General features: G+C 44.3%; 1 protein-coding gene across 2 annotated transcripts; it reads right to left on the bottom strand.

Moving 5' to 3' along the window:
• Positions 1 to 70,257: 70,257 nt before the first annotated feature.
• LOC146863901 (urea transporter 2-like) lies at positions 70,258 to 135,344 on the bottom strand. 2 transcript variants are annotated; one of them, XM_085629100.1, is made up of 10 exons: positions 134,777 to 134,897; positions 125,864 to 126,028; positions 114,589 to 114,751; positions 107,282 to 107,471; positions 102,678 to 102,806; positions 101,266 to 101,458; positions 87,455 to 87,602; positions 83,786 to 83,920; positions 73,970 to 74,019; positions 70,258 to 71,678 (listed from the first exon to the last, which is right to left on the bottom strand). In XM_085629100.1, the coding sequence occupies exons 1-10, from the start codon at positions 134,777 to 134,779 to the stop codon at positions 71,493 to 71,495; spliced, it is 1,362 nt and encodes a 453-aa protein (XP_085485226.1). In that variant the 5' UTR covers positions 134,780 to 134,897; the 3' UTR covers positions 70,258 to 71,492. The 2 variants fall into 2 exon arrangements, with proteins under 2 accessions (XP_085485226.1, XP_085485236.1); XM_085629110.1 differs by lacking the exon at positions 125,864 to 126,028 and having other exon boundaries at positions 134,777 to 135,344.
• Between the last annotated feature and the right edge of the window lie 8,835 nt (positions 135,345 to 144,179).

Genomic DNA, 144,179 nt, shown 5'->3' with positions numbered 1-144,179 from the left:
AAACCACTCGTGGACTTTCCACAAGAGATATGATGGACCAAAAACCCTTGCCCTTCTCCTTCGGAGGGACTTCCAGGATCGCTTCCCTCTGCAGAAGAGAGCAGATGCCCTGAGCCAACCTCTTCTCCTTCCAGGAAGGCCACTGAGTTGGACAGACTCCTGAAGAATCGGGCATCTCCACAAACTATCTTGTAACCCTCTCTCAGGATGTCTAACACCCAGGTGTCTGAGGTAGATGCCTTCTAAGCCTAGAGAAACCACTGGATCAGTCCTGCGACCACACACTCCTGACTCTCTACCGTATAGTCAGGAATGCGGTTTTGGAGGAGAATTGACTTTTTTATCTTGACCCTTACGAGCCTGAAATCTCCCTTGATAACATGGATATTGCCTCTAAGACTGCTGCCAGATGGGGGACTTGGCCTTCACAGGCTGTTTCTCAGAAGAAGCAAGTTTCAAGGAGGAAGAATGTTTCTTCTCTTTAAACAACTTGTGGAATTTATCTTCCAACGCTGCCCCAAACAGCTGATTACCACGGAATGGTAGTCTGATAGCAGATGCCTTCTGGGCCAAGTCAGTACGCTAGTCTTCAAGTACCAGGTAAAGGCGGCCCATCACACGCCCCACCAGACAAGGCTGATGCCCTCACCACATCAAAAGAGACATAAGATAAGTATTTCACCAGACATTTGATTTGTTCCAAAATGTGTTCATTAATGGATGGATGCACAGGTACATCAAAGGTAGCAGTGCTTTTGAATTTTTGTAGGAGAGACTACACCAAAGTCTATGGGAACTTCCTCACTAGGAAAACCCATGTTAGATTTAACATGTCTAATCAAGTCAGGCAACATGTTCCTAGCAACGTACTTACCCTTATTATCCTTCGATCCTGGCATCCCATCCCCTGACCCTGAGGTTTGTCAGAACCCATCTCCAACAAAGTCTCCATAATAAACCTTTTAATGCATGCATAATCACTTTCTATGCGTTTATTTGTTTGAGAAGGAGAGGAGGAAGAGGAGGATGGCTCCACATGCCTCTGTTTGTTTGAATGCTTCCAAATCTTGCCACAAACACGAAGAATAGGAACCGGAATATTGCCAATAACAATAATTAACCGTAAATATTCACAAACCGCTATGCGGTACTCACCTCTGCAGCCGTCTTTTAAGGCTTTTCCTTGCTGTAAGAAAAATGCTCCAGAAAAGATGATGCCGGCTCGCACATGTGCAGAAACTCTCGGTAAAATGAGGAAGTCTGGCATTCTCGTAACCACACCGGAGCACGGCGAGCCACTGCCATAAGTATTCAAGTTTCCTTACATTTCAGAATAAAAATTGCCAAACATCCAGCACATTTCCCCGCAAACTCAGCAGGTTGGGAGACGCACAATCTGGTTGGCCGACAACTCTGCCAATCTGACATGTCGGCCGGTGAAGTACTTACAACAAGCCATCCTCTGCCCGCAGAAGCCACCCACATCCTCTTCTCATCACCTTTCAGCATCCATAAAAAAAGAACAGGAGAAATGCTGGGTAAGTACTGCTTAAGTACACCAAGAGGGTGGGCCCATATATTCCAGTATCCCTCTGTTCTTTTTTCTGTCTGTGAGATAGACCATCTCACTTTGTAATGAATGGGATGAGGACAAGGGAGACTTGGAGGTAATGCATGTTTATTTTTTATACTGTCAGTTGCTTTATCCCGTGGGCAGCTTCTATGGCTGTGTGCATGTTAATGCATTTCCTATAAAGTTAAAAATCTAGTAAAAGCAGCAGACAGCTTATAAACTGAAACAAGCATTTGCAATGCAATAGGTCTTTGGCGAGGATTTTGTTTCGGATGAAGGTCCTTTTGGTTGATCTGATGAGTTGGTGGTATTCTGTCATGGCGTTCTTGTAAGTGGTGCGATCGCCAGAACTTTGCTGTTACTCCAGTTCTTCTCGAGGCATCTGCAGGTGCGTCTGGATTCTTGGAGGTCACGGTGAACCAGGTGGCCTTCCTGTGGCACTGTCTGTCAGGGTTGCGGAGGGGGGGCGATCTTGTCTGGGCAGTTGCCGATCCATCTATGAAGTTCTTTGGCTGCGGTGTTGGTGTCGGTCGAGGTGGGGGGGCATCGCTGTTGAGGATGGAGTTGAGGTGCTCCTCAGTGACCTTGCTACAGTTCCTTTGAGGAGGGTGTGGAGCAGGTTTGGGGGCGGTGTGTTTGTCGACGTGGAAGTGTACACAGTAGTGGTCCGTCCAGAGGGGTTGTGTGGTGTAGCTGAAGTGGATGTTATAACCTTCTGCGAAGATGGGGTCGAGGGTGTGTCCTGCCTTGTGCGTGGGGGTGATGAGTTGTTTCAGTCAGAGGTTGGCGAGGTTGTCAGGACGAGGACGGAGTTGGGGTCGCTGAGGTTGTTGAGGTGGAAGTTGAGGTCTCTGATAAGTATGCAGTCCATGGAGGCGATGGCGTGGGGCACAATGAGGGCAGCTATGGTGGTGGTGAGCGCGGTTCGAAGCCCGGGGGGTCTGTATGCAAGGGTGCCACGTAGGAACATTCTGGAGCAGGTCTGGATCTGGAAATGGAGGTGTTCAGTGGTGGAGGTCGTGAGTCAGAAGGAGCTCTTGTGTACGATGGCGAGTCCTCCTCCTGGGCGGTTGGGATGGTCCTTCCTCTGGATCTTGTATCCGTCGGGGATGGCGATGTCCGGGGCAGAGGTGGGGTAGTTCCATGTTTCCATGAGGAAGGCGTCGTCTGGCGAGAGGGTGTCGAGGAGGTCAAAGATCTCTACAACATGTCTGTGTAGGGAGCGTACATAGAGGAGGATGCACCTCAGGATTTCGGGGGTGCTGGTGTCTGGTGCAGGGGCAAAGGCCGTGGGGGTGCGGAGGGTGGTGAAGGATTGTTGGCAGTGTCGGCAAGAGAACTGGCTATGGGTGGTGTTCGGCATAGACAGCTGGCAGTTCCTTCCGGGGATGAGTGTGAGGAGGGCAGCTGAGTCATAGCGGTGGGTGGTTGGAGAACCAGGGTCTCTGGCACTGGACGCGGTCGGTACGCGGACAGGCGCAGACAGGCTTGCCTTTGGCACGCCTTTGGCGTGGCAGCGCAGTAGCAGGCCTTTAAATAGGGTAGGGGGAGGGAAGTGCAGCTGGGAGGCGGGTGGGAGCAGGTATCGGTAGGGGGAGGGGCCAAGAGGCAGCAGCGGTGGAGAAAAGGCAGGCATAAAATGGGCACAGAGGATACAAGCGCACAGGAACAGAGACAGAAAACAGGCACAACATGAAGACAGACAACAGTGGACCAGCAAAAGAGGAAGACTCTCCCACTGGACCACCAGGGATGAGGGACTGGAGGGAGCCTGAGGGTGCAAGAGGGCCTCGAACACCTACCTACACATGTGAAAGGTGCAGAGGCACTTCAGCAGAGCTGCTGGTGCTAGAGCTATGCCAATAGCTCACACTCTTGTAAGTGCAAAACCGATTTTATTTAAAAAAAACAGCCGCCATTGAACCGGGCTGCTTGGAAAGTGAAAGCGTGCATGGCACAAAGAATGTTGCAGGGAAGCATGTCATGCCTGCAGTAGAAGAAACTCATTAAAGATAATAATGCTTACAGACTAAATAAGACATACCGTGTAACAACAGAAGTAAAAGGGCAAATAATCATGGAAGGTTACAAGTGAAGACAAGACAGTACTAAGGAGGGACTAACAAGCCTATTAACAGATCAGAAGCCAGCATTTACAAAGGCTAATACACAAGCCAATGACAAATATGGGCGGAGAGTCGGCGCAGCTTCAAGTCCATACTTGAATACAGCATGCCTCGCAGAGCGGTGCATACGCTGCCCAGGCTCGACCTAAAATAACAGTGTCTTATAGTGTGCATTGCTTTCAGCGCTCATTATGTGAAAAGCGTGTGTTTTTTAGCACTGGTTGTTTCTTCAAGCGGTTAGAGGTTGTTCACCTAACAGCACTGAGGGTTAAGAGTTCAGTTCCTGTTATTCCATAACTTGGTGTTCTAGAGATCTGCTACATTACAATGGGAATGAGTACATTTATGAAATCTTGTTTTAAGCTCAGTTTTGCTGATAAAATGAGACAGCTCTATATGGAAGCTGCATAGGAAAAGCCAAGAATTCCAGCCTGCGAGAGCTATTGGCTGTCAATGTTGTTTTAACTATGGTTGTAAGAAAAGAAAGAAAAAAGAAAAAGGAGGGGTCTATGACATGGCCAGCACTGGTCATGTCATAGCATTTTGTGTCTTTTGCTGGAAGGGCTGGAGGCAACAACAACGTGAGGGCCTGTGCAGAATAACAGACAAAAAGCTTTTTTTTTTTTAAAGTGCTGGCCCCGTCATAGCACTTTTTTATATGGTGGGGTAAGGGGTCCACCACAGCATCTCTGGTTTCCAGCACTCTGGGTAATGTTTGAAACACACAATTTATTTGCATCAACAACAAAAACGCAACCCAGTACTTAGTGATATTTCCAACAGGTTACACATTTTATCAGCCTTGTGAAGATCAGTGGTTGAGTTGTCCCCGACACATTTTGCTCTTATCTTCCCCAGTGCAACACCTATCTGCATTCCGTCCTTTGACACAGTGGGCTCCACAGAGTACAACAATTAACACAACTTTAAGTGTTTTGGTTAAATGCATCACAGCTTAGCGAACCTCAATCATAGATATACATTACATATGTTTTGACCAGATGAAAAGCAGCAGGACTTCACACTGTGCATTTGCTTGAAGATATCACATTAAAGAGCGTAAGGTGCCTCAAAATCACACAGAAAAACAATGATCTCCTCTGACATGGAAAGCGAGGTTTGCAAATGTACAGTGTGTTTGTAAGTTCTCTTTACGCAGCCCCCAATTACTCACTGTTCGCCCTAACAAAGAATGCCATATGAGCACACACTGACAGAGTACCAATAAAAATCAGGTGGGGGCAACATCGGAAAAAAGTATAAAATAAAAATTTAAAAAATCAGAAGCAAGCAAATGAGAGTGGTAATGACGTCAGCCAATGACAAGCAATGGGCGGAGTCCAAGTCCACTGTAAGGTAACAAATGTCTGACAAGTGACATGGCATACACTCTCTCAGGCGAGACTTAAAAAGTAGGAAGGAAAGGGAAGGGTTCATGATTCAGGTTTTTTTAACAATCGATGATCACTATTTATGTTTAAATAACTGTTTCATTTTATAACGGACGATGTATGTCTGTAAAATGTACAGTCTGTGGGGTTGAATTGCATGCCAGGGATGGTTTTAAATCATGAGTAATACTCATAACCATAATGTTAATAATAAACAAAGGATGACAAAATAACCAAAAGGAATTTCCATTTTTTAAATGCTTCTGTATCTAGTTTGACTCATAAAGAGACCTCATCTTTTAAAAATGTGGCTACCGCCATCAGTAACTCAGTTGTGCCAGCAGTACCAAATACTGTATCTGCTCTCACTGGGGGCAGAAGTTCATGAATAATAAACATACATTATCACGGACAATGGTCAGGGGAAGGAGCAAACTGTAGGTTGTGGTTTTTCAATTCCACAATGTGAAAAGGACATGCGGTCCTTATGGATAGGAGTACAGTTGGTGGCCCAATCAAAAGGCCTGTAGGTGAGTTATTTCATCAGGAAGCAGGGATTCACTACTGGACACCAGGGAGGGGGGAGCGGCCTTTGCTTCCCCCCAAATAATGTGGGCAAATTCAGTCCTTTTTCCACCCCCTGCTGGAGGGGCAGATGGGGCAGTAGCCACAGATACCAGGGATTATTTTTTTAATTGTATTTAGGGGTGGGGGCTGTCCTAAATGGGCATGCCAATGCCCCCACCCCAAAACAACCTCAACAGACTTTCTGCCCCCCCAGGGAACAAATGAGGGACACCAAGGATTTTTTATTTTATTTTTATAAAAGATGGGGGGGGGGCTGCCCACAAGGGGTAAGACCATGCTCCCACCCAAATATATTTGGGAACAGTCTTTCTGCCCCCCGGGGGCAGAAATCACACTAGATTCCAGGGATTTGTTTTATAGTATTTAGGCCACCCCTAAACCCATTTAGGGCAGCCGCCACCCCCAAACAACCTTCACAGACTTTCTGACCCCCCTAGGAAGCAAAAGAGGGGTATTATCCCCAATCTGCCCCCAGGGGGCAGAAAGCCCATTAGGACACCAGGATTCTTTTTTATAAAGTGGGCTGGGGGCTTCCCTCAAAGGGCAAGACCATGCCGCCACCCAATATATTTGGGACAGTCTTTCTGCCCCGCTCCCCGGCAGTCTAGTTTTCAGAAATGGTTGGGTTTTTTAGGTTCCCCTAGATGTCTGTAAGCCCAGGACTAAAAACACAGGTGTTAAACTATCTACCACAAAACTACCTCTTTTTGCAAGGTGGGTCAACTGGGTTTTTGGCCCAGGGCTCGGAGGCCATCTAGGGAAACCTACCAAACCCAGACATTTCTGAAACTAGACACCTGGGAGAGTCAAAGAAGGTATGGCTTGCGTGGACCCCCCAACGTTTTCCTACCCAAAATCCCCTGTAAACCTCACATTTAGCTGAAAAAAAATAACTTTTTCTCTTGTTTCTGTGTAGAAAAGTTGAAGGACCACTGAGCTGACACACATTTCCTACCAACGTAAATCAATTGTTTGAATTATTGTTACAGAATATATATATATAGTTGGTTGTGTTTCACTTTGTACATTTTTGTATATTTATAGGATTCAAAGAGATTGTGGCTCTCCTGATGAAGACGCCTTGTTAGCGTCGAAACGCGCGTTGAGAACATCTTGGTCTTCGCCACTTTTAATTTCATGTTTTTTGTACTCAGATTTTGTTGTCTCAATAACTTGGAATATGATTTGTTCTATACTGTTTCATGTTTTGTTTATTTCATCTAATTTCCATTCTTGAATCACATTCCGAAATTATAAAGTTCATCACCATCAATTTTCTATCATTCCCATTTATATTTGAATAGAATAAAGTCTATATCTATTTTTGATATAATTCTGTATGTTGTGTCTCCTTCCACATTATCGTTTGTTGTCTCCATTGAATATACAATTGTGTTGCTTTGAAATTGCCTAGGTATTTTTCTCCACAATGTCATTTACCCTGCCCTAGGATTAGAATCATTTGTTGCAGGGGGTCCCCTTTTTCTGAACACTAATTACCCACAGCTTGTCTGTGCGGGGCGTACTTACTGTCTATTGTCAATTGTGTATTTTATATTTTTGTGCTATTCACCACCCATTCTCTATCTTGTTTTATTCTATCTATCTCTCTTCATTTTCACTACATATTGACTTATTTCTTTTTTCCCTATTATCTTTTATATCCCTCTCCAGAATGGAACAGCTGAAAACGTTTGGTTTCTCTGACGAAGACTTTGCTCTATTAGTAGGTACCAGTAATGCTTTTGGTAATAGTTCCACTTCTACGTCTCTCACTAATGATGACACCTTTAAACTCCTTAATCTAAAAAAGAAAATCAAAAGAATAGAGGCACATGGCGAATTTATGTTAGAATACCTTAAATCAGGAGTTATCCCACAAGGCCTGAGAATACGTAATATACCAGGCCTATTCGTTGAGTTTAAAAAATTCCTAGAAAAATGGAGCATGATAGCAAGTAGATGCTCAAGAGACTTGATGATTCTTATCATCGAAACAGCGAAAGAACTACTATCCTCTCTTAAAAATGAACTCCTAGAGCTAGAAGAACAAATCAAAAAATCTAACAGTATCGAGGAGGCAAAAAAGAAGTTGGAATCCACAGAACAAGAATTGGCATCTTTCTCTGATTATCTGATTAAACGTAAAACAGAAAAACTAAGAAAAGATATACGCTACTATTCGATCACAAAAACGTATCCTTATCTGGAAGAAAATTATTACCAACAAAACCAATTTCCTTCAGATTCCAACTATAGACCACCACAAGTGAGAACCTTTTCTGACACCACAGACTCCGATGTAGATCAGGATGATCAATCTCATAATCCATCTAGAGCAAGCCGGCCCTATAATCCACAATACCAGCCTTTTTTAGCCCAACGAGGGACGCGCAGAGGACGACAACGTGTCCGATTCCATCCACAAACCAGAGGGAACTTCCAACAACAAAATTATCAACAACAGAATTCCTACACACCCCAAGACAATCAACAAGTACTGCAAACCAGGAATCGTCAATATTGGAGATAGGAGAAAACATCCCCATTTTCAATTTGTCATCTTACCATCTAGATTCGAATTGTCTGAGCCTTCTGTCTAAAGGGTTGTCCTTTGTTCCGCATACATATACCAACAAATTTGAACTCTATACTGACATCATCTCATTTTTTCGCAAAATTAGACTGAAGAAATTTTTCTCTCAGAATACCACTGATTCATCTTTCACCATTGCAAATTCCACCCTGTCCTTACCTTCCACTTTTACACCTTCCTTGGAACAGATAGGACCCGAAGTAGGAGTTTTTGAGAAAGTTGTGCTTAAACGCTTAAACCAAGCTACCCGACATATTCAAAAACCTAACTATAACCTCAACAAAGATGAATTTTTGTGTCTCTCTACCCTTAAAGAAAACAAATCCATCACAATTAAAAGTGCAGATAAAGGGGGAGGCATAGTAGTTTTAGATACCAATAGCTACAAAAATCAAATGCTTACTTTACTTGAAGACCCTGTCTTCTACATTAAAGTGACATCAGACCCTACAAATAGAATCTGCCAAACAATAGAACGGGTAGCCAGCGCCGCTCACCTGAAAGGAGAAATCAGCGATAAAGAATTTGACTTTCTAACCACTTCAAAAAAAACTATGCCATGTATCTATGGAGTACCAAAAGTCCACAAAAACCTCACACAACCTCCTCTACGTCCCATCGTGTCTACAATAGGTTCAGTCACGGAACCGTTGTCTAAATATGTGGATAATTGGTTACGACCCTTCATACCTAAAATCACTTCATATGTGAAAGATACTGGTGACATGATTTCCAAAGTGGAATATCTTCCTTTCAACCCCAACCAAGAGACCCTGGTGACTCTAGATGTAGAGTCCCTTTATAATAACATCCCTCAAAATGAAGCCATCACAGCGGTCTCCTGGTTCATTGATAAACATGAAATACCGTGCCCAAAAATTTTCATCTTAGAATGCCTCAAAATTGTGCTTACTGAAAATACGTTTGAATTTAATAACACCTGGTTCAAACAAATTCGCGGCGTAAGCATGGGAGCTACTGTAGCACCTTCAGTAGCCAATATTTACATGTCCAAATTTGAATCTCTCTTCATCTATAACGAAATTGCCCCTTTTTTCGAATCAGTGGATCACTGGGCACGTTACATAGATGACATCTTTTTTATATGGAGAGATACCGAAGACCAACTCAAGGAATTCCTCCTATGGATCAATGTAACAGACACCAACCTTAAGTTCACAGCACACTCCAACAAACAGAAGGTTGAATTTTTGGATATTCTAATCTCACATAGCTCCGGACACCTAGAAGTGGATCTTTTCACTAAACCTACAGCCAGAAACACCTTGCTGCACTTTAATAGTTATCACCCGAGAACACAGAAACAAAGTATTCCTTTCAGTCAATTTTTGCGACTGCGTCGTAATTGTACGAACATTCATGACTTTGATTCACAAGCTATAACCATGAAAAAGAAATTCCTTGCAAGAGGATATCCACACCGGCTAATTCGTGAATCGCTAAAAAGAGCAAGATTTTATGACAGAGATGCTTTGCTAAGAACCAAAGACCCCATAATTAATGACAAATTGGTATGTATCACCAAACATTCAACAATGAATGAACAAGTGCGTCGCATTATCAACGCTAACTGGCATATTTTGAACTCAGATCAAGATCCCTCCACACACTTGAAGAAACCTCTATATGCCCACCGACGGAACAAAAATCTAAAAGACATAATTGTAAGATCACGCTTCAATACTCAAGTGCCATTTATTCAGAAGAGCATTGATGGTAACCTCCCCATCAAGGGTACATTCAAATGTTTACGCAATGGCTGCAAAGCTTGCGATGGAGCAATAGAAGGTAACACTGTTACCTTGAACGGTTACACCACTCATTCTGCATCTATGACAAACTGCAGAACGTCCAATGTCATTTATCTAATCATCTGCCCGTGCAACTTTGGTTATGTTGGCGAAACCTCTAGACCCATTGCCACTCGTCTCAATGAACATCGCTCTGCTATTCGCACCAGCAAAATAGTAGCCCCTATGGTTAAGCACTACAAAGAGTTTCAACATACGACGGAAGAAATTAAATGACACATACTTGAAGAAATTCACCAGAAAAACAATGTACGTAACGATGAGATCCGCAAAAAACGAGAAGTCTTCTGGATTTTTACCCTTAACACGTTCCATAAGGGACTAAACAGTGATCTCCCTTGGGAAAATGCCATTCTTTTCAATACATTCTAATGCCTTATTTTTTCCATTACGATTTCTGGGACTCAACTTCCGATTTCGTTTTAGTCTAGTGTTTATCCTTAACTTTTTCGTTTAGTGTTTATCCTCAACTCTTTAGATTCATTTCCTTACATATTTTTATTTATTTTCCAGTTGCTTATACTTCTTTTCTTGAGTCATCGCTTTACCATTATCATTTTCATCTTACATTTTAGCCTGTTTCTGCCGTTGTCCTCTCTCTACCTCGATTGAGGCCGTCGGGTTTTCTTGAATGCAACACGTGATCTTACTCTTTCCGCTTAAATCGGAGGTTCAAACGGCTTTTTTCACCTCTGCCTGTAGGTCCCACACTGCAGTGATTCGGCACGCGAGTTCTTATCAAGTAAGTTGTCCCGCGGCCCCCCTCCTTTAGTAGGTTCATTCAATTGCATGTTCGCTCAGTAAGCGATAGTTTGTATCTATTTGAAGGGGCCACCAGCGATCCTTTCAATTCAATTGCACGTTCGCTTAGTAACTGATATTTTGTATCTGTTTGTAGTGGCCACCAGCGATCTTTTACCCAGCGCTTAAAGTGGACGCCCAAGTACCATAGCGGTCCAATTCATTTCCTGTTTGGTGCTACTTCATCGTTGGATATCCGGTACGTTAGCCCGTACCCAGTAAGCCTTCTCACGGCCCGCACATCAGATTACATGCATCTGTTTCACGTCACTTGTTACTCTCACAGTAACAATCAGTGCGTACATTTTTTCTCTTTTAGAGACTTCCCGTGAAACATTGATACTTACCCACCGTCCAGTTGAATACTATCTGTCTTCCTCATTTATCATGTGCTAAGAAAATGAACTGCCGCCAATATCCTAAGGCCTGATGTTCGTATATAATATCGCCATCATTTACATGGCAGGTACACCACTTGATATATCGTTATTCGTTATATCATTGAATTCATAGCTATGTCCTCAACTATATCTGGTGTTTTTTCTTTCCCTTTTTTACACCTAGATTAATTCGTGCATCGCTTAGTATTATTCTCTCTGACAAGTCTTCTGGTCTAGGTACACGCTCTACATGTGCCTTCAACCATTTGGTATGTTGTTTCCTTGCATCTGCCCACACCGCATTGTTCTTTATTCCTTAGCTATGTCCTTAGATCCGTTGTGTGTTTTTTTCTATTCTTTTAGAATAACTTGCAGACAGCTTGATACCTTTCCATTGGACATACATCGTGGTTCATTCATACACCTCAGGCGCACTTCCGGCTACGAGGTACATTGTATTCCTGCATCCACGTTCTCCTTGATTGTCTTATTCCATATAACTTAATTGTTTGATTAAGCATTTGGTCTTTTTTCTGTTTGCTCTTATTTTAAATAGGAAAATTTCCACATGCCAATGACTTCCAGCTGGACCTCACGCAGTTCTACATTTATCAGTTTTTCTCATTGATCCAGTAAGATCCCCCCTTTTGATTGCATCGTATTCATTTCGATACATTAGATTTTACCTCTCAGCTGTTGGTTTGATCCTGTACTTCACCTCCATCTGCAGTACCTGTTAACTTCTATTTCTTGTTTTACACATTTAAACTTTATAGACTCTTTTTCTTTCCTTCTTTCTATACACTATAATTTTCTCTATTGATTATTTCAATGTCTTTTGATTTATCTTTCATCTTTAACATCACTGATGTAAATAGACTTTTTCTGCTTTTCATCACTTCTCTTTTCTCTTTCTTTCTTTCTATGTACACTATTACAGCTAAATTTATTTTCTCTACAGTTGTTTTACTGTACATGGATAGGTGATAGCACATTGTTTGTTTATGTCATTACAATCATGTGAAGGAGCACTCTGTTTTGTTTTAAATTTTCTAAAAAAACGAAAAAAACAGTATGATAATGTAAGGAAAAAAAACGTAAATCAATTGTTTGAATTATTGTTACAGAATATATATATATAGTTGGTTGTGTTTCACTTTGTACATTTTTGTATATTTATAGGATTCAAAGAGATTGTGGCTCTCCTGATGAAGACGCCTTGTTAGCGTCGAAACGCGCGTTGAGAACATCTTGGTCTTCGCCACTTTTAATTTCATGTTTTTTGTACTCAGATTTTGTTGTCTCAATAACTTGGAATATGATTTGTTCTATACTGTTTCATGTTTTGTTTATTTCATCTAATTTCCATTCTTGAATCACATTCCGAAATTATAAAGTTCATCACCATCAATTTTTCTATCATTCCCATTTATATTTGAATAGAATAAAGTCTATATCTATTTTTGATATAATTCTGTATGTTGTGTCTCCTTCCACATTATCGTTTGTTGTCTCCATTGAATATACAATTGTGTTGCTTTGAAATTGCCTAGGTATTTTTCTCCACAAACACATTTCCTACCACCCAGCCTTCACCTAGGTCTCCCGATAAAAATGGTACCTCACTTGTGTGGGTGGGCCAAGAACCATCGACAGGCAAGGGCCCAAAACGTATTGTGGAGACATCAAAATTACCTTTCGCAAAACAACCTGCTTTTGCAAGGTGGGTCAACTGGGTTTTTGGACCCTGGCTCGGAGGCCATCTACGGAAACTTACCAAACCCAGACATTTCTGAAAACTCGACACCCAGAAGAGTCCAGGGAGCTATGGCTTGCATGGTTCCCCAACGTTTTCCTACCCAGAATCTCCTGTAAACCTCATATTTAGCTGAACAAAAATCACATTTTTCTCACGTTTGTGTGTGGTAACGTTGTGGGATCACCAGGCTGACACACAATTCCCACCACCCAGCATTCCCCCAAGTCTCTTGATTAAAATGGTACCTCACTTCGGTAGGAGAACAGGGATACACACTAGGTTCCCAGAGAGGGAGTACCTTGACAAAGGTGTGACTATAGGACTCTCTCCCTGATCCCTCCTTGAGGTATTATTACTAAACAGTGAGGATATGGTTCTCACAGATACGGAAGAAACCCGATGTGGATAAAGTGTCAATCGGGAATCGTATGTGTGTTAATTGTAAACTGCATATAAGGAAGTATCATAGAGACAGTGTTGGGGTCAGTACGGTCCTGAAGAAAGCCCAGGACCCCAGTTGGGGCCGTGATTGGGCTGAAACATGTCGACCCAGTGAACCATGAGCACAATAACCAGGCTATAATTGTCCTATAACTCATGCTGTTATTATCCCTCTGTCACCAATGAGTAAAGATTGTATAAATAACTGGCAGATGGTAGGGATTTTTACTTAACCATCCTCCCCTTTTTCCTTTTTCTCTTTTTTCACCTTAGTTTCGTACTAATAGTGAATCAACAGCCCATAACAGGGGCTTGGTCGTCATTAGAGGATTCTTTGGCGAATGTGGGATGAAGCCTGAAACCTGGGAGGTGTGTGAGGCCAACCTGTAAATTTTTTAGCACACTCTGGTGTTGATCTAAAATATTGGATTTGGGTAATAGCTTGAGCAATCCTTTGGCGAAGGTACACCTACATAGTAAGGTGGTATGAAGCCACAAGAAGTGGACTTGATGACTGAAGAGTCCGTTCGTATTTTGGTGGAAACCTTATTGTAAAGGGAGGGTACAGACTTTGATCCCTTGCACCTTCGGAAGCAAAAATTGTTCCCACTCCTTCTGACCCATCAAGGATTGGGTCACGTGTGATATATAGATCCCACCATGTTATCACACAGAAACGTGAACAAATTTGATTTTTTTCTGCTAAATTTGAGGTTTGCAGGGGATTCTGGGTAGGAAAACTTTGGAGGATCCACACAAGCCATATCTCTCTGGACTTCCCTGGGTGTCTAGTTTTCAGTAATGTCTGTATTTGGTAGGTTTTTCTAAATAGCTGCCGAGCCTGGGGCAAAAACCCCTGGTGACCCCACATGCAAAACCAGGTTGTTTGTGATTGGCGATTTTGATGTCTTCACTGTATGTTTTGGGCCCTCCTTGCCGCGGGTACTTGGTCCACTCACACAAGTGAGGTACTTGGCCAACCCCCACAAGTGAGGTACCATTCAGGAGACAAGGGGAAATGCTGGGTGGTGGGAAATTTGAGTCAACCCTGTGATCCCACACAGAAACGTGAGAAAAATTTGATTTTGTTCAGCTAAATTTGAGGTTTGCAGGGGATTCTGAGTAGGAAACCTTTGGGGATCCACACATTCCTTACCTCTCTGGACTCCCCCAGGTGTCTAGTTTTCAGAAATGTCTGGGTTTGGTAGGTTTCACCAGATGGCCGCCAAGCCCGGGGCTAAAAACCCAGGTGACCCCTTGTAGCCTTGCAGGGCGTACAAGGAGGTTAGGCCTGAGCAAGAAAGCGAACTCAAGGACTACTGCGTTTACGTCCTTTATTTACAGGTATAAGGGCAGGCAGAAAACACCATGATGAGTACGATGAAGGGATGATCGTGGGTAATGGCTCCAACGTTCCTCTTCTCCTGAGAGTCCCAGGCTCTTCGTCTAGGTTATCAGACTCAGCCCAAAAAGAAAGATGAGAACGGGATTTAGTTGAGTGTCCTCCGGTCTAATTACCGTTAAGGGGAAGGGAAGTGTGGGTATTGGTTTAAACATGGCCGTCACCATGCGTAAACCAAAAGATGTAGGAAAGACGGCAACCCCCGTACCCCAGCCAATAGGGAGAGTTAAGGTCACCGCAACACAACGTGACCACCCGCTTGCAGCTACCCGTTCCCTCCTGTGGTGTATAGAAGTCCCCGGAGTTTCCTCCGTACTTGTTTTAGCCACGCTTCTCCTGAAGCGTGGCTGGGCGATGAGTGTTGTCGTTGGCCTCCTGGCCCTCCCTCCACAGGGCTCCCACAACGCTCTTTGCCAGTTGATACCTCCTCTGGCCGACAACCACTTCTTCTCTCTGTTTCTCTGTCTTCACTCCAGGCTTTCGCGCCGGCGTTTTCTGCATCCACCCTTTTCTCCACCGCCGATGCGTGGGATGGGCTGGCGAAGGCTGACGTCACGGGGGCGAACTCCACCTCCGACGGGTCCGGATCGTCCTTAAAGGGCCCGTCCCATCCCTGTGGATGAGAACGACAATCACCTTCCGATCTGGTTCCGTCTTTCCCGTTGACCCCGTGACACCCCCCCTTGCAAAACCAGGTTGTTTTGTGATTGGTAATTTTGATGTCTCCACAATACGTTTTGGTTTCTTACCTGTCGGTGGTTCTTGGCCCACCCACACAAGTGAGGTACCATTTTTATCGAGGGGACCTGGGGAAATGCTGAGTGGTGGGAAATGTGTGTCAGCCCGGTGATCCCACAATTTTTTCACACAGAAACGTGAGAAAAATGTGATTATTTTTAGCTAAATTTGAGGTTTTCAGGGGATTCTGGTTAGGAAAACTTTGAGGATCCACTCAAGCCATACCTCCCTGAACTTCCCTGGGTATCTAGTTTAAAAAAATGTCTGAATTTGGTAGGTTTTCCTTGATTGCCACCGAGCCCGGAGCCGAAAATCCAGGTGACCCCCCTTGCAAAACCAGGTTGTTTTGTGATTGGTCATTTTTATGTCTCCACAATACGTTTTGGGCCCTTCCCTGCCGCAGGTACTTGGCCCACCCACACAAGTGAGGTACCATTTTTATTTGGAGACCTGGGGAATGCTATGTGGTGGGAAATTTGTGTCAGCCCTTGCAAAACCAGTTTGTTAGTGGTTGGTAATTTGGATGCCTCCATAATACGTTTTGGGCCCTTCCCTGCTGCGGGCACTTGGCCCACCCACACAAGTAAGGTACCATGCTTTGGAAGTTTGTGGATCCATGCAGATTCCAGAACTTTCCATCACAGAAATGTGAGGAAAATGTGGTTTGTTTTACAAAGTTTGAAGTTTTCAAGGGATTCTAGGTATTAGAACCTCGTGAGAACCCCACACCGCACCCCATCCTGGATTCCCCTGGGTTTCTAGTTTTAAAAAAATGTATAGGTTTGCTAGGTTTCTCTAGGTGCCGGCTGAGCTAGGGTTCAAAATCCACAGCTAGTCACATTGCAAAAAAAGGGTCAGTTTTCCCTGGAAAAATGTGATGTGTCCACATTGTGTTTTGGGACATATCCTGTCATGGGCACTAGACCTACCCACACAAGTGAGGTACCATTTTTATTGGTACACTTTGGGGAATGCTGGGTGGGTTGAAGTTTGTGGATCCACGCAAATTCCAGAACTTTCCATCACAGAAATATGAGGAAAATGTATTTGTTTGACAAAATTTGAGGTTTGCTAGGGAGCCTGGGTAACAGAACTTGGCAGGAGCCACACACGTCACCCCATCCTGGATGCCCCTGGGTGTCTAGTTTTTAAAAATGTATAGTTTTGCTAGGTTTCCATAGGTGCCGGCTGAGCTAGGGTTCAAAATCCACAGCTAGGCTCTTTGGAAGAATGTGATGTGTCCATGTTACGGTTTGGGCCTTTTTCTGTCACGGGCACTAGGGCTACCCACACAAGTGAGGCGCCATTTTTATTGGGAGACTTTGGTCTATGCGGGATGGGTGGAAGTTTGAGGATCCACGCAGATTCCATAACTTTCCATCACTGAAATGTGAGCAAAATGTGATTTCTTTTTACAAAGTTTGTGGTTTGCAAGGGATTCCGGGTAACAGAACCTGGTGAGAGCTACGCAAGTCACCCCATCCTGGATTTACCTGGGTGTCTAGTTATCAAAAATATATAGGTTTGCTAGGTTTCCATAGGTGCCGGCTGAACTAGGGTTCAAAATCCACAGCTAGGCTCTTTGCAAAAAAATATTCCGTTTTCACTGGAAAAATGTGTCCATGTTGCGTAGTGGGCCGTTTCCTGTCGTGGGCACTAGGCCTACCCACATAAGTGAGGTAGCATTTTTATTGGTAGACTTAGGGGAACACAAAATAGTAGAACAAGTTTTATTACCAATTGACTTTCTTTGCATTTCTGCCTTCCAAATAAAATTAAATTAAAAAAATGACCTTCAATTCTCATCCTTGTGTGGTTATCCACAATTTTGGGATGTGCAAATAACCACTGCTTCTAAACTCTATATTTTGTTCCCATTTCAGAAATATATAGGTTTCCTTGGTACCTATTTTTCACTCTCTATATTTTACCAAGTGAATTGCTATATACCCGGTACACAATGAAAAACCATTGCAAGACGCAGCTCAGTTATTGGCTCTGGGTTCCTCGAATTTCCCGGTGAACCTACAAGTCCTATATATCCCCACAACTAGAAGGGTCTAGCAGATGTAACCGTATATTTCTTTAAAAAATCTGTTATATTTAGAAGATGTTACAGGTGAAAACGTTGGCACAAATGGCTGTTTTTTTCAACTCAATTTAAATATTTTTTTTTCAACTGTTAGTTTCTATTAAAAAAAAAAAAACCTTGAAGGATCTACACAAATGACCCCTTGCTGAATTCAGAATATTGCCTACTTTCATAAATTTACGGGTTTCCTGGATCCATAATTGCCTTCACACCCATTTCTACCACTAACTGGTAAAAGGCTGAAAGCACAAAAAAAGTTGCAAAAATAGGCTTTTTCCCAGTAAAATGCCAAAATTGTGTATATATATATATAAATATATAATCTTTATTGCTTGATTATTAAAAATCATTGCAATCACAACATCTTCACATCTCATAATGTTAAAAACTGAATTAATTAATAAGAAAACATTGCAATCAACGAACTGTGTAGAAAGTTTTGGTTTTCTGACAAATGTCAGCATGTCCCTGAAAGCTGAGAAGATAGTGATTTCAGCAACACAAACCTTTTGTTGATGCTATTGGCAAGGAAAAGGCCTGACACTTTCTTCTGCAGCACTTTTTTCCCATTTAAATAAATTGTTTAAAAATCGCTGTATTTTGGCTAATTTCTGGGTGCCCCCAGGGCAATCCAAAAACTCTGGGTACCTTTAGAATCCTCAGTGTGTTGGAAAAAAAGGGAGGAAATTTGACATGGATACCTTACGTGGACAAAATGTTACAAGGGCCTAAGCGCAAACTACCCCAAAAAGCTAGAAAAAGGCTTAGCACAGGGGGGAAAAAGACCTAGCAGCGGAAGGGTTAAAAATTAATAAAGAATTGCCACCTCCTTAAAAACATGAGTCATTAGAAAAAAGAATGTGTGCCATAGTCATACTCACTTTGATATAGAAAAACATGGCACATTACAATTACATTGGTTAACTGCACCCAGACTACTGCAGTCTGCCTGGAATCTGCCACAATGGGGAATGAAAGTAATATAAAATCAATTTTAAATAATACTACAGAATGTCTAAAATAACTAAGAACATAAAAACAATGTGTTTATGAATTAGTGACCAAAAAGTATTCACAGTCAAGAAAAATGCATTTTACATTGCAGTGCCAATTATGAAGAACACAATATGAAGAATAAAACAATAAAGAAAAATCTAACAGATCACTTCAACCAACCACAAAAGCAGCTCTAACAACTAAGCATAACTAGAATCCTAAGCATTAGTTCAAATCTAACACTTCAGACATCCCCAACTCTGTCTCTGGTCACAAGCTCAATGCGACACTATTGCTACTATAAATGTACATTGCTGCCTTTAATTAAGCTTTTCATTAGTACTCAAACCTAATTTTCTTTAATGAATTTCTTTGTAAAATTTTATTCATTTTCACGGACTCAGCTATATATTTTGATTAACAGTGAATAAAGCCCCTTTTCAGGTAAATTTCTAGGCTTAACTCTGTTGATGTAAAGTAAAATACCTGCCAAGATAACCTAAGCCTAAAGAATGATTTGAGAAATGTAAGAAATTGTCCAGCTAAATAAAACAAGTTTCAGGTCACATCTTTCCATCGGTCTGTTGTAAGGGATTTCCTCTGGAAGAGCATGATCAGAGTACAGGAGGGAAGGGGATGACAAGTGAAAAAGGTTTTGAAGCGGTTAGTGGGTACTCTAGCATCATATGAACTCCTCGGCATTGCGTTAATGAAGTGTCAGAGCTAGAATCCTCATTTAAGCTATGCAAGATCGAGCAGCTGGCCATGCAGTACTAGTTGGCATCTCCGGCATGGAATATAGTTTCCTTACCATACTGTTAGACCTGAGATCCTTGGTGTGGTATGCCTCCAAACTTATTTGCCTTCACCCCTCCTGTTTTGCTGTATACGTTTTTGTTGTCATTAGGACTCTACACTCTTTACTACTGCTAACCAGTGCTCTCTCCTCAAAATATGGTACGATTGGACTACACCTAATGGAAACATTTAATGTATGTGTAAGTCCCCAGTAAAGTGGTACTACATGTATCTAGGTCCTGTATATTAAATGCTACTAGTAGGCCTGCAACGTTCATTGTGCCACCCAGTAAACTAGCTGTTTACAACTTTACTGAGGCCTGCCATTGCAGCCTATAGTACAGTTTTAAACTGCCATTTCGAATTGGCAAAATAAACCTTTTGCCAGGCCTAAGTCTGCTTTTTTAATGCACATAAGGCACCCCAGTGGGGGGGGCTGTACTCGAGGGACCCGGAGAACTGTTTATGCGTCCCAGTAGTATGCGGCAGCACAGCTCGAAGATGTTAGTGCACACGCCAAGCACTCCCACAGCCTGAAGCCAAAGCAAAAGGCACTCCAAAAGCCTGTGGTGGGCTGGAGAGAAATAAGTGCTGCTATGACAACGTCGCTGCAACATCCACTCCAGACGAAAGACAGCGAGCTTGTACAGCCACAGTGTCGGTTAGGGAGGGAAACCCCTTTATTGACATCTAATTCTGTTGTAGTTCAAGGGCAGTCTCATCCTAGCAGTTTACAGCCCAGGGCACCACATCAGGCAGATGACGCAATGGGGGATTCAGTGTTGAACCCCTGATGATGGCCACTAGACCCAAAGACAATCTCTGGTTTGAACAAATATCCTCTAAAGTGATAAAGGTGCAGAACTTTGAAAAGCAAATCATCGACGGTACCATGGGGCAGGGCAGATGATATGGCTCCACTAACTCATGGAGAAAATAAGGAGACCATCCACATGTCCAAGTGGAACAGCACAAGCCCTAGCCCAAGATCAAGATGAGAAAAGGTATCAGGGAGGGGCACACGCAGATGTGGGGGTCTAGAATGGATGTCTTGAGAGCTTCAGACAGACAATGACACTAGTCTTGATTATCAGCTACTTGCATAGCAACCAGAGACATTAAAACTACTGCTAGAAACTAATTCCTTGACCTCTGCCAATATTATGGTGCAACAAACTTTGGAAATCGAAATGTTGCACCAAAGACTAGCCAAGACAGAGGAGAATTTTACCCCGCTACCAAAAGGGCTACAGGAGGCCGAGCAAAGAATATCAGATCTGGAGGGTGAGATTGTGTCATACCACAAGGACATTACTTTGGAGCAGAAAAAGATTTATCAACTTAAAAATACGGTTGAGGAAATGAACAATCATTCTAGACGTTCAAACCTTCAATTTACTGGTATTCCAGAGGATAGTGAGACACAGGGAAAGCATTGCACAGTTAATTAATTCACTCAATAAGAAGTTTATTCTATCAGGTGCACCTTCTAACCTGAAATCATGTAGGCACATAGGGTCCCAGGATACCGGCCAGCCGAAGCACAATACCCTTTGACAATGCTGGTGAACTTTTCTGACTTCTGTATCAAGGAACAGATTTTGGCTGCAGCAATTAGTCAAAACTCCTTTACTATTGCTGATAACGTTCATAATGAGAGTGTTTTCCGATGTATCTGTTGCAACGGCTCGTTGGCGTAGGGCCTTTCAAGGGTTGATCCAAAAGTTTAAACTCATCGGGGGCCAGCCTCTCTTTTACAGCAGTCTAAACTGAAGGTCCTCATGGATGGCCAATTTCATTTGTTTTTTTACAACAGCTGAAGAGGCTCAGGCCCTTTTGCCATGGATGGTTAAAGCATAAGGCTAAGGGTGGGCTCTGCTTTGGTGGTAGGGGGAATCGGGGTTTAATTATGGTATGTTCTTCTCATTTTCTTTTCTTGGTAAAGATTTGGATCTTCATTCCAAAGAGTGGAGTGACATGTGGAGCACTAGGCGCTAAGTCATTGCACCAACTTTTTGAGGGCCGATTCAAGGGGGAAAGGTGGGTAGTCACCAGTCTCAAGGGTGGGGTAGAGTTTTGGTGTGGGCTAGGGGCGTGACATGGTGGAGGGGGTTAGAGAAGTAAAAAAGAGCAGGGTGAGAGAGGGGAGCATGTCTCCAAAAAGTTTCCATTTAAGGGAAAATGTGATTAAGAAGCCTCAGGAATCTATTGAGAGCTCTCCCTGGGGTTTGAATGAAACCATAATAGGTGCAATGTTGCGATGGGTAGGCCTGATTGCAGGGAAGGCCAATTTATTAGGTTGATAATGTTACAGTACATAAAATTCATCACTTGCAATGGGAATATCCTTCTGGACAAGCAAACGTTTTGTGCCTTGTTGAAGTTGCAGCTTCTTTTAACCCAGAAGTAATTTTCCTCAGAAAACTCATTTGAAGAGCAATACCTCCAAAATATCTATCCCGCCAAATGTTTGCAGGTATACTTTGCCTCAGCAAGGGCTGCGATGCGGGGGTTGCTATATTATTTTCTAATACAGTGGATTGGGAGATAAAGGAGGTATTACGGAATAGCATGGGTAGGTGATCTGGGTCAAGGAGGTAACAGGTAATGCATTTAATCTTCTCAATTATCATGGCCCCCGAGTAGATGAAGTAGATGCTCTGGAGCAAATTTATAATCTCGCAATCCAGGCGAAGTGACCATTAGTGATGGGGGAGATTTTAATTTTATACAAGATCGTCCTCTAGATACCTTTAATAAAACCAAGAGGCAGCTCAAGCCCAAAACAGCCAAGCTTCTAAATGTAATTAAGTAAGACTTTGCCATGGAGGATGCTTACCACTGACCCAGCGGTGAACCAACAACAGATAGTCCACTACCATATAGTCACCTGGGCCCATAAACACACACAAAATTGAGTAAACCGCTGAAGTCAAAGCTTTGTAGTTTTCACAGTTTTAGGATTAGTTATTTCTTACACCTAACTAACCTTTCACTGATCAAAAAGTTGTTTCCTCTGTTCAATGGACCAGTAGTTGAACTAGTTGATGGTGATAATTAACATAATTCTAACTTTCTATACCTTAAAGTAAATAACCACAGACTCAGGAAAGTTTTAAATCTTTATCTCAATTAACAATGATCAATGCTCAGAAAGGGAGAGGACAGAGTAAAGAACATCTGCAAATAACGTGAAATTATAATTACCAAGAATGGTGTGAAGGCCAACCCCCTGGCCAAAGGGCTTTTAAGGGTCCCCCGGGATTGGTCAGGAGACAAAGACTTCAGGACAGGATTCATGACAGGACAATTGACCTCTCTAGAATACCGACGATTGCGCCGCACACCTCTCTGACACTCTCTTCCTTCTTGAGATTCTTCCGCGATCTTCATATCTAACCCAATTAAATGAGGATAGAAGGTTCTTCATCAGCATCTCACAGCATTCTTACCCCGCAACAGCATCTCCCACTAAACAGACAGCATCCCGAGCTCTGCTAACTAACTAAATAAAGCTATCTTAATTATACCTTTCGTTCTTCATGTACCACCCCCTAAAAATTCAATATCGTAAAAATACGAGATCTAATTGGTCAGGCAAGGGGGAAGATCATCACACCATGCTGACATGTCATTATTATCAGTCCCTCTATTGTTCACAAACCCACCCCCTTAATCTTTATTCACAATTTTATTCCCATCCACTACATGTATCCATTTTGAAACATTAATGACACTAAAATGAATAGAACATCTCATTGCTGAACTCTGCACCATCCGTTCCCATGCTTGTAGCACTCTTGATGAGAGGGCTTACTCGCTTCCTGGTATCCCTGTCAGCCAGTGAGAGTCGCCATTTTAGGGCAATGCGCTCTCTAGTCTTTCTGGCTGCCGGGGGTATAAATATGCACGCTGCGCAGACGCAGGTGCCTTGAGGGGTTACTTTGACTCCCGCATTTCCACTTTACTTTGCTCCTTGCACACGTATTGCTCTTATTTCATGCTTTAAAAAATTTACAGCTAGGCCTTTTAAAAATTACTTCTTTTATCTTTTAATGTGTTCTAATCTGTGACTCTGTATGAATTTGAATTGGTGAAGGGGGTTTTGTATTGATGAGAGGGCTTACTCACTTCCTGGTATCCCGGTAAGCCAGTGAGAGTCGCCGTTTTGGGTCAATGCGCTCTCTAGTCTTTCTGGCTGCTGGGGGCATAAATATGCACGCTGCATGGACGAGCGCAGCGGGTGCGCCGCTGGTAGGCCAAAGGCGCACCTAAGGCAAGCCCATCTGTGCCCGTCAGCGTCCTGGAAGGGGCCAGGGCCAGTCATGCTGCCCATCGGGCTATTGGGGAGAGGAGTTGGCCTAACGGTTAGGGCGCTCGACCTCGGACCTGGGGGAACTGGGTTTGAGTCTCGGTAACGATGCTAAACCTCCTGTGATTCTGGGCAAATCACTTAATCTCCCCGTGCCTAACAAAAAAAAAATGAATGTGTGTCCTCATGTAACGTAACTGGTGCTATGTAAAGCGCTCTGATACCTGATTGGATTCGGGTCAAGTTCGCGCTATATAAAACTCTGCTAAAAAAAAAAAATTGCTTCAATGGACAGGCTGCGCTAGACGGATGAGTCACTATGCTCACTTTGTCCCATACTGTGCCCCTCCCAATGTAAGCTGGACCTGCACTCTGGTCTTGATTCCAAATGCCCGCTGTGCGGCCTTAGGCTGCGGTCTGAATCTTTGCTCATAGGTCAAAACAGTGCATTTTCCAGTAGGCCACCAAGGGCTACCCGATTCGGGCAGCCTTGAATAATGCACGTTCTCTCAGGAAACATCATCTGGATGTCTTCGACCTCATTATAGATAAACCAGTGGACCTTCTGTTCATTACAGAAACCTGGCCTGGGTAACAGATCCTGGCAAGAGACACACACGTCACTCCATCCTGGTGGCCCTGGGTGTCTAGTTTTTAAAAATGTATAGTTTTGCTAGGTTTCTCTAGGTCCCGGCTGAGCTAGGGTTAAAAATCCACAGCTAGTCACATTGCAAACAAGCATTTGCAATGCAATAGGTCTCGCAGTTATACGAGTTTGAGCTATTGGCATTATAAATGACAGTGCCTTTTATTTATGTTTTAAAAAAAACAAACTTAAATAAAAAGCATTGTCATTTACAATGCCAATAGCTCAAACTCCTATAAATGCGAGACCTATTGCATTGCAAATGCTTGTTTAGGACTTGTGCCCTGACCTCAATGTTTATTTTTTATTAAGAAACCACGGAATGAAGGCACATTTCCCTTCCCAGCTTTAGGGCCCGACCACCACGTCGCTGCTCCCAGTATGCCCCTCTCTTCTGTGCTAGGGCGCACAGAAAGGTTCACATGTTCGGGCATGTGCAGAGGTTCCAGTCCCGCCGGCTTAGAAAACCCTTTCTTAACGAGGCTCCATTCAAGACAGGCTCTTTGCAAACTCATGAAAACTAGATTAACCTATGAATACTGAAAGTCATGTATTGTGCTTTGAAGCACTCCGAATGTTGATTACTTTGTGCCTCAGCAGCAGGCAACAAAAAAACAGCTAGAGACGATGTACCGTTCAGCACCTAATGGTACGGAGTAATTCTCAAGAGATGGTAAAATAAGATACCAATTGCGAATAATTGTTTTTCTAGACAGTGTTTCCCTGATAGCTAACATAATAAATGCATTAAAAAAAACACTCCCATACGTATTTTGTTCTCTGTTTCAGTTATTTTTCGTTTGACCTCAAGCACAATGGTTCAAATATTGCATTGATGGCTGCCAGGAAACGTAATAATATCACCAACCAACAACCTGATTTCAATTGTAAAACGATCATTTTAGGATTAAACTGTTTTTTGTATTTAAATCAAAATTTGGCCAACTATAATGTAAAATATTTGGCTTTAATTAGTAAATGTAAAAATATGTTTCTCAGGGCCAAATGACAAAACGTTTTTTCAAAACGTTTCTGACCATACAAAGGCTGTTTTAGGAATTAGTAAAATGTTCCATGCTCATAAAATGGGTTTGGAAGGGGCGCGTTTTGGGCATAACTTCCAAAGACGAATTAGTGTCAGATGTGTCAATGGTTTGCAAGGCAACAAGCAGGAAGGGGGTGGCAAATGGTGTGCACGTTTGCGGCAGCTTTGATGTCCTCAGTTGCTGCGCGGCTCACTGAGGACATCAAAGCGGCCGTGAAAGTGATCAGGCAGTGCTTTTCAGGCTGCCAAATGGTGCGCGCGCCCGGCGCACATGCACTGTATTTGGAGGCCTGAAAAGCACTCGTTTGCACTTCCAGATCCCCCTTTAACAAAAGCTCTCGCGAGAGCAGCGCTAAAGCGCTGTCTCAGGCGAGACCTAAAAAAGGGTCAGTTTTCACTGGAAAAATGTGATGTGTACACATTGTGTTTTGGGACATTTCCTGTCATGGGCACTAGACCCACCCACACAAGTGAGGTACCATTTTTATTGGGAGACTTTGGGGAATGCTGGGTGGGTTGAAGTTTGTGGATCCACGCAGATTCCAGAACTTTCCATCACAGAAATGTGAGGTAAATTTCTAGGCTTAACTCTGTTGATGTAAAGTAAAATACCTTCCAAGATAACCTTAGCCTAAAGAATGATTTGAGAAATGTAAGAAATTGTCCAGCTAAATAAAACAAGTTTCAGGTCACATCTTTCCATCGGTCTGTTGTAAGGGATTTCCTCTGGAAGAGCATGATCAGAGTACAGGAGGGAAGGGGATGACAAGTGAAAAAGGTTTTGAAGCGGTTAGTGGGTACTCTAGCATCATATGAACTCCTCGGCTTTGCGTTAATGAAGTGTCAGAGCTAGAAACCTCATTTAAGCTATGCAACATCGAGCAGCTGGCCATGCAGTACTAGTTGGCATCTCCGGCATGGAATAAAGTTCCCTTACCATACTGTTAGACCTGAGATCCTTGATGTGGTATGCCTCCAAACTTATTTGCCTTCACCCCTCCTGTTTTGCTGAATTCATTTGTGTTGTCATTAGGACTCTGCACTCTTTACTACAGCTAACCAGTGCTCTCTCCTCAAAATATGGTACGATTGGACTACACCTAATGGAAACATTTAATGTATGTGTAAGTCCCCAGTAAAGTGGTACTACATGTAGCTAGGTCCTGTATATTAAATGCTAGTAGTAGGCCTGCAACGTTCATTGTGCCACCCAGTAAACTAGCTGTTTACAACTTTACTGAGGCCTGCCATTGCAGCCTATAGTACAGTTTTAAACTTTGATTTCGAATTGGCAAAATAAACCTTTTGCCAGGCCTAAGTCTGCTTTTTTAATGCACATAAGGCACCCCAGTGGGGGGGGCTGTACTCGAGGGACCCGGAGGGCTGTTTATGCGTCCCAGTAGTATGCGGTGCACAGCTCGAAGATGTTAGTGCACAAGCCAAGCACTCCCACAGCCTGAAGCCAAAGCAAAAGGCACTCCAAAAGCCTGTGGTGGGCTGGAGAGAAATAAGTGCTACTATAACAACGTCACTGCAACATCCACTCCAGACGAAAGACAGCGAGCTCGCCCAGCCACAGTGTCGGTTAGGGAGGGAAACACCCTTATTGACATCTAATTCTGCTGTAGTTCAAGGGCAGTCTCATCCTAGCAGTTTACAGCCCAGGGCACCACATCAGGCAGATGACGCAATAGTGGATTCAGTGTTGAACCCCCGATGATGGCTACTAGACCCAAAGACTATCTGTGGTTTGAACAAATATCCTCTAAAGTGATAAAGGTGCAGAACTTTGAAGAGCAAATCATCGACGGTACCATGGGGCAGGGCAGATGATATGGCTCCACTAACTCCTGGAGAAAATAAGGAGACCATCCACATGTCCATGTGGAACAGCACAAGCCCTAGCCCAAGATCAAGATGTGAAAAGGCGGGGCACAAGCAGATGTGGGGGTCTAGAATGGATGTCTTGAGAGCTTCAGACAGACAATGACACTAGTCTTGATTATCAGCTAGTTGCATAGCAACCAGAGACATTAAAACTAATGCTAGAAACTAATTACTTGACCTCTGCCAATATCAAGGTGCAACAAACTTTGGAAATCGAAATGTTGCAACAAAGACTAGCCAAGACAGAGGAGAGTTTTACCCCGCTACCAAAAGGGCTACAGGAGGCCGAGCAAAGAATATCAGATCTGGAGGGTGAGATTGTGTCATACCACAAGGACATTACTTTGGAGCAGAAAAAGATTTATCAACTAGAAAATACGGTTGAGGAAATGGACAATCATTCTAGACGTTCAAACCTTCAATTTACTGGTATTCCAGAGGATAGTGAGACACAGGGAGAGCATTGCACAGTTAATTAATTCACTCAATAAGAAGTTAATTCTATCAGGTGCACCTTATAACCTGACAATCATGTAGGCACATAGGGTCCCAGCCTACCGGCCAGCCGAAACACGATACCCTTTGACAATGCTGGTGAACTTTTCTGACTTCTGTATCAAGGAACAGATTTTGGCTGCAGCAATTAGTCAAAGCTCCTCTACTATTGCTGATAACAATCATAATGAGAGTGTTTTCCAAAAGTTTAAACTCATCGGGGGCCAGCCTCTCTGTTACAGCAGTCTAAACTGAAGGTCCTCATGGCTGGCCAATTTCATTTTTTTTTTTACAACAGCTGAAGAGGCTCAGGCCCTTTTGCCATGGATGGTTAAAGCATAAGGCAAAGGGAGGGCTCTGCTTTGGTGGTAGGGGGAATTGGGGTTTAATTATGGTATGTTCTTCTCATTTTCTTTTCTTGGTCAAGATTTGGATCTTCATTCCAAAGAGGGGAGTGACATGTGGAGCACTAGGCGCTAAATCATTGCACCCACTTTTTGAGGGACGATTCAAGGGGGAAAGGTGGGTAGTCCCGAGTCTCGAGGGTGGGGTAGAGTTTTGGTGTGGCCTAGGAGCGTGACATGGTGGAGGGGGTTAGAGAAGTAAAAAAGAGCAAGGTGAGAGAGGGGAGCATGTTTCCAAAAGTTTTCCATTTAAGTGAAAATGTGATTAAGAAGCCTCAGGAGTCTATTGAGAGCTCTCTCTGGGGTTTGAATGAAACCATAATTGGTGCAATGTTGCGATGAGTAGGCCTGATAGCAGGGAAGGCCAATTTATTAGGTTGATAATGTTACAGTACATAAAATTCATCACTTGCAATGGGAATATCCTTCTGAACAAGCAAAAGTGTTGTGCCTTGTTGAAGTTGCAGCTTCTTTTAACCCAGAAGTAGTTTTCCTCAGAAAACTCATTTGAAGAGCAATACCTCCAAAATATGTATCCCGCCAAATATTTGCAGGTATATTTTGCCTCAGCAAGGGCTGCGATGCGGGGGTTGCTATATTATTTTCTAATACGGTGGATTGTGAGATAAAGGAGGTATTACGGAATAGCATGGGTAGGTGATCTGGGTCAAGGAAGTAACAGGTAATGCATTTAATCTCCTGAATTATCATGGCCCCCGAGTAGATGAAGTAGATGCTCTGGAGCAAATTTATAATCTCGCAATCCAGGCCAAGTGACCATTAGTGATGGGGGAGATTTTAATTTCATACAAGATCGTCCTCTAGATACCTTTAATAAAACCAAGAGGCAGCTCAAGCCCAAAACAGCCAAGCTTCTAAATGTAATTAAGCAAGATTTTGGCATGGAGGATGCTTACCACTGATCCAGCGGTGAACCAACAACAGATACTCCACTACCATATAGTCACCTGGGCCCATAAACACACACAAAATTGAGTAAACCGCTGAAGTCAAAGCTTTGAAATTTTCACAGTTTTAGGATTAGTTATTTCTTACACCTAACTAACCTTTCACTGATCAAAAATTTCTTTGCTCTGTTCAATGGACCATTAGTTGAACTAGTTGATGGTGATAATTAACATAATTCTAACTTTCTAAACCTTAAAGTAAATAACCACAGACTCAGGAAAGTTTTAAATCTTTATCTCAATTAACAATGATCAATGCTCAGGGAGAGGACAGAGAGTAAAGAACATCTGCAAATAATGTGAAATTATTATTACCAAGAATGGTGTGAAGACCAACCACCTGGACAAAGGGCTGGTAAGGGTCCCCTGGGATAGGTCAGGAGACAAAGACTTCAGGACAGGATTCATGACAGGACAGTTGACCTCTCTAGAATACCGACGATTGCGCCGCACACCTCTCTGACACTCTCTTCCTTCTTGAGATTCTTCCGCGATCTTCATATCTAACCCAATTAAATTAGGATAGAAGGTTCTTCATCAGCATCTCACAGCATTCTCTCACCGCAACAGCATCTCCCACTACACAGACAGCATCCTGAGCTCTGCTAACTAACTAACTAAAGCTATCTTAATTATACCTTTCGTTCTTCATGTACCACCCCCTAAAGTTTCAATATCGTAAAAATTCGAGGTCTAATTGGTCAGGCAAGGGGAAAGATCATCACACCATGCTTACATGTCATTAATATCAGTCCCTCTATTGTTCACAAACCCACCCCCTTAATCTTTATTCACAATTTTATTCCCATCCACTACATGTATCCATTTTGAAACATTAATGACACTAAAATGAATAGAACATCTCATTGCTGAACTCTGCACCATCTGTTCCCATGCTTGTAGCACTCTTGGTGAGAGGGCTCACTCGCTTCCTGGTATCCCTGTCAGCCAGTGAGAGTCGCCATTTTAGGGCAGTGCGCTCTCTAGTCTTTAAGGCTGCCGGGGGTATAAATATGCACGCTGCGCGGACGCAGGTGCCTTGAGGGGCTACTTTGACTCCTGCATTTCCACTGTACTTCGCTCCTTGCACACGTATTGCTGCTATTTCATGCTTTAAAAAATTTACCGCTAGGCCTTTTAAAAATTACTACATTTAACTTTTAATGTGTTCTAATCTGTGACACTGTATGAATTTGAATTGGTGAAGGGGGGTTTGTATTGGTGAGAGGGCTTACTCGCTTCCTGGTACCCCGGCAAGCCAGTGAGAGTCGCCATTTTGGGTCAGTGCGCTCTCTAATCTTTCTGGCTGCATGGGGCATAAATATGCATGCTGCATGGACGAGCGCAGTGGGTGCGCCGCTGGTAGGCCAGAGGCGCACCTAAGGCAAGCCCATCTGTGCCCGTCAGCGTCCTGGAAGGGGCCAGGGCCAGTCATGCTGCCCATCGGGCTATTGGGGAGAGGAGTTGGCCTAACGGTTAGGGCGCTCGACCTCGGACCAGGGGGAACTGGGTTCGAGTCTCGGTAACAACGCTAAACCTCCTGTGATTCTGGGCAAATCACTTAATCTCCCCGTGCCTAACAAAAAAAAAATGAATGTGTGTCCTCATGTAAGGAAACTGGTGCTATATATATAGCGCTCTGATACCTGATTGGATTCGGGTCAAGTTTACGCTATATAAAACTCTGCTAAAAAACAAACAAACAAAAAAATTGCTTCAATGGACAGGCTGCGCTAGACGGATTAGTTACTATGCACACTTTGTCCCATACTGTGCCCCTCCCAATGTAAGCTGGACCTGCACTCTGGTCTTGATTCCAGATGCCCTCTGTGCGGCCTTAGGCTGCGGTCGGAATCTTTGCTCTCAGGTCAAAACAGCGCATTTTCCAGTAGGCCTCCAAGGGCTACCCAATTTGGGAAGCCTTGAATAATGCACAATCTCTCAGGAAACATCATCTGGATGTCTTCGACCTCATTATAGATAAACCAGTGGACCTTCTGTTCATTACAGAAACCTGGCTCGATAGTACCTCCGATCCCATTGTCGCCATGGCCACTCCTGTGGGCTACAGGTTTTCTAGACCAGACCGCCCAGTGGGTAGAGGGGGGGAAGTGGCTATCATGTATAAGGATAAGTGGGATCTCCATAGGGGAGACATCAGCATTTGGGGTGACTGTGAAGCCCTGGACTTCAGCATCAGCTTCTCGGCCCATTTTACGCTGGGTGGTTCTCTGATTTACAGGCCCCCCGGCTCCGCCAGGGCCTTTCTCAAAACATGGGGTGACGCTGGGGTCACTCGAGCGTTTCGCTTCTCCCAATACATTGTTTTAGGGAATCTAAATATCCATCTTGACCAGGCCGACTCTAGAGACACACTTGACTTTCTAGACATTCTAAAGCTTGCACAAATCTCTCAATGGGTTAACCTCCCCACACATCAAGGGGGTCATATCCTCGACCCAATCTGCTACAACTTCCCAATCCTGAAGGAAGATCCCCTCCCGGTTTTATGGTCTGATCACTGCCTTATCTACTTCTCTTGGGCGGTGGCCATTGCTGATCTGCAAGGCAAGTGCTATCATACACCAGTCTTCAGCAAAATTAAGCCACCCAAGTTCTCTCTGGCCTTGGCGGCCTCTAGACCCACTCTCCCTCGAGATCTTGATGGGAGTCTTGCAGGGTTCTCGAATTGGGTTTCTAACACCATGGATACATTATCCCTGCCCATCTCCTCCAGGTTTTCCAGGGAGTCTCCCTCTAAACCCTGGTTCATGCCCAAATTGACTGCTCTAAAGCATGAGTGCAAAAAGCTGGAGCGCGCCTGCCGCCTTAGTGAGTACTGTGCCTTGGCCAAGCACAATCTTAGGCTCAAACAAAAAATCTATGCTGCGATAGCCGAGGCCAAGAAGCAATATTATTTAGTCCGTACTGATCAGGCTCAAAATAATTCCAAGGAAATTTTTCACCATAGTACAGAGCTTTACATCCCCCACCGCACAGACTAGCTCACTCCCAGTCTTAGAAGCCTGGTGTGAGACTCTGTCTAAATTCTTCATGGATAAAATCCGCTCGATTCAGGCGGCTTTTGCTCCCTGCCGTAGGACCCCATCAGATTCAATGCCCTCCGTTTCTAAGCCGCCATTCCTAGACACTCCCTGCATGCTTTCGCTCTAGTGGATTTACCCAGCACTCTCAGAATTTTGAAAGGCCTGAAATCAGGCTCACCCTCTGATCCCTGTGCAGCCAGACTGCTGGCAGCAGTCGTGGAAATCATTAATCCTGACGTGAACTTCATTTTCAATACTTCCATACTTGAGGCTCGCGTGCCAGAGGGTAGGAAGCAGGCTAAAATCCTCCCACTTTTGAAAAAAACCTTCCCTTGACCCCCAGATTCCAGGAGATTATCGTTCCATCTCCCTTCTGCTTAGCTTAGCCAAAGTGTGCGAAAAGGTGGTGACCAGACAACTGACTGAGTTTATTGAAGGGTCGAACCTACTGCACCCAGCCCAGTCAGGGTTCTGGACCTCCCATAGTACTGAGTCAGCGCTGGTGGAGATCTCAGAGGCCATTCGGGAGTGTCTGGACGCCGGCGGGAGAGCAGCTTTAGTTATGCTCGACCTGTGGGCGGCGTTTGATACGGTGACACACTCACTGCTACTGTCTCGTCTCGCTGAGATTGGGGTCTCGGGTTCGGCCTGGGGCTGGCTTAGGTCCTTCCTGGAAGGGCAGATGCAACAGGTCTACATGCCACCCGCCGTATCAGCCCCTCAGCTGGTTACCACTGGGGTCCTGCAGGGGTCCTCCCTTAGCCTACACGGATGACACCCAGCTTCTTTTTACCTGGGGGAAGGATGATGACTCCATTGCTTCGGCTCAGCACTGCTTGTCCTCTGTTTTGTTAAGTTCCTCGCCGCCGCACAGCTTAAGTGCAATGAAGACAAGTCGGAGATTCTCCTTTACAGTAATTCCCCCCCCCCCGCTTCAGAGACTCACTCTGGCCTCCAGGGTACCCTTCACTGGCATCTAAAGGGAACTCCGCCAAGAACTTGGGAGTGTGGTTCAGGTTAAGAAGCTCGCAGGCAACTGCTTTAGACTCCTAAAATTCTGAAGGAAATTTCTCCCTCTTCTCCCTAGGCCCACAAAAGAAACAGTCATCCGTGCGCTGATCCTTTCTCGCCTGGACTATGCCAATGCACTGTTTGTGGGCATCCCAGGATACTTACTGAACAAGCTTCAGGTTGTCGAAAATGCGGGGCCGGACTTCTTCTTGAAATTCCCACTAGGTGTAGTGTGCAACATCACCTGCGCTCGCTACATTGGCTTCCCGTGGCAGAACGGGTTAGGTTAAAATCCCTAGTCATCGCCCACCATGGCCTTTATGGCCGGGGAACCCTCCTATTTGCAGAAGTGGTTCTCCTTTTATGTCCTGCTGAGACAATCGCGCTCATCATCACAGCTTCTGGCACAAGTTCCCCGCTTTAATCCTCACAGGCTGGGCAGTGGCTCATTCGCCGTGAAAGCGGCTCAGGCATGGAACGCCCTTCCTCTTGAGCTTCGCAATTACCCAAGATCCTCTGGCCTTTAAGAAAAAAATAAAAACCTATCTTTTTGCCTAGTGGTAATCAGTGACCCCTCTTGGATAGAGCCGGGACACTCCTCGGAGTAGCTGCGCTCGTCATAACATTAAATAACATAACTCTAGTTTGGCTTCCGTTCAACATCTTAGTCATGGCCTTCATGGCTTCACTCAGTGAGCATGCGCAGGCATCGCGTCACTTCATTCAGTCCCGTTATGCAAGAGAGGCCCAAATACGCACTAGTGATAAAGTCAAAAGATAGATATTACTTTCACAAATAAAATGGTCGCACTGTATACCACCCACTTCTACTCCATTCCCCTTTACTTATTAATACTTTCCCCGCAATAGCATTAATAAAATAGCTTGTTTTCGCTTGAGCTGAGCAGATGCCATGCACGCAAGTCTTCAAGACTCCATTTTAGTGTCTTCTGCTCATGCGTAAGAATTTCCCTCCAAGCGTCAGCTCATCATACTGCATAGATGCAGTTGACGAATGCACTGGAAAGATTTCCCCATTAAAGCGGTTTTAGTCCTTCGTTCATGTTATCCATATTAGTAAACACATAAGCAAGCATCACTAACCCGTGTATTAATGCAGTTCCCATTAATTTTTACACAAAACAACTTTTAGTAATTTGTTAGTGAGTTAAAGGAGAGAATTGCTTTTGAGCAAGTCTCTTTTACACAAGTCCTTGCTCCATCAACACCTTGATTATCCCGATTTCACACAATACACTTGTTATTCTCCTACGTTTGGGTCAGCCTCCCGATCAGAATTTTTTCTTTTGACAAAACTATTGAAAAGAGGGAGGATAGAGACGTTGACCAATCCCTTTTCAGACCAATCAATAGTTTCTCTTGTGGTAACTTTTGAAACAGCACAGTGAAGAGGCCAAGATGGCAATTTGATAAATCCTTGCTCACAGATCAAATCTGGTACTAGGCTTTTATTCATGATTTTTTGGGGGAATATAAACGCTGCTCCCATTTTTATGAAATGGGAAGCATTCAAAGGGCAGGTGATATCTTATAAAGCGAAATTAAGTAGGGCCTGGTCTAAAAAAATTCAGAACCTCCAACCAGCAGTTGAGAGTGCTATGAGGGTACTTATAAGGCTATCAGGAGATTCTTATTCTTCAACAGCTCGCCAGCAATCACAAGATCAGTTAGCCTGGGCAAAGCAAGAGCTTAGGGTCTTCTTTCTGTTAGAAGTTGCATGAATTAAAGCCTTTCAGCAGAAGCTCTATGAAGAGGGCCAGCATGTAGAGAAATACTTGGCATGGTCGAAAAAATTCAGAAGAGTAGGCAATTAATCACCAAAGTTACAGATCCTGCCACAGGTTTCATAGAGGTTGATAGTGAGGAGGCTAGCTGAGTTATTTCTTCGCCACCATAGGTGGATTTATGAAGAGACTAAGATGGTCATGGCGCAAGAGTTAGTGCAGTATTTCGCTTCTGTGAGGCTACTACAAGTTTAAAGCATCCAAAAAAGCACATAGAGCACTGTGAAAGAAGTGCTGTCCTCAAAAACATGGCTAATGCCAAAGTCAGTGGGAGCGACGGCATTAACACCGAAGTTTATAAGGTTTTTGAAGTAGATCTGATTTCTTTTTTAACTATTCTTTTTAATCAAATCGAGGGTGGGGTAACAATTCCAAAGAATTTCAATGTCGGTGGTAGTGAGCTACCTCAAAAAAGATAAGGACCGTACAGATCCCAATTCTTTCACACTCTATAAGTTTCCTAAATGTTGACTATACATTATTTATGAAAGTTTGGGTGGAACTGGTTGCACAGTGTGCTTAACGGATGATCCATCAGATCAATGGCTGCCAATATCTATTTTTTTGACCCAATCTATTGATTATTTTACAGTTAACAAGGAGAAGGTGGGAGTGTTAATGAAGGATGCAGAAAAGGAGTTTGACTGGAAAGCACTGGTTTTTATCTTGGAAACCTTGTGATTTCCTTCCCAGATTATAAATATGCTTAAGGAGCTCCAGAGTGGAGCAGAGACTAAGATCATCATTAACACTAAGGAGGCTGGATTTATAAGGATAAAGTGTGGTATCCATCAGGGATGCCCTTTGTCCCTACGTCTTTTTACCTTTTTCATTTAGCACCTAGCAGCTAGGATTCACCCAAATCCATCAATGTTGCCACCTATATGTGGGAAAGCTAAAACTAAATTGTTCGCTGATGAGTATTTTATACCTGAAGGATGATAGCTCAAATATCCAGAATGCTATCGATGAAATTACTGGTTTCACATGTGTAGGGGGCTACATAGCCAATCAAGCAAAAACTGAGCTCTTTTTGTTTAATTCAATGCGTTTGAAATCCTCGCCTGACTACAGACTATTCTGCAATGTCCTATTAGATACTGAGGCAATATGTTGCAAATAATTTCTCTCAATTATTCAAGTTAAACTATGGGCTATGCTCACTAAGGTAAAAAAGTTGCTGGAGAGATGGACCCTTTTGCTTTTGTATATAATTGGAAGGATTTTAGGCTTGAGACATGTTTGGGAGTGACAACTGTTTTCGCCGGACCCAGTATTTTTAGGTCGAGCCTGAGCCAACGCGCAAGCACTGCTCTGATGAAGATCTATGGTAGTTCAGTACGGGAGAGAAGCCCCACCCACTCCCCCGCCCTTATTTTGTCATTGTCTTGTGTCTTTGTCCTTTGCAAATGCTGCTGTCTGATTCCTTAATAGTCCCTCCTTAGTACGTCCATGTCGTCATTTGTAACCTCCCACGTTACTAGCCCCTTTACTTGTTTGTTACACAGTACGTGTTCTGTTTTCTTTATTGAGTTTCTTCTACCTCAAGCACGATGACGTGCTTTGCTTACATTCAGCAGGCGAAGGCCGCTTTCACTTTCGCAGCAGCTGGGACAATGGCGGCCGTTTGTTTCCAATGCCATCGGTCTTACATAAATGCGAGACCTATAGCATTGCAACTATTTTTTTGAAAATACTTACTTTCTGATGTCCTAATGGCAATATATAACCCTTTTTTATTGAAAGTGAACTTCTCATGTCGCTATTCAAAAAATTGGAAGGAGCTATCAATAAAGTTGGAAATACATGTCAGGAAATCTCTGATAGAATGTGTTCGGTAGAAGTTCGTGCAGAAAACCTGGAATCAGACGTTGGCAGATTACAACTCCAAGCAAAGGAGCACGAGGGTATAATCAAAGACCTAATGACAAAGGTTGAAGACCAAGAAAATAGAACAAGAAGGAATAATCTTCGATTTCTTGGGATTCCCGAGGGCTCGGAAGGGAGTGATCCAAGAAACTTCATGATCAACTTACTAAAATCTTCTTTCCCGGAACTCAACTCCTGGGAAATGGATAAAGAAGTATGCCGAGCACATCGCTTTCCACTAACATTACCAACACGGTCAGAGAAATCTCTAAAATATCCGAGAGCTTTCCTAGTCAACTTTGGAAACTTTTTGGTACGTGACACTATATATGACTTGGCTAGGCCAATGGCTCAAAGAGAATATAGGGGCTTTAAGTTTTTTGTAAGACCAGATTTTGCACACGCAACAGTTGAAAGACGATGGCGAATGCGACAGCTGTTTGCCCCTTTTGAAAAGCTTGGAGCAACGGTCTACCTGCAAAATCCGGCACGATTAAAAATAACATATAAAGGCACAACGAGGAGCTTCACAAGTGAGATTCAGGCGGAGGTCTATCTTAAGGAGGTTGAAGCAAGAATGAAACAAAACAATGGTAACTGAACAGAAGAAGACATTTAGTGCCGACAAACTATTAACTACTATTATTTGATATAAGGTTGACACTCAGTATGATCATATAGTATCAGGCCAGGTAGTAGGTCCAGGCGTGTGGAACACACGGCCATCAACAGCTGGGTGAGTATAAACCCAGGATGCCTCAAAGGGTGGCAGGAGGGGGGGGCGGTAAGAGGGGGGGAAGGGAGGGGGGGAAAGGGGGTTGGGTGGTGGATCTGGGGGGAGAAAATAAAAAACCGAAGAGAGTTCGTACTGTTAAAGGGATTTCGAATGAAGGAGGAAATTTGAAACAAAGGATGGGTTCTTATTATGAATTCAGGTATCCGGACAGGTTGATGTTATGGAAGTATTTAAAAATTGGCTATGCCGAAGCTAAGGATTGGATCTCTTAACAGAGGAGGATTAAATGATTGGAAAAAGAGGGGGAAGCTTGAACAATATTTAAATATGATAAACTTAGATTTAATATGTCTACAAGAGACCCACTTACCTTGGAGCAAAAAACACTGGTTGAATTTTAAAGGCTATGAATTGTTGTCATGTACATCCCAGACTTCTATGATAAGAGGTGTGGCCATAATTGGCAAAGTGGGGTTAGGGGGGGCCAAAAGGTGTAAGGCGGACTCACTAGGAAGATGGGCAATATGCGAAATGAATTTAGGTTTCACTATTTGTACAGTATATGGATCCAACACAGACGAGCCACAAGTTTTTAGCCACATTGAAAATGAATTAATTGATTGGCATACCAACATAGTACTATGTGGAGACTTTAACATCTCTGCGAATTTTACGGATGGTAGTGCATACATAGGCAGGAAGCCAAGGGTGTTTAGAGCAATCATGTCAATGATGCAGTCACATGGCTTATACGATGTCTGGGGAAATTTACTGACCGGAGATCCAGGGTTTACTTATTATTCACATCCTTTTAATAAATATTCGAAATTGGATTATTTTATGATCTCGACTACCTTACTTAAGAGTGTTCAAATAAACAAGCTTCCCAAAATTATGTCAGATCACAACCCCTTAGTCTTAAATATGGTCATCAATAGATCATACAAGGTTCCTAGACCTTGGACATTTGATAAAAAATTATTAGCGGATGTCGACTACATCGCTCATATGAAAATATGGACCCAGTCCTTTTTTAACGCTAATAGGTATAGTGCATCAAGGGGAGTGGTGTGGGATAGCTTCAAGGCAGGAATAAGAGGAGAGACCATAAGCTATACCACCAACGTATGGAAAAAGGTTAACAGGGAAAGGGAAGCATTGATGGGAAAATTGAGTGAGGCAGAGACACAACATAGACAAGATTTAATTACAGGTGATCAATCTGTTGAGAGCCTACATAAAGTAAACTCCTTAAAAGCTGAGATCCAGAAACAATTAGCAAGAAAGGCGGCAGCATACTACCAGGCACAGAGATCATGCCTTTATGAAACTGGTGAGCAAGCAGGTAGAGCTCTTGCCTTGCGAATCAGGCAGGTTGCAAGTAAAAACATTGTGACACAAATTGAATATCAGGGCCAAATATACGACAAGCCTGGTGAAATTTTGGAGGGGTTTAGGAAATTTTACCAAGAACTATATCAGGAGGAAGCGGTTGGAGGGCACCCAAATATAAGATGGTTAGACATGGGTAGTAAGCTAAAATGAGGCCAGATCGAATTACTGGAACAAGATATCACATTGACGGAGGTATTGGAAGCTCTGCAAGATCTTGCAAGCGGAAAGGCTGCGGGCCCAGATGCCATACCGTTAGAGCTATATAAAAGTCTAAGGGAGGAAACAACACCACTGCTCTTAGATCTATTCAATGGTGTTATGAATACCGGAATAATACCTGAGTCTTGGCAAGAAACCAATATAGTAATCTTTCACAAAAAAGGGAAACCAAAGACCAACCCGGGCTCCTACAGACCAATATCATTGATTAACAGTGATAACAAGCTATATGCCAAAATCATGGCCACTTGTATGGGAAGGATTATTGCATCCTTGGTCTCCCCCTGGCAGCATGGATTTATCCCAGGAAGAGGAACCACAAACCATATTAGGAGAGCTATTACCTTATTTGACATCGGTGCTGCTAGGGGGGAGAGGGTCGCAATGATCCTCCTCGATGCAGAGAAGGCATTTGATCGCGTTAGATGGAGTTTTCTATGGAAGGTTATGGAGGCAAGGGGATTTGGCCCTAGATTTTGTCAAGCTATTCAGGCTATGTATTCATCACCTACGGCTAGAATTCAATCAATGGGGAAAAGATCAGATAGGATCAATATAACAAGGGGCACGAGACAGGGCTGCCCATGCTCTCCAATCTTGTTCGCGCTCTACATAGATCCTTTAATTACACAATTAATGAATAGTGCGATTATTAAACCAGTAATATCAAATGGGTTTCATACTAAAATTCTCGCTTATGCGGATGATTTAGCAGTCATTACAAAAGATCCAGAGCTAGCTATGAGGGAGGTAGTTAACATAACCGGTCAGTTTGGAGATGTGTCTAGCTACCGACTAAATGCTGATAAAACTCAGGTATTATGTTAAAAAAAAATAGCCAAGGTGGATGGAAGATATGTAGGATCTGTAGCTTACCTGGGTATAACAATAAATGCAGAACCAGGTAAAATAATTGACGATAATTACACCCCTCTTTTGAAATCTATGGAAACAGACCTAAAAAGAATGGACTCATTACAGCTGTCACTGATAGGGAGGGCTAACGTTATAAAAATGACAATGTTTCCTAAGGTGCTTTACAAATTAAGGTCAATCCCATTTAAAATTGATGAGAAAATTATTAGGAAGATTGAGGCCATTTTTATGAAATTTTTATGGCAATACGGCAAAATAAGGCGGTCAAATAGATATATGTCATTACCACAAGATAGAGGTGGGTTGGGACTGCCAGATATTAAGAGCTACCATCTTGCATGTCTCCTCACAGACATGGCTATTCTACTCCATCCGGGGGGGTCCAACCCTCAGACAGGCGGCGATACCATCAATTTTTCAGCTATTGGTAGGAGGAGAAGCCGTAGGGCTTTTATTAAGGAGAACTCAGAGGAGTTATTACAATGAAATTGGATACAAGACGCTTGAGGGTGTATGGTATATTTGGAAAACTGTTAAAAAAGCTCTAGATATACCTACCATCCATCATCGCACACCACTTTGGAACTCAACACTTTTTCCAAATTTTAGTAGGGATGGAACGTGGCGTCATTGGGAGAGTCATGGTATAGTGGAGTTGGGGCAAATAATGATTGGTGATCAGTGCAGAACACTCGAAGAACTTACACAACACTATTCACTACGAGGCTATCAAGAGTTCAAATACATGCAGATTGTAAATAGAATTAAATCAATTAGGCCACGTATCACTCTGAAAGGGAAATACGAATTAATTGAGTATTTGAAGTCAGGGGGCCATAGAATTAGAGATATATATAAAATATTTAACGATGCATCAATAGATGATATTGGGAAAATTGAAGCTGCATGGTCCAAAAAATTGGGAGATCCCGAAATAGACGTTGATAAGGCGTTAGCTATGGATAAGAGGTTCTTGCGCTCCTCGAATCTCAGAGCCCAACATTACAAAACCTTATTTAATTTATACTATACGCCCGAAAAATTATTTTCGTGGGGGAAAGCGACAGATAGCAATTGCCCCAGATGTGGAAATGGTACAGCAGATCTTATACACATGTTCTATGGCTGTGAAAAATTAAAATCTATCAAAATTGAAATAATACGGTTTTTAGAGGGGCTACTTGATGTCAAAATTAACCTATCCCCGACCCTGATAATAATTGGCTGCGACGTGAAACTAAATATAAGTATCGAGGCTGAAGCTTTAGTTTTCATCTCTGTAGCAGTCCTTAGGATTCTAATTAGCGCAGCCTGGAAGGATACAGAAGCCCCAACTTTTCAAATGTGGTTGTGCAGAATGTTGGGCATACATAATATTGAGGAAGCATTATATGATTTAAAGTGAGCAAAGCTAAGGGATGTGGGCAAGCGACTTTGGGACCCAGTGGCTACATGGAGGACAGCAAAATTAACTAAAAATGAATGACTTACTGGCTGTGTAGATATCTAACATGTCAATTGATCTCGTATTGTTTATCACTGTTTATCACTCTTTCTGTTTCTGTTTCGCATGACGGTATAATGCTATGCTTCTATTTTATGTATTTATGTATCCATTTAGGAATATGTATTTACCGGTACGAACTCTCAATAAATAATTTAAAAAAAAAAAAAAAAAAGAAAGTGAACTTCTCATATTGGGCTAACTGCCCTCTTTTGGTAATATGTTTTAAGTCTACCGATAATATTTTTTGCAAACGATCTTGTTATTTTAAGTATTAGCGCTAATTGTGCAGGCTGTGTCTTCTAGGGTGCACAGTCGGGTTGGAGCCAGTGTGCACAATTGCCTGAGATAGTCAAGTGGTCACAATTTCTGTTGGTGAGGTGGGATACGGGATATATAGACAACAATCGAAGCACGTAGTATCTAGGTAAACAACCAGTCTGCAAACTCTATTTAGCCCCTGTCGGTTTGGACAGAAAGGATCAGTTCCCTGTGGACTTTAAAATATTCACCAAAATCAGGTTTTGATATGCCGGTTTGAATCCATATCATACTTTTGAAGATAAGTACTATTGGAGTCATTTCTTTTTGCGGTTATCGGTGGGTGCTGTTTCGCAGCAATAAAAATGTAATGTTAATTAGCGGTGGTGTGTTGTTTCACTCTGTTTCATTTTGTGGCAGTTGGTCTTGCTTTGAGAAAAGTGAATGTTTGTATTTTGATGCATCTAAACTGCGTAAAAGGAGCAAAATAGCACAGCATTATATTGTGTTAGCACCTTCTGCAAATTACCCCAAAAATACTACCATTCAGAAATGTTATGTACTCTTATCTCATGTCTTGTTAACAGAAATTAATGAAAAGGAGCTCTTCTGAATCAATCAATAATGGTGTTTTTTTTGTCGTAAAGAACTAAACACCAAAATCGGCCCTTATTGCCTGAAAACAATAACAAAATCTGCTATGTCTGACTGAACCAGTCAGCATAAGAGTGAATCACTGTAGTATTGGAAAGAGAGCCAAAGATATGGCCTTGTAGCCTCCAGCCATTCACCATAGCTGCCGACTGGCCTCATGGTGTGCGTGAATTCTGCAACATGTTTTTTTCTTGTTACCCAACCACAGTTCTCGTCCCTGGATTTTTGAAGCCCTACTCACAATTCAAAACAAAAAATATGTCTGGCCTTGGCAAGCCTGTGATATTTATTTTGTTCATTTTTATTTTTTCAAACATATGCAATAAACATTACAATTCTAAAAAATAAACACAAAGTACAACTGCTGCCAACTAAAGGAGGCGTGCATATATGTTTGCAAAAAAACAAATAAGTGAAAAATGACATCACAAAAATGCAAAAATAACAAACATTCCAATTGATATGTCCACTGGCACAACCAATACAAAAATAAACCAATAAAAACATGAAATGATACAATAGCCATGGCAAAGCGTAGACTAGAATCCAGAGGTGTTCCACTTTTAACAGATACTGCCGGCGCAACGCGGTCAGATCCAGACTGCCTTGGTTAAAAAACTGGCATAGGGAGTTTTTAATGCGCCCTGTAGCACTTCCGGAGATACGGTTGGCATTGAATTCTATGAGAGAAGGTAGTGCACCTGGCCAGGATGGCCTCACAGTTGCGTTTTATAAAGCCTTTAGTGATCTGCTAATTCCTCATTTGGCCACACTGTTCCAGGAGATTGGTGCAGCCGGGATGCCCTGATCGTTACCTTACTGAAACCAGATAAGGACCCCCACACATGCTCTTCCTATCGCCCGCTATCTTTGTTGAATGTGGACACTAAGATATTTGCTAAGGTTCTTGCTAACCACCTCTCCCCATTGTTACTCCAGTTAATTGGTCCTGAGCAAGCTGGCTTTATTCAGGTCCATACACTCTCACACAATCTTCGTACGGAGTTTGGTGCTCTTCAGCACACACGCCCGGATGTCCCTGCTGCGGCGGTCTTCTTAGATGCCGAAAAGGCATTTGATTCTATTGAGTGGCCGTTTCTTTATGCTGTTCTGCGCAGTATGGGGTTCGGGGAAGTGTTCTTGCAGTTGGTTGGGGTCCTCTATAATTTGCCGGTGGCTCGTGTCCGTGTTGGAGACAGTTTCTGACCCTATTGTTATATCGAGAGGTACCAGGCAGGGATGCCCCCTGTCCCCGCTCCTATAGGCCCTAGCGGCTGAGCCCTTGTTGAGAGCACTGAGGGAATATCATGGCCATAGAGGCCTCTGTTTCCCCAACTATAATCTGATTGTGTCAGAGTATGCTGATGATACGCTCTTTTACATTAGAGACCCGGAAGTACATATCCCTCCTGTTATACGTGAGGTGTTGCGATTTGGTGGGTTATCGAGGCAGAAAATTAATTGGGACAAGTCTCTGATTTTCCCGTTGACACCTTGCACGACACCCTCGCAGCTAGATTTCCCGTTGCAGTGGACCTCTGATATGGTCCGATACCTTGGGATCCACATCCATTCAGATGCTGAACTTGTGATCCGTGCAAATAACGGCAAAGCCACAGCAAAATTGAGTGAGAATGTTGACCGTTGGATTCGTCTACCGTTGTCGCTAGTGGGGAGAGTCTATATGATGAAGATGGTGGTGCTGCCCCATTTGTTAACATTCCCATTGTAGTCCTGTGTCACCTGTTTAGGGAATTGCGTGTGTTGATGACCAGACTAGCTTGGGCGGGTAAATCGCCGCATGTATCTATGGATACTCTCATGCTGCCGTGCTCTGCTGATTGTCTGGGGGCTCCAGACCTCAAGCTCTATTACCGGGTGGCACAGGCATCACATGCTCATGCTTGGGTTCATGGTCCCCAAAACCTCCCACATCTTCACATAGAGAGAGTTGCAGCTGCTCCCGAACCCTTACCTTGGCTGATATCCAAACCTTCGATTAGACGTTGTGGGGTCCTGGATTCAGTGAATTCCATGGCACTTCCTCCTTGGTTTGTTCGCCGGGGCCTAACTGTACTCACCTCGCATGCTTATTGAGTGGTGTCACTGGTTCGTCTTTAGCTCGGAAAAAAGCATGCTTCGATCACTGCATAGTCTTGGTATGTCTGAAACGGGTGATCTTTTTAAGAATGGTAAGATGGTCACTTGGGATGCTGTGATTGCTAATAAGGAACAACCCTCTGTCCTGACGCAGTTTCAGTTTTTTCGCATGAAGCACGCACTTCGCGAGGTGTTGGGAGATGAGTTGACAGAATCTATGGACACCCCTCCTTTATCCATTTTACTCCGCTCTCAGTCCCCTATCAAATTGGTCTCTAAACTGTATGCTTCAGCCTTACAGACTAAGATTTCCCCATACATGAAAGCCCGATTGGCCTGGCAGGCTGATATTGGCGAGCAACTTTCGGATGACATAAGGTTTTGTTGCTGCGAGGTCACCCGTAAGGTTTCTCTGACTTGCAGGCATAGACTGGCACATTTTAAGTTTCTGAATAGGGTACACTATACACCAAAGCGTTTGCATAGATATGGGTTGCGTGACTCAGACTGCTGTGAACGTTGCGACAGTCCGGGAGCGGGCTTTTACCATTTGGATTGGCAGTGTCCCCCTGTGGCTGATTTTTGGAGTCAAATCTTTACAACTCTGCCTAACATTGTGGGTATGCCTATCACACCTGATCCAATGTTCGCGTTACTAGGCTACGTTAAACCCTTGCTGAAAAATATGCGTAAGTTGATAGCCATGGGCCTACTCTTGGCTAAGCGTAGGCTAGCAATGAGATCTATGCGGGTCCTCTACCAACTGTGGCTGAGTGGAAAAGAGATATGGTGCATTGTAATACGCAGTCTGAGATATATAATGAGCTGCTCCCTCCTACCGCTCGTCCATTAAGCTTTTGGGGCCTCTTTGCGCAATATCAGGAGTCCAATTGCATTGAGGCCGAAATGCATGATGACTAAAACGTGTGGTGCTAAATTGTTTCATGTTTCCCTGTCGTTCTACCTTTATTGCATGGTTGTTATCCCCCAATTCCGCGTCTGTGAGACGTGCCTGTTCGCCTAACAAGATCATACTCCCCTGGGAGAAGTATCTGCAGTACTGATGTAGCTGATGCCACTGTGTACCCATACCCCTCTTCTATCTTTATTATTTACATTCAGACTGATGTTGTATAATGTATATTGTATGTGGCCTGCATAGATAGTTACGTATGTGATTGTATGGTGTATTTTTTGTTTATTTTGTATGTTTTTTTCAAAAATGTATAAATAAATGTATAGAAATAAAAAAAAACATGAAATTATTTCAGAAATGAAAGCAGACTGGCCTAAACAAAAGCTCGTTACCGACACATTTGGGTGATTTTTCTTACTCCGCAATAAATATAGGGGAGAGTTTGCAAAGTATTGTGGGTATGCATATATGCAGAGAGAGCCTCTGTGCACGATATCTGCGTACCCGACGTTCTTTACAAACTCATCCAGCCCGACAATCTTTTGGGCATAAGAAATAGCACATGCACTTTATATTGCAGTAAAGAGAAAAAAAAACACATCAGAAATTATACAGAAGGGCTTGCTGAACTGCCAATGGGGGAGGGGGAGAGAGCAGCAGACTGGAGCTTCCGGCTGGGGAGGGGGGAGCTGTATTGATCCCAGAAGCTTCGAGTGGAGCTTCTGACAACTCGTAGCAGAGCTTCCGGTAGCGAGAGGCAGGTCAGAGCAGGGTGAGCAAACGGCTCGGGGTCCAGGATAGCTACATTCAGGGAAGAGGAAGCCGGAGCGACGTGAGCTTCTACGCTACTCACGGCAGGACAGGAAAGCTCAAAGGAAGAGAATGAATGAGATGGCAGAGGAGGACGGCAGGAAGTGGTATTTACCTATCAGGGTGTCTGGCCCCTTCGCTACTGATCACAGTATTGCAAATCTGTAGACATCAAGTAGCCATTATGGCATCAGGCATCTCACTCTGCAAAAGGAGAATGAAGGAGATTGGCTAAATTAAGGTGCGGGAAGAATCTTTTTTTAGGTCGAGATTAGCGACGGCGTGCGTACATTGCTCGCCCTGCAAGGCATGCTATATTAGTGTATGCACCTGAATCCCTGCCCACTCTCTGCTCATATTTGTCATTTGCTTGTGTCATTGTCCTTTGAAAATGCTGGCTTCCGATTCGTACATAGGCCTTGGTACAGCCTTGTCTGCATTTGTTAACGCCCATAACGACTGGACCTTTGACTTGGCTCGTTACACGGTCTCCGTTATTTAGTGGGTGAACACTATTTTATTTAATGGTCTTTTCCTCATTCCAGCGCGGTCCACTTTCACTGTAGCGGCCATGCTGTTTTATTTAATAAATTTGCAGCGCTGTCCCCATCAGTTCAGTGTAGCACAGGCAAACACGCATTTGCCATGCAGCAGGTCTCACATATATGCAAGTTTGAGCTATTGGCATTGTAAATGCCAATGCCTTTTATTTATATGTTTTGGTTTTTCAAGTATAAATAAAACGCATTGACATTTACAATGCCAATAGCTTAAACTCGCGTAAATGCGAGACCTGTTGCATTGCAAATGCTTGTTTCCATTCTTCCCGCTTTTACAGTGATATGCCGTCACGCCCTTGATCGGTTTCTGACCCCTGACTCCAACTGCTCTTCAGCATCTTCCGTCCTAATTTAGCTCAACAGGAGCGAGCGCTCAAAAGCGCATTTCCTTTCCCTTGAACCGCAGAGACTGAGGCTGCCCGCGGCCCACGCAGGAGGCCCCACTCAGAGGGCAGCCACCTTAGTGCCTTAGTGCCGCATTTGGCACAGCCCAAGATGGTCTAGAGATCAGATCTCCGGGGTCACTGAGATCCAGCGCGTTGCGCACCTAGTGGGCGGGAAGCAAGGTATTTATACTCCCCCCCATCCAGCATTCCTTTTGCGCCGTGTACTCCATGCCTTCTGTCCTCTTTGTACCCCCGCTGGACACGGTGTCATCTGGTTGGTCTGGCGTCAGCTTTCGGTTTGGTGGTAGTGAGTTGTTCCCTCTGCCCCCTCCTCTGGGGTACCGTTGCCCCTGCGTTGGGCACCCCTCCTTTCCCACATTGTCGGATCTGCCGGCCTCTGGTCTGCTTGCGTGCAGGGCACTTATGGGCAGTGCCATTGCACGGGACTGGGGTGGGGTGCTGTTGACTGGGTGTGAGTGTTTGATTGGTTCTGATGCTCCGTCTATCACCACCCCCTTTTGTACCGCTTTGTTCGCCATAAGTTGGCAGGGTATGCTCAGACGTGAGTCCCTTGCTCACTTTGCCACTGGATTCAAGCAAGCCTGGCTGAAGACGGCTGAAATGCCAGAAACCGGTCCTAGGAAGCTTGTTTCCGGTCCAGGGAAGGCATGGCTTGGCAGTTCGGGCTGGACTGTTCCCATGAGGCACAGGGTCTGACTGATTTGCATATGGCCATGTCTGAACTGGGGTGGCAGAGTGGGCTAAAGAACGGTGATGGATCAAACCCAGATCTGTTGACTGGGTGTGAGAGTTTGATTGGTTCTGATGCTCCGTCTATCACCACCCCCTTTTGTACCGCTTTGTTCGCCATAAGTTGGCAGGGTATGCTCAGACGTGAGTCCCTTGCTCACTTTGCCACTGGATTCAAGCAAGCCTGGCTGAAGACGGCTGAAATGCCAGAAACCGGTCCTAAGAAGCTTGTTTCCGGTCCAGGGAAGGCATGGCTTGGCAGTTCGGGCTGGACTGTTCCCATGAGGCACAGGGTCAGACTGATTTGCATATGGCCATGTCTGAACTGGGGTGGCAGAGTGGGCTAAAGAACGATGATTGATCAAACCCAGATCTGTTGACTGGGTATGAGTGTTTGATTGGTTCTGATGCTCCGTCTATCACCACCCCCTTTTGTACCGCTTTGTTCGCCATAAGTTGGCAGGGTATGCTCAGACGTGAGTCCCTTGCTCACTTTGCCACTGGATTCAAGCAAGCCTGGCTGAAGACGGCTGAAATGCCAGAAACCGGTCCTAGGAAGCTTGTTTCCGGTCCAGGGAAGGCATGGCTTGGCAGTTCGGGCTGGACTGTTCCCATGAGGCACAGGGTCAGACTGATTTGCATATGGCCATGTCTGAAATGGGGTGGCAGAGTGGGCTAAAGAACGGGGATGGATCAAACCCAGATCTGTTGACTGGGTGTAAGTGTTTGATTGGTTCTGATGCTCCGTCTATCACCACCCCCTTTTGTACCGCTTTGTTCGCCATAAGTTGGCAGGGTATGCTCAGACGTGAGTCCCTTGCTCACTTTGTCACTGGATTCAAGCAAGCCTGGCTGAAGACGGCTGAAATGCCAGAAACCGGTCCTAGGAAGCTTGTTTCCGGTCCAGGGAAGGCATGGCTTGGCAGTTCGGGCTGGACTGTTCCCATGAGGCACAGGGTCAGACTGATTTGCATATGGCCATGTCAGAACTGGGGTGGCAGAGTGGGCTAAAGAACGGTGATGGATCAAACCCAGATCTGTTGACTGGGTGTGAGTGTTTGATTGGTTCTGATGCTCCGTCTATCACCACCCCCTTTTGTACCGCTTTGTTCGCCATAAGTTGGCAGGGTATGCTCAGACGTGAGTCCCTTGCTCACTTTGCCACTGGATTCAAGCAAGCCTGGCTGAAGACGGCTGAAATGCCAGAAACCGGTCCTAGGAAGCTTGTTTCCGGTCCAGGGAAGGCATGGCTTGGCAGTTCGGGCTGGACTGTTCCCATGAGGCACAGGGTCAGACTGATTTGCATATGGCCATGTCTGAACTGGGGTGGCAGAGTGGGCTAAAGAACGGTGATGGATCAAACCCCGATCTGTTGACTGGGTGTGAGTGTTTGATTGGTTCTGATGCTCCGTCTATCACCACCCCCTTTTGTACCGCTTTGTTCGCCATAAGTTGGCAGGGTATGCTCAGATGTGAGTCCCTTGCTCACTTTGCCACTGGATTCAAGCAAGCCTGGCTGAAGACGGCTGAAATGCCAGAAACCGGTCCTAGGAAGCTTGTTTCCGGTCCAGGGAAGGCATGGCTTGGCAGTTCGGGCTGGACTGTTCCCATGAGGCACAGGGTCAGACTGATTTGCATATGGCCATGTCTGAACTGGGGTGGCAGAGTGGGCTAAAGAACGGTGATGGATCAAACCCAGATCTGTTGACTGGGTGTGAGTGTTTGATTGGTTCTGATGCTCCGTCTATCACCACCCCCTTTTGTACCGCTTTGTTCGCCATAAGTTGGCAGGGTATGCTCAGACGTGAGTCCCTTGCTCACTTTGTCACTGGATTCAAGCAAGCCTGGCTGAAGACGGCTGAAATGCCAGAAACCGGTCCTAGGAAGCTTGTTTCCGGTCGAGGGAAGGCATGGCTTGGCAGTTCGGGCTGGACTGTTCCCATGAGGCACAGGGTCAGACTGATTTGCATATGGCCATGTCTGAACTGGGGTGGCAGAGTGGGCTAAAGAACGGTGATGGATCAAACCCAGATCTGTTGACTGGGTGTGAGTGTTTGATTGGTTCTGATGCTCCGTCTATCACCACCCCCTTTTGTACCGCTTTGTTCGCCATAAGTTGGCAGGGTATGCTCAGACGTGAGTCCCTTGCTCACTTTGCCACTGGATTCAAGCAAGCCTGGCTGAAGACGGCTGAAATGCCAGAAACCGGTCCTAGGAAGCTTGTTTCCGGTCCAGGGAAGGCATGGCTTGGCAGTTCGGGCTGGACTGTTCCCATGAGGCACAGGGTCAGACTGATTTGCATATGGCCATGTCTGAACTGGGGTGGCAGAGTGGGCTAAAGAACGGTGATGGATCAAACCCATATCTGTTGACTGGGTGTGAGTGTTTGATTGGTTCTGATGCTCCGTCTATCACCACCCCCTTTTGTACCGCTTTGTTCGCCATAAGTTGGCAGGGTATGCTCAGACGTGAGTCCCTTGCTCACTTTGCCACTGGATTCAAGCAAGCCTGGCTGAAGACAGCTGAAATGCCAGAAACCGGTCCTAGGAAGCTTGTTTCCGGTCCAGGGAAGGCATGGCTTGGCAGTTCGGGCTGGACTGTTCCCATGAGGCACAGGGTCAGACTGATTTGCATATGGCCATGTCTGAACTGGGGTGGCAGAGTGGGCTATAGAACGGTGATGGATCAAACCCAGATCTGTTGACTGGGTGTGAGTGTTTGATTGGTTCTGATGCTCCGTCTATCACCACCCCATTTTGTACCGCTTTGTTCGCCATAAGTTGGCAGGGTATGCTCAGACGTGAGTCCCTTGCTCACTTTGCCACTGGATTCAAGCAAGCCTGGCTGAAGACGGCTGAAATGCCAGAAACCGGTCCTAGGAAGCTTGTTTCCGGTCCAGGGAAGGCATGGCTTGGCAGTTCGGGCTGGACTGTTCCCATGAGGCACAGGGTCAGACTGATTTGCATATGGCCATGTCTGAACTGGGGTGGCAGAGTGGGCTAAAGAACGGTGATTGATCAAACCCAGATCTGTTGACTGGGTGTGAGTGTTTGATTGGTTCTGATGCTCCGTCTATCACCACCCCCTTTTGTACCGCGTTGGCAAGCTGGCAGCCTGTGGTATTAAATGCCAGGTGCTGGGCACCTTACCTCTGCCGATGCACCTTGTCATGGGGCGGGCTACCATTTGGGCGGGGGCAACCATCTTGCATGCACCGGGTTGGGTTTACCTTTCCTCTTAAGCGGGCGGCCAAACGAACATGCTTGTCTGGGGTGCCTAGCTGTGTGGCCCAGTGGGTGCCACGTGCTTACCTCTGCCCTTCAACGGGGGTTGGCGCCTCAGGCAGACACTCAGGTCCTGAGGCCTACGGGCGGATGGTAATTCAGGGGCAGCAAGGGTCACTGCTGGCCAAGCGTGATGGGTGGAAACTATGCAAGCCACATGCTCATTTCCTAGGAGCAAACAGTGCGCTCTGTATTAGCTGGTATGCCTAGGGGGTTTCACCACAGAGGGAGCTGAGCTGGCGAAATTCCCATAGGGGATGCATGGCAAGGGCAGGAGGGCACCCTTGCTCATTGTCACATACTGCTAGTTATGAACATTCCTGTGCGTCACGATTTAGAAAGCAAAGGTACTGCAAATGTTAAGCATAATCCTCCTCGCCATAATAGTCAAAGTAGGTAGGCGGGGGTGGGAGCGGTTAACTAACAAGTGGGCTGTTGTCCCATAGATGGGGGACACAGGTGTCCAGGCACACACGGTGCTAGTAGGACGGCAGCTAGGTGAGATCAGCAAACAGATGGGCTATGTGAGCCATGGTATCTGAAATCGTCCTGCACAGAGTTGGCACGGGGCTGGGTCATGTGCGGCAGTGGAACTTTCCCGCAGGAGGGTGAATAGTTCTTGGCACAGGTTCACAGGCCATTAGGTTCTTTGGTTTCATCAGACAATAGCTGATCCAGGCTAATGTCAAGGGCCATTGTGATATAGATGGGGTTCATCTATCACCAGTAGGGAGGCATCTCTTCCCTTATATTTGCAGGAGGCCTGGCAATGAGCGGTCGCATGTGTGAAATGTGCTGTTTTGGTGAGATCAGCAACTACATGGGTTAATGTGAGCTCTGGTGGTCTGAGATGATCCCCCGCAGAGGTGGCACGGAGCTAAGTCACAGGGGGCCGTTGAATATCCCTGCAAGAGGGAACTGGTCATGGCATAAGTTCGCAGACCAGAGGGGTCTGGGTTTCATCAGACACAAGTTGATTCAGGCTAATGTTAAAGGGTACTTTGCTAAAGATGGGGTCCATTGTCACAATTGCCATCCAGGCGTACGCCTAGGTTAGGTTGACAAACATTGGGTACATTTGTCACAGGTGGGCATGGACACTTTCCACTGGACATGCACGAGGCCCTAGAAAGCAGGTTAGAAATGAGCTGGTTTGGTGGGGGGGCTCTGGCGGCGATGGGGCCACCTCCAGGGCTGTGGTGGAGTTACAGGGCGATTTGGAAGCAGACTGGTACAGTAAAGGTACCTCTGCGGCAGACGGGTACAGTAAGGGCACCTCTGCGCGGTACAGTAGGGTTGCCAGAGCCAAAGACCAGGAGCTTCAGGGCAGGTTCCTGGAAAACCACGACGGCGCCCCGTTAGTCCTTCGGGCGGTTGGGGGCCTGACCAACCGGTGGTTTGCCCTGCTATGCTCCGCCCTGAAAAGGGCTTGAGTAATAAGAGACCAACATGTCACGTGATCCGGAGGAGGATCACAAAAAGAGGTAGCACTGATTGGGTGTCCCACAGTGCTGGCTCATCAGGCGGGCGGGGCACCATAGGTTGGTACAGCTGCCTGCCCTTGGATCGCCCGTAAGATAACCCACCATATTGCATACTTTTGTATGGAATAAACCTGCAGCAATATTTCCCATAACAAAAGTGGTCTTGTGTATTTATTTATTCATGCATGCTCAGACTGTGGGTGGGGGAATTTGCCGATAATGGCACTATATGACGCCTTGCTGGGTTCAGCCCGGGCGGGGGGGGGGGCTGGGCTACATGCAGTGGTTTTGTTTCAGTTAGTGGGCGGGCAATATCAGCCCCCCACCCTCTAGTGTCTTGCCCTCCTGTCCTGTGGCTTTGCCTGTTGGTAGCGGTGGATACGCAGGGTTTGTGTTAGTGAGATATGGAGTGTTGCGGCAGTGGGGGTGGACAGGGAGCAGTGTAATGAGGGGCCAGCAGCCCTGTCGGGAAGAAATTTCGGCTGGCTGTTTCGTAGTGGGTGCCTCCATTCGCGTGCAATTAGATGGAGAGCCGCTGCAGCAGTACAACTGCCCAGAGTGTGTATGCTTGACTGCGTGATGCATCCGGGCGTTTCAGGGGCACATGAGGCGGTAAGTGTAATGCGAAAAGGTTTGGGTATCCGTGCCTCGCCTGGCCGTGGGGGTAGAGTGTTGCGTACCGTAGTAGTCATGGCAGTTTGCCTGGTGGTACTTCGAGCCCCAGATGTCGACTGCACGGGGACCGTAATGATCCCTACAGACAGTTACCCTGGTTAATTTTAGGAATGTTTCGGAGTTATCAAAAGGTAACATCTGTATTGTCGTTAGGAATTAAAGACCGGATAGGAAACTCTGAATTGTCGCGTTTAGTTCGGGTCCTTACATCACGTGGATATTGTGATTGCGCGGGACTTGGGAGTGATTATCACGTGTCTATTACGCTATTGGTGTGCATCAGGCCTATTGGTCCTTCCCCGGTCATCTTGGGACATGCCTGGTCCAGCGTAACATGGGGGAGCAGAGAGTCCTGCGCCGATGTATTGCTGCAAATCGGTAGGATGCAGTCTTTAGTGGGGCACTCCCAAGGGGAGGATTGGTGCTGAGGGGCTACATGTTGGGTAAAATTGAGGGTCGAGGTCCAGTTGTAGTTCAGTTTCTCCAGAAGAAGGGGGCCCAGCAAATTGGGATCATAAGTCTCCAGCAATTGAGCAGTTGGCGGCAAGAGTCTTCGTAATACTTTTCCCATCTCTGTGTCGGAGGGCTAGGGCCTCCGTTTATTTTCACAGCAGCATTACAGCTGTCGTATGCATTAAACCAAATACATTTGTGGGTTCAGATGACTGCGGGTGGGCACTGTCCCCTTTTCGCCACTGCACATCTCTTGTTAATGTCACTCGAAGATTATGGCTCGAACTCATGCAGGGCAACAGATAGGGCTAGAGGGATAGGAGGCATATTTGTCAATGATGAGCATAAATACTTGTAAAACCAAACTACAAGGATTGTAAGGGGATAAGAGCAAAAATCGGCAAACCACTGTATAAGGACTTCAGAATAAAGGTGCTGTGTGCATGAATGCTTGCTGGACGTGTTACTTTAGTGCAGCTCCTCCAAGGAGGAGCGTTGGGAGAGTAGCAACAGAAGGCTTTGTTGCGGTTAGCTATGTATGTCGTTAGCTATGCGGTTAGCTATGTGTGTCGACGATGGCTCACGTTGAGGGTGGAGTAAAGCGTCGTTAAACTTGTAGTTTTGTAGACTGTTGTGGTGGTGAGGTAACTTCAAAGTGACAGATTATGATCTTGCACAGCCTCATCATTTCGGAACTTAAACATGTTCAATATTCTTACAACAGACTCATAGTTGTTGCCTATTTACTTAAGCAACTATCACCCAATAATTATGGCTTGTTGTAGGTGTAGCGTTACTTTTGTAGTATGTAGCTCGAGGCAATGACATAAACCGCAAATTACCAGTCCGAGGCACACTAAGCTAAGCACCAATTTTCAGCTTACATATTTTCCGCCACACCCATAATGCATCGACCACATCCCTTTCAGAGTCTGCCTCATGTGCACCGTGCTGCAGGAGGACCAAACCAGAGGTGCCCAATGCCTTTGTGTGAGGCAACCGTTGCCCATGTAGAGTGCTTCAACACCTGCTGGGCATGCCCAGGCAATATAGAACTGTGATAAGCTATATCTTTTATTGGTGATGCAGAACCATGTGGCAGTAGAGGCCAAGCAAACAATTATGTAGGCAAAAATGTTTTATTCCTATGCCAAAGAGAGAGCCTCAACTGTTCGAACCAGAATCACCAGGCCTTTTGAACGTGCGGATGGCACATTTGAATAGGGTGCTTGCAAAATATTCCCTAAGGTCTACTTTGTGCCAGTCAAATGGGAATGATTTGTGCAAGAGTGGTTATTCAATACTTTGTTCAGTTAGAAGGGACGATTTGTCTAATTCAGATATGCCCCCGGACAATCATCCCTTGCCTTGTAATTTGTGCAGGTCCAGCTTGTCAAAGTTCGGTGAGGGCGATTTCCAAACAGCTGTTATGTAGCAGTGACAGTTCGGTTGGCTCGTGGAGTACAGGATGCTTGGCCTGCTTGCAGGTGTGTGTGATTTCTTTGCAGGCCTAGCCTTGCATGCTACCCGGCATTTGGTTTCACTGACTAGGGAGATGCAATGGAATTGTTGCGGCATGGACCGAGAGATGGATTTGCGACACTAGGCAACATCATAAAACTTAACCGGGTTGAGTATTCAGGCCAAGGAGTGGCTGTGCGACTCTTGGGTACTGTTGATGGTCAGTTGGTTGGCATGCATTTCTAGAATGTGTGTTGCAAGCTCGCACATTTGCGATTCCGCTCGCGCTTGATAACATCTTTAAAACAGCTAAACGGACGTGTTCTGTAATGTAGATAACCGAGCAACATCACTGGGCCAGGTGAGCCCAGCCAGAAAGGATTAAAGAGTTCTCACAGCGTGGGTCAGGTTTTGTGATCAGGACAGGTGGAAGGTCTAGTTCCAGACCGTTACTTGAATTTCAAGGAACACCATGGATGAGTGATATTAAAGAGCGCCGAAGTTAACTTAATTTCCCGCATAGGCAAAAGGACTGCAGAGGATGGGAAAGTGGCGCTAAACCTATCGGTGGTGGGTCAATATGGTTAAATTCATGGGGGTAGTACGAGGCGTGTGAAACTGGTGCTTAGAAAACCCAGAGGGAGCATGTGCGATTATGCTGGCAGTCGGTCTACAACAATTCACAAGTCCGCCTCTAGCACGGGTAGTAACTGGGCTGCATTCATGACCGGCAGCTCAGAGGGAAAGCGCTTCCGCACCTGGTGTCATGGGCCCAGTTCATGTCAAGGGTTCAAGTCCCACAGGTATGGGCAAGGGCTCCCCCGTTTTCATTGATCACCTGACCTCAGCACAATCACCCAAATTCCATGCAGCAGGCTTGGGATACAATTTCACCTGTCTGTTGAGCTACAGCTGATGGTTCTTTTGAGGGGCTCCATATCAGGGTGTATTACATTGGCCTAGGATCCAAATGTCCCTACGTGCATAATAGAGACATACGGTTCCTCCATTTCCTACTCTTCTAGGTTTCCGTAAAGGTGCCGGATGCTTTAAACCTGTAGGTTTCTGCAGGCAAATGCCACAAGTTTATGCTTCAAGGGCCTAGAATCAGAGATCGGAAGGGGAAGAGTTAGGTGTAAGGTACCTAATCGCTTACAACGTAGCACACTAAGGTGGGTGGTGTAAAGAAGTTGCAACTGGGAGATGCTCCCTTTAACCCCTTCCATGCTCATGACGGAACGGTTCCGTCATGAGCATCGGTTGAGCTGTGCTCATGACGGAACCGTTCCGTCATGGCCCCGCCCGCGCTCGAACCCTTCAGCACCGCGGGGGAATCCGCGCAGCGCTGAAGGGGTTAATGTCACCAACTGCTCACATTGCTAGCAGTTAAGCAGCCTGGGAAGTCTGGTGGCGAAGACCACAAAGTTGACTGAACAGGAAAAATTCCTTCAAGAAAGGAGGGATACATGGCAAGTACATGAGGACACATTTGGTTAAATGTCACATATTTCATCAGCTAGTTGAGGCTCTACACATCCTAGTAGGACAGTCATCAATGTGGAACAGGCTATTGGGTATGCCATGCCAAGACATTGGCACACACTTCATACAAACTGGAGCCTCTATAAAGGATAAATGCTGAAAACATGGACAGGGGTACATTTGGCTCAAAAACCCGCTTCACCAAGCTGCAGTGTGCATGTTGTTGCCAGGTGTCTGAGTGACAGGCAAGTGCACTAAGGTAGTGGTATTAAGTAGTGAGGTTACTTGAAGTGAGGCAGAGGGGTCCCAGCAGACCCACAATAGGTGGGCTGCGGCAAAACATGAAACGGAATCTTAGATTCCGACATTATCTTAGGAGTAATATATACGCAAGACTCTCCTGCTATGCGGGATAAAAATGTTCCAACATGAATTACATGGTGACTAGAAGGTAAGCCTCCCCTCAAACTAGATTTGACACCATTATGTGTTTGCATGGTTTAGCAATCAAAAGGTTCTGTGCAATTGTCTGGTCAAATTCAGCAAGGGATGTGCACTCTGAAACCGAGGGCATGTTACAGGTTCCTTCAGTTAAGCAATAATGGGTTTTCCCCTCACTGAGATAGTCTGGTTGGGTGTAGGAAGGTGGATATCTGACTATGGTTACCCCCAAATTTTTGCCTAGTGTCTAGCTGGTTTTTCGACTTAGTTGGCCTGAGATCCTGCTATTCAGGATCTCAGCCTGGCTGTTCTCTCTTTAAAATGGACTCCATGTACCCTAGGTACATACCCAATTGGTTGGATCACCCTGTCAGCCCCTGTACCAGTGTACACTAGGTACCCAGGGCATTGGTGTACCCAAGGCCTGCCAGGGGCTGAAGCATGCATTATGCCACCCCAGGCTTGGCCTAACAATTTGACACAACTGGCTGATCACTCAGCTGGGGTAAGTTGGTGTAATCACCTCTTACTTAGGTGTAGTATACCTATACCTAACCTTAAATGGGACACCTGGTAACCTATAAGTCACTCCTATGGCAGGCCTTAACAATCCTGAAGGCAGAGTGCTTGGTTCCATGTGAGATGGTGCTCTGGCATGAGCTGAGCCTGTCTGCAGTGGTCGGAACAACTTCCTTCTACTGTTTCCAGATATCGTCATACCATATACTCTTAAGTGCATTATGAACCTCGCGGTTAAATGCTATCTTTGGTTTGGCTTTATCAAAACATGTCGAGTAAGGTGTCATACGAATTGGAATACTAACCCCTCGCCAATTCTGGCGACGGGGTTAGCATTCCACCCTTCTAGAGGGACACGACATGTACAGTACCTGAAACCCAGGTAAAATCAGACATAGCCTCAGCTCCACAAAATGGATGCTGCCACCACAGACACAAGTCTGCCCTCCTGCTGCTGGGAGTCCTTCCAGCTTGGGAGGTGTGGACAAAGGGTTTCCTGCCAGGGGAGGTGCGTGCACCACCCCAGACAGGATTTTGTGTATTGGTCAGGTAGGGCTTGAAAGAAACCAGACATGCCTGTGGCTCACAAGGAGCCTCGGTGCATATGCCAGTTCAAACCGGTCCTGGGGCACACCAGTCCCGGGCCTGGGGCGAGCTGGACAAAGGATTGGGGGTGTAACCACCCCCCTTCCTGGTCCCACCCATAGGGAGGGACCTAGCAGGTAGTCCGGCCCCTAGAATCCGCTTAAAGGTAGGAGCTGTGTCCTAAGACTTCAGACATCCTGGAATCAACTTAACACTAAGAAGAAGACGGGAACTTCGACGCTCTGCTGCACAGAGGACTGAAGCCAATCTCCCCTGTGGTCAGGGAGTGACCACCTTGCTAACGCAAGCACCATCCAGCGAATCAACGTCTGCTTTGCCGCCGCCTCCCGCCGGAGCCCGAGCCCAGAGACTGACAAGACCTGGACCTCCAGACCTCTCACCGCCCGATCCACAGTCCCTGAAAAGAGGAGACCCGTGGAGGCACCGAGACACGTGGAGCCAGCCATCTTGGATCGACTACGACAAGCTGACAAGTGCAACAACCGAGGCTCCCTCCAAGTTGTGCTTTGGGATCTGAGAAGCCCAACTCTCGAGCAGCATTTGCACCAAAGGTGAGCCCTCCAGCATCTCCACGATCTGCGTGGGGCCCTTCTGCATTTTGCCACTCGACGTGCCTAACCGGTTGCTGGCCCGCTGGCTAGTGGCCATCTTGGCGACGAACTCTACGAAAAACACCGCTGGTCTGGTTGCTCCAGACTGGCCCTTGCTCCTCTCCAAAGGAGTAATCCCTCTGACCTTGCTGGTCAGAACCAACAGCTGATTTCCGAATCCTCCTACAATTGCTTTTGCCAAGGCTTGTTTGCTTCGACCAAGTCGCCGACACCGCCGACAGCGAGAGCCTGCGTGGGACAGCTCGTGAGCCGACTCCTGGACGTCGTCGACCTTCAGGGACCACGTGGCTGCGGAGACAAGCTACCCCTCATCACCTGTTTGCACCCGACATCGCCTGGTACCTACCTGGTGCCACGCCGGTCACTGGCTAGTGACTGTGAACACTGTCCCCTCTGCTTTCAGGTCTTCTGCAACTCCGATCCACCCTTGGATCCACCGCATCTCTCCCGGACCGACCGCCTGCAGCATCTTTGTCCCAGGCTCAACGGAACAGATAGAAGAAACCCGACGCACTTTGAGGCCTATGCACCCGCTTCCTGTGGGTGAGGTAAAGCTGGTACTCCGGTGCCCAAGTGTAGTAATACATCTCTAGTGCCTGTGTTCCAAATCTTAAGTTCCTAGTCAACCCGGAAGATCTCCTTTGCAGTAACTTTGTACTTTTTACGCACCCATTGAAACCTATGGGAGCACGCGTGTGACTATTTGCTCTGCACACGCCACCCGTGGACCTCCTGGTCACTAACTGACGTTAGCTCCTTGTAGGCCCAGCGATTCTAGAGGCCCTAGGCCTTTTCCCTTTTCTGTTCGCGGTACTTATACCACTATTTTAGTATATGGTTCGAGTGGCCACCAGGGCCTATCCATATAAAGTGCAACTTCTGTGTATTCTGTGATAATCTTGTTTGACGATTTGTGCTCCTGTGCTCATAAAGAGACTAGGGGTTACTTTGAGAAATAAATACATATATATTTTGAATATATATCTGTGTGGTGTCCTTTCATTGGTATAAAAGGGGGTTGCATTTGGTAAAACAGCTGGCTTAACACGCATCACGAGTTTAGCCTCAAAGACTGCTTAGCCTACGCTACCACTAGGGCAGCTAGTCCGAAAAGGTTGACTTACAACCACACCATAAGGGTTGCTTGGCATGGTACAAGGTGATCACTTTAACTAGTGAGCATCATATACCAGGCCAACTTCTCACATTGGGGTTCCCAGGCATGCGATGGCACAGCTTGCTGAAGAAGCTTTGGCATTTACTAGCAGGAGGCGGACCCTCTCCCAACAATTTGGTCATCTACTTGGGAGGCAATGCGCGGTCTTTCATGGGTAGGAAGGCTCTGCTACTGGCTATGAAAGCCACAATGAGTGAGATAAGTAATCAGATGGGCCCATGTGAGTTATGGTGGTCCCAGATCACTCCACGAATGGTCTGGCACGGGGACAGGTCAGGAGAGACTGTTGAAATGTCTCATAGGAGAGTAAACAGAGCCATGCACAAATTCACGGATCAGAGGGTGTTGGCTTTATCAGGCATGGACTCTTACATGCTAAGATCACAGGGTGTTTGATGAGGATGGGGTCCACCTGTCTAAATTGGGCACGGACCTGTTCATGTTGGACCTGGGTGATGCCCTAGATTCAACAAGGCATAAGTGAGAAGGCTGCCTGCCTTGCTGGGGGGCCCTGGGTGTGACAGGTGCCACATACAGAGCTATGACGGAGTTCCAGGGTGATCCAGGGGCTGAATGGTACATAGGGGTGCCCTCTTCAGGAGCACAAGAAGGGTGCAAATGCCACACAACCCTAGGAGTCTTTACTGCAGGACCCTGGAGGAACGACGGCGCCCTGTTAGTCCTTTGGGAGGTTGCAAACCTGAGCAACCAGGGGCTTGCCTGGACACGCTCCACCTGTAAAAGGGCGTGAGTAAAAGGGTGGACTGGTGGCCCACATTATGTAAGGGGGAGATTCCCCAAAATGGTTAGCACAGATTGGTTTGGCCATAGTGCAGTTGGCTCATCAGGTGAGCAGGGCAGCTTAGGGGAGTCACTGCTGCCTGCCCTTGGATCGCCCATAAGTTGACCCACCATGTTGGCATATTTCTTGTATGAAATAAACCAGCAGCAATGTTTTCCCCAACAATTACTGTGTCTTGTGTGTTTTTTTATTATGAGACTGCTATGTTTTGCGGGTTGGGCGAGTTGCTAATCTTGGCACTATGTTGCCGCATCACGGACAGATATAGAACATGAAGGTAAGCTTTAAGAGCCCACTCTGGGCCAATGGTATTACGCACTAAACGTTTACATCAAAACGTCATCAGGCACTAAATATCGCCATTACAAGAAAGCCTCCTGAGCACCGCGTTTTTCCGGTCCCTATTAAGGTTTTCACAGTTACTAATGATAATACAGTTAGAGTTTGTAACCAGTCTCAGGACGTATGCATGCATTTTACTAAGAAAGCACTTACGCGGGCGAGATACATCAGTGACTACCTTTTTCTTGAACCGCATTTGACATTCATTTTCGTGTCTGCACTCTCCACAATTCTCTCGAGCTCACCACGCCTTGACTGTTTGTGTCATTTAACCTATGGGTAGATTGCAATAGGGCACGACATATCGGTATATTTATTTACTGCAATTATTGTGCAAAGACCATACCAACTTTGTTACTCTTTACTTTGCTATAGTTTCTTCTGCAGACTATATGACTACTTACAAGACACTTTGGCAAGTCTCCTCTACCTGTATGGCAACAAAACTATTTAGTTTTTTCCCATGCCTTTTTTCGACCGATAAAGTCGGTAACAGAATGATGGTAACCTTAGATAATATCAGTATGTGATCAAGCCTGGTCTAAGCGCACTATTACTATGATGAACTGTGTGCATTCCTCATGGACTGTGAAAAACTTTTAATTTTCATGTTAATTTCTTTCACGCTGTATTGCTTAATTTCTAATGCATCATGATTGTGATGAATTGTATATTCTCGGTTATAGTTCAAGAATTATTGTTGCTACATAGGATTGTTGATCTCTTCAACTTCATGCCAAGTACACAATTTAAAGTGCAGTATGACTGATGAACTGTATGTATCTCGTTCTGACTATTATGAATCTTTAATGCTTAGTTTGATTTATTAGATGCATAGAATGGTAAATTTTGGCTTTGATTACTAAAATAATTTCTTCATTGTTTTATCTGCATATTTTTAATGACATTTCTCTTGAGGCCGGGTCTGGTGGATCAGTGGACTAATGCATCCATTGCAGGGGGCCTGTGTTTGACCTCATGGTCACAGGTTCAAATCCCGGCAGGTCCACTCAGCCTTTCATCCATCTGAGGTCAATGAAATGAGTACCATTGAGTTGGGTAACAAACAACTGTTATTCAGCGCCAAGATGCCTACAGATGAACGTGTGCTTTACAAATACACGTTATGTTAGGTTTTGTGTTTCCCTCTCTCTTCCTCTTCATCACTTCTGTTAATAACTTATTGCTTCTTTTTCACCTTTGTGTTTTTTCCTTCTATCTTCCCACTCTTCTTACACTGTTAGCTCTGTCATTGATATTTTGTTTTTCCAATATCTCACCTTACCGTACCATTCCATATGAACATTAATGTGTGGATCCTCATGTGGATCCTGAATCTGTGTGATTACACCTTTTGTTTCATATAATTTTATGCCTACCGTTTGAAAACCAGCCTTGAAAAAGACCTTGGCCATATGGGCGAAACAAGTCGGCTGTTCTTTGGATACCACCACCTCTGGCATAAATAAATGCAGCACATTTTGCTTTAAAAAGTACATTGAATTTTGGGATTCCTTACCCCAGTTATCACTATATGTAGGCTGTCCGGTTTTAGGTTTAAACCTAGAATAACTGATAAAACCCCACTGATGGAGAAACAGCCCTCACCAGTGAAAACATATAAACACTGAAAAAACACCTGCACAACCACAAACTTCATTCCATTTAAAGAAAGGAAAGAGAGTGAAAGAGTCATTTTATTTCTTACTGAAGGGGCCAATATAGAGTATTTATAAAGCGCAGCAATCACCCAACGGGCATCTTGGCGCTACAGTACATGATACAAAGATATGTGGCTAGGGGGGAGCGGAAAAAGAGCAAATAGTGCCAGGAAGATTATTGAGCTCTAGGGAACAGCCATGTCTTAAGTTTCCTCCTGAACTGCAGAAGGTCATGCGACTGCCTGAGTTCCAGGGGAAGGCCATTCCAGAGCTTAGCTGCAGTAAAGCTAAAGGCTCTATCCCCTGACTTAACTTTCCGAACCTTTGGAACTTTTACCAAGTAGGCACTAGCAGAACGAAGACACCTGGTGGGTATATACCACGTAAAAATGTCTTGAAGGGGTATGGGTCCTTGTCCATGCAGGGCCTTGAAAACCAGGCAAAGGGATTTAAACTGGATCCTCTGCGTTAGTGGTAACCAGTGAAGCTCAGCAAGAGCCAGCGAGCCTGATGACCGACGTGGTTTCGACAGTGCCAATTTGGCCACCATGGTCTGTACTCTCTGGAGACGTTCAGTCAAAAATTTGGGGGCGTCCAGCAGTAGAGCTTTACAGTAATCTAGTCTACTGAGGATAATACCACCAGTGACCAGTGCTCTCGCCACCTCTGGTAGTAGTGGAAACATTTTCCTCAGAGCTCTAATCAGAGAAAAACAGGTCCTTACCACCTTATTGACGTGCGTTTCCAGAGTTAGAGTGGCATCAAGCATAACTCCCAATACAATGTAACTTTGTTATACAAGCTAGCAGTAAAAGTCTGGGCTAACAATATTCTGCTTGAGTTGTGTCGTTTAGGGATGCCACTAAAATATTATTTCTTCTTCCTTTTGGTTTTTTTCAGTTTTGTGGTCTTTGGTCTAAAGATGCAGGGTTTAGAAGCATGTTTTAGTCTTGTTTCATTCTTTTATAAGCTGTAGAGGATCAGGAAACATCAAAATCATATTTGATATTTTGGCTGCGTTTGATTCTTTCACTGATAGGTAAAATGGCTGGTTTCATAAGAATCTTTCCGAATGTGTCCTCACATTTACCCACAGAGAATAGGTAAAAACCCTTAATACATCTGCCCCAAGTTTCTAGTGAGTCAGTATTGATAGTAAGCGAATTGCCAACACCTCAGGCTTTAAACATTCAATGCAAGGTATAGTGACTAAAATATGTGAAAAGAGCGCTATCACCAAGCATCTGGGATAGTGGTTAAAATATGACAACAGACTTTTGGAAAACACGGAATGCAGTGTCACTTGGAATGCTCTGCAAAAAAGGTTATTTCCAAGTTCAACAAAGATTAGAGTCTGAAAACACCCTTGTCTGCCAAGTGTTCAGCATAATGGGTGTAGATGTGAAACATCTTCTTGAGAGTAGGCTAGGGGACACCTTTAGTGACTTTGGCACTGCAGCATGTTCCATGTTAGAGTGCTTGCCACTTGGTAAGCAAAGCAATGGTGAAGAGCAATTCAGGAACTTTTATTTTACAATGTATGAGAAATGGCTTACAGTGATGCATAGAAATGTCCCTCACCACCAATGGCAATTGAAGTCAATGCAACCTCACTGTGGTACTCTTCTAGATCCCTTCCGTAAAGGGGAATTTCTTCCGTAGTTTCCAAAGCGCTGCTTCATTTTTGCCCGCTTCAATATCTCTGAGTACACAAACGTCCAGATCAGCGCAGATGTTGCAGAACCTGCCCTGAGAATCGCAATCTTCAAATAAACCAGTCTTGGCATGGAAAGCTATGTCAGTAGCCAGAGTTAACAAATTGTGTACTGGCTGGTTTGGGGTTGCAGATTTCAAGTGCCAATGTTGAGAGGGCCTTTTCACAGAAGTTTACATGGGAAGGAAAGAGAGCGCACTTGACCAAAGACTCACTGAAGAAGTTTTGTATGGTGTACTACAATAAGTTTAATTTGCAAAAATGTATTTGGACATCATATACACTATACTTACACTGTCAATATACCATGCGCTATCAGTGCAGAAAGCAAGCAGTAAAAGCAAAACGTTCCATAAACACCGGAAAAACACTGTTTCTGTAGTTTTTAATGGCGCGAAAATGTGTAACCACTGATAACCACTGTTTTTTTAAAGTATTTAAATCACTTGAAAACACTGAAAAAACACCACCAGAATTGACCAAAAATAGAAACTGAAAACAGGAAAGCCTAACTATATGTATATATTGGTCACATACTCGTCTCAGACCTAAAATAACTGCTCTTAACCCAGTGGCTCTTGGGTGTTGCCACTTGACAAGTACGTACCAAACATAGAATTGGGTCCTGTCTCGAGTGCGCGTGAAACCCAGCATTGGGCACCCATCACCCCCAATAGTAAATCAGTCTGTAATTGGAAGGGTTAATTTAATTATAAAGTCTATCATTCCTTGTTTTTATTTCTTTTTTTGAATCTTCTCAATATTTCCAGTGCTTATTTCGATGAAATAAGTACTGTCATTTGAGGTTATGTATGGTCTAATAAACGGCCCAGGGTGAAAATGTCTACAACTTGAGATAACCGGGGGGGGGGGGGTGGGGGGGGAATAGCACTACAGCACCTGCAGACATACTATCAGGCTGCTTTAGTTGAGTCTATGGTTCTATTAGTAGCAACATCCCCATTTTACAATATTTTTTTTTTTGATCGATTCATTACAGCAAGTGAAATTAAACTACTGGTTCTCTTGTGAACTGCAACACTATCAAGAAAACAAGGTAGTGCGCGCTCTATCATCACATGTTCAGGTATTTTGTAAATGATGGGGTGTGTCGGTTTCCCATGCCTGTACCCCAATACAAGACTGCGAGAATTGTGGGTCTAAAGGAACTCTGCGGTTATGGAAAGTGTTGTTGTTCAAGAAATTGGGGGATTTGTACAGTGGTGCAAATCTGATTTCATGGGATTCTATAATTCAACAATTTGGTACTTCGTCATTTTTTTTAGCTTTGATCAAATTAGTAGTTTTCTTAAAAATAGCTATGTGGTAATGAATGAAGCCATTTGCTTATTAGTCCATCGTATAAATGAAACTAAGCCATCAGGAGTGGGGAACTGGTACCATTTCTTACGCAAGCACACCAATAAGAAACTACTACTAGAACTGTTGCAAAAGGTTTTCCAGGAAACTAATTGCAGGTTTAATAGTAACGAATGACACTTTCCTAGTGAGTTTGGGCACAGACAAATAAGAGCTATGAATATTAAAAGAATGGCTTTCCTATCAAAATGCATAGCATACTACACACCTCACTGGTTGCATAGGAGGTTTCCAGCTCTTCTTCACCAGGGCTTTAGGTATAATGCTATCAGTAGGGGCGGATGGGTACACACTTGGACTGCTACAGAAATTTTGGAGTGAGGTATTTCATGCAATAAGTCGAAGCACCCAAACTAGGATCTCCCTGAAACCAATGTTGGCACGGTTTGGCTCATCACACGAGGTACACCACCTTTGTAAATTTCAGTAGTATTTTATATTGATCGGTATAGCGGTGGCTCGTTTGCTGATCTTGCAGTGTTAGAAAACATTCATGGTTCCATTGAACCATCACTGGTTTAGTAAAATGACTGGGAACCAACCTTTTGAAGAGACCTTTACCAAACAGGTAGGGGCTCTTCAGAGGCTTAAGGCAATTTGGGCGTATTTAACTTCATCTTAGTTTATATCAGCTTGTACCACCAGCCTGCGTTGTTTATTAATCTATGTGAGACTAGGGTTTTCCACGATTGCTCTGAGATGGAGCCTGGTGTAAATTCTTGATAAAATGCACATTTTTATTTAAGAATGTAGCAGGGGTCAATGAGAATGGTTTCAGTGTTTCTAGGCTTTGCAGCAGTTATTTCCATATCCCAAGAATAAATGTTATTCATTGCACCACTTAACACGAATGCACTTTGTCTTATAGTTCACTTTTCTCAAACGGTATCACTACTCAACAGTGAAATGTGGCTATTTAATCTTTGAGTTAGTAATCTCTTCAGTGTGGTTATAGACTACTTTTGCACTGTCAGTGTTTGTTAACTTTTTCAATCATTATTGATGCTTGATATTGATATATGAACTAAGAAATTTAGTTCATTCAGCTCTGATTTGCACTTTAATACCAGGTATTGCTTCTATTGTTTATTGCATTTTGAAATCAGGTTTTTTTTTTACATTCTTGAACATTTTAGTTTGGTTATTCATCCTACTTAATAAAAAAAAATCAATTAAAAAAAAAACCCACATAAGTCACCCCTAAGGTAGGCTCTAAAGGCTCGTAGGGCGCATTGTACTTAAAAAGCTGGACGTTTGTGTTTAGGAGTTTTTGACTGCTAGGACGTGTGGAACTTAAAGTTGTTTTTCACTGCTGCAAGGCCTTCCTCTCCCATTAACTAATACTGGGTTACTTTATCACATTTAATTTGTGCTACCTTTGGATTGGGAGCCGATAAAATATGCTGGTTAGACTCAAATGAATTATAATTTAAAATCCTATTAAATGGTAAAGTCGGATTTTAAGTCACAATTCTGGAAATGCCACTTTTAGAAAGTTGGCATTTGCTCGTCTTAACCATTTGTGCCTTCTGCCAGTATCCTGGATCACATGACTGACTGCCTCTGCTGTTGAGGTTTGTTGTGTATTCCTGCCAGACAGAGACACAAATGGGACTTCGGCGTAACCAAGACGGGCCACTCTGGGGCAGAGCTGTGCCTTGCCCCACTTACACTTCAAAGGCTTGCCTCCAGCACACCCAAAGGACCCACACACCAGCCATTTGTCATCCAGAATTCTTGGAGCCTTGACAGGGAGAGGGAAGAACTCTGGCATACCATCACATAATGTTCTACAGAGTTTTCACCCCACACATAGAGGCTGGTACAAGTATTGGAACTCCGGAGTCATTTGGAAGAACACTCCAGGACCTGTGGACATTACAGGAGGAGGACTGCACTACTGCCATCAGAGGACAACCTTGTTCTCTCAGAAGGAAGACTGGACCTGCTCTCTTCACCCTGAGCAACGTCAAGGGTCAGTTGGCTGACTTCCTGTCTGGCCTACAGAGACACTGTGCCAGAGGCCTCCTTGCAACTTTCCAGCTTACCTGCTCCACTGGACCTGCATGAGCACTACTAGCCTTTGCTGGAGTGAATCCCTGATCCCCAAAAGGTCCCCCCCCCCTTCACTCACCCAAGTTCAGTACCCTTGGCTGGCATCGGAGAGAACTCCTCCTTACCCAACTGAACGTTACATCAAATCAGACACAAAGCCCTGAAAAGCATCTCTGCACAGCTGTAAGCTTCATTGGAACAGAGTGTGACGTGAAGCCCAGCAAAACAACGCCACGCAGGCAATGCACCAAGGACATGAGGCACAACTCCCAACAGACCATATTTGGTTCTGTGCCCAGCCTGCACTCTTATCGCGGTCGGCCTGAACTTGTGACTTAGTGCCAAGAAGCACCTGAGGGTATCTGGTCGTGCTGGACTGGGACAATTTATACTTAAGTTTTTAATTTATTATCTCCGGTTCTACTTAAATAAAATACCAGATCAAAAATCAATGATTAAAATTTCAATTTCTTTAAGTTGAGTTGAGATTTTCCGTGTGTTGTGTTTTTACTACTTGGGTGCTACATAAATCCTTTAAGCTTTGTCTCTAATTTAAGCCTGACTGCTTTTTGCCAAGCTACCAGAGGGTTAAGCACAGATTTAGTGAGTTTTTTTAGTTCACCCTGACAGGCATTGTAGTGGTTGCCTGAGTTGGGCTTTCACCCGCACCAATAACCTCATTTCTTACACATACCAAACTTAACAGCATGCACCAACGCATTGGTATTGTACACAAACCCATCAGATCAACAGCACAGGGGCACCAGACCAGCCTGGAAAAGACTCAGTTGGCCAGGTTGATAGGAGCCAGCAAAGAAGCAGGCCTGAAGCACAAGTTAAGTGAGGGGTTGGCAGGGCTCAAAGGGTCATTTTCTAGAATACAATTTTATTAATGTTAGTGGTTTGATCCATCAGGTGAAAGCACAACCTGGCATTTAGCATAGTCCGAGATGGAAGCCAAAGTGCTTCGTCATGACAACAGATAATCAACGGGTCAATGTCTTAATTCAATAATCACACTGCATTTGCTCCATTACAGAGATGCTACATGATTTTTGGTAAAGCATGCCGATTTGCCAGAGTTGAAGACATTACTCAGGTCAGGCTCCGCAGGAGGCCGCAGACTGCTCAAGTGGCAAAGTTGCAGCCTCCAAGTTCCCCCAGGACACCAGACTCCCCCCATTATGGAGACAGACCTGTAAATCTTGTGACAGAGTTACGATTTCAGATGCACACACCGCCCCTCTAACTTATTCTACAAAATGTATTGATCTATTATGGTACACAAAGGGTACAAATGGTTAGTCTGCTTACTGAAGCAGATAATATTTGTGTAACAAAGAGGCTCTTTTGCATTAGTGATGAGAGAAACCACACACAATTGGGTTATTCTATTTGAAAAACACAGATTCGCGTTTTAATCCATAATTGACAATAGCATGGGTTCCTGAATAATAATTTTGAAGAAAAGATTTGACAATTAAGACATTGTACTGCAAAACTAAGAAATACAAAATATTAATGAGGGATCTGCTGCGGACGGAGAACGGACTTAATAAATTTAACTTTCTTGGGGATTGAAGATACATTTAAAAAATACAGTAGGTGGAACCCTAGAAAACTGCATGTATTATATGCATGTCTATTTAAGGCGAACAGATTGTGTATTCTAATAGCTAGATATACCTTTGGCAATTCAGCATTAAGAAAATATTAGTCAGATAGTCATGCAAGATATTTCGTGTTAGAAAGGAGATAAAAAAGTTCGGAGGGTTTATTTACATTTTTAACTGGAGTTCGACAATTTCTAACCAGGTTTTCTCCATGGCCTATTAAAATTTTAACGATTTGGTGGATACATTATTTAACAATTAGCCGCCTGCTGGAGCACAGACTCGCCCTGGTGCATAACGGTTTAATTAACAAGACAAATACACAAAACAAATTTAAAACTTCGGGTTTATTTTATGTAAAATGCAAACTCGTTTTGACAATATTGCAAAATCATATTATTAACCTCTAATAAAACACTACATATAGTTACAAAAACACAGAAAAATTAAGCATAGTAAATAAATAAGTTTCACATATGTAACATTTTACATAGACGTGTTCTTTTATAGGTTACATAAAGTGCGTCTACTGTAACAATATATTGGCAAGCAAAGTGCATTACTAAATAGGGATGCTAGTCAATTGTCCACAAATGTTAAGTTTAGAAAAGAATTGAGCATTCGGGAATTATTAGTCAGTTTTGACTTCAGGAGTCATAAATACAATAAGGCAGCCCAACATGGGCGATCCTGTGGGTGCATATTGGGAAGCCTTGAACATCACAGCTCGGCGCGAGTTCATGTAATGGGAAATTCCCTACAGGAATGAGGAGACACCAGAGTTAGGAATGTGCTGCCTCTGGAAGACGTTGACAATATGCAACAGAAGATTCACAATGATCAATAAAGAGACCGAGGGGCTGAGTGGGAGTACACTATGTTTCATTTAGGAGATATGTAGTCTTCAACAAACCACAGTATGAACTTCAACATTTAGAAATGAAACGAGGATTAAAACCAGTGTGAATACAACTCATCCAGTCAGCACCAACAAAAGAGAACAGTGAAATACAACAGGTGACAAGTTACATGTTAGCTCACAGGATACTGTGGAAAGTTTAAGACACTTATAAGCTCCTTTTTATTTAATGAGCCACACTAATGGAAGGAGATCACAGTAAATTTCAAACATTGATCTCCTTCAATTAAGGCCAAAGAGCAGGTATTTGGGAAAAGGATTTAAAATAACCATATAAACAAGTTGAAAGAGGATGTTTTGAGAAACATCAATTACTCTTCAGACTGTTAAAACGAAATGTGCCTGGAAAAGGCAAAGTGAGGCCATATTATACATCATAGTCAAGTGCAGGAAAGCCAATTGAGTGCCAGAGTCTGAGACTGACTGTTCATACAGCTGTGCAATTTGTGGAACAACACAGAAACCAATGATTATTGGAAGGAAGAATAACTATTGATCATTTTAAAATGCAGAAATATACAACACCCAGCGTAATGACGAAATAGGTTATTGCCGATGAATAAGGCACGTTAATAGATAATATTAATTTCACATTAATTCACAATCCAAAAGTTGCTCCATGACACCGCAAAGACGTTTTTCTTTCACAAGTTGCTCATATCTTTCTCTTTCTTTTCTTTGTTCCTCATCATTAAGTAATAATGCCGATTTGCTTCTGGGTAAGAGACCTTGCTGAGGGGCAACTTATGAATATCAGAGTTGTTTGTAGTAAGTAACAGGAAGGTAAGTGCAGACAAGCAGAATGGCCAGGTGCAAGAAGCCAACCCAACCTAAAAGAAATAAAATAAGATTATTTACGAAGAAACTTCTAGGAGCAGTTACCAATAATGTTATAGAAATCCACCAACAAATTAGACTTTTAAAGAAAAAACTAATTTATGTGTGTTAGAACTGGAATTTCTGGTTAGCTCAGGTATGCACCCAGGCCATGGAGGAATCACTACTCAGGTCAGGGTAAGCCAAGTACACACTAAAAGATAGCCTGTGCTCGCGCTCTGGTAGCTTGGCACAGATCAGTCGGACTCATCTAAAGTGTCAATATGTAAAGACACACACACACACACACACACACACACACACACACACACACACACACACACACCCACCCCCTCCCTCCCTCGCCAGGAAGGAGTTGAAGATGGGCCCGGGAGCTGTATGTGATGATTTGTTAGTCTTCTGTTCGTCCCAAGTCTCAGGGGCAAAAGAGGCAAGCCAGCAAGCCTTAGAGAACACTTGGGAGAAGGCAGACTCCAGCTCTCCTTCAGCAGAGTCAGAGAGCAGCAGGGCAACAAACAAAAGCAGGCCTCACAGATCAGCAGTCCGTTTGAGCCCTTTAAACAGCACAGCAGTTCCTCTGTCAGAGCTTCAGTTCCACATCTAGAAGTGTCCGATTTCAGGGGTCAGAGACACAGTACTTATACTCAAAAGTGTCTTTGATGTGTGTGGGGGTGGGGCAGAAAGACTTCAAAGCAGGCTGTCTGTGGGGGTATTCTGTCCTTTGTGTGGAAACAAGACACAGACTATTCAAGGAAAGTGTTAACCCCCTCCCTTCCATCCTGCAAGGCCATACGAATGCAGATAGGTACTCAGACACACCTAGCCTTCTGTGTTTTTGCGATCTGGAGGGAATGCACAGAATGTAGCTGTTGCCAGTCCAGACGTTTATTGGAGACAAGCTACAATGCACACAGAGCAGTAGTAACAGAGAAATGTCCAATTTCTAAAAGTGGCATTTATAAAACAGTAAAGTTAAATCCAACTTTTACAGTTAGGAGGATTTATCAATACCCTTCCAAACATGAAACATGAAAAAACTACTCTGCTCTGATCAGGAATTACAGCTTTAAAGTGTTTTACGGAATTCCCAGTGTTAACCTATGTGAAGAGTTGGCCTCACAGTAGGGGAAAATGAAATAGGCTGTTTGCCACCACCAGGACAAGCAAAAGATAAAAGTACATGTTCTACCTTTTACTTACATAGCACCCTCTCCTTAGGGCTACAGAGGGCCTACCTTAGGGGTGACATATGTAATAAAAGGGGAGTTTAAGGTTTGGCAAGTAGTGTTGAATGCCAAGTCGAAGTGACAGTAAACTGCACACACATGCAATGCAATGGCAGGATTGAGACCGATTTGAAAGGCTACTTCTGTTGATGGCAAAATCAGTGCTGCAGCCCACTAGTAGCATTTAACTTTCAGGCCCTGGGTATATGGTATATAACCTTACAAGGGACTTACAATTAAATTAAGTAGGACAAGTAAATTAAATAGGTCAATTAGGTATACACCAATTGCACACTTTTAGGGAAGAAGAAGAACATGCACTTTAGCACTGGTAAAGTGCTAAGAGTCCTAAGCCCAACAGAAATAATTCAGCAAAAAGAGGATGATGAAGGAAAAAACTTGATCCATTTTCCAACAATAGGCAAATCATACATTTTAATGCAATTTTGTTCATGCAGAAGAAGCAAAATACCTTTTCAAGAAGTTAGAACAACAAATTTGCTAGAACATAATCTTGGATGATTACCCATCTTTAATTTTGTTTGCATAGCCATGGAGAACGGCTACCATGGACTTGATTACGTCCCCGGTAGAACATAAGTCAACCTTTAGTGGCAGCCCGAGGTGTTCTAGTAAACTGTATTTCCTCTGTTCAAATGAACTAGTGTACACATCCGACCGAAAGCTGATTTGTCAGCATCCCGCGCTTAAGACAAAATGGTGGATTTCACAGTAGCAATATTAAAATGGGATTTTGAAAATCGATCGAATGACTGAATCTGGAGAAAGGACGATAGATTTCAATTTTCTGGACCAACGTTAGACACCCTTTCTCTAAAACAGCTCTCCAAAGTATTGCAGTAGTTTTGTTCTGAATTCTAGCAATGGAGTCACCAAAATGGAAAATAGGCTTTTTTTCTACATCGTATCCCGCTCTCAATCACCGGATAGAGTACAAACCTTCACATAATTAATTCAGAAGCGGGTGCATGTTCAGAGAACCATTTTGACCCTCTGAACAGAAGTACATTACATGGTCATAACCCCAAAAAACTCACCACTGCCATCATATTGGCGAGAGCTGCTCCAAGGTAAGCACAATATAAAGCTGTTAAAATCAATAAGAAAATGAAGTTAGTAACTTAATATTGCTATGGCAAACCATAAACTCAAGTCATTAATATGTGCCAGCAATTTCTTAATGTCAATTTAGCGGTTAGAACATTTTCATGGCAATGCCATTTGCCCTGTAGTGACAGAAGTACATGACAACATACAGAATGTTAAAAAGAGAAGCTTTGCGTTCTTAAAATGCATTTTAACACAAAAAAACGAAGAAAGGCAGCCTAACTACTCTAGCACAGTCCACACACATGGAGCACTACCATGTACACAATATGCATGTTAAAAGTATGCTTATGTCAACATGTAAACCTGCGACTTATTTGGACCACATTTTACATACTTTAAGGCGGTCCTTATGAGATCACAAGTTGCACAGTAATATATAAAACTCAATGGAGTCATTTTAATTAAATCAGATTATTAGAGAGGGACTTGGGCTCAGGGGCGGTGGGTGAGATTTTAAAGTGGTGGGGCGCAAACGAATTAGCATACAGCACCATAGCGAGCGAGCGCAGCGAGCGAGCCCGAACCCCAAATGGGGTTTTTTTTAAAAAAAAAAAGAAAAATCGTGCATTTTCAAGCAAATTTGAGAAAGCAGGAAGGTTAATAAAGCAATTGTGAAAATGCAGTTATTACATTAATAGATGGCATAACATAGGTAGCTGCTTATTCAGTATTACCACAGAGCTTCATACATTCTGTCCTATTATGCTCAGGTGCTGAATTCAGACTATAAGACTCATGGAAATCTCAGCTCTAAGAGTAGAAGAAGTTGCACAGCAGTGTAATGGTTGCCAGGCTCGTTCCGCAGGTGGCGGAGCGTGGTATTAGCATGTTGTGCTTAACGCCACGCTCCGACATTCCCTTGTAAATATGCCCCTAACTGTGCTAGTAATAAATATCACTGGATTGTAATTAACAGCTCTGGGAAGAGAATACATGTGCTAGCATATGACAAATTCTCCAAGCCAGGAGAAAGTTTACAAGGTCCAGAGTAAACATTAAATGTCACTGAGCCAGGAATAAATTAAACGGAATTGCAACACTCTAGGCGCGCTATCACAGAGGAACTAGATGTCACCAAAAGACCCACGTCAGCGGACCAAGAATAAAATCATAAACAGATTCGCCGGGCCAAGAATAAACATCCTTGGACCTCGAATAGATGCGCCATGGGGGAGACAAGTTGTTGAACCGGAAACACATGTCGATAGACACGGTTAGTTAGCCCAGAGACACAAGTCACTGGATCGGCGACACCTGGCATGGAATAAAAATAAATGCTCCACTGGGTTGTGAATAATGTTGCTTGGAGGGACATAAACTTCACTGGGTTGAGAATAATAAATATTTTGGACTCTGATTAATACACGTCAATGGGCTGGGCATACGCATCACTGGGCTGGAAGAAATTTCACTGGGCCAGGAAAAAAAAAATATTCTTTGGGCTGATGGAAGTTTCAGAGAGCTACGAACAAAGAACATTCTGCCGTAAAACACGGGCGGAAAACCATTAATACGAACAAAGGGCATAGCTGAACGAGAAATAATTACACAGCCAAAACCTGTTCCTTTAAAGCAACTTCAAAGTGCCTTTACTCCCCATATTAAAAATAGATGACTCACAGAATTAGTTTAACCCGTGTGGAATAAAAATATGCATAAGATTTAAGAATGTAACTGTTCAATTACTGAGGCATAACAATGGGCAGTCAGCTCTTTGTTTTGAAATGAAAGCAACCACTGCAAGGGGTTGTCACATGGTCAGCGCTCCGACTCCCTTTGATTGCTGGTCTCATGTGGCCATAGCTTTGCATCAAGGTTCACCCAGGGGCTGTGGACATTACTGTCACCTTATTTGTTGCCCTGTCTGTATGTGCGAGAATGAAAGTAAAACCGGCACGGTGCTGCTCGTGAAACGGGCGCCGCGCTGGTAAAGCATGTTTACAGTTATTATTAACATATGGAGCAGGGCAGTTTCTGATATTTCAAATATCTTAACTAACTAGACACCCTCTGCGGAGGAACGCGAGTGTAAACATTCCGAGGATGAAATCATTATAAGGAAGGGCGGCTATCACCTGGGTCACAGGGGACCCTCCTATCCGGGTGACCCCCCCCCCCCCCGCCGGTCTCCCTCTCGCCAGTGGCGTAACGAACGTGGGTGGGGTATGCAAAGTACATGGACGCCCCCCCACGCACCGGACCCAAACAGGAGCTTTCAGGCTCGTCCCTGCACAGTGCTGGAGGGGGCCCTCTGGAGCTCGCCCCCTCCCGTCCCGCGGTCCAAAGAAACTCAGACGGACACCGCGGTTCCACCCTGACCATCGACTCACTGAGCTGCCTGAGCCTGCCTCCATTTCCAAGCACGGTTCCTAACACTTACAAATGATATTTTATTTAGGTAGAGACAACCCCAGTCACACTTGATTACCAGAAAAGTCGTTGATATTAATATGAATGTCTAAATAATGAGGTATTTTTATATACCGCGTCGTGCAACCGTTCTGCCTCTTCTAGGTGCCGGATCTTATTTCATGACACCCAAATATCGACCTCAGAAGGATGGAAGGCTGAGTTGGTTTTCACAGTGTTCGAACTCATCTCCTACAGCAGCTAGAGTTTAACTCGCTGAGCCATTCTGAGAATTTAGATTCCAGTCAGCCATAAGGTTTGGAAGCTTATAGCGACCACCTACCCCTTATAAAGTATAAACCGAGCAGGCTAGTAGTATCATGTTTAATTCACAGCGCTACGAAGCGCTTGAAGCTGTGTGACAGCAAAGTGGAGACGCAAACGATGTAGAAACAAACATTTACGTAACTCCAAGGAGGGAGCCAGCTTTTATTAGTAGTAGTACAAAAGTCACCCAGGGTCTTGGGAGCCCAGATAAGTTCCTAATGGTGCTGTCTCAGGCGAGACGCCTGAGATGTCGTATTTCGGTCTTTGAACCATGAAGGTGACAGAGATCTCTCCCGGCGCTGGCAAGTACAGTACAAGGCTGACAGGGCACGAGGTGACAGCGCCCTGATAGATTTATTTATACGAGCTTATCGGAAGTGAAAGGAATGCGAGCGACACTCGATGTGCTGCTCCTTGAGAGATGTTCACACCGGACACCGGCCGTGGGGGGGCTGGAGGCCTCGCCGCGGGGGAGGAAATTGCCGCTACTGGAGGAGGAGCTCACCTTGACATCTAGCAGGGCCGTCCGAGCCCTTATAAAAAGTCAGCCGAGAGGGCTCGCGCACCACACTCAACACGTCATTGAACCTGCTTCCTGCACTGACAAGCCTCAGGTACACTGGTGATGAAAGCCCCGGCGCTCCTCCTGGCGCTGCTCTGCAGCCTGTGCTCTGCGGCAGACAGCGGGGAAGGTAAGAAGCGCGCGGCGCTCTGTAGTTTGAACTCTTAGAAATGCCAGGCAGGGTTGTAGGCATACATTATTGTGACCATTACATAGCTAAGAAAACAGGTATCACTAGTTTGGACAGTCATGGATGAAAAACAACGCAACACGTCTTACGGTTCAACCTGTACAAGGGCCGCCCTCAGGAAAAACCTCAGGCCACACGTGTCGTAGGATGACCACGTGTACACAATTTCCCTCCGTCCACAGTCCGTTGAGGCTGAAATCCGTTGTCCGGTTTGATTCCTTTAAGTACACCGCCACGCGAGGTGTGTGTGGCGCGGTGACGACGGACTGCCAGTGCGCACCTGCTAACGATGATGGCCAATCACTGTTCGCATAAGCCACAGTGATTGGCCATACCCTGCGTGGCACCCAATGCCTGGTTTGCAGGCTGCGCGGTGTCTCTCAGCCAATCCAGAGACGCTGCAACATTAGCAGCGCCTGAATTGGCTACAGCACCGTGGGCACAGACAGGGCTCGCCCATAGGAGAGACCGGGGGCTGCTGCATGAAGCAACCCTCGGCCTCTCGGGTCCCCCTCCCTCGCTCTCCTAGCCACTGGCTGACTGGCTGACAGTGCGCATGTTTGGCAGGGTCATAATCCAAACTCGAGTATGCGCCTACGCGCCGCTGGCCTTCAGTGTGCACTGTCACTCAAACGGAGTGCTCGCCCCCGGCCCCACCCCCTTCATCGGCCGGTCCCACGCTATTGTAAGGAAAGGAAAACTGACAGCGCTGCGTCACTGCTAGTTACGTGAGCACTGCAGCCGCGGGTCCAAGCAGGGCTGGCTGGTGGGGCTACGCCCCTACGCCCCAATGGACGCACCGCGGCTGCTTGGGCTCCATCCACATGAGTCAGGTGTACATGCAGAAGTGAGTTTACAAGAGAGCTTGACTTCCACACAGCAATGATAATTTTGTTGAACCAGGTCCCTGAGCTTGAACTTTCAGGGCCAGCCAAATTACACTGCAATGCTATTAAAGTGTCTTAGATAACTTATGTGGTCTTTTTCTGAAAGCAGCACAGATGGGAGGAGGGCACTCAATCTACCTAAATTTCTAGGTCTGTCTTGACAGTGCGACTGTCACCTGACCTTTTAACCTACACCAATAGTATTTTTCAGTTATTTGCTTCCACACAATTACATATTAAATCCTATGCTAATCGCTTGTAATGCTTCACATTCACGTACAACTTTTTTTTTTTTTTTAAAGTCAGATCTATTGGATATGCCAATGCTTTTTAAAAATATATTTATTTTTAGTATGACAGAAGGATGGCATTGTGCATGTTTGGAGCTTCAACATGTACATGTGCCTTGTGTCCAAAGGAGGATGCCGAGGCCTACCGCACATTTCAGTCTAGCTTAAGGCGCTGGGTTAAACTGCCCACGGCAGGAGGGTCTTCTCATTTCGGATCCTGCATCCTGCCCCTGCCCCTGCCCACACATCATAGGGTGTGGGACAGGGGCAGCAAGGCTCTCTAAACCAGGCTTCTCCAACTGTTAGCTCGTGAGCTACTGGTAGTTCTCCAGCTACCTGTGAGTAGCTCTCCTGAGTATACCAGAACTAAAAAAAGTCTGTATTTGAGACGAAAATGTGTGTATTTTTTAGAGCTCATAAGAGGTTTGACAAAAATGGTTTACAAAATGCATTTAAAGGGATATTTCAGTAATAAATCATGCGACTGTGGAAAGACTTATTACTAACAGTATTACCTTGGTGCCAGGGGCATTCCAGCTATGGCTTTGTATTACACATGTAAAAGGCACTACAAATTGACAAAGTGTTTTTTACATCACTGCTGGCAACCCTCCTGAGGCGCTGATGTGGTCTCTCGCTGTAATCTCATATGGGGTCGCTAATGTGATCCCGTCTGATGTGATCACTCTTACAACACTAATATTAGTAGCTCATGATGGTTTTCATTGAAAAAAATTAGCTCTTATTACAGAAATGGTTGGAGACTCCACCCCACTACACTATAGGAAAACTGAAACTGTGGGATTATGGAAGGAGTACAGGGTGGGGGTGGGGGGGCTCCAGGCCATAATTATCCACTTGCACTGGATTTTAAAACCGAGCACGTGCCGAGTTGAAGCGTTGGACTTCAGTACAATAGCTGTCTTCCCCCATCTAGTTTCTCCTGCAGAACCACGGAGCTCGGCATCTTCCGTAGCCTGCAGAGCACTTAGTCCGAGCGTGTGCCAAACAAACAGCCTTCAAAGGGCATACATGCCTGTTGTGTCCTGCGAGACATGTTCTAGTGTCTCGACAGACACAGATTTAGTAGCCACTCCCCTATGGGAGTGGGCACACGCACCCCCACACACATCCCTCACAGGCGTCACGAGTGACATGAGCCTGTTAATGAAAGGGCCCGGGGGCACGTGCTCGTGGCCAGTTCTTCAGTATCCAAGCAGTGTGTCTCTGTGATTCATGTGCCAGCATGTGGGCCTAGCGCCCCCTACATAACATGCCAGCAATCCGTCTCAGGGGGGGGATGCTCTCCATTTTTAAGTAAAAAATGGCTTTCTTTTAGCCGTCGCCCGCCTAAAATAGGTTTAATGTGCGTTAATGGCGAAAAGGACGTCCTTGGATTTTTTTTTCCCCTCAAAATCCCCCTTTTCCTAGTTGTAAAATGTTGGCATGTATGAAAGAGGTTTTGACCGGGAATTTAAAGAAACGTTGGTGAATGACGAGTTATTAATGTTGGATTTAAAAATGAAGGGCACCTTCAGAGAGGTTCTCCGCCCTCATGGTCAGCGTTTATTCCCAGCTTGTAAATAGAGGTTGTACCCCGATTCGTCACTATTTTGACTTCTCCTGTATAAACATGTTTATATGTGGTATGGGAGTGCTCAACTATTTTACTGAACTGTCACCGAGTGAGGGCAAGAAACGCAGATTAAATTATACATTGTAATGTTCCGCATACAGCACTCTTTACCGACCTCTGCCTCACTGATGCACAAATAATTTACGAACTCCGAATGGGAGGGATGGAAAGGGATTACAAGTAGAATTTTTTTGGGGTGATAAATCAGGGTTGCAATAATTCACAAGAAAAGAGCGAGGTCATATATAGGCCTCCCAAGATTTAGCTTTAGTGCAAGGCAAGCGAAAGATGAAACATGTCCATTAAGTGCTAGAATCATCCTTTTCAGTCTGAATGAACGGAAAGGAGGCCCTGCTCAGTCATGTGTCCAATCAGTCCGTCATTTTTTTTTTTAACCATTAAGTAGCAAGTTTCGTTCTGGGGCTTTTTGTTTGGCTTATAGTGCTGTGCTTAATTTGCCCATATGTGCCAGTGAACAATGTGTTTCTCAGAAGGTCGCAGCCGTTCATGAATGTCAGGGTTGCTGAATGCCAAGGCTGACACTTCAATACACTCGATGCCGCTTTCTCTCACCACCATACACTCCCCGGATCGTTATTTAATTATTGCAGATTCTTTTTCATCCCTGCTTTCAGCTTTGTCATTCCTTTTCTATTTTCAATTCCTTCTTCTTCCCACCATTGTGTTTTGTTTTCTCTTGCTTTTAATCAAAAGTATGATAAAGAAAAGCAAGTGCTGGTGGGTGCCACCCGCAACCACCAACTCAAATTAAGTGCTCTTGATGTAAGTATAGGCCCAAGGTTTGAGGCCAGCAGGAATTGACTGGGGACTGAATTGTTTTTTCTTTTAAGGTCTCAGAAAAAAATACACATTTGCCACTAGGCTACTATGATTAGTGCCCCTTGCAAATAATATTTGCTGTGTGTGTCAACTGCATGCGCTTCCCATGCTGCACTTTGTCTTTGGGCATTGTGAGCTTGCTGTCCTGATGCACCAGCGGAAACGGTTCTCTGAAGTACACAGAAGCATTACTGGTTCCTTTTCACCCCTGCTGCTTGTATGTTTGAGGAAAGTTGCACAACAACTCACTGGATTGTGTAGTGACCGTCTGGTCACTGATCTAGAGTTTGCTGTGCCAGCTACTCCCAGAGGGTTGGCTTATACTTCAACCTACACCCATCTAACACAGGCGTCACTGGACATGTGACCCTGATAATACATTTGTCGGGGCGCACGTGCCCTAGGCCAGTCTGCCCTAGGCCAGTTCTAGTGACCATGTAGCTGTGTCTGTCTGTCATTCTTAGGAGTGCATTGGGGCCTAGGGCCACAACCCTTTACATTGGTGACAAGCGGGTTGGACCCACGTGTGATGCCACCTTGTGGGTGGATAAGGGGGAGATCACGGCCCGTGTCGAGGGCGCGCCTGATAACACAGAGGTGGCAGGTGAACCAGTGGCGACGCATAGAGCCTGCCCCCAGAAACATGGAGGGCCAAACTGGCCATGTGTGCCCGCCAGGTTACACCTAGCAAACCCTTGGACGACCGGAGTGACCTCGGATGTGGGGTTGAGGAGAGAGGATCCAACCACTCCACACCAGACCATGGCGATCCAGGGGCACGGGCCTTAGGGATTACTGGTGAGAGCGGGGTCCTGATCCAAGAGACAAGTCTAAAACAACTCCCCCGCAGGTCCCAGGAAGCATGAAGATCTTGCCGCAAGCTGATGTCTCCAAGGAATATCCTGTTAACGCCGGTGCACCAGAGTCTGGATGACCAGAGTAATCCGATCCAGAAAAATCTATCCTCAAGGCGGAGTAAGGGACTTGAAGGTGGGACTCGTAGTGCTTTCTCCACAAGCCTAGACTGTGGCGTGATAAGGTGAAGTACAGCCAGTGCAGTGGAAGCCTGGTGAAGAGGACATCAGGGACATACCTTGAGAGGGGAATACCCGTGAGAAGGGCATCCTGGTGAGAGAAGGATGTCTGTAATTACTCCACCATCCTGCAGCTGGAAGCACTGCTGCCTCTGCAACAACAACCAGGATGTCATCCATCATCAGAGGCTGGATGTGGATGGAGCCAGGACATATTGGTGAAAACGTAACATCCTCCAGATTCACTATCACTCCACCTGCACCATCACAGTAAACTGTGCACATAGACTTTGGTGGTGAACTTCCATGCATTGAGGACAGGATCCGCAGAGCACCACTGAACCGTGCCAAGTAGAACTGATGATCCTAGTTGCCGTTGTACCACCGTCCTGTTCTGAAGGCAGCTGAATGTACTCAGTGGAGTTTTTGGTTGATTTATTATCTCCCTGGGTTGGACTTTGTTGTTCAAGTTAATAAAGTTTGGGAGCGGTGTAGTGACTGGCTGGTAACTGGTCTACTGTTAGCTATGCCAGCCACACCCCGAGGGCTGGCTTACACTCCACCCCACACCCATCCATCACGGGTGTCACGGGACATGTGACCCCGATGCTAAAGGGGCCAGGAGCAGGTGCCCTAGGCCAGTTCTTGTGACAATGTAACTGTGTGTCATTCTTATAAGTCCTTGTGGACCTAGTGCCCCAACCCTTTACGTTGGCGACGAGTATGTTGAACCCCCATGTGCTGCCGCTTTGAGGGTGGATAAGGGGAGAGCAAAGCCCATGTTGAGGGCACCCCTGCCAACTGGAATGTGAGCCGGTGGAAGCACATCGAACATGCCCCCCCAGAAACATGGAGGGGCAAACTGGCCGTGTATGCTGCCTATCGTGTCCACATCGACATCTGTATTGGAATAGACAGCGGGTTCCTTTTCAGAATTGTAAGGCAGAGACCCGTTTAGGCAATTCACTTGCAAATATACTATATCTAATATCTGAAATGGCCAGATTTTCTACTTCACAAAATGTCACAGGGTTTAGGAAACCTCTTCATAGGGGTGAAAACTGCTCACTGCACCAATTTGTGTGAAAAATGTAGGCAGTAATTTACACCCCACCAATTTCAAAATTCACCACCACAGTCTTTACCATTACTACTTACTTGAACACAAATAGATCTCTGGAAGTTGATCTACCAAGATGGGACGATAATTCTAGTGCTTTCTACAAAACTACATTTTCTAAAAAAAATTATCCAATACAGAACTGACGTTTAAAATCTGAATACTTACCATCTGATGAATTGTAATTTGTAAGAAAAGGCTTGGAAAATAAGGGTTACTGATCTTGGAAGCTATTCCATTGTTAGATATTTCTTACGGATTTAGATCTGCAAACTCCAAAGGAAAAGAAATAGGGACCCAAAACCTGGAATTATGGTTTGAAAATGCTCAAGACAAGGATTGTTCACCGAAGAATGCAAGTTGCACTTCATCAATGAGGCCCAATAAAATGTACACAGATCAGTGAGGTTGATGAGTAACTCTTGCTGCTCACTGTTTCCCCACTAGCACTGTAGACTTTCAAAACTTCAGGGGAAAATCAGGATATTATTACTAAAATGCTACATACCACAGAGAACTGCCAGCAAATGAGTCTGCCAGGTAAGAGCATAAAACATTCCTCCAACTGCAATGCATGCCAGGACAGGATTGTAGCCCCACAAGCCGGAGTATATGTTCTTGAAAGGAGCTGCAAGACTTAAACCTGGAAAGAAAGAAGGTGGCTCAAGTCAAACAGTCATCATAACTTCAAGTCACTGTAAGTTCTAAGCTTTGCAAGCAGTAACTGTGCATAGTTGGCCCATTAACATTTTAGAACATGGCGAGCTCTGCAGGTACATTTACAGAAAGTTACACACCCGATACACCAATATCAAGTAATTCTCTAAAGCAACATTTTATGCTGGTACGTTAAAAGAAGGCTTGCACAGTACAAATGTCCAATAGATATTTTGGGGCTATGAAACGGATACGGCCGTGGATGCCAGGAATTAGTCCAAGGCAATTAGACATTTGACTTTTAAAAGGATTCGGTTACTATCAGTCTGGTGGTGCACGTTTAGTTGTTTCCACGCCTTTGGATTGGAAAAGAAGACCTGGGTACCTCATTTATCATTTGGTGAGCCCCCAAGTAAGTCAATGGTGCTTCTGCTCTACGAAAACTGAGGGTCCCTTGCTTTAAAGCCAAGGGAAGTGGTGTATTTACTACGGCAAAGTATCCAGTGGCTCTGCTGGGTTAAACCGGACATTGCAGCCTGTCTGCCAAAGGGCCATCAGGCTGCTGAGTGTTGTGCTGCCTCATGAAGGTGCCACAAAGTCCATGGTTTCTTCTCCACTGGCTGCTAGGATGTAAATGAACGGCCCCACATTCCTATAGCCGATAATAAAGGAGTAACAAACCGGTTGCGTCAGAAAAAATAAATGTGCAGCAATAGGAAAGAGAGTAGACTGTATCAAATTCACTAGGCTTTATCTACTTTTAGCGTTTGACTAAATTCTTTTACTATGTGGTACACCGAATTCACTTTGCGTCTTCAAATTCCCTTGTCGGAAAAGACATATAGGCAGCACATATGGACCGGCGAAAGAATGCATTTCACAGCGTAAACCTGAAATTTCTAACAATAATTTGACATACCCAATAGCACATCTTTTGAGTCAGAAGCACAATGCTGGTGCAGACCTATTATGCTACGGGCACCATAGACACTAAAAATATCAGCGGAGGAACAGAACACTTACCCTTCACAAATTAGAATCCAAACACATTAGAAACATAGTACTCAAGTGGTCTAACATCAGATGAAGAATTGAATATACATTTAAATGTGGATAAGTAATTCAATTCACAGTTCCTGCTGAGCAGTACACTTTACATTCATACCCAATCTATAGATGAATGCCTTTTTTAAATGTTCTTCACAAAGGCTTTGGTTGCATCACTGAGTTCTCCAAAGATTCATTTTAGAGTATTTAGCAAGCACTTCATCTTTCTCAGTTTGTTTCCATTCTTAGGTTTAATAGCATAAGTGAATCCATGGTGCTCTTAGAAGAGATTCTTCAATTCCACAATGGGTTTACATCATTGGTTTCCCACATTATTTAACTTGTCCATTGATGACATATAGGAAATTAAAGGAGAATATTGGCTTTTATCTATTGTTCTTAAGAACTGTCCCAGGTACGGATAAATCATTTTCTATACTTAAATCACTGGAGCTTTATGAATTTTAGATTGCTAATCTCAACTAATAGTTACACATGAATAACATAAGAAATACACTCCCCTACGGTCCAGAAACAGTTTTCCGTTTTCTAACAAGGATGATAAGCAAGGAGATATGGGACACTGATAAATCCAACTCTGCATTTTATAACTTTTTATGCTCCTCTCAAATTATGAGATTTAGTAATGGTGTTCACTAGATTGGAGAATCAAATTAGGAAAAACATTTTTTTTTTAACTTGATTTCAGCCCCAGCTCCCATTATACGATTCATTAATGAATACAATCATATGCATCAGTATGGCACATTGAGGCTTTATTTTATTTACGCTACCAGGACTGCTCATATTGATGGTTCGATATTTGTGTACCACTGTATCGTACAGATTATTTAGTAAGGGTGTTTCAACTATATAATCATTGGAAAAAGGAGTGCTTGAAAAAAACTTCATGCACCAATAGAAACTACTTCTGCCAGAATATACTGGGTGTACAACCAACAAGGCACATCAGATGCTTTTTCTAAAACAGTCTCTGTATTTATTAGTGGTGAATGAACTGGCGTACCAAGCTTTTGTTGGACAAATCCTTTAGCCATGTAAACTCAACCAAGGAAAGCTGGAATAGACTAGAATATCCTAATCAGTCCTCCACAAGCAATAGGCCTAAACTCTTTCCAAATTATTAAGCTTTTCTTAATTGTGACCCCAGTCATTAGCATTTAAAATATCCATATTCCATTTACACGAAGGAAATACATGAAGGTCCTTAGGTCATAACAGCAGTGCATACATAGGGCTTTACAAATCATAAAAGCAACAGCAAATATTCTCCAAATCGGGCAACGTTTACACCATTTCTTCATCTAGGTTAAGCATATTGTGTCGACGGAGGACGTGTGAGGGGATTTTGGAGACAGTGTCTCTTTGGAGTAAGTGGGACGACAAGAGCACCATCCACCGCAGTCCCGGGTTTAGAATAAATATTCGTAAACTCTTAATTGTGAATCCTCTTGGAAATTTCCAGAAAAGAGTGACGTTGGGGCTAAGCCCAAACACACAGTGTAATAAGGTAATAAAAACCCTAATAGGGGTACAGACCAGAAAATAGGGACCAACACCCTGACGAATGCCAGAGCGACCGGGTTCGGTGCAAAAAAAAGCTGGCAGAAACATGTTGCTAATTGCAGTGGGGATAGAAGGGTTGTTACCTTCCCTGAATACCCCATATCGTTGGTTTTAATCCTGCCAGAGGTTGACAAAAAATAAAAAATTGTGGGTTAACCCCTAGGTAGTTTTACAGTTATATCTGCACCTCTCTTGGTCCCTTCTTCCAGGAGAAGATTTGTTTTCCTTTATGATTTGAGTAACACTTCTGTGTTTCGTTTTGCCTTTCTTTATTATACACTACCCTCACCACTATTCTTCATCTTTTCTCAAAAGAAATTGCGCTCCATCCAGAGTGTTGGTCTGCACCTGGATGTATGATGCCGCCCAATGATGAAGCATGACACTACCAAGTGTGTGAGGGCAGTATTAAGAACTCTCTGATTTTCCCGTATCTAGTGTATAGTACAGCTATTTTTTTTATAAATTTTTCTCTGTTGTGTGAGACCTACATATTGCTTCAGTACCTGCCCATCATCATCTTAAGGATTCTGGGGAACTTGGACATTAAGTTTTGAGGGCCCTGTACCGAACAAATTTGAATCTCATTGCCCAATTCCTACTAAATCAACCCACATGATGCCAAACAATACAAAAGTATATATTAAACTTTAATAGAGTCCAACAAAAACACTTGAAATAGGTCAAGCCTGGGACTGCAAAAATCTTTAAGATGATAAAGTAGTAGATGGACAGAGTTAGAGGTAGGCAGAGAGGGAGAGCAGTTTAGAAAGGGAAAACGAATAGAAAGATCAAATGGAGAGAAGTTTCACTTTCCCAAGTGGTCCCTTGGAAGGTAGGAGCCTTGGGCAATTACCCACTTTGCCATTGCCTTAAAACGTTTTACCTGCCAACATTCCAACTGTTGATCCAATAGCTGCATGCAAACAGATCACTGGAGAAGATAAGAAGAGAGCAACCAGGAAGATTCCACCAGTCCATGCATTGTCACACCCATATACCTGCCCAATTCCGACTGGAATAGCTTTCAGCAGCTGGAAGAACGAATAGAGGCATGTTGAGCTCGCTTTATTTAATAAATTAGAATACTTTAAAAAAAAGATTAAGATAAAAAACATCATAATAATGCATTTCAAAACATACAAACATGTTTAAAACTGTATACCACACTCATTTAGATCTCCCCATTTGCCAATAACATTAGGACGTTGTTATCTGAAATATAGAGACAGGTACAGTAAAGTGCATCAACAGTGGCAGGTTTTCAAGACCATTATAATGAAGTGAATTAGTAATTAAGAATACAATGAACAACTATATTACTAGTTGCATAACTTGAGACAAAAATATAAACTATACCGTATTACCCAAAAGGATACCCTCAGCTAGCAATAGCATTTCTCGAATGCAAGATCTAAATATATAAAAACGTAAATTATGCTCAAGAGAAAAAAAAATTATATATATTTAGCACTGTCACAGCCTGTGAATGGCCTCAATTTCTGTGTTTTGTAAACCACTTGGGTTCCAGTACTCTTCGCTGGGGGGGCGTCCCCTTACATACAGACTTATGCCTGCACTAGACAGTTGGCTCACGCTTTACTTTTGTCCGTTTAATTGAATGTATTTATTTCATTTTTACTTTCCACGTTATACATATATATTGGATGCATTAGGTTCATTGCAAAAATATTTTTGACAAATGCAGGATTAACGTGGTCTGCGTCTGTTTTCATGCATACTAATGACTTTTCTTTATGTCTATTCAAATTTTGCTTGGTCATGCTTGGTTGTAAATGCATTTAAAAGTAGCCACTTCCAGTCTTTGAAGTGACTTTGACAAAGACAGTGAGGTTGAAACGCGTCAGTCAATAAATCTCTCTCATATTCAATCCTGAGTGCTGCTTTACCTTTTTGTTGCGAAGCAAGAGGAATTTGTATATATCAGTAAGCCTGCAGAAATGTTAATATTGAACAAGGATTGTTACCCCCTCATGGGACACCTTTAAAAAACTGGCCAATAGTAAAAGTTATTTCAGCCAAAGGAAGCAAAATAATTAGGTTTAAGGGGGCATGGTTCATTCCAGATTCCCATTGTCCAAAAAGTAAGAGCGCAGGATTTTCTTCCTCTCCATTCCCAAATCACGAAGAGAAAACCTCAAACAGGCTATATTTTTTTGATCCCATCAACTGTGCATCTTTTTGTTTTACTGAGCGTTTAGTTGCTAGACATGCAGTATCTTAGTTAAAACATACTAGCTGTGCCCTCTCTTTTAGAAACTATTTCAGCTTAAGGGCCAATACGAACAAGCTACTTATCTTCAGTAACACTCCTCCTAATGGATACTCTAACCAGAGGTTCCTCACTTTGTGAATACCCATTGGTGCCAGAATGGATCTAGGGATTTCTTTGCATTACTCTTGCACACCAGGAAGTGGTGTCATGCAGCTCCACGTTAACTCAATCCTACCACGAAAGGGACAGTGGAGTCAGATATAAGCAGTGCTACTGTGAGCTAACGTCAGTCTTTGACTGTCTGCGTCGTCCGATGCGGAGCTCAGAACAGGGTGGTAAAGGGCGGTGAGTAGTCCGTGATTACAGTATCCACAAGAAAGTGTATCAGACCTTAATATAGAGAGTGATATCCACCTCAATATGGTTCTTTTCTGTGCACCCCCCCCCACTGAACCCCAAAATAGTCCTCCTGACAGTTATCAGTTTGATCAATGTAAAAGCTCTAGGCTCTTTTGGGCACTGAAACCGATCCTCTTTCGAGCAGTGAGGTGGATGAAAAAGAAATTCTGAAAGGGTGATGGATTGGTCAACATGTTACATTGATTTGTATGGCGCCACTTATCACCCCAGAGGGTATCCAAGCACTGGAGCAGAATGTAGGTCAGGTGAAGCTCCTAGTTGAACAGCCAGGTCTTCAGTTTCTTGCGGAAGTTGAAAAGAGAAGGGGCTGTCCTGATGTGTCGAGTTAGTTCAGTGCAGCAATGAAGAAAGCGCACCCTCCTGACTTGCTTCTACGGGTGACCCATGCAAGGGTGAGAGGTAGATTGCAGCTCTCTGGATGGTTGAGAGAGTTGAAGTCAGTCATTAAGGTATGCTGGTCTGGTTTTGTGGCTGGCTTAGTATGCATGAGTGAACAGCTTGAATTGGCAACATTTCTGGATGGGTAGCCAGTGTAGATGAGTGGGTTAGGGAGTCATGCGAGCACTCCTGGGGACATTAGGAGGAGTCTGGCAGCAGTGCTATGGAGGGTCTGGAATATTTTGTGTGAGCTGGTTGGAGATGCAGACGTACAGCTCGATCTTGACAAAACCATAAAAACAGCTTGATAACATGAAGACAGGGTGGAGCAGGTTAAAGGTAGATTGAAGGGGTTGAGACTGGTTCTAGGTTTGAGGATGTGGAGGTACTCATTGCTGTAATGCAAGAAGAAGTGGTGCAATGCCATAGTCAAGTCTGTTGGTGGTGAGGGCCTGGGTGGCCGTGAGTCTTGTGTGCATGGGGAGCCATTTGAAGAGCTTGTGAAACATTTGGAGGATGAGGCAGCAGGATGCGAGCACAGCCTTATTCCGTTTATTCATCAGGAGTTTGTCATCTAGGATGATGCTACGGTTTCGGCCCTGGACTAAGGGGTTGGTAGCATGACCTAGTTCTGATGGCCACCAGGAGGAGAGCTCTTGTTTCCAAATATCAGGATCTCCGTTTTCTCTCATTCATTTGCCACATTGGTCATTCAGGAGGTGATGTCAGTCCTGGTGGCGTTAACGTCTGGGATGGAGAGGATGTGCTGTGCGTCATTGGCATAGAAGACAAGGCTGTGGGCTCTTATGATGCGGGTGAGGGGGGCCAAGATCACAAACGGGGTAGGGCTGTACAGGGGGGGGGGAACCCTAGCAGATTCCACAGATGAGCTTCTGAGCTTTGGCGGCATTTGGTGTATAACTTGTTGATTTCTGTGGGAGAGGAAGGACGTGGTTTATCTCAGGGCATTCCCTTCAGTTGAATAATCCTAGAGTAGGTGAGGTGGGTGCCATGGGAGACAGTGTTGAAGGATGTCGAAAGTTAGAGCATGGCGATTTCACCTTTATCCATGATGGACTAGATGTTGTCTATTGCTGCCCAGAGGGTGGTTTCCGTGCTGTGGTTGCTGTGTAAGAATGACTGGGTGGAGTCCAGGAGGTGGTGCCATTCACGATGGGTAGAGAGTTGCCTCTTGATTTTGCTCCAGGAATTTGGACAGGAAAGGAATGAGCAAGATGGGTCTGTAGTTATTGAGTTCTTTCGGGTTTGAGGAGGTTTTTTTTAAGGAGAGCTGTGACTTCCATGCATTTCCAGCTATCCGGGAAGGTTCCTCGAAGGATGGAGGAGTCAAGGATGGTGGTGAGGTTGGTGCTTATCAGTGCTCATCCCAGGTTGTAAAGATGGCGAGGGTAGGGGTCTGTGGGGGACACTGAATGGATGGTCTGCATAATTGTGGTCTTCTGTGGAGAGTGTGCTTCAGCTTGTTCAATGATGGGCGTTCCTGGTTGTGGTGGGTGGTTGTGGGATGAGGTCAACTACGGTGGGTTGTGATGCAAAGTTTGTATAGATCTGGATTATTTTGATGTGTAAGACATATTGTTGCAAAGGTCCTGTGAGGGGGTAATGGTGGTTGTGACTGTAGTTGCATTAGTTAATTATGATGATGAAAATTCCTTTGCCGGGGTTGGAGCACGATTCTAGTCTTAGTACGAGGGCAGCTTTCCTGGCTTGTTTGATCTGGGTGTGGTACCTTTGGAGGGTGGAGTTTTAGGAGTCTCTAGAGGTATCTTGGCTCATTTGGTAACTTCTTTCTAGTGGTTTGCAATAGTGCATGGAGTCTATTAGGTCTTCACTGTACCAGCATGTTTGAGCACGATGAGTAGTAGGTCTATCTTTCTTTAGGGGAGCCAAGTTGTTGGCACAGTCTGAGATTCCGTTTTTGAACATGAAAAGGCATCACAACTTTCGGCAGGAATGCTGCCTAATCTGCAACACCAGTTTGTCTGCGAAACGAGGTTTATGGTTGATGAAGGGACAGAGTCTGCAGCTGCTCACTTGGGCAATAAGCTGAAGTCATGCCCATGAGAAAGGCTGTTTTGAGGGTCAATAGGTGCAGGACATCTGTGTTTCGGCTTAAATGGGGTACATATTAGGACCATGAGAACCAAGTTGAGGGTCTACTGTGGCACAACATAAGGCTTAGGTGGAAACAAATGAATTAGACCTGTAATAAAACGCATCCCAACAGGCAATTTAAATAAGGATGGTTGATCTGCTAAATACAAAAACAAAACCTTGAACAGTGTCCACGGCATGTCCTTGCTAGGCTAAAACAGCACAAAAAGCAAAACACCTGACAACTTTGCCTATAATTAATCTGTATGGCGTGATGGACACAGATCATAAATTTATCCCGGCATACACTGTTTTCGTAGATGGATGCCTGGCTGCTAGAATGACCTGCACTACTTTAGGAGGGAGGTCAAAAGCAGTAAACTGTGGCATTACAATCTCCACGCATGGAGGTTCAGTTTGCATAGGCCGAGTTGGATGACCCTGCCCTGCTGCGGCTACAGAAGATCCACCCAAAGCTGGGCCTGAACACAGGGCTGATGCCCATGCTCAAACGTTTTTGGTACTACACTCTCGTGGCTCGATCAAGATCAACTAGGATGACTTTTGCCTGGTGTGCGGAAAATTGTGGTATGAGGAAAATTGGGTTGTTGGTTGATGTGTGAACACTGTTCAAGCAGCAGCCACAATCCCTTGCAGGGTAAATCACAAATGTCACTAAATTAACTTGTGCTTATCCCTGAGTAGCTTGGCATAAAAAGCAATCAGACTTAACTTGGAGGCAAAGCATAAAGTATTTATGCAGCACAGTAACAGTAATAAGGTGAAAACCCCACAAGAAAAATCCTAAACCAATAGAGTAAATTATTTGACACTAAAATGACAAAAATCGAACCAGTAGAACCGGAGTTATGAATTTAAATTTTTAGTGAACACTAGTTAAGGCCGATCTCGATGGAGCACGGTTCAGATACAAGAAGTGGATTGGGCCCAGTCAGCGCTTACCACTGGACTTCCTGAAGGAGGGAGATTTGGCCATGGATGGCCTTTGGTCAAGGCCGTGGTGAAGATTTCTACATTCAGACTTGGGCGCCGAAACGGAAGGCGAAAAACTCCAGCGGGATGAAGTAAAAGGCTATAGCCGTAGACAGTTTCATGAGGTCTACTGACTGGATTTTTGTTGTATTGATCTTGTTTTACTCAGGTAAATATTCTCTATAATTCTAAATCTTTGTGGTGTATATATTGTGTTAGTGTGTGTTTGCTTCAAAAATAGTAAACACAAAACTATACACATTGCCTCTTTAGAGAAGCCCGACTGCTCTGTGCCAAGCTACCAGCAGATGAGCACAGGTTATCTTTTAGTGTGTAATCTAGCTCACCCGGACTAGAGTGGTTTCTCCTGCCTGGCCTGTGTGCATATCTTGGCCAACAAGAAATACAATTTCTAGCCCCATCAAAAATGACATCCGGCAACAATTGGTGGTAAGTAGGCAAAACGCTTGGTAACAGATCTAACAACTGGTCGGTCCTAATCTTCAGAACTCTGGGCAGCAGAAAGACAGGAATACTGCGCTCCACAGTAGGCAGAATGAGCCCAAGATTTCTCAGGAACTGCTGCGTGCAAAACTGTTAACATTGCTTGTTCTCAGTAATAGAAAATAGGTCACCCCATGGTTCTCCATATGGTGGATTATTTTATGCAACATTAAGTAATAGCTGCCATTTGTGACCTGCTATGCATCTTGTGGAGGAGTTTGGCCAGCCTGGAGTTTAAAGATCCAGTCAACTGGTTTATGACCAGGGAGATGCCCTCTCAGCTAGTTCCCGAGGGGCAGAGCCTTCAGGTACAGGGCCCAGGACCCCACTCTGCTCTGCTGGTTGTAGTACCACATGCTGGTGGTGGTGTCCTTGAGGACATGAATTAGCCTCCCTTTAATGGGCAGTAGAAAAGCCTTCAACACCAATCGAATGACTTGCAACTCCAACAGACTGATGGAGAAGTAGGTCTCTGCTAGAGACATGCATTCTCTGATCTCCACCTGACCCAGATGATATCTCCAACCCAACAGAAACACATCAATTACCACAGCCAGTTCAGGGTGGGGGTGGAGAGAATCATTGGTTGCCAATCCAACTACGGTTGAGCAGCGAACACTGCAGGTCTTTAGTAGTCTCTTCAAAAACCTGGACAGAATCTGACAGATTCCCTTGGTGCTAAGCACACCAAGACGTCAGATCCCATATGTGCCATCTGACCTAGCTGACAAGCAGGATGCAGGAGGCCACAAAGTATCATGGCAACTCTCATGGAGCCCCAAGACAGAGGCTGAAACATCAGGATAATATCCACAAATGTCCTGGACTTTAAGCAAAGGCAAGGATCAAAATTGCACTGTATCAAAAATGGCTCTGATGAACGGGAGCCTCTGCAAAGGAGTCAGGTGTGACTTTTTCACATGGATAGAGAAACCCAAAGAGGTTAGGAAGTTTCCACACATATGGAGTTGGTCTACGATAGACTGGCTTGCCCGCCTTCAACAGCCAGTCGTCAATGTAGGGGTAGACTGGTATCACCAACCTCCGAAGATGTGCTGCAATGGCTGCCATCACTTTGGTGAACACCCAACTGTCACTTGCAAGCCCAAAGGGGGAGGGACGGGGCACATAACATTGAGAATGTTCCTGGCTTACCTTGAACTGCAGGTAAGGCCTGTGTGACTGCAGGACAGGAGTATGAAACAGTAGTCCTGCGCTACCATGGAGTCTCCTCGTTCCAGGGTAGATAGAACCTGCGACTAGAGTATACACAAGAGCATCTGGATTTCTTCAAGTAATTGAGAGGGCTAAGACCCAAAATAAAATGGAGACCTCCAATCCTTCTTCAGCACCTGGAAATTATGAGAGTAACCTCCTCTCCAAATGGCTCCCTTGTGCACAAGAGCCTTGACTTCATTCTGTAAGATGGACAAATGCTCTTGATAGTCAATGTGGTGCATGTGGTTAGGAAAAGAACGGAAGGGGATATCCATGCTGATTAATTGGAGTACCCAACTGTCCAATGTGATGTTTTACTAACAGTTCCAGTGTCGACACACTAGGGACCGACAACACCAGACAAGGACCATGGTGTTGAATATGAAGTTGGGTGGACATTAGCACTGGAACTGGAGTAGACTCTGCAGTGGAGTCAATAGGCGCAGACAGTGTCGAGGATGGATCTGCCAACGTTATTCCAACTAGGGTCCTCCCCAGGCCCTTGGGGCCCAAAGGCATACCAGAGGGCGCCAGAAGGGTGGTGAAGTTCCACAGCATGGCTTCTTTAGAAGCCTTTATTTGTTGCAGCATTGTCTATGGAACTGTCAACTCGGAGTGCCTCAGGATAAGCTGTGGAATCAGTTCCATAGCAGGAGAGAGAGAGGGACGGAGGCACCTTGAGGACCCTGCGGTGTCCATGTTCGAGGGTTGCGGGACAAGGTAGAGTACCGCTTTGACTTCTTGTGTTTGTTAGACTTCGATTTAAAAGATGACCTGGAATGCAAGGAGTATCTTTCACAGAACAACCTTAGGAATGGGTCCACATCCTCAAAGATAACCTAGAGCAGCCTTTGTCTTCCAATCGGGTTTGGCAACCTTAAGACCAGAGACTGACCTGGTGGGAGTCTATCACCAGTGGTCAAAGGGAGGGAGTAAATCTAAGGCGCACAACATGCCCATACTTTTCTAATTTTTTGAAAAACTGTTCCCCCCACTTTTTGTGGAAAAATAACCATATTAGGACGGTTAATTAAGAGTTGAAAGGCTTCATGTGAAGTGTAAGGCAGAGAGTCTCCTGTGCTGTGAACTGAGGAAGGGGTAGACAGCTAAACTGTCTTGCCAGGGTGCCAGTTTCCCTGAAAGAATTGTAAAGGCGGGCTACTGGCCAATCTTCAAATGTAAGGGGTGCTTCAAAGCCGGCATTGGCTTTAATTGATGAAATCACTTTAAGCTACCTGATGACAAAAATTTATTCTTTGAGAGGTATTATAAGGGAGCTACCACCTTAGCTTTGAAGTGTGTGCTTTTAAAAGACAATTAAAAAAATAAAAAACACCACAGATTGCTCCACGTATAGTCTGGGTATTACTAAAATGTGTATTGGAGGCATTTTTTTAATCTTAAACCTTTTACGCATTTTGTAGCATCCTAATGTACTGTGTGCAATACAGGTTTAAAATAATGACTTGCATGTTCCCAGCGCCTTCTCTCAAAGACTTGGACTTTGTAGCCCCTAACATACACAGGTGACTATGCTCCACTGCACCAACCAGGATTCTATTCAGTGGCTCTTTGGTACAGTGCTTAACTAATAGAGGTTGCATAATGTACCATACTGCATTTCCAACTGATTAACATAACTTGCATTTAATTTTTATTTTAGATGTGTGCAATTTTATTTGTAGTTACCTGAACGTGAAAGACCGAAAAAAAGGAGTTACAGAATATTTTGTTTTTTAGCCATTTCTTGTACCATACCCACTTACTCAGCCCTCATTGCTTGCAGTATCACAGTTCCCAGGATTTTGTTTTGTATGCACTTCGACCACGGTCAATCACAGACATTTGCTTGTGACAGTCCTTACAAGGTTTAAACCCTACAGTTTAGTTGGGGCATATTTCTTACCACACTGTAGAAGAAACATTTAGAAAAAAAAATGCGTCAAAGACAAGAAGGTTGGCACAGAGCTCCGTATCCAAGCTTAGAGAAAGAACAGACAGAGCGCTGGGGTAGTGCTTATATATAGCGCCAGTGTCAATTCCAAGGTGGGATGGAGCTGATGCACAGAGGCAATGTGGAGAAAAATCTCTGGATCCAGTCTGGCACCTGGGGTTATTCGCAAGGTGAGGAATCTGCAGTTAGAAGTCCACCATCATCGTCTGTTAAGGGGGAGCCCACGTCAAGGCTAGTGACCAGTGAGTGTTGCAGTTAAAGTAACCCTTTTGTACCCTACAAGAGCTTCCGTATTTAACTACAACAGTTTGGCCGTGTTTGGGGTGTGCTCACATTGGTAAAAATACAATGTATTCAAATTTGTGAAAATATACAATGTATTCAAATTTGTGAAAATAGCGAACGGCTCACGCAAGTGACAGAAATTGAATCAAGATGACGTTGTAAGCAGACGGCTTTGGTCATCGTAGTGTTGGGATTACCAGAGGTCTTTGTGCACAAACCTTGACCTGAGCTCCAATCACATCCTTGATCAAGTGCAAACACATCTGCTCCCTAAAGGGTTTGTATTTTTTGTTTCCCATAAACTGCTCCCAGGGGCGGTTCGAGGGAGCAGCTCCCAATACTTTCACATCCATGACTTACAAGGAACTTTTGTTATCAATAGCTATTAAGTCCACAAAAAACAAAAGACAGCCAAAAATAACATAGTAGGTGCAGGCAAGGAGCGACCGGCTCACAGCTCGTCATGAGGGACACTATCTGCAGCTGGTGCTGCACAGATATTTTTTGGCCTCATCCTCTAAAAGTAAAAATGCCCAAACTCTTGAAAATGGATACCGCCAGAAGTGTAGATTATGTAGTAATGATATTTTCCTTCAATATTTGGAATTTTAGGATACACTTAAGCATTTTCACGATTGTAGCACATCTATATTTGCATGAGTAAATACCTTAAACAGGCACATTTGTGCTTTAGAACTCCCATAAGCAAATAATTCCACGTGGAGAAACTCCTTCCTTGTGCAAGCTAATTTAGGGAGTATCCCTCTCTAACCTCTACCTAGAGAGGAACATACTCTGAATCTCAGGTATATCCAGGGCCAAATAAATCTTAAGAAAAATATGAAAACTAAGAAATCGAATGTTTTATGTTCACAGACTTCTGCGATTCAATAACCTGCTGGCTGGTGGAAAACAATTTTAAGCATACACGCACAGACTGGTTACTGACCGGAGGAGTCTAAGCGCTTTACCGTATCAGCTGCGAGTGTCAAAACTGAGACTGTCATAAGAGTTACCAAAACCTGAATAGCCATGTCTTTACAGCCTTCCTAAAAGCAAGGAGACTGGATGCTTTTTCCGCCCCAGCGTTCTCGTTTGAATCTAGGCTGTACCAATAGATTTGCAGTGGCTGAGCAAGCATTTTAACAGGGACATACTATTTAAAACTTTGATTCAGAAAGTCAGGACCAAGATTTTGGACTGCCTTATATATTAAACACAACACCTTAAAGGTGATTCTTTGTTTAACAGCAAGTCAGTGCAGCGTTTTCGAAACTTGCGATACTGAATAGAATTTGGGATTTTTCAACAAAAGTCTAGCCGCAGCATTTTGCAAGACCTGAAGTTTAATTGTGCTTCTATTCGAGGTTGCCAGTGCTCCCAGGAGATCGCCCACCCCGTAAAGATGCACGAGGACTCCTCCTCCAGTACACACTCCTTTAGAACGTTACACAAGGGGTACCATAATTGGAAGAACTAATTTAACAAGCTGCAGATTACTGGATAGGACACTTGGCAGAACTGTATTGTGTTTGCTGTACTGGGGCAGAGTCTTAGTTTACTCTAGGTTACCTGAAGATACTGGATTGTATCCTCCACAAGAACCCCAATAATGTAATAATGATAAACTGAATTCCATTGCATTAAAACTACCCACTGGTACCTGCACCTCAAATACCACAGCAGTTTCACTTTTGCCTGGCTTCTGGGCAGGAATACATTCTCAGCCCACTAGGAGCCTAGGAACTATCCAGCTAAAGGACTCTGACTGGTCTTTCATGCCATTTGCACAGAGCCTGCTTATACTTGTCCCATCAAAAATAATGCGGTTACCCTGTGTCCCTCAGCACCTAGGTGTGTAATGTTATGAGCTACAATGAGTTCTGTTGGGTTCTTATACTTGACAACATGTGGACTACGTTTGGAATGTCAGTCTTCTGCCAGCCCAACCCAAAGCCCAAATCAACATTTGCTGATCACCTTCCGCCCTCCACATACACAGCCTGGTTAAAATGCTTAAGAATATACACCCTCCTGACTGACTGGAGAGACAGACGGAAGATGGCACACCTTACGTCTGGACGTAGCTCCCATGCCCCACATTCACATTGCAAATAGGTAATGTGGAAATATTTTTACTTTTGGATTTGAAAATGGAACATGGTACCGCACGGTTGAAAGAATTACTTAACTTGTTGCAGTTTCCCCTCAAGGCTGGAACTAAGCCTTGGATCAAAAAGTAATGAAAACGCTGCTGCCTCCACTTAAATAGACTCCCCCGAGTAGAGAGGCACTGCATGGCCCAGGAGGAAACAGAATAAAATTGAACTGAATGAGCCCTACTTGGAGGTTTGTCTCAAATGCCTCAAGCTCTGCAGCCAAACCAACCAGTACTGAATCTGGAATATTGCATCAGGTGATGATCCATGCCTTCCAACAAGACCACGTTGTCCTCTGTATGCATCATGTACACATCCTAAAGAGGTGCTGCATTGTTGGGAACATGGCCCGGTGAGGAGTGGAGGTGTGGCCTGGTACAGTCATTGAAATCTCTGAACACTCTGGTTCCAATTGCAAGATGGCCCACAGGGTATAGTCCATCACTTAAAATAAGATCATACTTCATCGTTGATCAATTGAACTATTACCTAATAACCTACAGTTACAGTTCTCATAGCTACAAGGTTTGTTCCTCTCACGAGGTCGACCACCTTACCAAATGGTGTCCAGCCCTCATTGACCCTCTTTCCCTACTCCCACCCCCAAATACTAGAGCCATTGTTGGGATTGGAAGTATTCGACTGCCAGGGATTCAAGAAACAGGACTCTGAAGCTATGAGTTTACTGCAAGCATTCTTGGGATCAGTGGCACCCTGAACAATAATGGAGAAACCTTGTTGCCAAACATCTGGATTTGCCTGACTCTGGTGGACAATATAGAAATAATTTTTAAAGCACCTTGGAGGAGGCAGTTTCAAATTCCGGGTGGTCAGTAACAATGAACAGGTGTTCCCCAACACCACTTCCGAATTTGAAACCCCATGCCCTTGCAATGGAACTCATTCAGGCAGGTGAAGATGCATTTTATTCAGGTCCTTCTTTAGCCTTTTGAGACATTGACTGAAGTCCCCATGTAGGTCGGTCCTCCTTCTAAAAGGCTTGACACTATTGCCCATAGGATAACAGTGTAAAAGGGTTCAGGGCCTTTTCTTCCAAACACTGTATGCTGCTGGGGTCATCTACCAATCCTTGAAACTGTTGGACTAATCAGATTTTATGAAGATAGTAAAGATCCAACAGTTAAACAGGTATTGGGCAGATTTTACATCATGATGAAATAGCTAGAGCGGTGGGATTGGCATAATCAAAACTGGACACAAAAAAAAAAGGTCAACAAAAGTAAAAAAAAAAATACTCTTTATAGGTTTACTCTAAAAGAACCATATCAGCTTGGATCAAAAAAGAAGTGGCCTATTCATTTGAAAACTCCAAATTCAGTATTATAAAATGATTTCACATACTTCAATAGATCCGTTTTATCCATGCAGTTTAAATTATACAGTGTGCATGTAAAACCTTTACAGATAAATTTGAGGATATTACCAGTGTGAATGACATTCCCTTCAAATACACAATTTCCATGAGACTGAACAAAAGAGAACCCGTTTAATCACAATGTCACAGATAGAAACCATATATTGCGACTTTTTCAACCATACTAGCTAAACGAAAGAATAAAAAAAAGTGGAAGGAAAAGGAGGAGCTCTACAAAACGCAATGTAGTGGTGATGAAGTCAAAGTGATGGGCCAAGTAAAACCAAATCTATTCCTCTGGCATCAATATAAAAAGTTAGGTTCCTCAAATTCATTCCAAATGGGCTCATGTTAGTCCATAAAGTTTCTGTACAAATGTTTACCATTTGCTTTGTCAGTAATCCTCAACCACTTGAGAGCCAGGATAAACTATCTGTAACCCCTCCCCGCCACCCAAACCAGGTTTACTCATTAGCTCATCTTAAGGAGGAAATAGAGCTAAAGAATGTATGAATTAAGACCCTAATAAGACCAGTTATTTGGGAGAGCTTAGCCCAATTTACTTTCAAATTACAAAAGAAAAATAGAAAGAAAAAAAAAACGCAAAGCGAGTCTTTGGCACAGCTTTTGCTCTTCACTTACTCAGGCAGGACAGGAGTAACAAATGGTAAACAGCTCTTACAACGAATACTTTCCTCCGTAGGTATTACAACGTGGTTGTTACAACGATTGCGTTGTAACAATGCATACTATTACCCCACAAGTCATACCAACTACTTGCGGAGGGGGCAAAAGGTGTTGGATTTAAAATCCAACAACTTCCCTACTGTTGCACAGACTGGTGATGGAATAGTAAATAATAGTATTCCAACATCCAGCGGTCGTTGTAACGACTGCGTTGTAATTGCATTCGGAGAAAAGTCATGCGTTGTAAGGAGGCATTTTTGTAACAAAGTGAAGGTATCCCTAGGGTCATCCATATATCCATGACCAGTGAGGCATCGGCACAGCTAAACTTAAGATGGTTCTCCAAGTCCACGAATAAGAAATTGTCACTCACCAGAGGAACTTCCACGTTAGACCAAGTAATATTTTGCACAGCTGAGATGGGCTCGAACAATACAGTTGGGAAGAACACATTGTAATGCCCAGTGGCAGCCATGTGCAGACACACTGCGATGTTAAAAGGCAGCGTGAACACAGGGAGGTCCCATTTACTGAAGATGGACGCCAATGCACTTGACAGAATGGGACTGAAAAGGAGGGGAAAAAACGTTACGTTCTTGTATAGCAACAAGCTTATTTAAGTGCATACAATTTTTTGCATGTAAAACCGATAGTACCAATCTGTTTTCATCAAAGGTATATTAGATGACTCCAAAATCAGACAAAGCACAAGCAGGAAGCTTTCCTTTTACAAAATGTTTTTCTGTATCAGTGTTCTTTAGTCCAAGTGTTTTTACCTATTGGAAAATGCGAACACCCAAAATGTACACAGGGAAAAATCCAATGGCAGTCTACAGGAAAGAGGCTACACCAGTGTACGAGCTGTAGAGGAGACCCCACTCTGTCGAGAGAGGGCTTCACAGAGGTAAACCAGTTAGTTTTAAGGGAATTCAAGCGCCTTCTGCTGACCGTATCCCAGGATGCCCCAAATCAGTGGTCTCAAGTCAGGTCAGCCACTTCCTGAAAGAAAACATGCAATAGGAGGACCCAAGCATGCTGCCTACATTTGTGGTTATTCTGCTCTTATTGAAGATTTGACACTGCCTCCAAGAAGAAAGGGGGCATTTATTTTTAAATTCCCAATTGATTATAATGCAGTAGCAAGCGTGTCTCCTCTGCAACAATGGTGCCGGTGTGCAGATGCCAGGCAGACCCATCAGTTGGAGGAGGGCCGTGAGGAGGTGCGAAATCTACCAGGGACACAATATTCCAACTCCAGTTCCTGATCTTTTCAAACCATATTGATGTTTAAGTGGAGAATACAAGCACTAGGTGTGCTACTTGCATGTGGTCCTGTGAAGCAGCACCAGAAAACTATGTAGTTGGCAAGCACACGTTAACAATTTTCTGAAGACATGCCATTTTAGTCATTTAAAATTGAAAGATAGTGAATTAGTTGAAAGTGAAAGTGATTAGTTGTTTGTGTGCTTCTTCAGTCCGCCATTTTGTGGTGATCAGATGTCAGAAAATACTACCATTGTCTTGCAGCGCAGGCACAGTCCAAGCTGAAATGCAAGTCCCTCAGACTCATGGCACATTCAAGCACACCCCCCTTACACAAAGACGATATTCTCATTTCAGGGAAGTTAAAAAAGGGCACACTCGTGCCTTACTGCAAATGTTGCTTAAAAACTATCCTTGATGACCAAATTCATGGTTTTCAGAGACTAAACTAGAGCATCAAAGGTTTGGTCAGCTGGCATTATCAGTTAGAATCTAGTGGACGTGCTAGGATGTGTAACATACCAGATCATAGACATGACGGTGACAGGCAGTAGAAGCCACCAGTACCAGTTGCCCTTGTCAGAGAACACTGCCATAAGTAAGCCGACTAGGATTCCGTTATAACCGTGGAGTCCTGCTGCAATTGCGGACCTGTTGAAGGAAAGGTATCAGTTATAACGGAACGTATATTTGAACAGTGCACATTCACCGAAGAGTATCTTGAGGCTGAATAATAGATGTTTATTGTTACCCAACTCAATGGTACTCATTTTAATCAACCTGAGAAGGATGAAAGGCCGAGTGGACCCCGCCGGGATTTGAACCTGTAACCATGAGGTCAAACACAGTCCTCTACAATGGATGAAGTTTTCCACTAAGACACCAGATCTGACTGTCCTAGGACATAGGGTTAGCGCCACACACTAGCCTTTACGGACGCGGATTCATACAGTGAACACCATGATGATTAGAACTTCAGGGAAGAATCGTAGCAAGAAAAGTCACTATATACATGGAGGCCTATCAGGATTTGACAAATTGTGGTGAGTCTACGGCGGTTGATAATGGAGAGACATTACTATATTTGTAAGAAAATGGAGGCAAATCAGAAGTCCCTACATGAGTTTGCTTGCAGCTCGTTTTGGGAAAAGCTTTTGGTAGAGCGATATGGACCGCCAACATTGTTTTACTCAGTTTATCAGTGGCTCTTAATAGTCCAGGCTCAACAATGGAAAAAGACTGAGCAAATAGCTGAATAGTACCATAAAGTAACAAGCATTTACAATGCAATAAGTCTCGCATTTGCGAGAGTTTAAGCTATTGGCATTGTAAATGACAATGACTTTATTTATCTGTTTTAATAATTACCGCATAAATAAACGGCAATGTCATTTACAATGCCAATTGCTCAAACTCATGTAAATGCGAGACCTGTAGCATTTCAAAGAAGCGGCCACCATTGTCCCGGGCTGCTTGGAAAGTGAAAGCGCACATGGGGCGTTGAATGTTGCAGATAAGCATGTCGTGCCTGCAGAGAGGAGAAGCGTATTAAAGAAAATACTGCTTACAGACTAAATGAAACGTATTGTGTAACAACCCAAGTAAAAGGGCCAGTTACAAATGAAGACAAGGCGGTCCTAACAAGAGACTAACAAGCCTATTAAAAAATCAGAAGCCAGCATTTACGAAGGACAATGACAAGCCAATGACAAATATGGGCAGAGTGGGCGGGGCTTCAAGACTATACTTGCCTCCTGCCTGTCCCGCAGTTAGGTTTCTGTCCCCTGGCCTCCTTTCTTCATGTGTGTACCCCTGCCCCCTCTCTTCTGCCCTTCTTGCTCTATTGTGCAGCCACTGCCCCTCTAGCCTTACCTGTGTAGCCAGTTTGATGCCCATCCCCCGCCCCAAGGCCTCGGTTCTCCATGTAACCTTGTTTAGCTGTTTTCCATAGCAGCACCCCAGGCTGACAACAGAAGCAACCTGAAGACATGTTAGGTCCTCAAGGCATGGAAACAGAAGACCAACGGAGAGGCCTTCTCCTTCACCCCAAACCTCTGAAATAAGCTCTCCCCTCGCTTGGAAATGGCCCAACTTTCACAAACTACATCAAAGAACTTAAAATCCTCATTTTCTCATACATCCCCCCCAAGTTCTCCTCCCTGGTTAATAAATTGCGTTTTAAAAAACAGTACTGTGTTGTAAAAAACGTTTCCATTTCTCTGTTAGCCACACAGTTGCAAATACGGATGTAAATGCCCAAACATTGCTTCTGTAACCTGCAACCATTGATACATTCCCAGTCACATATATTGCATATATTGCATTAAGAGCCATATAACAAATGATTACATAATCCATCAACACCCACGTAACACCCCGGTGATAATACGCAAGGAAAGCAATGTGCTACATTACAAAAAAGCATAACTCAAACATCATTATAATATCCCTCAACCATGAAAATAACTGATCAACACCATTGCATCACACCTTGATCTAACCCATTAACATCACACTACACACATGCCGATTTGATTCCCCAACCCTCTTTTGTAAGCCAGGTTATACCACTTGAAGAGTGGTTAGTTGGTTGCTGGTGGGTGAAGGAGGGTTATTGGAGTAAATGGCTTCGAAGAGGGCTCTGTTGTCCTCTCTAAAGCTTCTGCTCACTTCACCTCATCATTGAGGTGCTTAGGATGTTCATTTGAAGGCATTGGACTGGTGAGGCGGAGACTGTAGGGAGGGGTTTTGGAACTACTGGAGATTAACTACTTCCTATAATTCAACCTTCTGGGATCATCCATCATTCTTTCCTTCTCCATAAAGGTTTCTAATGGCATTTCAGTCAGTGACTTTCCTAAAATAGGTCTGAAGAGTTCTATAAGGAGCGTACTCCTTTATCCTCAGCATTTCAGTACTCCTTACACCTTAAGGTTTGTTGGGGCCCTGGGCAAGACAGATAGTAAATCTGATTATTTTCAATTTAATTCTCTTCCCCTGCTTTCTCCCTCCTCTTCTCTTTCTGCGAGTGTACTTTTCTGCCAAGACCTTAATCTCTGGTTTTGCAAAGTAAAGGAAATGGGAGCTGGCAGGAGGCTGGTGGAGAGACAGGAGAGGTAGGGAGAAATAGAGTCAGAGCAGGAGAGGTGAGATTGAGATAGGTAAGGTACATGATGGAGAGGAACAGGACGGTGAAAGGGAAACATCAGAGAGTGGCACATTGAAGGGTGAGGTAGAAAGTGCAGAGAGGCAGAGGTAGCTACAGGAGTGGCAGAGTCAGGTGATAACGAGTGACAGGTAGAGAGGTAAGTTGAAAGAGGTAAGGTAGACAAAAATTAGGTGAAGTAAGGAGAGAGGTGTGAGACAGAAAGCCATGTTAGGCAGAGAACAGTGCAATGTGGGAGAGAGAAGGCACAAGGTTTTCAGAGAGAAATGGAAATGAAAAAGTGGGGTAGAGAGAAGAGCTAGGGTTTAGTGACTGGTGAGGTAGAGAGACAAGCTCTAACAAAGTAGAGAGATAAAGAGAAACGAATTTAAGAAAGTACTTTTGAGAGTGGAAAGATAGAGGGGGAGTAGACAGAGGGAGGTGGGATTAGGAGGGAGGTAAACAGAAGTCGAGAGATAAAGAGGGCTAAGCAAGGATGGGGGAGACGTGACAGATTGAGCGGTAGGGGATGGAACCAGAGGTGGACAGGTAGCTAGAGAGGTGTAGCATGGCTGGGTGGAGACACGGCCAGAGGTAGTCTGAGAGAGGACAGAGAGGCTGATACTGCCCCGATCACCTTATGAGGGGGCCACTTGGAAGGTGTGGGCCTGCGTAACTGCCCACTTCCCTCTTGCCTTAAAACGTCTTTGTCAGTACGGAATGCAATGTTCTCTCTGACACCCCACCCATAAAATGAGTACTTTTTGTAGAGCCAGTTGCCCCTTCAGCAGAAGCCAGCCACTGCAGCTAAACAGGAAAACAGGCGGAAAGACCGGACTCAAGAAAATATACCACAGAGGACCCCCCAGGGCACCTATGTAGCCCAGGACCCCCCAGGGCACCTATGTAGCCCAGTCTCCACTATTGCACCCCCTCTTTGTAAAGCGTGATGTTGTTACCTGGAGGTAGGTGGATGTACCAAAGATCAAATACACGATGCTAATAATCAATTTATAACACAGTTTTACAATTACCTCACACCAGGCATTGTATAATCATACAAGAGCATGATAATTATCCTTAAACATGACACTGACCATTAATTACAATTCCATAATAAAGCACATCGAGTACACTTTAAATGTCTATTACTGAATCAACACTGTTCTAACAAACACCGTTCAAACTTGATTTAGTGTGTCTACAAGATAACACTTAAAAATATAATGGAATCTATCAACAACATTATAGCTCACACCAAAGATATGATATGATCAATTGGAGCCATTATAACATACTCCATTTTAACAGAACATTTTAACTATTATATTCTGAAAAATGATGTGAAAGGGAAAAGAGAGACAGAGAGTGAAAGGGAAGGGAGAGACAGAGCGGGAGAGACAGAGAGCGGGAGAGACAGAGAGCATTCTGCAAAAGGACATTTTAAAAAGTCACAGAAAGAACTTTCAAATCAGTACTTTTGAAGCCAGTGAAAAACTATTTTCAGCTCTATAAGTGAGCCCCTAAAGTGGAAAGAAGGGGGTTTATAGGGGGGGGGATCAACCACACTGTATACCTGGCGTGTGAATGTGTGCATAAAACTGCAGTATCTTAGATTCGCCAATTAGAACATACAACCCTAAATGCGCAGCAGCAAGGCGAGCCGTGGTATTAACTGTGCTTTTGTATGAATAGGCTATGTTGATAGATACAAAAGTTGCTTTCCCTCCCTATAGATAGATTGTGGTCTTCAAATGGTTCAGAAAAGCTGCTTCCAGATACTAGAGTGAAGTACGATGAATGTTTAAAAGCATACACTAAATGTTAAAACCCTAGATAATATACTGCGGTGCACACAAAAAAAAAATCCAGGAAGGTTCTTCTTAGTTCTTGACTAGTTTAAGCGTTCTTACCCAGACAATCAGTTTTCCAAACAAAACACTTGAGCTAGGGCACAGATCACACGGGATGCCTCCCTTACCGGTCTTGGCTCAGGATAAGAGCTGCCACTGTGTTGACCACCGTTCCCAAGCAGCCAGCAATGGCCCACCACGGATTCTGGATAAACAGCCCGATAATGATTAGGAGTCCACTGATGGGGTTACTGACAAACATCACCTGTGACGTCCCACGCAGGATCCAATCAATGAATTGGAAAATAAAAGGTTTTTCTGAAAAAGAAAAAAAGAAAAAACACACCATACACCGGAGGGAAACTTTAAATATTCAAGATAAACTTTTTTTTTTTACAGAAATGCAGCCATCACATGTACATTCATACCAATCTATTAGAATGTGAGCCCTTAACATATCCAAGATTGGTTCAAAATAAATCCCTTAATGAGCTTTGAAATTCTTCTCACAATATTTTATAGGACCCCCTGCTAGAATGGATGTAAAGAGAAACGGTAGGATAGCCAAGATTTGTAAGAGCGATCGGTACCCCCCTTCCACACCCCCCCACTCACACTTGTACAGAGCCCCATCATCATATAGGCGCTTTATCATTTTTTAAGTAAATCCAGATAACCAAATTAGAAATTAAGTTTTGCCGGCAAGAAAATGGCTTTAAGATGCCTTATAGAGCTCTCTAAAGTAGGTCAAATTCAAAATAATGTCAGAGCAAATTGGGGGGAGGTGGGGGGGGGGGGGGGGAGGGATGTTACTCTTCATTGGCGCCATGATAGCTGGCCTCCTATACCCAAGAAGCTGTGAAAAGGTGTAGGCTGGAGAATAACTGCACATCAGAGGTCCTAAGAATAAGATAATTGCCACAGTAGCAAATCTACGGTAACACTAAGGAGACCGTGAGAAGCCTGCTCTTGTCCAAATACGAAATTTGAAAAGCGGTCTAGTGCATTGCACTGAAGTGAGATATCACTGTTCAATGGCCCAAACCAGAGTCAGAATCCTTCACTGCCCCAGAAACATGCATTATCACCAGCAAGACAGAAGAAGCTTGGCTAGTTTCCTACTCAAAAGCAAAAGGAACAAACGATGGACGGAATGCCGAACAATGCAAACATTCACCCCCCAGTCACAAAGATCTGGGTTTAATCCATCGTTCTTTTGCTCACTACGCCACCCCAGTTTGGACCCAGCCATGGGCAAATCAATCCTGACGCTATGCCTCATGGGAATAGTCGAACCCAAATTGCCAAGCCAGGTCATCCCTGGAACGGAAATAAGCATCCTGGGACCGGTTTCAGGGCATCACACCTCATCAGCCAGGCTAGCTTGAATCCAGTGGTGCAGTGAGCACGGGACCCACGTCTGGGCATAACCTGCCCACTTAGGGCGACAAAAGCAAAAGAACAAATGATGGACGGCATGCCGAACAACGCAAACATTCACCCCCAATCACAAAGATATGGGTTTAATCCATCATTCTTAACCCGGATACCGGTCCCAGGATGCTGGTTTCCAGTCTAGGGAGGACCTGGCCTGGCAGTTCGGGGTGGACTGTTCCCATAAGGAACAGGGTCAAGACTGATTTGCATATGGCCGGGTCCAAACTGGAGTGGTGTGGTAAGCAAAAGAATGATGGATTAAACACTGATCCTTGTGACTGGGGGGTGAATGTTTGCCTTGTCCAGCATTCAGTCCATCAATTGTTTCTTTTGCATATGTTCCTATTCAGACAGACACATTACAATGGATCGGTATGATCTCGAAAGCCTCAAGTGGGTTGGCTCACAACTGTATTCTACTGAACACCACCTCAGGTCTTCCGTAGATGGTATAAATAACAGCCATTTTATAGCATCCATATTCAAAATAGTGGCTAAAGTGCCCGACGCAGGTCGGGAACTGCTAGAATATTCCAATTCTTCATGGTCTACCTCAGTATCAAGGTCCAAGACTTCTACAAAACACAAAATCATGTGTTTCCGAGTATGCTCCAGATAAAAAACATTGCAGGGGTAGCAAGCAACTATCTGCGCTAAAGTTACACTATTTCTAACTCCGGTAATGCGCCTTCAACAAAACCTCATGTACGGATAAATTGCACCAATTTACCATTTGGTGCCATCACTGCTTCTGTGCATGAAAACTTTGTACTGCTCAAATTAAGACAACATTCGATTTTACTATAGGGTGGGGGTATACGCAAGTACGGGTCTTAAAATACAAAATAATATTGTTGCCATAGACAAATCTGTGATCACTTATTAAGCTAAAAAACAAAAATCTGCTCTTGGTTGCGGGATACCACCGGTTGTGTGGAGGCGAATGATGGTGGTATTTTATTATTTGGGGTATGGAACTGGTGCAGTTAACGAACGTCTGACGATGGGGTCACGATATTGGAGTTAAATGTTAGAATTCAGAAACTTGCATGATGATATTTTTTTAAACTGCCATTATGAACATTTTATTTTGCAGGTAAAACTACAGCTCTTCCAGAAACCTCTGGTACACAATACACTATCCAGCATGAATCCAGACACCTCTTGTACACCATACACTATCCAGCATGAATCCAGACACCTCTTGTACACCATACACTATCAAGCATGAATCCAGACACCTCTTGTACACAATACACTATTTTCTTGTACACCATACACTATCCAGCATTAATCCAGACACGCCTTGTACACCATACACTATCCAGCATGAATCCAGACACCTCTTGTACACCATACACTATCCAGCATGAATCCACACACCTCTTTTATTTATTTATATAGAGTTTTACATAGCGCGAACTTGACCCGATTCGGGTATCAGAGCACTGTACATAGCACCAGTAGCGTTACATTAGGACACATTCATTTTAGGAGATTAAGGGATTTGCCTAGAATCACAGGATGCTCAGCGTCATTGCCGAGACTCTAACCCAGATCCCCAGATTCGAGGTCGACCACCCTTGCCGTTAGGCCAACTCCTCTCCCCACCTTGTACACCATACACTATCCAGCATGAATCCAGACACCTCTTGTACACCATACACTATCCAGCATGAATCCAGACACCTCTTGTACACAATACAGTATCGTCTTGTACACCATACACTATCCAGCACGAATCCAGACACCTCTTGTACACCATACACTATCCAGCACGAATCCAGACACCTCTTGTACACCATACACTATCCAGCATGAATCCAGACACCTCTTGTACACCATACACTATCCTCTTGTACACAATACACTATCCTCTTGTACACAATACACTATCCTCTTGTACACAATACACTATTCAGCATGAATCCAGACACCTCTTGTACACAATACACTATCCTCGTGTACACAATACACTATCCAGCATGAATCCAGACACCTCTCGTACACAATACACTATCCAGCATGAATCCAGACACCCCTTGTACACCATACACTATCCAGCATGAATCCAGACACCCCTTGTACACCATACACTATCCAGCATGAATCCACACCCCGCTTGTACACCATACACTATCCAGCATGAATCCAGACACCCCTTGTACACCATACACTATCCAGCATGAATCCAGACACCCCTTGTACACCATACACTATCCAGCATGAATCCAGACACCTCTTGTACACCATACACTATCCTCTTGTACACAATACACTATCCTCTTGTACACAATACACTATCCTCTTGTACACCATACACTATTCAGCATGAATCCAGACACCTCTTGTACACAATACACTATCCTCGTGTACACAATACACTATCCAGCATGAATCCAGACACCTCTTGTACACAATACACTATCCAGCATGAATCCACACCCCGCTTGTACACCATACACTATCCAGCATGAATCCAGACACCCCTTGTACACCATACACTATCCAGCATGAATCCACACCCCGCTTGTACACCATACACTATCCAGCATGAATCCAGACACCCCTTGTACACCATACACTATCCAGCATGAATCCAGACACCTCTTGTACACCATAATCTATCCTCTTGTACACAATACACTATCCAGCATGAATCCAGACACCTCTTGTACACCATACACTATCCTCTTGTACACCATACACTATCCAGCATGAATCCACACAGCCAAAGTCCAGAAAGCCTGGAAAAAGCCATTCAATTTGAGTACCACTGCCTATTATACTCCTCTCCCTTAGTCCTCTTACTCGAAGAGCCTGGCCTGCAACAGGTACAAAGGACTGCTGCTTTCAGGAATGGCCACCCAGGCCTGGGGTAACAGATAGCTACTCAGAATGCAGGTGCAAACATGAATGTAAGTCTATACTCCTCATGTAGCAATGCATCTTTAGTTCGTACATCAGCTGGGAGGGCCTTCTACTGCTTTGCCCACCCACAAAGTTATCCTTCCATAGGCATACAGATTACATGTAGTGTAACACCCTTTTTCAGGCTGCTTCTCCTCCCAGGGTACATTCTGCTGTTAAGGATTTGGGTAATCTGCTGTGAAAGATGCAAATTCTTCACAGTTAAGTTCACACATTTCTCTTTACAGGGAACCAAGTATCCCATTGTAGCATTTAACTCAGGGCGTAGTGAAGCAGAGCTTTCCAGGGCCGGCTCCGGGGACGTGGTGTGGGCCAGTAACTCCAGTCTGCTGGTCCGCAGCAACACTCAAATCATTGTCCAGTCAGGGAGTTCTCTTATAAAAAGGGAAGTATTTTCACTACATGCATACACTATTACATACTACGCATTAAATTACAAATATATACAATCAAGTAGATGGAAATATATTTAGTGACACTATCAGGTTAGACCCCTAACGGGTCCTGAACATATGAACCACAATACTCCATCCTATACAAGATGCAAAATCACAATATATGGGGGTGACAGTATCAATAAGACAGGACTTCTGGCTTTGTCAAAGTGTCACCACATACTAAAATCAGAAACAGATTATATTTTACCAAGACACTACTTAAAATCGATGGGGACAGTGTCAATAAGCAATACAGGTTATAACACACCATTGAAGTTCATTGGGTGTCAGGGGCAGGAATGAGTTCCAACAATAGAGATCATTAAATGTTGGAACCGTGCAACATTATCAGTAAAGTCTTCTTACTTCTACTTGTACCATGCTGCTTTAGGACCAGCCATCAGGAGGCCTTGCACTCCCAAGCCCACGCACAAAATTACAGATCAGGAAACTGGACAACCTCCCCTGATCATGTGTCCTATGACAAAGATGACTTTTTAAAATAATTCTGGGGAGCTACTGGTCCACTGACAGCCCCCACAACACTTCCAGTAATATTGGTGGTGCCACTGACATGCTTGGGGCACAATATAGGCAAATATGCAAATTCTGAAGCCTGCTCCAGGGGCTTATGGGGGCGCTCCTAGGCTCCAGGGTTGGCAGATTATATCTGCATCTTTTTTGAAGGGCTATTTCTCCTAATTTGGCCTCAGCGCACTGGTTATATTTTTAAATAACAGACGCCGATGCCCATGCCCACCACACACCTGGGTGCTGAAAGTTTAGCTATGGGCCAGTCAGCCCCCCATATGCCTTCCTGGAGCCGGCAAAACCTCTTCACACTCTTCAAGCAGGAGCCAACAATGCTCCTTTGAGCTCCCGCCCACAGGTGGAAGCAGGCAAAACTCTAGTGTGCCCTGTCCCCCACAGGGCACTGGCAGGCAGCCCACCAAGCAGTCATCTCCTTAAGTCACAATGGGGGGTGAAAATCGGATCCCCCTGGGACAATCTTGATTGTCCGAGCCCTGAGGTTCCCTGGCCAAGGTTGCATTGGGGAAAAGGGACTCATGCACACCCAGAGTCCTTGGCCCTCGCCTGGGGAATATCTTCTTATGGCACTTTGTTCTATTGCCCACTTCCCCTAAAGTGGAAGGTTTCATCTCCGGCCCTGCATGGGCGATTTTGCTGTTCTTGAGCTTGTTTTGCTCCTGGGGATCAGATATAGCCCTGGGGATCACTTTCTGCCACACTCTTGGCCTCAAAAAGGAGGTTTCTGTGGGATGCATGGTCTGATGGCTTCCTGCCCAGTACTTGTCCTTTGCGGCCTCCTGATAATCTCCTGCTTGGTGGGGCACCTTGCACTGTCACCCCCAGCCAAGAAGAGGAACATCCTCCATTCGGACCTCGCCAGGCCCCATGGTTTTGGCCATCTTGCATGGCACCGGCGTGTTAGTGGAATCCGGGGTAACCTTCGTTATGTGAGTCACCCAGCTTCAGGACCAGTTTACAGAAGTCTCAGGGGAACTCTCCAGGGTCCCCTAGCAGGTCCGATCCCCCAACTCTTATGTGAGCATAGGGGCCTAGCACCACTGGCCTTGGAGAGACCCAGCCACAGTGTTGGTGAGGTTAAAGTCCTTCAGACGATTCTTGTAGTGGCATTAGGTGGCTTCTCCTTCCTGTTGAACATTCAGTTACTGTTGTCGCTCCCAGGTCCAGTGACTTCTCAGTATCTCCTTTGCTCATGAGGCTTTTAAGTGGGCTTTGAAAGTTGTAGAATCCAGGCACCGATGCTCCCTAAAGTAGCACATTATCACTCCACCACTGTCCCAGGCATCCTGTACAGCATTCTGGGACATTACAATATGGAGACTTCCACTGGTCTGTGTCCTAGGCAATAGAGAGGTACCTATTGTTGGGAATAATCTCTCCTTATGGGGCGATCTCAGTTGGCCCAAGTCTCTAGGAGATCTTCGATATCCGAAGTAAAAAGTCTGTATATCATCACTGAAGGCAAACTTACAAGGGAAGACCAGGCTAGCAAGCAGTCATCAACCTGCTTTGGTCTTCAGAGCTTAATGCTATTGTGGTTGGGCTATGGAAACTCCCTATATTTAGGTTGTCCAAAATTGGTGATTAAGAAACTCCAAGTGATGCAAAATACTACAGCCCTAATTCTCTTAGGAATTCCAAAGCATCAGAAAGCTTTGTCTGCATTAGCCTCGCTACATTGGCTGACAATAGAGTAAAGGATTCAGTTGAAAGCTTTGTGCCTGGCTCACCGTGCTCTATATAGGAAGGGGCTGCAAAATCTGCATCATTTAATTAATCCCACAAGAGATTTAAGACCCGGGAGCCTAAAAGGCGAATAAGGCCAGGAGTGGGGGACACTCATCTCAACACTTGGATCCCAAATTATGGAACTCCTTTCTCTGGTGCTCAGGCAGAATGGCAATGTATTCAGTTTCAGGAAACAGCTTAAAAAATACTTGTGTAATCATGATTTCCCAGGAGTCTGGCAGACCTTTTGGTGCTGGGAAGCCTGTCGGATAGCCATGTGCTTAAGAAATACTTTTGAATAGCATTACTACAGATTTTCGCCTAACTTGAATTAAGAGTGAGGATTCACTCACCTTTCAGCCAGTCCCCAAAGGCACTCATGTCTCCAGTGATATAGTTGATTGCATTCGTAATGCCGCTCACACACACATTGGTGGGGCCAGCGGTCTCAGGGGGCTGCTTCTTCATGTCATTGAGTGGAGGAATTGAGACTTTGTGTTCCATATCCTTCCGTTCCTTATGGGGAAGAAAAGAGCAGATAAGTCAGCGTCAAGGGTCCATGTACCCCAATGAATACAAGTCTTCTCTAAATCACTCATGCAACGCAGCACAGCAAACACTTTACGTCTTTTACCAGATGCTGGAATCAATGAAGCTATAGATTATATAGCCTTCGAGCCCTCTGTAGCGGGCTCTACTGCCATTAAAAGGCACACACCAGTGTTAAAGGCTCGAGCCAAAGGCGAAGGCCGTTAACGAGGGAGCGGGCCTTAAATGGACCATAGAGCCCGCAAAGGCTATTAGAACATTCCTCGCCTAGAGGGCAGAATGATCTAATTTGTAAACAAAGGCTTCACAGAGCCAGAGGGGGTTAATATCCCCTTGGGCTCCATGAGGCCTTTGTTAACAGCAACAGCTGTGAATAAACATTGGAATGTTGATGCTCCAGGCTTCTACTGGCCATTAGAAGCCCTGAACATTCCATTGTTTTCATTGGAGCGCTCAGCATTCCACCATTCCAATATAGTTTAGCACCCATCGCTAACTAACAAAGTTACGTTTATTTAGCAATTTAAAAAACGTTACATAATTGAGGTAGACCCACAACCTAGGAGTCGGCCTTGTAAGGGAAGGGTTACAGCCAAGGACCTGCAGGGTACAAGATCTCTTGAAGGGGGCCATTCACACCGCGGTACATGTTCTTCATCATACACATGAGTAGGGGTTTAATTACCCCAAATTCTCAATATCAATGTTCATTTTGATACTCCTTTCATGAGACATGAAGGTGATTATATTGTTTCCCCATAAAGGAGGTTACTTGAAACACCGGGCAAAGGGGAAAAAATGGGTAGAAACCTATTTTTGCACACTGTACTGTATAAGCGAGCTTTTATTTTTGTGGCAAGAGTGCTTGTGAACTTTTACATCACTGACATGAGTGTATGAAGGAATACCCAACACTAACATCAGCAAAAAGCAGGTGGTACCGGTCCTAAGGGATTGGGCAAATTAGCAACACACTAAGTCAGCCAGGAAAGGCCTTTGCACACATTGCACCGGAAACCCTCAAGTTAGGAGGCGGTAAATAATAGCATAATCGCCAAATAAGCAGGAAAAAAAAAAAATAATCTGATAATCAAGTGGAAAGATATGCAACTTTTGTATATTAACACTTCCTTTTGCTCTGCAAGCACAAGGCTGGGTCTGGCAGTGAGGGACAGATGTATCCACTGCAGGATATAGAGTTTGACCTCATGGTTACAGGTTAGAATCTCGACGGTCCCCCCCAGACTTTCATCCTTCCAAGGTCAGTATGTGGAATTGGGTATTAACTATTTCAGCAGCCAAGATATCCTTCAGAGTGAAGGTGCGCTTTACAGATGCACATGCTGAGGCCACTGCTCTTGCTAGTTTTGATGGTACATCTACATTTCAATTGGTTGTAATGCACTACTTATCTATACAGCAGCCATCAGGGACCAAGTATTTGGTACAGCAGTTGAGCCAGCAATAATGTCCTTGCGTGGGGTACGTTGGGAGCAAAGGACCCTAATGAAAACAAGGAAACTGTGCCCATAGCTGAGCTTGGTAGTAAAATACAGCCATAAGTGGGGTTGAGAGGGACCCTCACACATCCGAACCCTGGTGCGACTACTCTACTGGTATCCACATCACATGCTCCGGATATACTAGCAGAACATGATGCATCTAGGACGAGAACGAAACTTGGGGCCTGATTCACAATGGGCCTTCATACCATACTCGTGACGGAGGCCCCATTATTGTGGGGGAGTCTCCACACTCAGGGCAGAATCTCTGCAATTAGAATTCTTAATGTGGAGATTCCGCCCCAAGGGCGGAGACTTCCCCACAACTGCGGGTCCTCCACTAGGAGTGTGAAGGCTCTTTGTGAATCAGGTCCTTAGCCAAGAAAGCTAGGTTTGTGGCAGGGACTACTCAAGATGGCAACACAACAACCACTTGGTCCCCATACCAGTTGTGCAATTCCTTATTACTCCAGAAAGGTTTTCATGGCGAGTTGGCGATTATAAGGAATGCTGGGTTACAGTGTTCTTGGTATTTAGCTAAAAGAAGCTGGGGAAATGTCTATTTGGGTAAAGACCAGAAAAATGCAAAATCCCTTCTTCAGGATTCTGATGGGGCATCCCTAATTCCAGCAGCAATTCTCATTTCTTATAGCACACAAAGGGTGTAACTCTAAATACCATGGTATTCACCACATGCCAGAATTTCCAGTGCAGTCCTTATTCACAATATCAGGAGCTGGAATGCTGCAAGGGTACTCTCCCTGCCCTATCAGGAGATGGAAAGCTGCAAGGGTACTCTCCATGACCAATCAGGAGATGGAAAGCTGCAAGGGTACTCTCCCTGCGCTTAGTCCTAGCAAAACACTTTATTAAGACGGTAAACTGCCTAGTATAAAAGAGCGAGAGGAGCACAGGACTAGTAGCAATGTGTCTAGTTATGTATAGCCTGCTCCCTGACCTATCAGGAGAAGGAAAGCCAAGGGTACTCTCACTGCGCTATCAGGAGCTGGTAAGCTGCAAGGGTACTCTCACTGCGCTATCAGGAGATGGAAAGCTGCAAGGGTACTCTCACTGCGCTATCAGGAGATGGAAAGCTGCAATGGTACTCCCACTGCGCTATCAGGAGCTGGAAAGCTCAAGGGTACTCATTTCCCTACCAGGAGCTAGAAAGCTGCAAGGGTACTCTTTCACTGTCCTTGGAATGCGGGCCTTAGTCTTTCTGGTGATGACTAGAGTTCATTTAATATTTTAGAGAAGTGCCTATGGTGTACCAAGAGGCATCAGTTGTACTTACTGGGAAGGTATAGTGGTTTATCTGTTTTTTTGGGGTGTGACCTATTATCAAATAAATAAAAAATAGTCGGAATGTGTGTTCATCTGCAACACTTACTGTAGGCTGCGAAAGTTGGATTGCCATCTTCTTTCTAATGATTTGTCAAATGATGCTTATGAATACTAGCATAACTGCTGCATTTGAGCACAAACTTGGTGGCAAAAAAAACTAGACTCTGGATTGCTTTCTTTGTACAGTATAAGAAAAATCTAAATGTCAAACAATTTCAAAATAAAATTTGAATAAAAATGTTTAAAAAGAAATACCAGCAAGAGGGTTTCAGGTGCTGAAATGTGGATACGGTGGCCCTCAATATACTGTGTCAGGACAAAGAAGGTTTCCTGGGGATGAGGTGGGAGGAGGGGAAAATGTGGATCAGTACGAAGAAGAAAAAACAATTAATAGGTGAGGAAGAATGGGGGTGGAAGTGAGGGGGGCAACGAATGGGATTGAAATAAGGCCAAAACCAAGGTAAGGGAAAGATGCAATGAAGGATAGAATTAAAATGGATGACAGACTAAAGATGGGGATGAAACTGGTTGAGGCTATCTCCTGTAATACAAGAAGCACCACCAAAACCAGTAAAGCGGTTGCCTTTCAACGGCGTTTCCTGAAATTCTGATTGTCAATGTTTTTTTGCCATGCATACATTCTTTTTTTTTTTTTTTTTAAACACACAGCTTGCACATCAATTAACAGCATTGTTAAAAACAAAAACAAGCCAACTCCGTGTTAATGGCATGTGTGCACACAAGTGTCGTTTTTTTTAACCCAATTTACTGTTCATACATAGGGGATGCCAGTCAAGAGGCAAACAAAAGAAGCACCAAAACATATAGATATAAGCACAGTATTGCAGCAAACTGCAGGGATCTCAACAACAATTTTTTATTTTTTTAAACTTAAAATAAATAAACAAAGAAAAAAAAGTGATGGTGAAAAATGGTGAATAATTGAGGAGCTGGTGCCTGTGTGGGGGAGTGAGAATTTCAGGGGAAGGCTGCACATTGCAGAGAAAGCAAGAACACATGTGCACTTCCAGGGAGTGCAAAAACAAACAAGCATTTGCAATGCAAATAGGTCTCATTTGTGAGTTAGAGCTATTGACATTGTAAATGGAAATGTTTTTTACCTACATGTTTTATTTTTGGAGTGAATGGATGTAGTGTGCAAAATCCCTTGGAAAGGTCCTGCATTTCGTAATAAATATATTGAAATAGATGCAAAGTGTGGATTGTCTCAACAATTGCTTGGCACGTACCTCATGGGTGAAGTGTGGCCACACATGCACACTGTGGTGCTTTACTAATGCGAAACTCATTAATAAAAGTAGTTCTTACAGACTAACCAACGCGATCGGAATATGTGAATCCGAATCCTCACTTCTCTCATTTTCTAGACTATTTGACTCACTCTCCTGCATCTTGGTTATCCCCCAAACACTGGGAGGCAATGAAGTTTGCCAAGGACGCGGCAGCAGGGGGGCTTTGGGGGTACATGAAAATGTATTCATTACCTAGCTGTCAAAGGTCGCCCGGTGCTATTAGTTAAAAGTATGCAGATTTCATTACGATATTAAGAGTTCTTTACTCGCATCTGTGAGAAAAATCGGCATTAACTAAACAAAAATGCCAGAACGCGTGTCAGTTTTCACAGTGTTTTAGACAGTACTGGTTGCCTAGTTTCATTGCACTAATTTTTGTATTTACTCTTTTACACAGCATCCAAAGTAGGTTACCTAACCTCAAAGCCCTGAGTTGTTAAATGACCCATAGAAGGGAGTGTTTTACAGTTGAGCAAATGTGTCCAAATGTAATTTTGGTAGTGCCATGGAATGATCAGCCAATGAGCTACTCGATGAGCAGGTATTTAACTACACGTTCAAAACGTGCGGTATTGACACTGTTTGTTTGTACACAACCACCTCTCTGAATGTGTTTATTAACACAGAGCTTCATCTACCAGACAGTGCTCACAGAGGGGCGACTAAAGCACAGAACAAAATGTATTCATTTATTCTGAGTGTGAAGGCACCCGGAAGGCTTCGGTGACTGCCCAGAAAGGCTAGGGATCCCAGCGCTTCTACAGACTGTTGTGCTCCTCTGCAAAAGCAGGGCACAGCTCAGAATCTGCCGCTTCTGCTAATAGGTGAGGGGGATGAGGTTGGGGCATGCGGAAGTTGCCGGCAGATTTCCAGGTTATTGAAAGTGACGAATCTGCGGTGAGGCAATGGAGACCGACTTTTTCTGTTTGTCTGCACCAGTCTATTTCTCTACCATGTACCAGGCTCACTGTCATGTATCCATTTATCTCTTTGTTAGAGGTGCGCGAGCCAATATATTAACAGGTAGAGCCACCCGGAAACAAGCCAAGCCTATACGAGCTAGTGGGCGAGCTGTGAAAATGATCGGCATGTTAATCATACAGTAAACATGATGTAAATGTGCGATAATGTCTCTACAGAATTTTTTAAAAGTGCTTTTCTTTAGCGTGTCACCTCAGTACACAAGATTATACCACTGAATTGAGAGGAAGTTATTAAAAGTGCTCGTTTTAAGCATGAGTTAAAACACTGCCGCTCCTCCCGCCCGACAACAATGCCATTTGTGAACCAAGAGGCGTGAGTTGCCATGCATTCCCCGAATGTTGCCTAGAGTCTTATTATATTTGGAGTAAGATTAAAATCTAGTTCATTAAACACGAGAAGATTTTGTACAGCACGCATCTTGAACTCGCATATTTCAAGGTGGCAATAATAAAAATGAAAACGGAAGTGCTGGCAGTCAAGAAAACACAAACGGGAGTGGGGGTGGGTGAGAAGTCACAGACTGAGGGAGGGGGCGGTGGGGAGACAGGGAAGAAAATAGTGTTAGGAGTAAAGGGGCCAATAGCCGTGGAAGGATACAAATGATGAATGAGGAGGGACTAACAAGCCTCAAACCAATCGGAAGGCAGCATTTAAGACAAAAGCCAATGGGCAGAGAGTGGGCGGAGCTTCCACACAACAGTATATACTGCATGTCCTGCAAAGCGAAGGCAACGCATTCGCACTGCAACGCTAGGCGAGACCTAAAAGAAAATAGTGTCAGGAGTAAAGGGGCCAATAGCCGTGGAAGGATACAAATGATGAATGAGGAGGGTCTAACAAGCCCCAAACCAATCGGAAGGCAGCATTAAAGACAAAAGCCAATGTGAGAGAGTGGGCGGAGCTTCCACACTAGAGTATATACTGCATGCCTCGCAGAGCGATGGCAGCGCATTTGCGCTGCAATGCTGGGCGAGACCTAGAAATGTAGTTTCCAGTGGCGGCTGTGCTTGGACGAAAAGGGGAGAGCAGCACGGGGGAGAAAAACAATATAAACATTTTTTTTTTTAAAGGTAAAAAAAATGGCGACCCCCCCCCCCCCCCAAAAAAAACATATTACTTACCAGCTGATCGTCCACCACTGTGGTGCTCTCCTGCTTCTGTCGACTACTAGCAGGGCACAGGCTCCCAGACTACCCCCTTCTCCAATCCAGACGCCGCTCTCATGTTGGGAATACCCAGCTTGAGAGAAATGCCAGGATTGGTCTGAGCGGCCTGGTTTGGTGCTCAGACAGAGCCTGGGAGTTTGTCTGTTCTCCACCCGGCTGTGCAACACAGCGCAAGTTTGAGAAATACTAAGTAAGCATGTCGTTTGGCCATCCTAAAACAGCCGGTCAAACCGACATGCACATTTAATGGTGCCCACCACTCCTCCTCCCTGTTGCTGTCAGGATAGCAGAGCCCCTCCCTAGACCGGCTCAGTGCTGAAAAATAAAATGATAAAATAATGTTATTTTTTTCCTGTTTGCACTGCTGAGAGAGCACTGGGGTGACGCTCTTCCGTCTTAACGAAGGAGCCGCCACTTGGTAGTTCCCTGGTGTCCAATTAAAGGATGGTAAGATGTTATGTGCTAGGAGAGAAACAAACAAGAATAGGGAGGAAAAGCATCACATAGGATGCAAGTAGACGAGACAAATGTGTGTTTACAAGTCCACAATAAAATGTATACAACTAAAACATTTTTTAAATGTGCCATAGAATGCAATGTAGAGTTTGGTCTAAGAAGTTTTGGGTAAAGGTTATTGTAAAAGAGGTTATTGAAAGAGTTGTTTTAGAAAACAAGGTTATCACATTCTTAGGCTTTATAAGTATTCATGGGACGGGTAAATTCCAAGAGTAGTTCTGTAGCCAAAACAGTTGCTAAAGTGGGAAATTGTCTAAATATTTGTAAATACCCATGAACTATATTGTAAAGGGGGCCTTGCGTTTTTATGGCCCTCCCTATTCTAATGCCCCATTTCGTTTAGCCAATTTATGATAATATGAATAAAAATGTGGCTTTTAATACTGAAATGACATTTGGATGCACATCTAGACTCCAATATGGTTAGCAAGGAGGTTTGCAGTTCAGTCTCAAAACGTTGATGGGACTCGTCCTATGCAGTTATCTTTGATAAAAAGAGGCATATGAACTACCTTAACGTGGTCAGATAACGATGCATCCAGGACAGATATATTAGGAGCACTTGCAGAACTTTCCATGTATTACTATAATACCCAGCAAGCATTAACAAAGCTAATAAGTCTGGCTTTAATGTGCGAATTCTTACACACTGAACTTTAAATCTTGATCTGTTGGCTTTGCCATCGCTTGTTTGGGGGCTCTAAATTGTCTACCCTTGTGTTCATGCATGTATAAACAGGTGTATTTAATTCATACTTGATTACAGAGTTGCAACGTCGTTACAAGGGGGGGGGGGGGAATAAAAAATAAACCACTGACTTTTTTTGTTATACAATACATGTGATAAGGACGTTGGGTGGCACCAAAGCCCAGCATGTGCCTTTTCAAAGAATTGCCAACAAGGGTCAGTTTAAATCGGATGCCAACTACAATGTTTACAAAAAGTCAATAAAATGATAGAAATTCACAAAGAAAATATTGGATGTTCAAAATCAATTAAGCATTAACATGTTTTGAGCAATGCCCATGAACTATGCCACTCGGCTACTAATATTCGATTTTCACCACTCAAGTGAAAAATATGGCTTCACTGCAAGCTCTTCTGTTGAACAACATCAACTTGCTTTTTTTAGCCACAGTTCCTACTATGTGAAATGTTTTGGGCAATTACAGGTAACACGTCATGGGGTTTCTTTTGCCATAATACATATTCTGCTTAAATCTACATATGGCCCACTCTAATCTCATTGTATTAGAGTTAACCGGAAACCATCACAAAAAGTTTCTTATTCTATGGCCGAGTGGATTCATTCGATAACGAGGCAAACACGACTTCATACCCAGCTTTAGAAATTTTACTTTCACCAAAATTCATCTCCTAGCCCAATTGGAAATTTAAAAAAAAGAAAGAACAGGACCTCTCCTCTGCCCAATATGCTTTTGGTTGAGGAGATGACCAACTCCGTTTTAAAAATAGTCACCCAGGGTTTCCGACCAAATTAGTTCTTTCAATGAATCGAGGATTTGGGGGGTGGTGAAGTAGGGAGTGAAGACTGCCTCAAGTGGAAGCCAACCAATAAATGCTGCTACATTACAATGTAAATGTATTTGACAAGATAAAACTCCATTCCGAGTTGAGCTTGGCTAGAAGATGGTGGTAAAATGAATAAAGAACCAGACAAAGAATTGAGGAAGGTGATCCAAGTGAGCAGCTCGCAGGGAAAAGCTGAGTGACCAAACAGTGAAGGAATTACTTTATGGACAATATGGCGGTTAAAGTTGGAGATTAAAAAGTAGAATTTAACAATATAACAGCATATAGTAGTGAATGAAGATTTGCCTTCAAAGTATTCAGGGGAGTCAAATAGTTTCCTCGTTCTACAATATGCAAGATCAGATAGTTATACGAGGATGCTATCAATATATCCAGGTCTCCCACATTCCATCTACTACTTCTACAATTATCAGAGACTAGAGCCATTGTTGTCAACTTGGCTGCATTAACTACCAAGTAATTTGATTATATTCATACGGTGCGATAAACTGCTCTGTAGCTTGGCTCGCTGTAGTCCAGCCAACTTTTGTAATCTCCACACTGAACCAAGCTTAGTGAGAGTGAACAGACTTTGTGGTAATGACTGGGCCACAGAAACCACCACCACGTCCATGTCTGCCGTATAAAGTCTGACTAACATGGGAGCACAGACACACATCTAAGTTTTAAATCTCGGTTTGTAAAAGGTTTTTGGATAGGTTAAGAGGTCTTGCATGGTGCGTCGCAGTCAATCCAGACCTAAAATGTGGAGTTCACCGATCCATCCCGTGGCTCAAGCCAAGGTGGTGTCTTGGTGACCACACTTTTTTAGCCAGAAATTAGTCTACATATTTTTGACTATAGGTTATTTTAGATATGACACTCGAACAATTTCATAATAAATTCAGATTTTTTGTTCCAGTGGTCATTTTTAATTAGCACATGCACCATAGCACTGCACGTTATTTTAGTTCACATAGTTGGAACATATATCAGGGCAAGAGGTTTTGTAGGAGCATTGAGATCAGGTTCCCAGCAGGGCCTGGTGGCTCAATACAGTGGCCTGTGACCCATGTCTCCTAGAGGTCCAGAGGACGAAGCTCCGCCAACTAGGGTGGGCTGATGGGCTCTATACTCTCGCCGGTTTATGAGCAAACTATCTGACCTTCAGGTTCACACGATTCATTCTCACGATTCTCACGATTCTCATTAGGTATCTGTTTAGTATTATCAGACTGTCATGTTAGTTGTGGTGTCTTGGTGTAGCCTATACAGTTTGCAATAAGTCAAATTCATAATGCTTACTGTGTGGCCGAAGACCACTAAGGAAAGGTCTGGAACCTCTACGTTAATGTGATGACTATTGGGACAGTAAAGCCTCATCTCGCAGTCAACATAGCATTTACAGATCTGTAGGACAGTATACGGGACCGGGCAGGATGTCTCGTGGGGTGTGCTGCATGCAAAAAAGGTATAAGGCAGCGCCAAACATCGCACGGTTTAAATTAGCCATAAAATCAGTTTCTAGACTGGGACAGCAAATAGAACTTGGGGGCATATTATCATGCACGGCGTTAAAATGATCGCCGCTTTAGCAGCAGAAAACTGCCGCTAAAGCGGCGATAATGGGCTTGATAATATGCCGCAGAGAATTTCAATAGAAGCCCAGGTTGACACCAGAACATGGGCTTCTATGGGAATTCTCAAGGGCATATTATCAAGCCCGTTACCGCCGCTTTAGCGGCAGTTTTCTGCAGCTAATGCAGCGATGATTGTCACCCCGTTTCTTGATAATATGCCCCCTGGTTTCTTCAAGAGGGAATTATTGGAGGAAGAAATTTTAAAAACCTTGCACTAAACAACTGATCTACACAACTCAGCCACTGTGTACACTTTGAAACTTGTGTGAAACCAGATAATTGGCAAACAACCAGTGAACGCAGCTTTAACCTTGGACAAGATCTACAAGCAAATTGTAGTAACTTCCACGTGCATCAAGTAAGGTTTTCGAGGAAGGCGCACAGACTGCCTGGGGATATATGTAGGTTATTAAATGGAAGAGACCCACAGCTTCCCCTTCAACACTCAACTGAGTTGACGAGAGGGATCCAGGTCTTCAGAGGTCTCTTTCTAGTCTTTCCTTCAACAAACATCGACCTAGCTTCCTGGTTCATCAAGTGCAGTAGCATCAAGGGTCAGAAACCGGGAGGGCCCCACTGACCCCGGATTACTCGTCAAAGATCAGAAACCTCTTTCCTTCCTTGCACTTGTGCCGCTAGCAGTGGGTACACTGCCAAACCATTTCTTCCCGATATGCAGTGTAATCAGTTCAATAAAGGGGGGAGGGAGGGGTACAAGGGTTACAACTTGCACAATTAATCATAAAATACTGGTGCAACAGCTGACCTTAATATCCTAGCTGGCAAGGGTGGAATCCGTCAGTTTCACTGCAGGCGCACAACATGAAGGAAGCAGACACAAACCTGCAGGACACTGCAGCGAATTTTCCAACCAGGAGGTTTGCGCTTCGAAAAGCCACGGTTCATGCAAGGCGCATAAAAAACCACCAGAAGCGCTGCCAGAAAGCATTGGCGAGCCACAGTCAGCGCACCAGACAGAAAGCCAGCTGCCCCCACAGGGAGGGACCGTCGAGCCCACCACGCATACGAGCCAGCTCGGCAGCCACCGGGGCTCGGGGCCTGCAGGAGGTGTCCGCATACCTGGGATCCTAGTTTATCCATAAGAGGGGCGCCTAGAAGCGCGTCGGCATCAGACAGGGGCGAGCCAGCGTCCTTAGTCTCGGATTCGGAGCGCTCACAGACACCGAAGGATGCGTTTGCCATGAGTGACTCGTGGAGGGCGCATCCGTTCATCCTTGTTCCAACCTCAATTGTGTAAAGTGCAAAAATATGCAAAATCAGTAGAAGGAAAAAAAAAAAGTATACTTCGCACGCGCAGGCTCATTCATTGCCCGCTTCAAACACAGGTATTCCTCATTCGACTGAGACTGGCAGTAATACGGTTTGTGTAATGAACGCTGGCTCATTACAGATTCGTGTTTTTATTATTTGCTTATGTTCACGAGATGCACACAGTGTTACTTACCTCCAGACTCTTAACTCTAACCAACCTAATACCAACAACCCCCCCCTCCAAAAAAATACACACACAAAACACACACATTAAAATCACCTCATTTTTTCCTTTCTCCACATCTGCAAACTGTTGCTCCCATTTTATTGGCCTGGACACTGGAATTATGCGAGCTGCGGTGCCAGCGTTCACCACATAATTAGGCATGTGCCACATACTCCATCATCTACTGGATAGTTTGCAGATTTTAATTTAAAATTCTCTCTCTCTCAAACAGAACAAGAGTTTCTAAAAACACCACGTGTTGCCACTCAATAAACGGCATTTCGCAAAGGCTGACTGATGGCCTTTCAGTTGCTTATTGCTGTATTTTGTTGTTTAACTGGTGCTAATGAGGTAACGCCTTTGCCCAGGCAGTGTTAACATGTGTAGAGATGACAATACTTAACTAATACCATTGCAGAATGTTCCACAGCACACCTCATAAGTTGCCTAACCTTGCCACATAATTTAACGAACTATGGGGTCTAATTTGGTTGCCACCATTGCACAATTCAAGTGCCACTGTTTATAGGGTTGAATCGCCAATCACTGTGTTTGCACAGCCAACAAACTCCTCGGCTCCCCCAAATCACTCAAAAGGGGAAGAGTGCAGCATTACCTCGGACACGGCTCAAGACCCTACAGTGATATGCAAAATACAAACTGAAGGACCAATGGGCTGATAGTCCATGTTCGGCCCAAAAGTTGGCATGGTTTAGAGAGCTGATGCATGCTGCTCTTGAGGAGGGTCTGAAAACTCGACCCATTCCTCTCCAGCAGAGCACTGCATGCCAGAACTCCAAAACCAATGGCAGTCCTTGCATCACAGCAATACTGCGATTGGCCATGCATGTCACAAGAAGGACCTACTCGACCAATCAAACTTCACACAAAGTGGCAACCATTTCATGGGAAATGCACCAATGACGGAGAAAAGCATCAGAGGCAGAGAAAGACGTGAGCCAGATAGACTCCCCGGGCTAGTGTGGGACCACGTGAAGCCACCTGTGACGTATTAAATGAAATACCCCAGATGTTGATGCTGTAGGACAGTTTGTGAGCCTAAACGTGTTAATTTGAAACTTGTGCCCACTCGGACTATAATACTGGCCCAGGTAGTGTTGGGGGTGCACCGATGCCCGGAGGAGTGGACAGTAGCCAACCTTAATTACAAGCCAATTAAGGACCACCTACATCAACCGAAGGCATGCAAGAATTGACCTGAGCCACTCTTTTCGGGTTTGAGAGAACAAACCTCAGGTCGGACTTATTACATATTTTCATTAAATGCAGAAGTAACGCGATTTCACACATTTTGACATAGTGTTCATTAATTCCGGTTTACATTTAATATGACAAATTGAGGAACAGCTAAACATCGCAATCTCTTAACTAACATTTTTTTATCCTGGTTGCCCCCCTCTGGACCTTACAGCTCCAGCTCCGTGCCTTGGGCCCGAGCGAAACCTTCTGGGCCCCTCAGATGCAAACGTCACAAGGAGAACTCATCCGCTCCCTAACAGGGAATGGAGCCAGGGCCAACATGTATGCTGAGCCCTCAAGCAACCATGCCAGAGTCAACTCAAATGAGGGTTCAACCCCTAGACTTCCGGCACCCTTCGGGAGATGGGCCTGGTCAACCAAGCCCTTCCTTGGTTAAAGCATCTACTCCCAGCAATCCCAGGGCAGTGCAACTAGAGTACCCCAGAGGGCAAAGGCCAATTGCCATAGTCCTACCCAACAGACCATAGTACCACTGCCCGACTTGAGCTACGGTTTAAAGCCAATGTATTAAGAATTAGCCTGCACTTGTTCCCGATGCCAAGGTGTCTGCCTGCTTTGTGGCCAGACACTGCTCCACATTCACCACAGGCCTGGGTGGTTAGTCGACTTGCCACGTCTCTGGATGAGTCCATGGACAGGTGAAAGGATGGCAGAGTCAAATGATGGATGGATGAGTGAATGTGTAGGAGGGTGAACAGGTGGATGGATGGCAGAGTGGATGGATATAGGTAGAGTTGACGAATGGATGGCAGAATGGTACACTGATGCATGGCAGAGTGGACGGATGGCAGAGTGGACAGATTGACAAATGAATGGCAGTGTGAGTGGATGTTTGGCTGGAAGGCAAGGTGAATGAGTGGCTGGATGGCAGCGTAGATGGATGACAGAACGGATGGCTGGCAGAGGGAATGTATAAATGACAGAGTGAAAAACTTCCAAGTGGATGGATGGCAGGATGGTAAAGTGAATGGAAGGATGTCTGGCTGGATGTATGAATGCCAGAGTGGATGGCTGGAAGGCAGAGTAAATGGATGGATGACAGAGTGGATGAACGGGTGGATAAATGGCAGAGTGGATGGATGAATGGTAGAGTAAATGGGTGGGATGCAGAATGGATGGGTGGCAGAGTGGATAGATGGGTGGATGAATGGATGATGAGTGGATGGCAGAGTAAATGGATGGACTGAGGAGTAGATGAATAAATGGCAGAGTGAACTGGTGGATAGCTGAGTGAATGGATGGCCAAATGGATGAATGGTTGGATGGGTGGCAGACAGGATGGATGGTAGAATGGGTGGGTGGCAGAGTGGATGTGTGGATAGATGGCAGAGAGGAGAGATAGAAGAGTTGATGGAAGGATGGATGGCAGAGTGGAAGGATGGATTGACAGGGGGATGGCAGAGTGGATAGATGGATGGAAGAGTAGTTGAGTGGAGAGATGACAGAGTGGATTGATGAATTGCAGGGTGGATGAATGGATGCCAGAGTTGAGGGATAAATGGCAGAGGTGATGGATGGTAGAGTATCTAGATGGATGGATGGAATGGGGAAACATTAAATGATTGATGAAAGAATTAATGTAAAGATGAATGGAAGGTGGGTGGAAGGGTGAAAGATGTAATGAATAGATGCATTGATTAAAAAAAAAAGACAAGGAAGCTGCTCTAGCAAGAGTGCAGCTCATTTGCTTCGCTTGCTTGGTAGCAAGAGTGCAGCTCATTTGCTTCGCTTGCTTGGTGGCATCAGTGCTTTAGTTCAAAGTGGGGGCTATTTTAACTTTCTGGCTACTTCATTGCTTCCAGCGGCCATTGCTGTCCACTGAGTTACATTTTAAACCAAGTGATTGCAAATACTTTCAACAGAAAATATATGTAAATGAAGAGGGCACTACCAGAAAACGAGCCATAAAGCGAAGAGAACTTGTGAAGAGCTCATGGGGGATAGGGAGTAGCAGTGCGGCATAGTTTGGCCAGTTGCCATCATTTGCTCGCATGGAGTTCTGGTGTCATAGGAATCAGTGAGCCATTGCGCTACCTTAAAAACCATGCTGAACCCTTCTAGGTCCAAAACTGTTTTACCATGAAAAGCCGCTCCTTCACAACCTACTGTCCACAAGCAAGCCGCTCAGAAGATCCAGCTTCTCACTGAAACCATGATTTTTCTCCATATCCAGTGATCAATATTGCAGGTGGGATTTGTCTAAATGTACATAGCAACTGTAATAAGTACATTCCTTTGTCATGATTAACACATCGGCCGATTGCATGCTAACAAAATCTAACTATTCCAGATTTTTGGAGACAAAATTCATTTCAATGCGACCATGAAGTGTTGAAGCTGCACAAATCAATTTTTTCCTCCCAGGTTGACTGATCAGGGAAAGGCAAGACTTTAGGCAAGTAACTGTATGGGAAATGTTCGTGAATTGTACATATATATATATATATATATACACACACACACACACACACACACACACACACACACACACCTCAGAAGGGCTTAAGACCATGCATAATCTTGTAGCTGCTAGTCCCTCCCCCACCCACACTGCAGAGCCTTTTTTGATGTCTGGAGAGCTTAAGCCTGCATGACATTTTTCCACAAAGGTATCCAGGCCAAATTTGTCCTTTATTTCCTCCTGGAGGGAACCGGGAAAATAGCCAAAATACAGCAACATGAATTTCTGTATTTTTTTTTTTATTAGGATAAGATGCTGTGCAAAAAAGCATACATTTATTTCTAAAACAGCATCTATTCAACATTTGCTCCACTAACAGAATAATCTGTTCAACTTTCAGTAACAAGCAGAGTTGTTTGAAAAATACATCTTTAAAACAGATCTTGTGTTTTTCTAAGCTGTAGCTGATTTGTACTATTTTTTGTGGTTTCTACCAAATTGCAGTTTGTGGCTGAAACCTATATGTTTCTGAAAAGTACACAAAATTCTGAATTTAGCAACAGGTCATTTATGTAGATCACTCATGGTTTTCTCAAATAAACTGATCAGAAATAGAGTAAAAACAATATACAATAATATGTAAAATATGTGCCGATGTCATCCATACTTTTTTGCTCTACCTTTTTGGCCCTTATGGCGGATTTACAAATGTAATGTACGTCAGTCATAGCCTTCTAGTCGCATGGATATATAGTTTTTGATGGTTGTCCAAAAAGAGCTTATACCGATTTTTCATTATGTACTGACCGTGCACCAACATATTTGGTAAAATCTAATGAATGAAAAAGGAGTATGATGGAAACATGCATTCTTGAAGTGTGCTCAAGAAACTGAGTGTAGGAAAAGTGGTTATCTGTACAACTCTGAACTTGTGGTTACTCATAATACCATATGATTCTGAAGGTTATTTTGCAAAAATGTGTTTCCTTGCATGCTAGCTTACATTTAGAAGCCAGAAATAGAGAGAAACTCAGTATATCATAACAAATATTCTACTATTCCATGTTTCCCATTAAAAATGGTACACCACTTCTGTTGCTAGACCGTCCCTCAGGAAACTATAGGTCCTAAAACGCAATGAAGAATCGTAAACTTTTGACCGTGAAACTAAACCCATTTTGGTGATGGGCTAGCTGGGGTATTTGGGCCCGTCCTGCATGGTCACTACTGCTAAACGAGATGTGGTGAAATGTCACACATAAGTAAGGGAGCCAAACATGGGGACTGGATGATTCGAAATAAAAAATGTCAAAACAATGTTCATGTTGTGCCTTGGTCAAAGTTTCCAGGCCAAGTAAAATCCTATAGATTGGTCAGAAAGCGAGAAGGAATGAATGGCCGGAGCCAAGGCAGCAGCTGTCCACTTAGGCAAATGGAACGTTAATCTATTTTAACGACACCTTGGGTCACTCGTGCTGTCCATCTACCCCCACTCAACATGCAAATGTCATGTGCACTCTCAGGGGTGCAGCTATAGGGAGAGTGGACAAGCAGCATGTGAGTGGGCGATGAGAACCAAGCATGAACAAACAGGTGTGTAAGGAGGGGCACATATCAAAGCACACAGAGGAAGGAGGTGGCCTGGTTCTATTTTTTAACAGGAACTTTTTTGTAGTATCCCAAGCCAAGTTACTGACACCCAAAAGTTCGCGTGTATTAGTCAGCAGATCTCAGTTTCTTAGACTGGTTCTTGAGCCCTTTAAAAGAAGTTCGACAGGTTCTCGCGACTTAAAAGAAGTAGATCATTTTCTCTGAATGCCTTGACAGGTTACACTTTCGCACACCATCTCCATGCCTTTTGCGCACGTAATCACATGCCACATACATAGGCTTCCCATCATATCTTTGGCTATTACTACGATGACCAGAATCTTACTGGGGTTAACATTCTCTGCCCCCAACAGGGACACATTTGTTCTCTTACTTCCTCTTTCTCAACAGTACCTTTTGAGTGTTTTCGTACCCAACAGCCTGACCATCCACTCTCCCCTGTATTTTGACTATCGGACAGAGCGTGCCCCGAGCGCCATACCAGGGTCCCTAGAGCTTAAGCAAAACACCAGACGATTGTGGCCACAATTGTTGTACCATGTATGAACGCTCTGCTTAACCATATTATGTACATATCATGGTGTTAAATATTCACCTTGTTCCAGGTGAATCTTGTAGGATCACAAGGTCTTTCAAATTTGCACACATTGAGGTGTTTAATATGCACCACAAATGTGGGTACTTGGTGGCATGACGCAACAGATTACACGTTTTATCATAAACCGTAACCTAGCTGTTTATGTATTCCTCCACAGGTGAAGTGACAGTAGACCCGCTTTGCACCTTACAACGCACCACTGAGTAGTTTTGTATTTCACTTCTATACATAAATTTGTAGAGCAGAAGCAATTCTCCCAGGTCCTTACGAAGGCCAATACACCACTTCTGATAAGAGTAAAAAGGCAGAAACATGTCGACCTACTCCAGTGACACACCTCTTGAATGTCTTTTCTTTACCCCCGACCCAGGCATGCATGAACAAAGTTGTACGCTTGTGCTGGAGTTAGTTTTAATCACCCCTTCACTTTCTTCACACTCTGCATACCTCGCCACCCTTTAGTTCATCACAGGGTTTCTACAAACTCTCTGATAACAAAGAACTCCTCAGTGAGGGTGTTGTAGCCCACACCATGATCAGCTGTCACAGGGTGGGGAGTTTCCACAATGATGAAGCAGACCACCTCTGGTGGAAGAGGAATTTGTCCTTAAAAAGGAACATCCCCATCCAGGTCGGCTACTCTCTCTCTCTTTACCTCTTTAAGATCCAGGTGTTTCCTGTGTGCTAGTGATAATAATTGGAGGGAACACCTGCAGGTCTATACATCTCCCCCGACCCTCCTTGTTGTGCTGACAAGACGTCCTTGCAACCAACATCACCAAATATGCCCTGCCATTCACAATGAAACACACATGAGAAATTATTTATGAAAAATACATTCTTGCCTGCTGGTAAATTGACCGCTTGCAGCTGGACTCTTGCTGGTGGCATCACACAAAGTGATAGGGGAACAGCCCCGGGAAATGTGATGAGGGGTCCCGCCATCTCTCAGGTATTCATTGGTGTTGTTCTCAATGGGGTCCTACTGAAGGGTTAAACACTCAAGCTGCAGGTGCCCTGATTGGGAAAGCAGAGTGACTTTGCCCTAGAGTTTACCCATGTGTTAATCCATGCCATCGCACGCATTCTGCAAGGCATGGCTTGGAGGGGGTGAAGGGCCCCCTCCAAAACAAGGAACACCGCTTTCCCGGGACCGCGCTGAGCCCCTGGCTCTTGCAAGACTTTGTTAGGCGATTTAATGTCGTGTACTCCGTTTCTAGAAGGTCAGTTAGTTCCAAGTGAGCCCGTTTTATTCACAGCACGTCAGACAGACAGACTTTTCTTGCCCACAGGATGCTGTACAACACTGGGGCTTAGGCGCGTGCTGGAGCAGCCCAGAGGTCCTGTCCCGACTGCGCCGAAAACTTAAAAAAAAAAAAAAACAGCGTGTTTCCACGGACCGTACAACTCCAGGGTCAATGCGCCTGCTGCTGTGACATTCCATGCCGATTACAGCAGAACCCTGGTTTTACTGTCCATGGGCTGTAACTGGTACATTTCGATCTTCGAGGGAACGCATTTTGGGGCATATTATCAAGAAAGGCATTCAAATTATCGCCGTTTTAGGCGATCATTTTAACGCCGGTTCTTGATAATATGCCCCTTTATTCCTACACAGTGCTTAATTTGAGCCGGTGCTGAGCACCGGCACTTAATTGGTTTCCGGTGCTCGGCACCCGCACCGAATTGTCAACACGACACTTAGGGCAGTATGCCACAAGGTGGCGCTGCTCATGTAATTTAGAGATGAGCAGAACAAGTTGTTTAGGAAAACAATATACATAAAAAAAATGCTAATACCGGCCTCCTTCAGTTTTGGTGACCTGGGATAATCTGAACTGTTGCATTTACATGTGAAAGAGATGGTTAGTAGTTGTTTCGGCAGCAATGACAAGGGCGATGGGAGATGCAAGTTGCAGTGGCCTCCTGGTCAGAGCCCTGGCACTTAATATTTTACAAATTAAGCACTGTCCTACACAGACCACGCGCAAAAACGACAGCAATAGAGAACACGTGGAGCCTTTCCTGTGTCTGGGCGCCTTCTGGGCTAAAACCCACGAGTCACGCTTTATGCGATGAACAAGCTGCGTTTATCTTTTTATGACACTGCGCACCGTTCTGGAGCTGCCAGACTTAAATCGTCCGACACCTCCCGTGCCAGGCTGCACAGCAGACCCGTTTCCCACATCACTGTAAACAGTGAAAAGTGCCACCTGCCTCGCGTTACTGCAAGCGTCACACACAGAAAACCTACAATGTGGGGTCTACTCTGAACAGGGGAACAGGGGGGCGGCGGGTGATGGAAGTGGACTAAAGGAGCAGAACCGTGCCAAACTGCAGACACGCAGGACAACCATTCAGCAGAACAAAATGCATGAGGTTTTGTGGATGTGGGCGGCTTCATCTCTAAGAACAAAAAGCTAGAATAATCACTTATTTTATGTATATGTAGGCACAATTTACAATACATTTTAAATGATATGATACAATAGAGTTAATTTAATAGAAAGCAATAAATCAAAGTAAAACTTTTTGTCTTATCTAAAATACATGGGAAAAAAATAGGTAGAAAAGGCCAGGCTGTAAAAAGAGTTTAGATCTTACCATTGGGGCTCAATACGACTCCTGTCAACTAGCGGTTACTTTGCACTGGCGCAGTAACGCACGAATAGTGCTAGCGGTAAACCGCGTGGCTCAGAAATGGCTTTTATAGCGCCAGCCCCGGCCAGGCGGTAACCCTGTGCGAGTCCTGCGGCCCCACCCCTCCGCCACCGAGCCTGGGCTCAGAAGAGGGTGCCCGTGAGCCGCCTCTGCCCACCCCTTGTCCTTGACTATCTGCCAAGTTGCTCCGAGTTATTGTGTTTTTCCAGCAGCCTCGGGAGCCGCTACTGTGCTGCTGCCCCTGGGAGCACCGGGCAGGGAACGCGCTGCTGGCTCTGCTTATCACCGAGACACCACAGAGCGATGCCCGGACCAAACTCCCCTCTCTACCGCTACATCGAACTCTCCTCGCGCGACCCTGTATCAGCCAAAGCGCGCACCTGCGCGCCCCCCAGTAACACCCGTGCAAAGTTAGCGGGAAACTCAAATCAGCCGGATCAGTAAAGGAAGGAACAACCGCGGAGCCAAAAACAGGGATTACTGTCTCCAACCGCCGCGGCGCGTGACCCGTGGTGCACCAGGTCAGCCGCGAGACTTTTATCCAGCCGTGCTCGGAACTTCTGATTATGTTCCAGACCTGCATTTTAAGTCAATGACATAAAGCTTTCTGGGAGTTGTGGTCCTGGATAGTCCCAGTCGAACCAATCGGAACAAAGTCCGAGATTGCATTTCTCGTTTAAGGGAAAAATGATTTTTAGTGCAGTGGTGCAAGTGAAGTCACAAGCACGCGGCGGCTGTCTACAACACGGGTGCCCATCTGCGGAGCCAAGAGCCAGGGTCGTCACTAGCGGCCACAAGATAATGCAAGGGGTCAACCTGGGGTTAACGTTTGACAAAAGGGTACCAACTATTGGCACTACTATTCAATTTTCTATGTGCCATTGTTGATTGCATTTCACACACTGCTTAATTTGTATCAAAATAAGTGCCAGGACCCTCGTCAAGAGGCCACTGCAGCTTTGGGCGACCAACTGGCATTGGTGCAAATTCAGGGCAGTAAGTGTAAAAATTCAGGACAGAGGGTCAAAATTCAGGACAAAAATTCAGGACAGAGGGTCAAAATTTAGGACAAAAATTCAGGACAGAAGGGCAAAATTCAGGACAAAACTTCGGGACAAAAGGTAAGTTTTACAGACACATCAGATGAAGTTGCGCGATAGTATGGAAGTAAGTAAATAGTCTAGACAACCACTTAATTACAAGTCAAAAAACGTTTTATATTAGGTTAAGACTATCATATGCGTGGAGCTTTGAGCAACTGTGCAGGTCTTTTTGTGGTATTTCATATGATAATAATCTATTTACATGGTTTGCACTGGGATGTCCAGTCTGATATTTTGCCTACAGCTCATGGTCCTGGGCAGGCATGTTTGGTGAGAGAAGTGGTCAGGAAGACCGGGTCGGATAGACTTGCAAGGCCCATAATTACGGACAAAAGGCGTCCGAAAAGGGACCCTCACGGACAACGGACGTGAGGTTCAAATTACAGACTGTCCATGAAATTTACGGACGGTTGGTCACCCTACTGCAGCTTGCACCAGGCATTGACCCTGCCAGAGTTGCCAATGACAGTAAAAACACAACTCCCAGCCATCTCACTCCTACACGTCGGACAATTCAGACAATGCCAGGCCCTCAAAGCTGTCAGAAGGGCTTGGGCGGTAGGTATGAGTCAAATCAAAATCTTTATTCAGTCCAATTAGAAATAGACCATAAAAGAACATAAAATACAGTACGAATTGATCATGAATAAAAGTTACAACTATTAAATTAATGTCAACATTATATAATAAAAGTTACAACTATTAAATTAATGTCAACATTATATAAAAAGCTGAAGCATGCTTTTAAAACTACATTAAGTCAGTGAATAACCAGGTTAATGGACATTCAGGGATACAGTTGATATGCAAGTGTCCGAGGCGCCCAGACTGTCCTGAATCATTCAATCCAAGCCAGAAAAAAAGGGAACAAAAACCTCAAAAAAGGGTCTGCTAGGTACTCCTCTTGACGCGTAAGTTGAAGGGGTGCCTCTACCTTCAATTAAGAATAGGTTCAATATGACTCGTGCCTACATGGGCAGCGGCAGACACTGAGAGTTAGTCTCCTCTAATACATACTAGCCTGCGTTCAGTCGTCGGTAGATATTAGTCATTGTAAATGTGTATTGCATTAATGATCCACTGGTGTTTTGCTTATCTCTAAACGAGACAAACAGCGCTGTAATGGTGATGGTGTTCACAATTAAGTGCCGGTGCCAGCACCAAAAACACTGGCTCAAATTAAGCTCCGATTTCACAACAGTATGTAGTCTATCCATTACTTTCAATTTTTTCTATAAACATTCCCAAAGCCTAGAACAAACTTTGCACCGGTCATGAAATGAAGAGAGACATCAATCTTGATTTTCACTGCAAAAAGGGCCAGATGTACGACCTGCCAAATAGCGACTCACAAATTGCGCCGCTTTTGCGACTCGCTATTTGGCATGTACAACATTGTCTTGGACACTGTTTGCGTTTGCCAATGGGGTTGCAAAATGCGAGGCTCATGAATATTAATGAACCACTCGCATTTTGCCCCTTCCAAATACCGAGTCGCTAAACAGTATTTTGCGAGTCGCAATTTATTTGCGACTCGCAAAATACTGTTTGTACTTGGGCTCATGGTTTTTTAGCGTACGCAAACGAGTCTAAGACCCGTTTGCACACGCTAAAAAACCGTTGCACATCTGGCTCAAAGACTTCTATGTATATAAACCGTTATAAACCACATTTCTATGAAGTCAAAGTTAACAAAATTCTTTTCGCAGTTACATTCTGGAAAAAACATCCACCCACGGTCCTAATCTTCATACACACCATTCACCCATTATTCATACCATAAATTTAGCACACATCTGAATACCATCGGACAAAATATTTTTCTTATCTCATCACAACAGTACTATGATGAGGTAGCCTTTAGAAACATCGATGCCGCGTTTCGGTGGGAAACCGGTTATGCACATCCACCTTCCTCAGGACCTATACAAGTCATTCTCGTGTTCAAGGTCCAAACAGATTGCATATACAGGGTGGTTCAACAGTGGATTCAAAGGTTCCTTATGGCGATAATACATTTCCATTAATCTGTACGTTCTAACTGAAAGCATCCTTGCAAAGCTTTAATTCGCATATATGGTACCTTCTCTCTATCCATATTTTAAATGGGGTCAGGGATCATCTAAAATTGTTATTGCTACAGATCTGTGATTGCTATCATTTTGTCTTCTGTGGACCCCCCACCTAATCATTACTCGAATCCTGAGACCGCCACTGAATCATTATTGGAAGCCGGGAACCCCAGGCTTAACATTTTTGATGATTTGAACTGCTAACCAATACACAAAAAATACAGAAGCAAGCATTCATCAAACAAATACATAAATAATGACATATTTGATTTAATTCACAAATATATACAATTTTTTTATTTTAATGGTAAGGTTGGAGCTTTTCTAAATTCAATTGAGGTCCCTCATTGTCCTAACTATGTTCTGTTTGATGCACCTGCCCTGCTCCCACGAATCAATCTGAGGACTCTAACTTAATTTTTAGCCTTCAATTTCAAATTCATTCACATTTACAGAACATTTAAAAATTTTCAATTTCATTCTTTAATTATATCAATTTTATTAATCTGTCAATAGTATTTAATTTTCTAAGCAGTCATGGACCCTTTGTAGACCCTCAGGGGTCCCCCGACCACAGGCTAGGAACCACTGCTAGATACATAGCACTATTTCATTTATTGCTCCCTTATAGGATGGCAAGGCAACCAGGTGTGCCACCTACTTGTACTTAAACTGCACCAAATGTTCTGCACCAAATGTCCATTTCTGGACTCAGCTTTAGAAATTCAAGGTTAGTCCATTCAGTTAAATTGAAGCAAAAGATATCTACAGTGATAGCATGTGTCGCTTAAATAAAAGAACAGTACTGAAAATATAAAGTTCCAGACAGACAGAACCACCTGATAACCATAAAACAGACCTCTACAGCTGGCATTAGCCTAATGATTCTAACATTCATGAGTGACAAACTCAACCAGTCCTTGCATTTTATCGAAAAGCTTTTAGTGTTTTTCCAAGCGTTTGCTTTAATTTTTGCCGCGCCTTTCTCAAACACAGACTGTTACTGTGTTTTTAAATTTTAAAATCTTTTGAAATAAATAACTTAATTTGAAATGGTGTTTTTGTAATGTGTAATAATATGTATTTCTTTAGTTGTGGCCATGAATGAAATAAAGTGCGACTTCACTGGAAGCATGTTAACATGAACCCTGTTTCCAGTCCAATGGTGCATTCTGGGTGCTGTAGTCTTGGATCTGCTATCACTGATCTAATTCGTATAATGCAGCGCATAGCAATGACGTGCACTTTACAAGCTCTGAACAGGAAACATTGTATGTGATAACACGAGGCAAGGAGGCCACCCGGGGCCTGGGGCAGCAAAACTACAAGTTATGGAATAATGCATAATGCAATTGGCTAAAATGCGAAGCTCGGCTAAACTTTTCAGGCATAGGCTTGCTAAAGGGATAGTTTCTGACCGCTTTGATGTTGTGTTTCCCAAGACCTTATAAATCACAGGATGCCCTTGTTTGTTTTAGGAACGCGCAGGAAAGGAATCATGGTGTATTTTAGGTCCGTGGTGGAAGTTATGGATTACAAAGGATTTTACTGCCGCAGCTTTTTAAACGCCGGTGCGAATTCCATTTGACAAGTCCCAAATTTTTTGTGTGTGTTTCTTTTACAGGGCCCGTTTATACCAAATGATTATTTGAAACAAATTGTTCTTCAAAGAAGTAAACTCCCCGATACCGCTGGCATATTAAAAATGTTTATTCTCAGCTAACGACGCCCTTACATTTCGGGGTGTCATCTATTTCAAACCATCAGCTATCGCGTTGCAGTTCAGTCCATTGCGTCATGATCTGGATTTCAGAACATTTCTTCCCACGTGAATTTCATGTCACGAGGGGACCTGTCCAACCCTCAAAAACATAGTGCCTGGGGCTGCCTGCGAGGGAGGGTAGGGAAGTCGCCTACTCTGTCCCTGGATTATTTTTTCTATAAATGTGTAGTTTGTAGTACTTGTTTCTTTTAATGCTTGTCTTATCTTTCAACAGAGGCGAATTGACTCCAAATTTAAACAAAACTATTTCACACCACTATTTAATCCCTATCGGATGGTCCTGGGGCGGTTTTCCCCACTGGTGGGCCAGGGGTAGAGCCCTGTTCCTTTAGTAACGAGGTGACTTCGCTGCCGACACGTGACTAGCACTCGGCCGCCCAGGCGGCTGGTTCCCAGAGTTTCCCGCCGAAACTAGCGAAGCCAGCTGATAAATGGAGGTCAGACGTGCTGGAAGGAGGGCTGTGAGTGAAACAGAGGGCCACTCGGAGCAGAGGCGTAGCTAGAGCTTGTGGCGCCCGGGGCTATCCCTCAGATTGCCGCCCCTGGGGGGTGGGGGGCTTGCTGGGGAAAAAGGACCGGCAAGCACTTGAAAGAGGAGTAGTATCACCACTAATAGTTACCTCGATCATGCAAGTTACATGCACATACATGACACGGTCCAAGGCTGCACAGTTGAATACACCAGTGACTGGCAGTACAAAAGAGAACACACAGACTGCATGATCTATCTGGGGACTCAGAAAAACTGCATGTGACATCCATCAGAGAGCTGTGTGAACAATTACCTGGTAATCCCCTCAGCACAATGCAAACATGCACATACATGACACTGTTCAGGGATCCATCATCTACAGCTGACATTAAATGACCATTCATCATGGTCCCCCCATTAAAGCAGTGCACTTTTTGATCTGCATGGTACATGTTCCTTGCAGCAGGCATAGTAACCCTCTGTGCTACCTTTCCAGGAGTCAACCCTTCCACTAGACAAAACTCGGATCTCTCTCTAGGAAGAACATTAATCACCGAAGTTATCATGACATTTTTATTGTTTCTGAAAATTGCTGGAGGCCAGGAAGGTGGCAGCAAGTTTTTTTAAAACCATAATATACTTGCAAACACTACGCACCCACCCGAAATAGATACCCAGTGCGGTCACACCGTTTGCACCGCCCTAACCTGCTCAAGGTTCAAGTGATCTCAGTGACAGAGTCACAGTGACTGGATCACTGTTGCTCTAGGGTGTGCTGCTTCGTAGGCCTGCCCGCAAGACTGGAGATGAACTTCAGTATGGATTGTGGTGGACAGGCCTTCAAGGTTAACTCACAATTGACACCACTAGGGTACACCTGCTTGTGATAAGGCATCAAGCCTTCTAAGGTCTAGTGGGGCCTTGTAAGGTCTAGCATGTGAATATGCTCCCTCAGTAGAGTGGTCTGGTGGACTGGTCATGAAGGCTGAACCCTGTTCCACAGTTCCAAATTCGACAGCTCTGGCCAAAGTGCCACATCCTCTCCCCCACTGAACACCATACTGCCCCACTGAGAGAAACTCGCACTGCCTTCAGCTACAACCTAATTGTGCCCACTATAAACACTTGGATGTGGCTCAATTCAAATTATGCACTTGATAAGAGTAATATGCTGCCTACAAAAAAAAAAGTAAAAGCAAACACTCATAGGGAATGCAAGATTAAGTAAAGCATGTGAAATGTAAGCAGAAACAACATGGTTACCTTAACGATCTCTCACTCACTATTCAGAAATCAGCGAGTGGTTTTACCTGAAAAGTTAAGGACATGACTACAGGGCTCTGAAGGGAACCGTTTCAATGTCCATTGCTTATATCCTTAATAAACGTAAGCAGTATGGTTTAAAAAGACCACATCCATAAACAGAGCCATGGCACACATTTTGTTTTCCAATCCATCCATCCATCAACCAGGTATTGCAGTACCTCCAGGAATGGTGCACTTCCCCACCTGGGGACAACAATACTGTTCAAAGAAAGACGAGAAAACAAAAGTAGCGCTTCACTGCAGTCTGTAAAGTGAGGTTGATGTGTTTGGATGTGAATAACACCAATCTGGCCACTTTGCAACCACCCTGTCTTGCTTTAATTAGGTATGTATTTATTTTTCATATTTAAAACCTTCTATTTCTCTCCATCCCGCTGCACTTTGGAATAGAAAAATGTCAGAAAAAGGGCATTTCCCGCAAGAGTGTTTTTCTTTTTTAGATCCATTTCACAGGGAAGCAACTAAATGAAAGAAGGAAAGAGGTTGTGAACCGTTTCTTCAAGTTACGGTTTTCAGTAAGTGAGGAGCAAGACAGAAAGAGAGGGAATAATAGGAAGAGAGGGGGGACAGCTGCCAGCACAAAAAAGAAGAGGACATTGCCCGAGTCCTATTCCTTCTCTGCCCGTCCCCGAACGTCCACGAAAGCAAGCCGAGCCGTATCTGAATGCCTTTGTCCGCCCCCAAAATAGTGCCGCCACCCTAGCTACGCCACTGACTCAGAGTGAGAAGCACCTAAATCTTTGACGGGCTTACAGTTGGCATGCAGCTTGTGAGGGGACTACTGTGTGGCCAGGGCATAAGTCCTAAAGCAAGCATTTGCAATGCAATAGGTCTCGCATTCACGCGAGTTTGAGCTATTGGCATTGTAAATGACAATGTCTTTTATTTATGTTTTTGGTTTTAAAAAAACATAAATAAAAGGCATTGTCATTTACAATACTAATAGCTTAAACTCTCGCAAATGCGAGACATATTGCATTGCAATATAGGGCCTTCTCGACATCTTGTTAGGTCGTAAATATCAGAGGAAGAGACCGGCCTGTGATGTCTTCAAAGTAGTGATAAATAGTGCTGTGAATTAAATGTGTAAGTGTTGTAAATTACATGGCTACTAAGTGTGAAGTGAGAGTTACATATGATCCGAGCTATTAAACACTAACAATGCGCTCCAACACCAGCCGCGGTCGGTAGTAGGAGTAACTGCAGGGCGGTGACGTGGGAAGGGGGAGGGGCAGGGTAGGGGGTAGTAAACTATGGATCACGGAGGTTTACAGGTAAGTTAACATATAAATTAATAAAACAAATTTTGTTGCGTGCTCTGCATCCCCAAATGCGATGCAGTGCACACAACGAAATTCGTTTTATTCATTTATATGTTAACTTACCTTTAAACCTCCGTAATCCATAGTTTACTACCCCCCACCCTGCCCCTCCCCACGTCACCGCCCTGCAGTTACTCCTACTACCGACCGCGGCTGTCCAACACCTTTCGCTCTGTGATTACACTGTTGCGGCTCAGGAGAAAGAGCGGGAGGGGGCTATTTCCTGCCCTCTCCGTGATTTGAGTGTGCAGTGTGGCATTGCATAATGTCATTGCTATCTTTGGCCTAATAAAAAAAACACTCCAGCTGTAGTAGGGCCCTGGCTTCACCTCCTGGTGCAGGGTGGGCTGTGCTTTATGGCAGGCATGGAGGGAGGGAGAGATGGTCTTGGCTGCAGCTCCAGCCTCGTACAGTGCCCCTGCTCTTACTAGTGAACGAGAGGCGCTGAGGTGGTGGTATTGGTGGTGGTGGTGTTGGTATTGGTGGTGGTGGTGGTATTGGTATTTGTGGTGGTTATATTGGTGGTGGTGGCATTGGTAATGGTGGTATTGGTGGTGGTGGTATTGGTATTGGTGGTGGTGGTACTGGTATTGGTGATGGTGGTATTGGTGGTGGTGGTGGTCTTGGTATTAGTGGTATTGGTGGTGGTGGTATTTGTGGTATGGTGGTGGTGGTATTGGTGATGTATTTGTGGTATTGGTGGTGGTGGTATTGGTGGTATTGGTATTGGTGGTAGTAGTATTGATTTTGGTGGTATAGGTGGGGGTGATGGTGGTATTGGTATTAGTGGTGATAGTATTGGTGGTGGTATTGGTGGTGGTTTCGATGGTGATGGTGGTGGGATTGGTAGTGTTGGTATTGGTGGTGGTAGTATTGGTGTTATTGGTGGTGGTGGTATTGGTGGTGGTGGTATTGGTGGTGGTGGTATTGGTGTTATTTGTGACGGTATTAGTGGTGGTATTGATGGTGGTGTTGGTAGTATTGGTATTGGTGGTGGGGGTATTGGTAGTATTGGTGTTGGTGGTGGTGTTGTTAATAAAACAGGCTTTTGAAAACAACCCGTCAGGTGGCTTCAGTACAGATGTAACACAGCTTCAGCCCATTAGCACAGTATTTTGTGCTACCTGGAATTCACATGACTTAATTCGCTAATCATTTCTAAATCCATTTTATTTGGGGGGGTTTAAACAGAAACAAGATAATGCGTGGTTCTAGTGATTGAAAGCAGGTGCCCGTGTTACGGGGGCGGCCGTGCTGCTTAAAAAAAC

Source organism: Triturus cristatus, chromosome 2_1 (assembly GCF_964204655.1).
Source record: "Triturus cristatus chromosome 2_1, aTriCri1.1, whole genome shotgun sequence".
NCBI classification, from domain to species: Eukaryota; Metazoa; Chordata; class Amphibia; order Caudata; family Salamandridae; genus Triturus; species Triturus cristatus.
This window is presented reverse-complemented; position numbering and strand designations above follow the sequence as displayed.

Excerpts from the sequence above, each read along its gene's own strand:
- LOC146863901 (XM_085629100.1), bottom strand. Across the intron at positions 114,752-125,863 it reads TGGATAAACTAGGATCCCAG|GAACGGAAGGATATGGAACA; the intron begins GTATGCGGACAC and ends CTTCCCCATAAG. Across the intron at positions 71,679-73,969 it reads TCGCCAATATGATGGCAGTG|GTTGGGTTGGCTTCTTGCAC; the intron begins GTGAGTTTTTTG and ends TATTTCTTTTAG.